General features: G+C 47.9%; 2 protein-coding genes and 1 long non-coding RNA gene across 6 annotated transcripts; 2 read left to right on the top strand and 1 right to left on the bottom strand.

Moving 5' to 3' along the window:
- Nucleotides 1-23,716: 23,716 nt before the first annotated feature.
- KDM8 (lysine demethylase 8) lies at nucleotides 23,717-41,846 on the top strand. 2 transcript variants are annotated; one of them, XM_025370451.1, is made up of 8 exons: nucleotides 23,717-23,867; nucleotides 30,185-30,713; nucleotides 33,689-33,855; nucleotides 34,988-35,120; nucleotides 36,036-36,080; nucleotides 39,015-39,164; nucleotides 40,450-40,542; nucleotides 40,622-41,846. In XM_025370451.1, the coding sequence occupies exons 2-8, from the start codon at nucleotides 30,216-30,218 to the stop codon at nucleotides 40,784-40,786; spliced, it is 1,251 nt and encodes a 416-aa protein (XP_025226236.1). In that variant the 5' UTR covers nucleotides 23,717-23,867; nucleotides 30,185-30,215; the 3' UTR covers nucleotides 40,787-41,846. The 2 variants fall into 2 exon arrangements, with proteins under 2 accessions (XP_025226236.1, XP_025226237.1); XM_025370452.1 differs by lacking the exon at nucleotides 23,717-23,867 and adding an exon at nucleotides 24,184-24,386.
- Nucleotides 41,847-45,843: 3,997 nt separating this feature from the next.
- On the bottom strand, nucleotides 45,844-91,093 carry NSMCE1 (NSE1 homolog, SMC5-SMC6 complex component). 3 transcript variants are annotated; one of them, XM_025371087.1, is made up of 8 exons: nucleotides 91,011-91,093; nucleotides 78,816-78,962; nucleotides 55,571-55,692; nucleotides 54,686-54,763; nucleotides 53,508-53,654; nucleotides 47,574-47,690; nucleotides 46,571-46,691; nucleotides 45,844-46,085 (listed from the first exon to the last, which is right to left on the bottom strand). In XM_025371087.1, the coding sequence occupies exons 2-8, from the start codon at nucleotides 78,949-78,951 to the stop codon at nucleotides 46,006-46,008; spliced, it is 801 nt and encodes a 266-aa protein (XP_025226872.1). In that variant the 5' UTR covers nucleotides 78,952-78,962; nucleotides 91,011-91,093; the 3' UTR covers nucleotides 45,844-46,005. The 3 variants fall into 3 exon arrangements, with proteins under 3 accessions (XP_025226872.1, XP_025226869.1, XP_025226871.1); XM_025371084.1 differs by having other exon boundaries at nucleotides 47,574-47,687; XM_025371086.1 differs by lacking the exon at nucleotides 46,571-46,691 and having other exon boundaries at nucleotides 45,849-46,085.
- Nucleotides 90,474-112,722, top strand: LOC112614498. Its single transcript, XR_003117089.1, has 5 exons — nucleotides 90,474-90,549; nucleotides 103,436-103,535; nucleotides 108,566-108,647; nucleotides 111,029-111,182; nucleotides 112,483-112,722. It is a non-coding gene; the product is annotated as an uncharacterized LOC112614498 (long non-coding RNA).
- Nucleotides 112,723-120,283: the final 7,561 nt, after the last annotated feature.

The following is a 120,283-nucleotide window of genomic DNA, read 5'->3' as shown; positions in this document are numbered from 1 at the left end:
TGGAGACAGCTTGTCTTGAGGGGAGGGGAGGGGAGGGGAGGGGAGGGGAGGGGAGGAGAAGAGAAGAGAAGAGAAGAGAGGAACAAATGTACAACGACCCCCAGCTGTTCCAGCCCCCAGATATTTGAGTCTTCCCAGCCCAGGTGCCAGACATGCATGTGAGGGGGGCCTTTCAGATATCTTCAGCTTCTGGGCTTCTAGCTCCCGTGTTGACACCAAGTGGAACACAGACAAGCTGTCTCCACCAATCCCTGCTCACATTATAGATTTTTGCTCACAATAAATGTTGTTTGAAGCCACAAATGTTGAGGTTGTTACTCAGCATTAGATACATGGGACAACTGGTCTGCAAACCGACTTCAGTGGTTGATGTGGGTTCTGCACTGACTTCTGCTACGTGCTGGGCACTGGCAACGCAAGATTCATAGGATATGGTCCCTGCCCTTGAAGAACTCACATCCAAGTGAAAGAAATCAAGTGCCAAGAGGGTGACAGCAAACAATGACAATACTGGATTACAGGGATCAATACAGTACTTCAGAGACAGAGAACGAGTGGATGGCTCTAGGGGATCCTGAGGATACTGATGCCAGTGGTGCCCTGTTTGGAGCAGCCGCTGTGAAGATACTGGCTGCAGTGGGGGAGAAGCAGCCAGGGCTGTGCACTCCACAGAGCTGGTGGGAGCCAGGAACAGGCAGGGCTCCTGCCTGCCCCATTCTGAGATGGTGGGGTGGGAGCCCCGTGCTCTTCCGGCACCGCTGCAGCCGCCCAGCCACGGCTCCAGACCAGGGCATCCCTAAGCTCTCAGGGGCCAGGGAAGCCCCCACCACGACAGGCTCAGAAGTTCCTGCTCCTACTGTCTGGCCTGTGCCTGCTCCCAGCGCTCACTTCGATTTCAGAGCAAAGTTGTGGCTGAGCCCGGGGACTGTCACAACCCGGCCAGGTGTTGCACACTCGGGGCAGTGCTGACATACCAGCCTCCTGCCATTTCGGCCCCCTCCAGACTTTGGTCACTGACAAACATGGGAGGGAGGACAAGGGGGAGCTGAGGGCAGCTTGGCACGGGCCTGCAGGAGCCCCTTTGCATAAACAGCCTGGGCACCGTGGATGACATGTATTAAACAGATGGCAGCAGGAGGCAGACAGGCTCCTGGGCGGAAAGGGGTGGATCTCCAGTGAAGCTCCACCTTCAAGCCAGGGACAGGCCAGCCTGAAGCCTGGGGGCTGGGCTGTCAGTTCCAGGTGGAGTCTGCAGCCCAGAGTGAGAACTTACGGTGCTTTTCCTGGGCCCATCCATGGGAGGAACACACTTCCTCCCTTCTGAAGCCCATTAAAAATCCTGGACTCAGCCAGATTCGTAGAGCCGTCAGGACAACCTGCCTGCGGATAGGCGCTACCCACTTTGGGTCTCCTGAGAGCTGTAGTGTCGCTCAATAAAGCACCTCTTCGCCTTGCTCACCCTCCAGTTGTCCTCGTACCTCATTCTTCCTGGACGCAGGACAAGAGCTCAGGACCCAGCAAATGGCAGGACTGAAAGAGCTGTAAAACAAACAGAGTTGAAACATACCCCCGTGCTTGCCATATTGCGGGAGACGAGAAGGAGAGAAGAGCTGAAGCCCTTCAGGGAGCCCAGACCTAGGGGCTCCCTGAGACGGAGCTGTGACACCCTCCCTGGGGCTCTACGGCATCTCCAACCTCCCTGGCACCCCTGTGTTCCCCTTGTCTAGATGCGGATGCCCACAGTTGAAGCCACTTGCAGTGCGTCAGACACAGCTGTAGGCTTGCACAGAGCCAAAGCCTGTGCCAGTGCCTGGAGCTGCCCATCCTGCCATAGCAGCTGGTGTGCCCAGCTGTGCACAGTGGCCCGACCCCATGCTCGCTCACTCACGCACCCCTGGCTGCTCCATGCCTGGCTCACCCTTGGCAGGCGTGGCGTCTGGGCTAGTAGCACAAGCCAAGTGCAGCCTGTCAGGCTGAGTCAGTGGAACAAGCCCAGCGGACCGGAGCAAAACTTGGGCAAAGGTGCTACCAGCCACAAAGGCTTCTGGCTAGAAAAGCAACACCTGAAGAATCTTGCAACAGTATGAGGAGAGAGGAGAGACAATGAGCACTTATTGAGCACCTCCTATGTTTACACTGTTCTTCATTTTTTCCAGACAGGATCTCACTTTGTCACTTTGTCACCCAAGCTGGAGTGTGGTGGCACCATCATAGCTCACTGCAGTCTCACACTCCTGGGCTCAAGTGATCACTCCCACCTCAGCCTCCTAAGTGGCTGGAACTACAGGTGCAAACCACTGTGCCTGGCCAATTTCGAAAATTTTTGTAGAGATGGAGTCTCACTGTGTTGTTGAGGCTGGTCTCAAATTCCCGAGCTCAGGCGATCCTCCTGCCTTGGCCTCCCAAAGTGCTGGAGCTATGGGTGTAACCCACTATGCCTGGCCTACCCTGTTCTAAATATGTTACAGCATTTGTGTGAATGAATCCCTCCAATTAACCCTATGATGTCATTATTATAACTGTTTCAGAGATGAGGAAACTGAGGCACAGAGAAGTAAAGAGATTGCTCAGGGCCTCCCAAGTGGCAGAGATGGGATTTGAAAGTTGTGCTCTAAACGAACATGCCTTTCCCATCTATCAAATGAGGGTATCAGACAAGATGAACTCCGTGGCCCTTCCTGCCTTCAAGGCTTGTGTTCAGGACATATGTGGTTTTGCCTGCCTCACATCTGTTCTCCTGCTCCTAGTGACACCACCTCAATTTTTGTGAGTGGTACTGCTCAACTTCCACTCTCAGTTAAGGATGGACACGTACTTGGCCTTGGCCAGTCACAGCATCACAACCATCATGCACAGTGATTGGCTCAGGCATCTGCATGTGACATGCCAAGCAGTGGCAGTCTTCTCAGGGACTTTTGCTAGAACTCTCGGGAAAGAGGCACTCTGTTTCCTCTGGGGTTGCTAAGCAAACATGGGGCTGCCAGGGGCCACCATAAGAAAAGAGTCTAGCTGGGAATAAGGTCGGTTCAGAAGAAAAGAGAGGCCAGGAGATGACGCAAGAGTGGTCAAGATGTGACAACATCCTTAGCACCTAGATTCTGCTGTACTTGAAGCCAGACCAGTCCTGAGATTTTCTGTCATATAAGCCAATAAATGTCTACTTTCTTGCTTAGAATAACTTGAGTTGGATTTCTGTAATTTAAAACCCGGTGATGTCTAACACAATTCAGTAATAATGACATGTACTAAGGTTTATGTTTTTGTATGTGTTTTCCCTAGTAATGCTAATCTCCCGAAAGGCCTTAAGAGCACCTTTTAATCTTTGTACCTTCACTCCACCCCTAGCAGTGTCTAACAGTGCCCAGCACATGGGAGAGCTTGCAAAAATATTTGTGGAATTGCACTGATAGGCATCATTGATCACTTAAACCCCAGCTTCTCTGGTTCCATCGCTAGACATAAGTCCTCTGAAGACCTGAGGACACTTAGCATTGATCTGATTCCTATAGAACATGAGGCTCTAAGTAATCAACAGTCTAAGAAATCTACAGCCAGGACTAGTCATAGGGAATGGACATGACATGATGGCAATGCAATGGTTCTTAAGAGCACAGGTTATGTTTTTTTTGTTTTGTTTTGTTTTGTTTTGTTTTTTTGAGACAGAGTCTCACTCTGCCACCCAGGCTGGAGTGCAGTGGCGCAATCTTGGGTCATTGCAACCTCCGTCTCCCAGGCTCAAGTGATTCTCGTGTCTCAGCCTCCAGAGTAGCTGGGATTGCAGGTGCCTGCCACCACACCCAGCTAATTTTTGTATTTTTAGTAGAGACAGGGTTTCTCCATGTTTGCCAGGCTGGTCTCGAACTCCTGACCTCAGGTGATCGACCCACCTTGGTCTCCCAAAGTGTGAGCACAGGCTTTTAAATCAGACATATTGGCCGGATGTGATGACTCACACCTGTAATCCCAATAGTTCAGGAGGCCAAGGCAGGAGGATCACTTGAGCCCAGGAATTCAAGACAAAACTGGGCAATATAGTGCGACTCCCATCTCTACTAACAGTAAAAAATTAGCCAGGCATGGTGGTATGTGCATGCGGTCCCAGCTACTCTGGAGGCTGTGGCAGGAGGATTACTTGAGCCCGGGAGTTCAAGGCTGCAATGAGCCTTGATCGTGCCACTGCATTCCAGCCCCAAGTGAAAAAGTGAGACCCTGTCTCAAAAAAAAAAAAAAAAAAAAAAAAAAGGGGCCAGGTAAAGTGGTTCATGTCTGTAATTCCAGCATTCTGGGAGGCCAAGGTGGGTGGATCCCTTGAGACCAGGAGTTCGAGACCAGCCTGGCCAACATGGTGAAACCTCATCTCTACTAAAAAATACAAACATTAGCAGGGCATGGCAGCAGGCACCCATAATCCCAGCTACTTGGGAGGCTGAGGCAGGAGAATCGCTTGAACCCACTAGGCGGAGGCTGAAGTGAGCCAAGATCATGCCACTGCACTCCAGCCTGGGCGACAGCGCGAGAGTCCATCTCAAAAAAAAAAAAAGAGAGAGAGAAAAGGAAAGAAATCTGACTCATCTGGGGCCATATCTTTTCCCACATCTTATCAGCTGTGTGACCTCAGGCAGGTTACTTACTTCCTGGGCTTCAGTGTCCTCCTCTTTAAAATGGCGCTGTTACTACCGTCTCCAGTACCCTGAAGAGATCAAATGAGACGTTGCATTAATACATAAAGCACCCAAATCATGGTAAACACTCAAGAAATGGTGACTTTTTCTAGTGTTAAAAACAATCAGAGTCAATCAGAATGATGATGATAATTATCAAGGTCCCTTCAGTCCCCGTGGAAAACCAGCCAAGCTGTTTGTCTCTATGCACCCCTCCCACTATGAGGGCCTCTCCTGGTGGACACGGGATAGGACGGGACATACGCTCCACCCTTACTTCTGCTGCAGCCACCACAGGATGAACACACCAGGTTGGATGCAGCTCCCAGAAACCTCCTGTAGTGGGGTCAGCAGGACAAAGAGGCAGCTGGGTAGCACCCAGTGTCTTTCCAATAGTGTCCAACGTGGAGGGGACTAGAATGCTCTAGAATGCTGAGGACCAGGCACGGTGGCTCATACCTATAATCCCAGCACTTTGGCAGGCTGAGGTGGGAGGATCACTTGAACCCAGGAGTTGGAGGCTGCGGTGAGCTATGATTGCGCCACTGCACTCAGCCTGGGTGACAGAGCAAGACTCTATCTCTAAAATAAATAAATAAATACAATATTGAGGAGCAGAGGCCAGGCTGTTCCCTCTTGCTTTGTGTTGCTATAAAAGAATACTAAGCAACTCCATCTTGGATGCTAATCTGCCATGTTGACTTCTGATTAATTCTAGTTCCAGGAAGGTCTCTGAGATTTCCAGTGTATCCCTCGTTCCTTGTGTAAGAGCAGGTACTTACTGTAAATCCTGCCCTTGTGTCATACAACCTTAACGTTAAGCATACTTCAGTTGTCCTGCATATCCCTTCCAAACCACTCCTCCCCTACGGTAATAAGCCCTGGGTCTAGGGGGTAACCGTGTGGGGATCCACCATCTTGACCTGCTGCTGCCCAAGACACAGACAAGGCTTCTGTTCGTAAGTCCCTATTAAATGTTCCTTTCTAAGAAACTGGATTTGTCAGCCTCTTTCTTTGGCCTCTCAGCTTCCTCAGACTTTGGAGTAGGTTTTCATAGACCTGTCTACCACCAACACTGGGTAATTTATAAGGAAAAGAGGTTTCATTAGCTCATGGTTCTGCAGGCTGGGAAGTTCAAGGGCATGACCCTGGATTCTGGTGGGGGCTTTCAGGCCGCATCACAACACAGAGGAGAAGGTCAAAGGGGAAGGAGATACAATGGGAAGGGGGGAAACATGAAGGGTATCTTGGCTTTAAAACAACCCACTCTTGTGAGAACTAATCCATTCCCAAGAGAACTAATCCAGTCTTGCCAGAGCAAGAACTCACTACCATAAAAACAGTAACAAGCCATTCATGAGGGATCCACCCCCATAACCCAAACACTGCTCACTAGGCCCCTTCCCAACACGGCCACACTGGGCATCAAATTTCAACATGAGCTCTAGGAACAAACCATATCCAAACCATAGCACCCCTCAAGACAGCCCAGAGCTTTAAGCTTCCTCCCTGTATTCATCTGTTCTCATGCTGCTATTAAAAACATACAGAGACTGGATAATTTATAAAAGAAAGAGGTTTAATTGTCTTACAGTTCCACGTGGCTGGGGAGGCCTCACAATCATGGTGGAAGGCAAATGAGGAGCAAAGTCGCGTCTTATATGGCGGCAGGAAAAGAGCTTGTGCAGGGGAACTCCCATTTATAAAACCATCAGATCTCGTGAGACTTATTCACTACCATGAGAACAGTATGAAGGAAACCACTGCCATGACTCAGTTATCTCCACCTGGCCCCATCCTTGACATGTGGCAATTATTACAATTCAAGATGAGATTTGGTGGTGAAGACCCAGCCAAACCATATCACTCCCCCAACCTCACCCTGCCCTGCTCCAGTCCTGTCCAGGTTTTGAAAAGAATCCTGGTGAGCACTGGAGATACAAAAAGCACTGGGAGAGGCCTGGAGGCTGCCAGACCTGCGTCTGGTGCTTACTGCCTATGGGGCAGTTTGCAGGGATGTCGAGCAAGCCTATCTGTGTCCAGTCATCTCCCTGGCCTCCTGCCACGTGCCTGCTCCCAAGCCATCTTCCCCTTTGCAGTACTTGCCATGTTCTGCAAGCCCCTAATATTATTTCTCACTCCTCCTTATCTATTCTCAGAGGCGTTTTTTTCACGTTTTAACATCTGAAATTTGAATGCACCTTGCAGACAATTATGTCATGTCATGGCTATAGACTGGGTGGCCATTGTAACATAGTTGTCATTGCCTGAACATGTGCAAACTTGGTTGAAATTCCTCACGGAATGACGAAAACAGCAACCCATCGATGCCTCCTTGGCATGGGAGAAAATGCTTCCCAGTCACCCCTTGTACCACCAGCAGGAGCATCCAGACTTTGGGGAGTTCTGTTCTCAGTCACTGCCACAGTCTCTGCTGCCTCCACCCCAGCAGACCAACTGTTTTCTCTGCCTGGAACAATCTCCTCTCCATGGCGAGGTATCTGAATTACCCCCTTTCCAGTTATTTGTTGCTGTGCTGTCTTAAAATTTAACAGGATGCAATAACCATTATCCTATGCTTGCAGACTGTAAGGGTTGGAAAATGGCACCGAGGAGACAGCTGGTCTCTGCTCTATGATGTCTAGGGCTCAGCTGGGAAGATGCATATGGCTCGGGGCTAGACCCTTCCAAAGGTTCATTCATGCAAGTGCCCATCTCCTGGGCTGGGAAGACTCCTTACGACGTAGCGCCAGGCTCCTGAGTGCTCCAGCAAACAAATAGAAGCTGCACCGCTGTCTATGACCCAGCCTCAGAATACCCAGAGTGTCACCTCTGCCATACCCCACTCAAGCCTGCCACTCGAAGGGAGGAGCATCAAAGCATTTGTGGTCATTTTTTAAAACTGCCACACCCTTCTTTACCTTTGATCTGAACCTGTGACATGTGCCTATGGTTCTCCACATGTCACCTAACATGATACACTCCTCACAGTTCTTGCTATTTATTATTTCTTTTTTTTAGAGTCAGGGTCTTGCTCTTTTGCCCTGGCTGGAATGCAGTGGCATGATCATAGCCCACTGCTCACTGCAGCCTCCCTTGAAGTTCTGGGCTCGAGCAATCCTCTCACCTCAGCCACTCGAGTAGCTAGAACTACAGGCATGCGCCACCACGCCCAGCTAAGTTTTTGTTGTTGTTGTTGAGACGGAGTTTCACTCTTGTTGCCCCGGCTGGAGTGCAGGGGCGCCATCTCCACTCACTGCAAACTCTGCCTCCCGGGTTCAGCGATTCTCGTGCCTCAGCCTCTCGAGTAGCTGTGATCACAGGCCTGCGCCATCATACCTGGCTAATTTTGTATTTTTCGTAGACATGGGGTTTCTCCATGTTGGTCAGGCTGGTCTCGAACTCCCAACCTCAGGTGATCTGCCCATCTCAGCTTCCCCGAAAGTGCTGGGATTACAGGTGTGAGCCACCATGCCTGGCCGAATTTTTGCTAGAGACAGGGTTTCATCATATTGGCCAGGCTGGTCTCAAATTCCTGACCTCAAGTGATCCACCAGCCTCAGCCTCCCAAAGTGCTTGGATTACAGGCATGTGCTACCATTAGCTGGTCTTTTTAAATTTTTTTATAGAGACAGGGTCTTGCTATGTTGCCCAGGCTGCTCTCGAAATCCCAGCCTCAAGCAATCCGCCTCCCTCAGCCTCCCACAGTACTGAAATAACAGGTGTGAGCTGCTGCGCCCGGTGTATTTATTAATATTACATCTTTAATTGTTTAGGACTGTGAGTTCCTAAAATCTAACTCAGATCATGTCACTCTTCTGTTCAAAACCCTCCAAGGGCTTCCCATTTCACCCATAGCAAAAGCCTAAGTCCTAACGACATCCAGCAAAGCCCTGCAAGAGTTGCCCCCAAGTTATCTCTCTGACATCATCAGCTTCTACTCCCCAACTTTTGCTCCCCACCACCAACCACGACGACCTCTGTGCTCCTTCTTTAGATGCCCAGCACACCTGCTGTTCCCTGTGCCTGGAACTGTCTCACCACACATAGCCCATATGACTTGCTCTCTCACCTCCTTCAGGTGGCAGCTCAGGTGTCACCTTATCAGAGAGGGTCTGAGCATTCCATGCAAACCAGTACCAGCAGCCCTCACCACACACACATATAGCACCATTGTCCCCCCTCCCCTGCTTGAGTCATAATATATATAACAATGCATATAATTTTCTAATTTCCTGTTTCCCACCACCAGAACACGGGCAGGGATTTGTGTGTCTGTCCACTGCAAAAATCACACCAAAACTTTACATCATCCTTCACCCATACCCAAGCCTTCTGAAATGTGACTTAAAGCCTCTCCCATCAAGTAATAGATTCTCTGTCAGCTGCCGTGACTCATTACTGTAATCCCAGGACTTTGGGAGACTGAGGCAGGTGGACCACTTGAAGCCAGGAGTTTGAGACCAGCCTGGGTAACACAGTGAGACCCCTCGACTTCTATAAAAAAAATTAAGTTAAAAACTGGCCAGGCTGGCCGGGCGCGGTGGCTCACACTTGTAAACCCAGCACTTTGGGAGGCCAAGGCAGGCGAATCATGAGGTCAGGAGTTCGAGACCAGCCTGGCCAATACAGTGAAACCCCATCTCTACTAAAAATACAAAAATTAGCTGGGCGTGGTGATGTGCGCCTGTAATCCCAGCTACTGGGGAGGTTGAGGCAGGAGAATCACTTAAACAGGTTCTCAGGTACTGCTTCTGGATATTTCGATTCAGTGGTTCTGGAGTCAGGTCCAGCTACCAGCCAGCAGGTTGGCCAGGGTTTTGCATTTTCACTGGCTTTCCAGAAAACTCAGAGGGAGATGGCACCCACCTTTTTGGAAATGTGGAGGTTGCACAGGAGCCAAGATTGTGCCACTGCACTCCAGCCTGGATGACAGAGCTAGAGTCCATTTCCAAAAAAAAAACTAGCTAGGCATGGTGGTGTACATCTGTTGTCTCTGCTACTCGGAAGACTGGGCTGGGAGGATCACTTGAGCCCAGGAGGTTGAGGCTGCAGTGAGCTATGATCACACCACGGTACTCCAGCCTGGGCGATAGAGTGAGACCCTGACTCTAAAAAAAGAAAAGAAAAAAGATAGTGGATTCTCCTTAACTTTGGAATCTGACTAGTTTTGTGACTTTGGCCAATAGAATGCTACTGGATTTAGCCCACTGAAGTGATTTGTGCCATTTATGGGTTAAGAGGCTTGCAGTTCCTGCTCCCCCTCTTGGAAGCCACTGTCATGTGTACAAGCCCAATAGCTGACTGCTAATCTAGTGGTCTCATTGCCCTAGCCAACAACTAGCTGATGCCAGCCATTGGAATGAGGCCACTCTCACATGAGCAAGCTCCACTAAGGTCAGCAGAGCCTGACCCAGACGAGCAAACTTCCCAGTCAGTCCACAGACTTTTGTTCTAAACTGTTGAGTTTTGGAATGATTTGCTACATAGCATTATTTGTGGTAACAGACTACTGATACAAGCACTTAGCCCAATGCCTGGCATGAAATATATGCTCAATAAATATTTACAGCACAAATGATTTAATAAATGAGAAAAAGAAAAACATGCACTTTATGGGGTTTTTTGTTTTGTTTTGTTTTGTTTTGTTTTGAGACAAGGTTTCACTCTTGCCCAGGCTGGAGTGCAGTGGTGTGATCATGGTTCACTATGGCTGCAACCTCCAAGGCTCAAGCCTCCTAAGTAGCTGGGACTATAGGCGTGCACTGCCACACGTGGCTACCTTCTCTGATTTCTAGTGAGACAAGGTCTCGCTATGTTGCCCAGACTGGTCTAGAACTCCTGAGCTCAAGTGATCCTCCGCCTCAGCCTCCCAAAATGCTGGGATTACAGGTATGAACCACCACTTCCAGCATCTTATTGGTCACTTAATAAATGATCAAGCACATCAAGCACCACGCTTGACAAATATTTGTTGAATTAGTGAGTAAAGAGTGACAGGTTCCTATTTTAGAGGTAGGTGTGGGCAAGCAAGATCTTTTGTCTTTTAAGGGCTTAAAAGAATGTCTCCTGGGGTGCGCTAGGGGAAGGTGGTCGTTTTGTAGTGTTTGGTCTATAAGGAAGCTAATGCTTGAAGCTGTCTTGACTGGGAGCTTTGGGCTGGCTGTGGCCTGGATTGTGGCTCCACGTGAAGACACAAAGAAGGACTGATGGAAAAGGGTCTTACACCAGCAGCCAGAGGACCCAGCCCCAGCCATGAAGCTCTGGGCCTGAAATTTAGGTCAACTTTATGCAGTTTCCAGAACCCTCTTCCATCCTTAGCTCTACTTCTCCAGGCATCAGCTACATTTCCAAAAATGTGGGTGCCATCTCCCTCTGAGTTTTCTGAAAAGTCAGTGAAAATGAGAAATCCTGGCCAGGCTGCTGGCTAGTAGCTGCACCTGACTCCAGAACTACTGAATCAAAATATCCAGGAGCAGTACCCAAGAACCTGTATTTTAAGAATTTCCACACCGCCCACAGGGGTCCTTGGACACAGAACCGGAAGGGCGACCTGTGCCATTACCAGTAGGTGAGCAGAGGGTTGGAATAAACAGATTCTGGGACAGACGGGAGAACAGGGAGTAGCTTGTGACATTTAACTGCCTTATCTAACCATCACTTCCTCCTGGGGAGGTCGGTTATCATACTGTAAAAGGAAAATAAATCTCAGGATCCCAAAATCACTAAGGCAAAGGGAAAAGTCAAGCTGGAAACGGCTTAGGGCAAACCGGCCTCCTGTTCTATTCCTAAAGAAGATGGCTAGTAAGATAAAAAAGCTACATACCTCCTCACAATTTGTCCACAAGGGATTTTCTTATGGACTAAGGACAGACAGAACTCACAGTCATCCCTGTGCTCACGGAGATAAATGCATATCTGATGGATTCTTTTGAAAAGGCTAATCAGAAACTCAAAAGAATGCAACGATGTGTCACTTATCCACCTATGACCTGGAAGACCCCCTTCCTGCTTCGAGTTGTTCCGCCTTTCCAGACCAAACCAATGTACATCTCACACATGCTGATTGATGTCTCATGTTTCCCTAGAATGGATAAAACTAAGCTGTGCCCCAACCACCTTGGGCACATGTCATCAGGACCTCCTGAGGCTGTGTCACAGGCCCGTCCTTAACTTTGGCAAAATAAACTTCCTAAATTGACTGAGGCTTGTCTCAGATATTTAGGGTTCACAATACTTATTTCATGGAGGTGATACAGAAATTAAGAAGAAATCACTTAGGCAGATAGCCTTTTACCCTGTGAAAGACTTTTCTTTTTAATGAAAAGCAGCCCCAAATCATTTTCGAACAAAGAGCAGCCTATAAAGTTGAGCTGCAGATATAGACAAGCAAGCTGGGAGCTTGCATGGGTGAGTGAGGGCAGGAACTAACAACTAGACATTTTCAAGATGGTAGCTCCATCTTCCCTTCTCCGCCAGCCACAGGAGCAGACAAGATGGCGCTGATCAACTGGAAAGCCCATTTGCATAATAAGATAAGGGTGAGGTGACCAGCCTTCTGCATGCACTATGTAAACGTCATACCTGATGGAACCAATCTATGAGCCCTGTGTAAATCAGACACCACCTCCTCAAACTGGACTATAAAATTTGCACATTTGCTGCCAGTCAGTCTTTTCCACTCAGACACCCCTTCCTCAATAGAGGAAGCTGTTTCTCTTTCTCTCCTCTTCTACCTATTAAACCTCCGCTCCCAGCCTCCTCATGTGTGTCCATGTCCTAAATTTTCCTGACTGCAACAACGAACCCCAGGGTATATATCCCAGACAACATAGCCGCTTCAGAGGTGGACACTGAGCCTCAGACAGAAAGTATCCTGGTCTGCCTGACTTTATGTTGGGGGCTTTTTGCTTCTACCCCAGGGGAACCCACTCAACAAAACACCTGGTATTTTGTTCTCAGTCTTCACACAAGGTCATTTTAGGCTTGCTAGCTCCCTGCTGAAGGTCACATGCTGAAATGAAATTGAAAGCACAGAGTAACTAAGTGAGCAGTCCTGCACCTGGAAAATTCAGGTGGCATCAGTGGAAGAGCCAAGACGTGGGAGGTTTTCATGTCTATTTTTAAGCAATTGAAGTAAATTAAATGTCTCTTTCACGGCCAAGATAAAAGTTGTTTGCAAGTTTGGAGCTTTGTTTGTATGTATATATTTTAAATAAATTTGATAATTAAGTCATGAATGTTCCCAGCACACTTGGATGTATTTAAATTACAGGCTTCGGATCAAATGGAGAAAAATCACAAATATGGGCCTAAATGATGCCTTTTTCTGTTCAATGCCTTTTGCAGCATTCAAATGGGTCTGTCAGCTTAATGGCCAATTCTAAGGCTGCTGGGAATGACAGGAGGCGGGGGGACTGGCAAAGAGACTACAGGAAGTGAAACCCTGTGGTGAAAAATTGTGGTTCTTTTAAGAAAACATTTCATCTGCGCCCGTAATTCATTTCAACAAGCCAGTTTTAAAAACACAAACAAGCTGGTAAAAGGGGTGTTTGTCTCTGCCTGACTGGCAGCACTCCGTACTCACCATTAACAGCCAGTTCCTGAACACTGTGGCTTCTGGAATCAGGGGGTCCCAGAGTTGATTCTCCTTTGGCCCTTGCTGTGGTGCCTGTCTGGGCAAGTTGGAGATTCTAGTGCCCACCCTACTGTAGTCTTTGTAGAGTAACTGCCCATCTACTGTCAAAACAAAATCAGACCTAGTAAAGAGTGGCTTTTCCCATCCCTGTGTCCTGAATGGTACTGCCTAGGTTTTCTTCTAGGGTTTTTATGGTTTTAAGTCTTACATTTAAGTCTTTAATCCATCTTGAGTTAATTTCTGTATAAGGTGTAAGGAAGGGGTCCAGTTTCAGTTTTCTGCATATGGCTAGCCAGTTTTCCCAGCACTATTTTTTAAATAGGGAATCCTTTCCCCATTGCTTGTTTCTGTCAGGTTTGTCAAAGATCAGATGGTTGTAGATGTGTGGTGTTATTGCTGAGGACTCTGTTCTGTTCCATTGGTCTATATATCTGTTTTGGTACTAGTACCATGCTGTTTTGGTTACTGTAGCCTTGTAGTATAGTTTGAAGTCAGGTAGCATGATGCCTCCATTTTGTTCTTTTTGCTCAGGATTATCTTGGCTATGCAGGCTCTTTTTTGGTTCCATATGAAGTTTAAAGTAGTTTTTTCCAATTCTGTGAAGAAAGTCAGTGGTAGCTTGATGGGGATAGCATTGAATCTATAAATTACTTTGGGTAGTATGACCATTTTCATGATATTTATTCTTCCTATCCATGAGCATGGAATGTTCTTCCATTTGTTTGTGTTCTCTTTTATTTCCTTGGGCAGTGGTTTGTAGTTCTCCTTGAAGAGGTCCTTCACATCCCTTTTAAGTTGGATTCCTAGGTATTTTATTGAATGGGAGTTCACTCATGATTTGACTCTCTGTCTGTTATTGGTGTATAGGAATGCTTGTGATTTTTGTACATTCTACTGCAAAGACACACACACACATATGTTTTTTGCAGCACTGTTTACAATAGCAAAGTCTTGGAACCAATCCAAATGCCCATCAATGATAGACTAGATAAAGAAAATGTGGCACATATGATGCATCATGGAACACCATGCAGTCATAAAAAAGGATGAGTTCATGTCCTTTACAAGGACATGGATGAAACTGGAAACCATAATTCTCAGCAAAGTAACACAAGAAGATAAAACCAAACACCCATGTTCTCACTCATAAGTGGGAGTTGAACAATGAGAACACATGGACACAGGGAGGGGAACGTCACACACCGTGGCCTGTTGGAAGGTGGCAGGCTGGGGGAGGGATAGCATTAGGAGAAATACCTAATGTAAATGATGAGTTGATGGGTGTAGCAAACCAACATGGCACACCTATACCTATGTAACAAACCTGCATGTTGTGCACATGTAACCCAGAACTTAAAGTCTAATAAAAAAAATTTTTAAAAAGGAAAAGAAAAATCCCATTTGAAGGAAACAAAACAAACAAACAAAAAAAGAGTGACTTTTATTTGAAAGGATTATTGCAAGGGACAGGAAGGAATATTATAACAGGGGGAGAGAGACTATTGCAAAAGAGAGTATGCTGTGGTCACAAGAGTTAGGCCAAAAAGAGCTTTTCTTTTATAGGAAGGAGAAAACAAGGCTAGAAAGAACCTGGAAGTGGCGTGAAAGGGTGACATGATGGGTTAGTAGATCAGAGAATATATCAACCTGAAGCCAGCCTATTCTGAGGCTGGGCTGTCTGCTGGCTCAGGCCCAGGGTGAGCCAAAGTTCAGGGACCCAGAGGAAGGAAGGAATCTTAACCAAAGTGGTTAACAAGCATTTTATAAGGATTGATTAGTGGGACAAGCAGTTCAGGTAATCAATTATAAGACAACGAGAATCAGAGGGTCTGTGTCTTGTTTACCTGCTCTCACAGGTAAACAATGGGGGTGGTGTCCTGCAGTGGAGTCTTATCTAAGTTCTATTGGGGAGGGCCGATTCTTTGCAGTAAACTTTTTTCCAGAACATAAAAGGGTGAGAGCAATTCCCTTTATCTTTACTTTGTCCCAGGGACACAAGACTCAGGGAAAATTCAACGTTGTCACTACTCAAGGGTGGTAACCTAGTGTAGCACATAACCATGAGGATTCTGAACCTGTGGCTGCTGGGTTCAAACACCAGCATCTCAGTGAGCCTCGTGGGTTAGGAGATCTTTCTGTGCTTTACTTCTCCCTCCCTGATATGGTTTGGCTGTGTCCCCACCCAAATCTCATCTTGAATTGTAGCTCCCATAATTCCCACGTGTTGCAGAAGGACCCAGTGGGAGATAACTGAATGATGGAGGAGATTCCCCCCACACTGTTCTCCTGGTAGTGAATAAGACTCACGAGATCTGATAGTTTTATAAGGGGTTTCCTTCGTGCACGTCCGTGTGAAGAGACCACCAAACAGGCTTTGTGTGAGCAACAAGGCTGTTTGTTTCACCTGAGTGCAGGTGGGCTGAGTACAAAAAGAGAGTCAGCGAAGGGAGATGGGGCGGGGCTGTTTTATAGAATTTGGGTAGGTAATGGAAAATTACAGTCAAAGGGGGTAGTTCTCTGACTGGCAGGGGCAGGGGTCACAAGGTGCTCAGATGGGGAGCTTCTGAGCCAGGAGTAGGAATTTCACAAGGTAATGTCATCAGTTAAGACAGGAACAGGCCATTTTCACGTCTTTTGTGATTCTTCAGTTACTTCAGGCCATCTGGATGTATACGTGCAGGCTTGGGCTCAGAGGCCTGACATTCCTGTCTTCTTATGTTAATAAGAAAAATGAAATAGTCTTAAAGTGTTGGGTCAGTGAAAATTTTGGGGGATGGTATGGAGAGATAATGGGCGACATTTCTCAGGGCTGCTTCAAGCGGGATTAGGGGCGGTGTGGGAACATAGAGTGGGAGAGATTAAGCTGAAGGAAGATTTTGTGGTAAGGGGCGACATTGTGGGGTTGTTAAAAGGAGCATTTGTCGTGTAGAATGATTGGTGATGGCCTGGATGCAGTTTTGTATGAATTGAGAAACTAAATGGAAGACACAAGGTCCAAATTAAGAGAAGGAGAAAAATAGGTATTAAAGTACTAAGAATTGGGAGGACCCAGGACATCCAATTAGAGAGTGTTCAAGGGAGTTCAGCATAATTACTTGCTTGCTCGGTCAGTTTTTGGGCTCTATCCTTGACAGAGTCCTTTTTTTATTTTTTAAGTTGGAGGCTGAGCTTGGTGAGGTGTGTTTTTAAAATACCATTAGTTTGTTCTACCTTTCCTGAAGATTAAGGATGGTAAGGGGTATGAAGGTTTCACTGAATACCAAGAGCCTGAGAAACTGCTTGGGTGATTTGACTAGTAAAGGCAGGTTCGTTATCGGACTGTATAGAGGTGGGAAGGCCAAACCAAGGAATTACGTCTGACAGAAGGGAAGAAATGACGGTGGTGGCCTTCTCAGACTCTGTGGGAAAGGCCATCCAGTGAAAGTGAAAGTGTCTACCCAGAGCAAGAGGTTTTTTAGTTTCCTGACTCGGGGCATGTGACTAAAGTCAATTTGCCAGTCCTGAGCAGGGGCAAATCCCCAAGCTTGATGTGTAGGGAAGGGAGGGGGCCTGAACAATCCCTGAGGAGTAGTAGAATAGCAGATGGAACACTGAGAAGTGATTTCCTTGAGGATAGATTTCCACGATGGAAAGGAAAGGAGAGATTCTAAGAGGCGGGCTAGCAGCTTGTAACCTACATGGAAGAGGTTATGAAATAACGACAGAATAGAGTGGGCCTGTGAGGATGGAAGTAGATATTTTCCTTGGTCCAAGAACTATTTGCCTTGTGTGGGAAGAGACTGATAGGTGGAAGTTTCAGTGGGGGAGTAGGTGGGAATGACCTGCTGAGAAGGAGAAAAACTGCTGTGAGGGATAGAAGTTGGAGTGCCAGCTGCTTTTTTAGCTACCTTATCAACATAAGCGCTGCCCTGAGCGCTGGGATCTGATGCCTTTTGATGGCCCTTGCAGTGAATGACTCCAGTTTCCTCTGGAATTAAAGCAACCTTGAGAAGAGTTTTTATTAAAGAGGCATTAATGATGGAGGACCTTTATGTAGTGAGGAAACCCTTTCTGCCCATATAACAGCATGGTGGTGCAGGATATGGAAGGCATATTTAGAGTGAGTATAAATATTGACACATTGTCCTTTTGCAAGAGTGAGGGCTCAAATTAAGACAATGAGTTTGGCTTGCTGAGAGGTAGTGGAAGGGGGCAGAAAGTATATATGTCAGGTGTGAGGAAGAAAATAGATTTTGGCAGTTATGAGAGCTGTAGAGAGTGAGTTGAGCATAGTTTGTGATTTTGAGGGCCTCTAAAAGTATTAAGGCAGCAGCAGCCGCCGCACACAGACATAGGGGCTAGGCTAAAACAGTAAGGTCAAGTTGTTCGGATAAAAAGGCCACAGGGCGCGGTCCCAGACCTTATGTAAGAATTTCAACCACACAGCCCTGCACTTCAGCTGTGTGTAATGAAAAATGGGTTGGGATGAGTCAGGGAGGGCTAGGGTGGGAGCAGTCTCTAAAGCTGTCTTCAAGGAACAGAAAGAGGAGTGGGGAAAGGATTTAGGATCTATGGGGTCAGCTAGGTTTCCTTTGGTGAGTTTACATAATGGTTTTGTTAGGATGGCAAAACCAGGTATCCAAAGGTGGAGTATCTAACCATGCCTAGGAAAGAAAGGAATTGTTGCTTTGTAGAAGGGGTTGGGGTTTGGGAGATTAACCGGACACGATCAGCAGGGAGAGCACGTGTGTTTTCATGAAGAATTATGTCAAGATAGGTAACGGATGAGGAAGAAATTTAGGCTTGACTGAAGTAGTGGTGACTATCCATGAAGCCTTGCAGCAGTACAGCCCAGGTAATTTCCTGAGCCTGACGGGTGTCAGGGTCAGTCCAAGTGAAAGTGAAGAGAGGCTGGAATGAAGGGTGCAGAGGAATAGTAAAGAAAGCATGTTTGAGATCCAGAACAGAATAATGGGTTATAGAGGGGCTGTGGATCTCAAACATGCCTCAGAGAGGTAGTGCAAGGGGGCACAGCAGTAGCCTCAATGATAGCTGTGGAAGATACTATAGCATAGCCTGCCTTTCCTGGTGAGTGGCAATTAGGCCTGGTGAAACTGCCATCAATAAACCAAGTGTGATCAGGGTGAGGAACAGGAAATAAGGAAATATAGGGAAACTGAGTGAATGTCAGGTGGATCAGAGAGAGACAGTCATGGGGGTCAGGTGTGGTATCACGAATAATATGGGGGCCCGCCTAAAACAGTAAGGTCAAGTTGTTTGGACAGAAAGGCTACAGGGCATGGTCCCAGCTCTTGTGTAAGAATTTTGACCACACAGCCTTGTACTTTGGCTGTGTGTAATGAAAAGAGTTGGGATGAGTTAGTGAAAGATAGTGTGTGAGCAGCTTCTAGGGCTGTTTTTAAGGAATGGAAAGAGGAGTGGTGAAAGGATTTAGGATCTATAGGGTCAGCTAGGTTTATCTAGAACAGAATAATGGGTTGTGGAGGGAGGTATTGAGGATAGGAGAGTATATGGGTTTGGCACCATGGGTTGGATAGGCAAGACAATTTGGTTGATAAGGCGCAGATCCTGAACTAAACTGTAAGACTTGTCTGGTTTTTGGACAGGTAAAATGGGGGAATTGTAAGGAGAGTTTATAGGCTTTAAAAGGCCATGCTGTAACAGGCAAGTGATAACAGTCTTTAATCCTTTTAAAGCCTGCTGTGAGATGGGATACTGGCACTGAGCGGGGTAAGGGTGATTAAGTTTTAATGAGATGGTAAGGGGTGCATGATTGGTCACCAAGGAGGGAGTAGAGGTTTCCTATACTTCTGGATTAAGGTTGGGAGATACAAAGGGAGGATGTGAAGGAGGCTTTGAACTGGAGAAAGTGCAGCAATAAGGTGTGGCTGTAGCCTATATTCCTAGTCAGGGAAGCAGATAATTTAGTTAAAATGTCTCAACCTAATAAGGGACCTGGGCAGGTGGGGATAACTAAAAAGGAATGCATAAAAGAATATTGTCCAAGTTGGCACCAGAGTTGGGGAGTTTTAAGAGGTTTAGAAGGTTTAGAAGCCTGGACGTCAATACCCACACAGTCATGGAGGCAAGGGAAACAGGCCCTTGAAAAGAAGGTAATGTGGAGTGGGTAGCCTCCATATTGATTAAGCAGGCGACGGACTTACTCTCCACTGTAAGAGTTACCTAAAGTGTCTGTTGAAGGGGTGGCCTGCCCCTCCTCACCTATGGGCGTTTCTCATTGGGGGAATGAGAGACTTGAGGAAAGAAATGAGACACAGAGACAAAGTATAGAGAAAGAAAAAGTGGGCCCAGGGGACCGGCACTCAGGCACCGGTCTCTGAGTTCCCTCAGTATTTATTGATCATTATCTTTACCATCTTAGAAAAAGGGAAGTGACAGGATAATATGATCATCGTAGGGAGAAGGTCAGCAGTAAGACATATGAATAAAAATCTCTGTGACATAAGTTTAAGGAAAAGTGCTGTGCCTTGATATGCATATGTAAACATCTCCATAAACCTTTTTAGTGCATAAAGAGCAGCATTGCTCTTCAGCCCTAAGGCAGTTTTCTCCTTTCTCAGTAAACAGAACATACAATCGGGTTTTACACCGAGATGTTCCATTGCCCAGGGACGGGCATGAGACAGATGCTTTTCTCTATCTCAACCACCAAGAGGCCTTCTTTCCTCTTATACTAATCCTCCTCAGCACAGACCCTTCACGGGTGTCAGGCTGGGGGATGATCAGGCCTTTCCCTTCCCACGAGGCCATATTTCAGACTATCACATGGGGAGAAACCTTGGACAATACCTAGCATTCCTAGGCAGAGGTCCCTGCGACCTTTGGCAGTGTGTCCCTGGGTACTTGAGATTAAGAGAATGGTGATGACTTTTCACAAGCATACTGCCTTCAGGCACTTGTTTAACAAAGCACACCCTGCACAGCCCAAAATCCTTTAAACCTTGAGTCACCACAGCACATGTCTCTTGCAAGAATAAGGCTGGGGGTAGGGTCACAGATTAACAGCATCTCAAATACAGAACAAAATGGAGTCTCTTATGTCTACTTCTTTCTATATAGACACAGTAACAATCTGATCTTTCTTTTCCCCACATCTGTGATGGTCCAGGAGGCTTCCAAGGCAATTGAGTAGCGTCAGTCTTCAGCTGCTAAACCAAGAAGATCTGGGAAAGAGTCAGTCCGAGAGCCTTGGGCTAGAGTTCCAGGGGCTCTGGGAGTGGCTGCTGGACAAGCTGGACAGTCTGATTTCCAGTGAGGCTTCGCACAGATGGGACACGACTTAGGAGGAATCCCGGGCTGCAGGCATTCCTTGGCCCAGTGGCCAGATTTCTGGCACTTGAAGCAAGATCCTGAGGGAGGCGGTGCTGTAGGAATGCCTGACTGCAGTGGCTTAGGCATTTTGAAGTTCTTGTGTACTGGAGGTGCGGCTGGGTTTTGTCTCACAGCAGAGACAAGTAATTTTAACTCTTCTCTATTATTGTACACCTTGAAGGCAAGGTTAATTAAGTCCTGTTGTGGGGTTTGAGGGCCAGAATCTAATTTTTGGAGCTTTTTCTAATGTCAGGAGTGGGTTGGGTAATAAAATGTCTATTGAGAATATGACGGCCTTCTGGCCCTTCCAGGTCTAGGGCAATAAACCGTCCAAGGGTTGTTGCCAAATGGGCCATGAACTGGGTTGAGTTTTTATATTTGATGAAAAAGAGCCTAAACGCTAGCTGATTTGGGAAAGGTCGGATAAAGAAAAAGGAGTATTAACCTTGGCTATGGCTTCAGCTCCACCTACCTTTTTAAGAGGAAATTGTTGGCAGGTCAGGGAGGGCTAGCTGCAGAATGAAACCGTAAGCCGGACCAGGTGTGAGGAGGGCAGGTGATAAAAGGATTATAGGGTGGGGGAGCGGAGGCTGAGGAAGAATTGGGACCTGACTCGGCCAGGCAAGGAACAGCCTGGGGAGGAGAGATCAGATGGGTCTGTAGAAAAGGAAGATTCAAAAGACTCAGCGCTTGGGGTGGAGACTGAAGGAACATACAGGAGAGAAAGAAGAAAGATTTGGGATGAGTCACATTGGGAGCAGAGACTAGGGAGGGACTAATGTGTAAAAGAATGCCTGGACATCAGGCACCTCAGACCTATTTGCCCATTTTTTTGACAAAAATCAACCAGGTCTTGTAAAATGCAGAAATCAAAAGTGTCATTTTCTGGCTATTTAGAACCATTATAGAGCTTGTATTGGGGCCAAGCAGTGTTGCAGAAGAAAATAAGACGCTTGGTTTTAGGTGAGGTGAGAGTTGAAGAGGTTTTAAGTTTTTTTTTTTTTTTTTTTTTTTGAGACCGAGTCTTGCTCTGTAGCCCAGGCTGGAGTGCAGTGGCCGGATCTCAGCTCACTGCAAGCTCCGCCTCCCAGGTTCACGCCATTCTCCGGCCTCAGCCTCCCGAGTAGCTGGGACTACAGGCGCTGCCACCTCGCCCGGCTATTTTTTGTATTTCTTAGTAGAGATGGGGTTTCACCGTGTTAGCCAGGATGGTCTCAATCTCCTGACCTCGTGATCCGCCCATCTCGGCCTCCCAAAGTGCTGGGATTACAGGCTTGAGCCACCGCGCCCGGCCGAGGTTTTAAGTTTTTAAGAACATAGGCTAAAGGAGAAGATGGAGGAATGGAGGGCAAAAGGTTGCCCATAGTGAAGGAGATAAGTTAAAGAGAAAGGTAGAGACACGGAGAAGGGGGTGGGTGAGCAGCCCTGGGCTGCAATGTGGGTGAGCAGCCAAAGCAGGTGTCCCCGCAATTGACTTGCCACCAAGGGAATGTGGGTGAATGACCAAGGCAGGCGTCCCCACGGTGATCAGACACCAATGGAGTGTGGGTGAATAATCAGGCAGGCGTCCCCGCAGTCATTAAACACCAAGGGAAGACTGTCTCCCGAGTCCGTGATGGGAGCCGGAGTTTTGGGTCCATGGATAGAATGTGTCTCCTTTGCCTCTACTAGAGAGGAAAAAGAACTGGAATCAGAAGGACAGGGAGATTGAAGGGTAGCAAGAGAGGGAGATTGAAGGGTAGCAAGAAAGGCTGGAGAAGAGAGTGAAAAGACCGCTTACCCGATTTGAAATTGGTGAGATGTTCCTTGGACTGGTTGGTCTGAGGACCTGAGGTCGTAGGTGGATCTCCTCACAGAGGAGAGGACAGGGGACCAGTCTCCCGAAGGAGTCCTTCTGACCCGAGTCTTCGGCACCAAATTTCACACATGTCCGTGTGAAGAGACCACCAAACAGGCTTTGTGAGAGCAACAAGGCTGTTTATTTCACCTGGGTGCAGGTGGACTGAGTACAAAAAGAGAGTCAGTGAAAGGAGATGGGGTGGGGCCATTTTATAGGATTTGGGTAGGTAATGGAAAATTACAGTCAAAGGGGGTAGTTCTCTGGCCGGCAGGGGTGGGGGTCACAAGGTGCTCAGTGGGGGAGCTTCTGAGCCAGCAGAAGGAATTTCACGAGGTAATGTCATCAGTTAAGACAGGAACAGGTCATTTTCACTTCTTTTGTGATTCTTTAGTTACTTCAGACCATCTGGATGTATACACGCAGGCTTGGGCTCAGAGGACTGACAGTTTCCCTTTTCACTTGGTTCTCATCTTCTCTTGTGTTCCGCCATGTCAGACGTGCCTTTCACCTTCCACCATGATTGTGAGGCCTCCCTAGCCATGTGGAACTGTGAATCCATTAAACCCCTTTTTCTTTGTAAATTGCCCAGTTTCAGGTATGTCTTTGTATCAGCAGCGTGAAAGTGGATTAACATACTCCCTCAAATAGGGACGATCATAATCATTACAATAGCTACAATCTTAGTATTTTTAAAGCACAGTACCTAGAATCCACTAATCTATGAACTGATCTTGAGCAAGCCTGTTTTCTACTCAGACCCCAAGCTCAGTATGAACATAACTTTCCATGCCTCTGTGCAATGCTGCAAAAGGCCTGCATACTTGGAGTCCATAGGAGTGTGCTCAAAACACAAAGTCCCAGTGACCCTGCACCACTCGACATCAAAGCAAACGTGGCAGGAGTGTGTCCTCTGGCCACTTGCCTTCTCACTGTGGATGTAGCACTTGCTCGTGGGTAATTGTGGATCTGACTTTCCAAAAGTACAAGTATGTGGCCACTTTAATCACTGAGCTTCAGTTTCGCTCTCTGTAAAATAGGGAGAACTAATAATCCTAGCTGCAGGGATTAAATGGTGGATGCAAACAGCTTTGTACGAAGTTGTTATCTGTGCAGAGGAAAAAGCGGGTGTCACTGGCATGGAAGGAAGCAGAGGATACAGCCCAGCCTTTCTCTGTCTTGTCCATCCCCTGGTCTTTTCAACGCGAGTGGGGCGGGGCCACGGCATCGATCACTCGGCACTCCTCTAGGCACTGCGTCGTGATCAGACGAGCGGTGAGCGATCGATACTCCTATGCTAGCCTCTGACTCCTGCGGGGAGACAGCCGCGTCGTCGGACCAAATGCAACGAGTAGTCGCCAGCCCAAAGGCGACTCGACACCGTCCCAACTGAAGAGAGGTTAGTCTGAGCAACTCGAGAGCGGAGTGAGCTCCAGTTCCTCAGAAGTGGAGAGGCCGGGTTCAGAGGCATAGACCGCGCAGGCGTCATGTGAAGCAGCCAAGCCCGGCCCCGCGCGTGCGCCTTGGAAAGCCCGAGGCTTGCTCGAGTCGGCGCATGCGCTCTGAGCCGGCCTGCGCTGCTGGAGCGAGGGAAAGGCTCTGCGCATGCGTAGTGCTCGTCTTCTGGCAGTGGTTTGGCGCATGCGTGAGGGCAGGCCCTTAAGGCAGGCTGCTGTGCGCTTTCGCGGTTCTAGGCGTCTAGTCGGTATAGCCCTAGTGCGCCTGCGCAGATTGTATCCTCTGGTGTATGTGTGTCCGCTGGTTTTGGGCAATCAGCCGCTGCCTCTGGGCTGCAAGGCCGGCTGGGAACGATTCAGCCGTCAGGTCCCAGATAAGAGCCGCGAGAAATGTAGCCCCGGGAAAGGCGCTGAGGAGGAAAGGGGGTCTGAGGCCTCGGGGGGCTCAAGGCTAATGCGGGGTACGTGGGACCCTGTGGGGCCTGGGTGTGTGGCTGCCCTAAGGAAAGGTGCTTGTAGCTCGGTAAGACTTAATGATGGGCATCGGTGCGTTTCCCAGCAACGGTAAGAATCGCCGTGCTCGGGAGGACACGGGAGCAAGCCCGGGGTCAGGAGGTGCGCGGGCGTTGGGGCCACACGGATGACCCAAACACAAGACTGTGTGCCCCTTAGTGAGCCAAAGGGATCCTTGTGCCATTAATAAAGCTCTCTGGAAAATGTTCCAAACTTCTCTGGGAAGTTTTACAAAGCTCTTGTTTTTGCACAAGTTTTGTGGAATACTGCCATAATAACATTGAAGAGATTAGAGAACTGGATTGCCTGTTCCAAGAAAGCCCGATGTAGGCTGACCTGTCCTGGAAGCCCCCTTTGGGAGGCTTTCTCATGACCAGCATGGTGCCCACCCTGAGACCCTCTGCAAATCACAGTGAGGCTCTCGGAGAGGCCGTTCCGCCCAGCCACCTTAAAGAATACTCAGGGAGGTGCTTTAGAGGGGTTGATGTTTAAAAGTAATTTAAGGCTGGGCGCGGTGGCTCATGCCTGTAATCCCAACCCTTTGGGAGGCCGAGACAGGCCGGTCACTTCAGGTCAGGAGTTCACGAGACCAGCCTAGCCAACATGGCGCAACCCCGTCTCCACTAAAAATACAAAAATTAGCTGAGTGTGGTGGTGCACACCTGTAATCCCAGCTACTCGGGCGGCCGAGGCAGGAGAATTGCTTGAACTGCTTGAACCTAGGAAGCAGAGGTTGCAGTGAGCCGAGATTGGGGTTGCATTCCAGCCTGGGTGAGAGGAGACTCTGTCTCAAAAAAAATAAAAATAATTTGAAAGAATCCTGGGATGGCAGGGCAGTGGTTTCCAAGAGGGATATATCCCGTAACCTACCAGGAACCCACTTTGCTAGTGTGCACAGTGAATTCTGTCTGGATGGTGAATTTATAAAGTCCAGGCCCGAGTCTTCAGACTGTTATATACAGGCTATATGTGGCTCCTTTTTGTTTAATACGACCAACAAGAAGCCTTTTATAAGATTCATATTCTGACCTTCTTTGCAAGATCATTTCATACACCAGCAGACAAGACTTTAAGGAGCATTTAGGGGCTGAATCAAGTCCACTCAAAAGCTGTTTTGTGCAACCCACGCTTGATCTTCCCCCTGAAAGCTGTTCCAGGTGATGAGGCCAGTTCACAAAGCCAGGACATAAGACCACTCAAGTTGTTTCTATACCTGATCCCCCAGCCCCCTGCCAAAAAAAAGCCTTCCCTGGGCCAGGCATGCTGGCTCACGCCTGTAATCTGAACTTTGGGAGGCTGAGCCAGGCAGATCACCTGAGGTCAGGAGTTCAAGACCAGCCTGGGCAACATGGTGAAATCCCATCGCTACTAAAAATAGAAAAATTAGCTGGGTGTGGTGGCAGGCGCCTGTAATCCCAGCTACTCAGGAGGCTGAGGCAGGAGAATCACTTGAACTCGGGAGGCAGAGGTTGCAGTGAGCCGGGATGGCACCATTGCACTCCAGCCTAGGTGACAGAGTGAGACTCTGTCTTTTTAAAAAAAAAAAAAAAAAAAAATGCCTTCTCCAATCAACAAGAGGTCTTTGAAGGCCAATACCTGTTGAGTTCTGGGAGACTGACTTGTAAAGTGAAGATATGAGGCCACTCAGGCTTTTTCATATGGCTCACATTTGGGTTACGGTAGGTGTCAGTTTGCCTGGAATAACACCAGTTTTTTACTGATGCAGACATAAATGTTAATAGCATCTTGGTTTGGATGACCCACGTACACCTGGCCACTAGAAGGCTATCTGTACACCTCCCAATAAACCCTTTTACGTGGAGCTCTTGAAGGCCAGTGTGTGGCACCACTCTCAAAGACTGCTTCACACATCTTTTTTCTTCTTGCAGATAACTGGCAAGTCACACATCTTATTCTCGACTCTCCCTTCTTTGGAAGCCTGTTTGTTTAGCCTTTTGTGTGTGTGTTCTTTTTTTTTTTTTTTTTTTTTTTTTGGGAGGGATAGAGTCTTGCTCTGTCACCCAGGCTGGAGTGCAGTGGCTAGATCTCGGCTCACCCCAACCTCTGCCTCCCAGGTTGAAGTAATTCTCCTACCTCAGCCTCCCGAGTAGCTGGGATTACAGGCGTGCACCACCATGCCGGCTAATTTTTGTATTTTTAGTAGAGATGGGGTTTCACCATGTTGGCCAGGCTGGTCTGGAGCTCCTGACCTCAGGTGATCCACCCCCCTCGGCCTCCCAAAGTGCTAGGATGACAGGCGTGAGTCACTGCACCTGGCCTTAATATAAGACTTTGTAAACAGCAATTCAGTAAGGAGTTCTGGGAAGCCAATCAATAAAGGCAGGCCATAAGGCTACTCTGGCTGGTCCTTTCCTCCAGAAAATTGCTTGATACAACAAGAAGCCTTTTTATCAGACCAGTATGTAGGGAATGTCGGAAAACTGATGAGCCTGAACCTGAGGCCATTCAGAAAGGCAGTGACCTGAGGCCTGCACCTGACCTTCCCAGGAGGCCCATCTCAAGTAGTTGGTGGTGTGAGGGCTGCTTCCCACAGCCCATGAGGCCAGCGACCCTGGAAGATTGTTTTACACAGCTAACAAGAGAGTGTTTCCCCAGCCAGACCAAGACTCCTTCTGTAAGGCCTTTTTGCACGGCTAACGGGAGCCAATGTGTCTGCTCCCTGCGGGGGTAGATGGACACAACAAACAACACTTTCCTGTCACTGTGAAGAAACCAGATCGATTTGTAAAACTAAGACAAAATCTGACTTCACTGGGTCCTCAGACAAGCCCCCATCTATAGAAAGGCCAGTTTTTAAAACAAGTTACAAGGGCCGGGCATGGTGGCTCACACCTGTAATCCCAGCACTTTGGGAGGCTGAGGTGGGCGGGTCACTTGTGGTCAGGAGTTCGAGACCAGCCTGGCCAACATGGCAAAACCCCGTCTCTACTAAAAATACAAAAATTAGCCAGGCATGGTGGCAGTCGTGTCTGTGGTCCCAGCTACTCAGAGGCTGAGGCAGGAGAATCACTTGAACCTGGGAGGCAGTGATTGCAGTGAGCTGAGATCGCATCACTGCACTCCAGACTGGGTGACAGAGCAAGACTCCGTCTCAAAAAACCGTTTTGGAAAACTGTTTCCTGTACCAGGAGGTGGCTGTTTGATATGGCAACTACATAAAAGGCCAAATTATGAGAGGTTTGGGGAAGTCTATGCAACCAGGCAGCAGACTCATACAGCCAGAATGTCACTTCACCATGCTGCCAACATAAGGCCTTGTACGAAGCTATAGTTTTGTTTTATTTTTTGAAACAGGGTCTCACTCGGTCGCCCAGACAGGAGTGCAGAGGCACAAACACGGTTCACTTGTAGCCTTACACTCCTGAGCTCAAGCAATCTTCCTGCTTCAGTCTCCGGAGTAGCTGGGGCTACAGGTGTGTGCCACCACAGCCAGCTAACTACTTTTTTAATTTTTTTAGAGACAAGGTCTCGAATTCTTGGGCTCAGGCAGTCCTTCTGTTTCAGATTCCCAAGTAGCTGGGATTATAGGTGCCCCGCTGGAGGGTAGTGTATAATACCAATCTTGAGGCCTTTGGGGAGGCCAGCAATCTGAAAAGTCATTTTGAAAACAAACTCATATAGCCATCCTGAACCTCTGTCTCTGGAAGACCATTATATTTTGTCAACATAAGTATCTCTGAAGGCCTTTTGATAAGGCCATTCATGGAAGAACTCTGCATTAAAGAATAACAATAAGGCTATTTCATGCGGCCAAGAGGAGATTGTTTTGTACAGCCAACTCGCAGTATTAGGAAGCCATCTTTCCCAGGACAAGGCCGGGTCCATTGGCCTTCAACATGAGGTCTCCAAGGCCAAGTTGCAAAGTAGCAGATAGGCTGCCTTAGGAGGCAGTTTATGAAGACCAAATGTGAGGCCACCCTGGGAGGCCAGGTGACAAAGCAGCACACGGGGCCACTGGGCAAACCTGGCTACAAAGCCACACACGTGAGGCCACCTTGAGAAGCTGGCTTTGTAAGGCTGATAGGCGCCCTGTGAGGGGCCATTTTATAAGGTCACTCTGAAACACCAGTTTATAAAGCCCGTAGTCTGCATTGCAGGGAACAGGTTTATAGCCCATTTGAAACCCTCTGGGAGGCCGTTTTCTAAGGTCGTCAAGAGAGAAGTTTACAAAGCTGGTACGTAGAGCCCCAGTGGAAGCCAGTTTTATAGTAAGGCAATAAATGGTCTCCTGGGAGGCCTTTCCACCGGCCTTTATGAGAAGCCAGGATATGAGGCCCCTGAGGTCTTTTGGATGCTCAAGATGAGACTTCTCCATGTTGCTCTATAAGATTCATAGAAGACACACGGGATGAGGCCAGGGATGGGCCCATGTGGTGTCTTGTGCTGGCCTAGTGGATAAGTCCAGGCTGGAAATTGGACTGTGAAACTCTCCAAGAAGGCTGTGAATGAGGCCAGCACAAGCATTTTAGGAGGTTAGAGATAGAACCCACCCTGGCAGGCTGGGGCTCTCTGAGGCCTACCACACCCTGAGCTTGCTAGGAAGAATGTTCATTGTGAACCAAGGACGGAAATGAACTCATTGTGAGCTCAGCCCTGTGGATACAAAGTCCAAAGAGCTCACCCTTGGGGGCGATGAGTGTTCTGGGCAGACACTGCCACTTACTCTGTAGTTTTGGACAAATTGCTAAACCTCTGAAATCTCAGTTTATTCATCTGTAAAACTCCCATCGTAGGACTGCAAGGGACATGTTAATATATGTCAAGCATGCAGCGTTGACATGGCACACAGGAGAGGGTGCTGAGATCCACCGGAATTTAAGCCCTGCTTCTGCACAAATGATTGACCGTCGGCCTCGGGGCAAGTCACTTCATTTTTGTTTTTTAAAATTTGAGACAGGATCTTGCTCAATCACCCAGGCTGGTGTCATGATCTCGGCTTACTGCAACCTTTGCCTCCAGGCTTAAGTGATCCTGCCACCTTCAGCCTCCCGAGTACCTGGGACCACAGGCATATACCGCCATGCCCAGCTAATTTTTGTATTTTTTGTAGAGACGGGGTCTTGTCATGTTGGCCAGGCTGGTCTTGAACTCCTGAGCTCAAGCGATCCAATTGTCTTGGCCTCCCAAAGTGCTGGGATTACAGGCATGAGCCACCATACCAGCGTCCTCGAATACTTTTCAAAGTCTGGCACTCCCGAGTGCCTGCCACTCAGGCTCTGCTTTTAGGCTCTGGGGAAACGTAGAGGAATGAGCTACATTCTTGCCCTGGTGGGGCTGGCAGTGCAGTGTTGGATAGAAACACATGTAAGCCTGTGTTTTCATACATCCTGACAAGTGCTGTAAGAGAAGCTCAAGGGCTGCAGGAACACAGCACACTGCTGGAGAATCTTGGTAGGCCTCACATAGGGGTATTTAAGATGGGCCTTAAAGGTTGAGTAGGAGTTTGCCAGGCAGCAGAGGGGTATGGGAGGCCTTGCAGACAAGGACAATACACGTTCCTTTCTGAACATTTATCCAGTGCTCACTGAGTACCAGGTGTTGCAACAGGCCCTGAAGATACAGCGGTGACCCCAGACAGATGGGGGCCCTCCCCTCCAGAGCTTCTGCCCAGCAGAGAAAACCACTGTTGAAAAATCCTCGCAGATGAGACGCGGGAAACTGCGGGAACCCACAGGGGATCAGGTCTGTCCTGGTGTCTGACTCTTGCTTCTCTCCACCTCCGCAGGCACGTGTCTGACTGAGCCGGCAGTGACCTGATGGCTGGAGACCCCCACTGCCCCGCAGAACCCCTGGCCAGAGAAGGCACTCTTTGGGAGGCCCTCAGGGCACTCCTGCCGCACACTAAAGAAGACCTGAAGTTGGACCTCGGGGAGAAGGTGGAGAGGAGCATGGTGACGTTGTTGCAGCGAGCCACTGAGCTCTTCTACGAGGGCAGGAGGGACGAGTGTCTGCAGACCAGCGAGGTGATCCTGGACTACTCCTGGGAGAAGCTCAACACGGGCACGTGGCGGGACGTAGACAAAGACTGGCGCCGGGTCTACGCCATCGGCTGCCTCCTGAAAGCCCTGTGTCTGTGCCAGGCACCTGCGGATGCCACCACTGTGGCCACAGCCCTGCGGGTCTGTGACATGGGCCTGCTGATGGGGACGGCCATCCTGGGGGACATCCTCCTTAAAGTCGCCGCCATCCTCCAGACACAGCTCCCTGGAAAGAGGCCTGCCCACGGCTCCACCCCGGAGCAGCCCTGCACAAAGGTATGTGGGAGCGATTGCCGCAAGCACACTAGCCATCCAGCAATGCTGTTCTTCTAGAAATTCCGAGTCATCTCTCCCCCGGGGTGAGGACTCGTGGCCTGCAACCCCTCTGATGGAAAATAGCATCTCCACTGATTCTGAAGTTCTGTTTGTTTTTCGAAGTAGGCTCCCGTTCTGTTGCCCAGGCTGGAGTGCAGTAGTGCGATCTCGGCTCACTGCAGCCTCCACTTCTTGGGCTCAAGCAATCCTTCTGCCTCAGCCTTGTTAGTAGCTGGAACTATGGCGGCATGGCAGCACACCCAGCTAATTGTTTTAGTTTTTTATTTATTTTTCATTTTTTGCAGAGATAGGGTCTCATTATGTTTCTCAGGTTAATCTGGAACTCCTGGCCTAAAGCGATCCCCCTGCCGTGGCCCCCCGAAGCACTGAGATTACAGGTGTGAGCCACTGTGCTCAGCCCTCATTGATTTTTGAAATGGAACAGCTCCATTCATTTTCTCAAAAAAAAAAAGAAAGCTTTTTCCTTTTTTTTTTCCTTTTTCTTTTTTTTTTGCAAAGGCAGTGCCCTTTCAGCAGAGAGGCAACAGAGAAGCTTCGTGGCTCCTGAGAATAGCTTACAGTAATTGTCTGGGTGAGAGCTGCAGCCAGCGGCAGCCCGTTTCAGCTTCTTCTTGGTGGGCTTGCTGAAGTCTCACCCAGGCGAGGCGATATCTCCGGCTGCTCCTGTCTCTCTGGTCCTGGATTTGGATGAGATACTACAACTAGCTGATGTCTGTTTTGGGGATCAATCTCTCCCACCTCTTGGGTCTATATGCCTGTTCCAAAGAGCACCCCCAGGAACAGAGCACGGTTTACTCTGAAGGCTTCAGGTCCTGGTGCCCACACACAGGCCTCACTTACAACACCCCCAAGCAAGTCACTTAACCTCCTTTGAGCCTCGGTTTCCTTGTCTGTAGAGTGGCCGATAACTGACCCACAGAAAGAAATGACTAAGACTGTACTAGACACTCAGTAGTGGAATTATGGGATGTTTCTGACATTTTTCTAAATGCTATGTTTTCAGAATTTCCTACAATGCGTATTATTATTATTATTGTTATTATTTTTGAGACAGAGTCTCACTCTGTTGCCCAGGCTCAGCTCACTGCAACCTCCGCCTCCCAGGTTCAAGCGATTCTCCTGTCTCAGTCACCTAAGTAGCTGGGATTATAGGCGCCCACCACCATACCTGACACTTTTTGTATTTTTAATAGAGACAGGGTTTCACCGTGTTGGCTAGGCTTGTCTGGACCTCAGGTGATCCACCCACCTCAGCCTCCTAAAGTGCTGGGATTGCAGGGATGAGCCACAAATTATTTTTATGTAAGAAAAATGGAAGTGATTGACACTAAACACACATGCATGTAACCAAAATAAAAGAAAATCCAATAAAGGGAGAGGAAACATTTTCAACAAATATGTCAGATAATGAATATCTCTATTATGTAAGGAATGGTACAAATCAATAGGGAAAAATTCTTGAGCCCCAGGAGGTAGAAGTCCAGGAACCTGAACAGACTGTTCACAAGAAGGAAATAGATCTGTTAAACAAATGTGCAGGAAAATGTTCAGCCTCACCTCTGGTTAAAAAAATGAGAGAGAGAGATGCAAATAGCAAAACAGCATGTCATCTTTGGCTCTTAAGTTAGCAAACAAGGCTTCATATGATACCCGGTGTTGCCAAGGGCACCATGTGGCCAAGGGCATGGTGTGTGGGTTACTCTTTTATTTTGTTTCTTTTTTTTGTAGACAGGGTCTTGCCCAGTCACCCAAGCTGGAGTGCAGTGGCACAATCATAGCCCTCTGCAGGCCAGGCGTGGTGGCTCACGCCTATAATCTCAGCACTTTGGGAGGCCGAGGCTGGCAGATCACCTGAGGTCAGGAGTTCGAGACCAGCCTGGCCAACATGGTGAAACCTCATCTCTACTAAAAATACAAAAATTTGCCAGGTGTTCTGGCACACGCCTGTAATCCCAGCTACTCTGGAGGCTGAGGCAGGAGAATTGCTTGAACCCCTGAGCGGAGGTCGTAGTGAGCCGAGATCGTGCCACTGCACTCCAGCCTGGGCAACAGAGCAAGACTCGGTCTCAAAAAAAAAAAAAAAAAAAATAGCTCACTGCAGCCTTGACCTCCTAGGCTTAGGTGATTTCTCCCACCTCAGCTTCCTGAATGGCTGGGACTACAGGCGTGCACCACCATGCCCGGCTTTTTAAATTTTTTCTAGAGATAGAGGTTTCTCTGTGTTGCCCAGGCTGGTTTCAAACTCCCGGGCTCAAGCAGTCCTCCCACCTTGGTCTCCCAAAGTGCTGGGATTACAGGTATGAGCCACTGTGGCTGGCCATTTCCAGCAGGTTCACACCTGTGGACACTGAGGCTCTCAAGCAGCAAGTCACTTACTCAGGTCACCCAGTTGGGAGATGGTTAAGTAAATGATAGTGCAGCCACTCCTAAGAAACTGCAAGGACTGGGTGGCCACGTGGAAACTGCCTTTGATAAATGATTGGAGGGGAGAGGCAGGGCTGCTGCTTCATCGTTGCTGTTACCCCCAGTGGGTCAGAGATATTGTGTGTGTGTGTGTGTGTGTGTGTGTGTGTGTGTGTGTGTGTGTTTAAGATGGGAAACGAACATGCAGGAATGAGAAGACCTTAAGATGATGAAGTTGGAGATAGTAAGTTTTCCTTTATTGCAGAATTTCTGTGAAAGTAGTTTATAATGAAACAAACATTTTTAATGAAATGGTTAAGAAGAAAACCACCTTGATCTCATGAGGAGCAAATAGTAATAGTAGCACTAATAATAGCAAATGTTGTCTATTGTTGTCACTGGTACTCTTGACAGCTGAGCTCTCCTACCCCCGACACAGGTTCCTGGTGGAATGCCTCAAATGTCGACTTCCTGAGGTGCTTGCTAATTTGTTCTGTTTTGATTTTAAACAGAAAGCAAAGACGGACTATGGTTCGATTCCAGATGTGAACTTAGAAAGAACAGTCCCCCGGCTGCACCGTCCGTCCCTCCAGCATTTCAGGGAGCAGTTTTTGGTTCCAGGGAGGCCCGTGATCCTGAAAGGCGTGGCTGACCACTGGCCGTGCATGCAGAAGTGGAGGTGGGTGGTCACTGAGGGAGGTCAGGTCCCTCTTCCCATTTTAGCGTTCCCCGGGGCTCCCTGAATTCCTCCCCTGACCATCCCCAGAGGAATGCAGCCTTGTAGATGCTTCACTAGCAGCCCTTGACTGATTGCCAAGGGGTTAAAAAAGAATGAAAAGGAAGGTGCTCTGAATTTATGCCGCAGGTGATGGGATTCTTACCTTCTACCTTCCTCGCCCTAAGCGGTTTTTTAATGAGTCCCTAAGTGGCAGTCCTAGGATGTGTCTGTTAAGCAATTTTTGCAGGATCCCAGCAATTTCAGCCCATCTCAGGGCCCTGAGGCTAAGCACCGAAATAACCCAAGAGACAGCCCCTCTCTCTCTGAGGGATTCTGTGGTCTCTTGTGTTTGTTTCTAGTCCTTTGTCAGATTCATGATGGAGAGATCAGATCAGGCAGCGGGAGCGTGGCTGTCACGCGGAGGCTCTGCCTGAGTTTGGAAATAAGGAGGCATCTCTCCAGGAAGGTAGATGGAGTCGGCCTGTTCTGTGGTTTAGCGGAGCGAATGGTACCCGCTGAGACATGTAGAGGACTTCCCATTGCAGGAGCTCTCCTCACAGCAAGCCTTCAATGAAGCATTTTACTGTGTACCTGGCGCTAGGACAGGTGTTGTCATCACCCCCATTCTGTAAATGGGGATCAAGGACTCAGAGAGGTTCAGTAACCTCCACAGATCCCCTGGCCTGTACCTGATGAGGCCTGGAATCAGTCCCAGGCTAGAGGGCAGAGCCCAGGGGACTTCCCTTCAGCACCCGCCGCGCTGCCCACTATTTGTTCAAAGGCTTCTCAGCTGAGTGACAAAATGAGCAAAGAAAGAAGTGAGGAGGCCGCTGGCAAGCAGGGAACCAGAGCAGCCCAGCCACCCTTACTGGCCCTATCTGCAAAGCTCTGCAGCACTGCGTAGGAGCTGCACAGCCTTGAGCAGGCCCCGCCTCTCCGTGCCTGTTTCCTCATCAGTGAAGCTGGGGATGACAGTCCTCATCTCTGCACATGAGATTTTCCGAGGATGAAAGGGGACCACATGCAAAGCACACTTAGTACTATGCCCAAAAAATATTAGCAGTGATGACGCCAATGTGTGTCTTTCTGCTAGTTTGGAGTATATCCAAGGGATCGCTGGCTGCCGAACCGTCCCGGTGGAAGTTGGTTCGAGGTACACAGACGAGGAATGGTCCCAGACACTCATGACGGTCAACGAGTTCATCAGCAAATACATCGTGAATGAGGTACATCATGGGGACTGCTTTCCCCTAATACTTGGAAGGGAGAGAGCGTAGAACATTTAGGCAAATAACCCTCCGTGTGTTGCCGTGGGAGGTTTTGGAGGAGCCAGTCCCTAAGTCTGTGGTCAGAGGGATGACCACAGCGAGGAAGGCACGCTGCTCGGCCAGCAGACCAGACATGTCAGGTCCTTGTTAATGGGCAGGGGAGTATAATTCAGTGGGTTCCAAAAGTTGGACAGCTAAGTCAAGAGTATGTGTATTTAAAATTATAATAGCGGCCAGGCGTGGTGGCTCACCCCTGTAATCCCAGCACTTTGGGAGGCTGAGGCAGGCGGATCACTTGAGCGCAGGAGTTCAAGACCAGCCTGGGAAACATAGTGAAACCCTGTCTCTGTAAAAAATATAAAAATCAGCTGGGCGTAGTGGTGCGTGCCTGTAATCCCAGCTACTCAAGAGGCTGAGGTGGGGCAAATTGCTTGAGCCTGGGAGGCGGAGGTTACAGTGAGTCAAGATCAGGTCACTGCATTCCAGCTTGGACAACAGAACCAGGCCCTGTCAAAATTAGGACAGGACAGGATAGGACAGCTTATTTTTCCCAAATGTTAATCACTTATACTTTCACCGGCAATTAACACAAGTGTCCGTTTTCTTACATCTTTGCCTGCACTGTTTGTTGCCATTTTATGAAAATGCTTGCCAATCAGATGGGAGATCAGTGCTTCACAAACTGGGTACCCCAGTGCTGGAGAGGTTCTTTGAAGCTGCCCCAGGGCCTCTAAGGGTTGGAGAGGACCACTCAGGATGGAGTGGAAGGGTGGCGGGGCTGGGGCTGGGCCAGCTGGACAGCAGCAGCAGGAGGGCATCTGTCACGACTAACTGGGCTTTCTGTGTCGCCTCTGGTTTTCCCTGGTGGATTAGCCGAGGGACGTCGGCTACCTTGCTCAGCACCAGCTCTTTGACCAGGTAAGTCTGAGGCCACACTCCTCTGTCCCTCACCTTCTCACCTTCCCCTCTCCTCCCCTCCTGGGCTCAGTGCGGCTGGAGTAGTGGGTGTGAGTAGGAGGGAGGCAGCAGGTGAGGCTGGGAAGTCGACAAGACGTGGGTGACAAGGAGCCATTTTCCTAAAGTGACAGGAAACACGGGGGGTCGCCAGTGCTCCGAGGATTGCAGGAGCCGCTGTTCAGAGATGAAGGGAGCAGCTGTCGGACCGGGTGGCTGACTGGGCTGTTGCTGTGGTGCAAGGAGAGGTGATGCTGGCAGGTGGAGCAGTTCAAGATAGGTGTGAACCGCCGGACCCAGGACATGGGTGGATGTGTGGGGGTGGGAGGGAAGATCAGGGAAGACGCCCAGATTCAGGACCCCAAAACACTAAATAGATGGAGCTGGGGTGCCCAGGAGGGACCTGGCTGTGGTGTCTGCCCGGAGTGCCCAGGGAGGCAGCACTTGGCAGGATTCAAGAATAGGGCCAGGCGCATGGGGTCAGGGCCACAGCCAGGGGTGGGCTGGGGTCGCACCTCTGCAGCCTTTGCAGTGGGGCCCTGGGATGCTGCTCAGCTGCTGTATCTACTGCTGAGGCCAGGGCTGCCTGACTCTATCTTGATGGGGCACCCAAGGACAGTAGGTTCTGTGCCAGGAGCCTTCAGGCTGACATTAAAGGAGGCTGGCAGTTTCTCTTCCCCAAGCCTCCCTATTAGGACTTGTGCATGCTGCCTCCTGTCCATGTCACTTGCTCAGTGAGGGAAAGGGGGATTCTAATTGATCGGGTCCCTACTGTGTGATCCCGAGACCCGCCTTTCCCCCGACCCCAGTCATCCTGGGGGCATGGCCTCAGTGTGGGCCGGGGACCCTGGAAGCCACACTTTACCTTGGCTCCCTGTCCTGGAACAGCTGTTTCATACTTTGTAGAACAGGAGGAGGTATATTTAGGAGTAGAAGGTCAAGTTCACAGTGACTTTCAAGATGAACCAGGACTTGAAAGACGTTTCGGGTAACGGAGGGCCGCCTGGGTGTTTACCTTGGTCCCAGAGCTGAGAGTCCACCATGCTGTGAGAGGACCCTGGAGAAGTCCCAGCAGCCCATGCCCAGGTGTTGTCATGCCGTGTGGCAAGGACAGTGTTCTAGAACCTTCTCTACCTAAAGGATGCTCAGGGGCTCCTACCAAATTCTTGTCCCAGAACCTCTTACTGACTTTTCTCCCAGGGACCCCGTGTTCTAGAAGATTTTGGCCATCAGTTTAAGCCTGCCTCAATTATCAGTCCCATCTCAGGAGTGCTGATTCCCTTGGGGTCTGTGCATCCTTGGCCAGTGATTCCGATGACATGATCTGGTCAGCCAATCACCTTTCAGATATCCTGATGATGTCATCAGGGACCAATCATAGTTTCTGCTCGGATTCCACAGGGCCAGTTCTGGTCAGAAGCAGCAGTGTTGGGTGTCACCTTTGGGAGGAACCCCCAGCAGCCCTGGGAGGGACCTCAGCTTGCGAACTTGTACTTCAGTCCTAAGCAGCAGGCGCGGCTGCATTTCTGCACAGCTGATTTGAGACAGGCTCTTAAAGGTCTGAATAGCAGTGTCTGGGACCAAGCTCCCTGCGGGGAGAACATTCCAGCTTTTCCCGGTACACACTGGTTTCTGAGCCAGCAGCCTGAAGTTACCGTCACTGCTCCTGAAGGAATGGTAGTGTCCACCTGCAGGTGCCTTCAGGCTGGGGAGCAGTGACTCTAAAAAGACCTGTGTCCCCTGGTAACCCTGTTTTCATGCCTCTCAAGCTTGAAAAATGTCGCCGGGTCCAACCAGGGTCCTGTGAAGAACCCCTGGGATCTTGGTGGCCTGGGGGGTGTGGGCTGGTGGCCTGCTCTGGTGAGTTCAACCCCAGAGGTAACTGAGGTGCCTGTTAAGGGTCTGGACAGGAAGTGGACTTAAAGTGGTGTGTTTTCACTCTGAGACCCTAGCTTTGTCTAAAGGAGGCCAGGGCCGTGTGCAGTGGCTTACACCTGTAGTCCCAGCACTTTGGGAGGCCAAGCAGGACTAGCCTGGACAACATAGCAAGACCCCATCTCTACAAAAATAAAATTAGCCGGGCACAGTGGCATGCTTCTGTGATCCCAGCAACTCGGGAGGCTGAGGCAGGAGGATCACTTAAACCCTGCAGGTTGAGGCTACAGTGAGCTGTGATGGCACCACTGCACTCCAGACTGGGTGACAGAACAAGACTGTCTTTGAAAAAAAAAAATTACAATAAATAAAGGAGGCCAGGCCACTGCAGCCCTGCCCCACCATGAACATCCGAGATCGCCTGACGTGTGGCATATGACTCTGTCGGAGGCCATGGGGAGCCACCCCACCCTTACTGCATCATATAAAGCTCAGAGCACAGACCCAGGCCCACACCTGTCTTTCTCATCAGGCAGTTTCAATGCCCAGTCTGTTGCTGCCAGGTATGGCAACAGATCCTCTGTGCCCACCCTGGCTTTTAAGACTAGGAAGGCGAGGGCTGGGTGCGGTGGCTTACGCCTGTAATCCCAGCACTTTGGGAGGCCGAGGTGGGTGGATCACTTAAGTCTAGGAGTTTGAGACCAGCCTATGCAACATGGCGAAACCGTCTCTACAAAAGTAAAAATAAAAAAAAAAAAATTAGCCAGGCGTGGTGCATGCTTGTAGTCCCAGCTACTAGGGAGGCTGAGGTGGGAGGATCACTTGAGCCCAGGAGGCAGAGGCTGCAGTGAGCTGAGATCACACCACAGCACTCCAGCCTGAGAAACAGCCACACCCTGTCTCAAACACACACACACACACACACAATGGATATAGGTGTGTGTCTCTGATTCTTCGTTGGCCTCTGGGCTGTGGTGTCCCCGGCCGGATCCCCACCTCTCATGTCTGCTCTGCCACCCACAGATCCCGGAGTTGAAGCAGGACATCAGCATCCCCGACTACTGCAGCCTGGGCGATGGGGAGGAGGAGGAGATCACCATCAATGCCTGGTTTGGTCCCCAGGGAACCATCTCCCCCCTACATCAGGATCCCCAGCAGAACTTCCTAGTCCAGGTTGGAGCTGCTGCTGGAATAGTGGCCTCCTATCTCCTCCTGGCCCAGGCACCTGGCCGGCCACATTCTCTGCCTTTGAACACTGGGCTCTTAAAAAGAAACAAGAAGCACTGAAGGGGATGAGGACAAAAATAGAAAACAAACCCACAAACAGCGCCAGGCCCGGCAAGGCCTCTGCAGTCGGCTTCTGGAAGCCTCTGCAGTCAGCTTCTGGAAGCAGCGGCTGTCCTCCTGCGTGGGCCCCTCCCAAGATCCCTCACAGGGGAGCCCTCGGGAGAGGGAGCGAGTGCTGGCGCAGGTGCCTGGTGCCTCTGCCCCTCCCTCGCCTGCCACTCATCCGATCCAGACCAGCTTCTTCCAAACAGGAGGCAGCAGGTCGGGGGAGGAGTTTTCTCAGTCACTGGGAGGTTTTTTCCTGAGACCCAGGCAGAGGAGCAGATGGGTTTGCTACAAGGGGAGGCACCTCTGTCTACTGCTGTAAGACCACCTTGGTTTTCACAGGCAAAGAGAGGTTAGTAAAGGAGAACATTTTCCTACCCCGGCAGACCAGTCCAGAGAGGCGGCTCAGGAGTGGGCTAAGAGCCGGGCTTCGGGAGCCAGCCTGCCTGGCGCGGACAGCAGCCCTGCCACACCTCAGCTCTGTGAGCTTGGGCAGCTCATTTAATCTCTCTGTGCCTCAGTTTCCTCACCTGGAAAATGGGAGTGAAGATAAACCACCTCAGAGAAGATTAAATCAGTTAACACACGTAAAGCACTTAAGTGGTGCCTGGCACAGACAAGTGCCTAATAATGGTGGGCTCCAAAATGTATTTGGAAGAAAAACATACCTTTAGGCCAAGTTTGGTGGTTCACACCTATAATCCCAGCACTTTGGGAGGCTGAGTCAGGAGGATCACTTGAGGCCAGGAGTTCAAGACCAGCCTGGGTAACGTAGTGAAACCCAATCTCTACCAAAAATAAAAATACAAAAATCAGCTGGGTGTGGTGGGGCACACCTGTAGTCCCAACTACTGGGGAGGCTGGGGCAGGAGGATCTCTGGAGGGAGGAGGTCAAGACTGCAGTGAGCCATGATCACACCATGGCACTCCAGCCTGGATGACTGAGACCCAGTCTCTAAAAATTAAAACAGCAAGAAAAACATACACGTGGAACGGTAAGCATGTGTGGAGGGGAAGGGCAGGCTGGGCCCAGGGAGCAGCATGCAGAAGGGGACAGAGGCCAGGGTGGGCGTGGGGCAGCAGCGGAGTCAGGCCACCAGCTGACGGTCAGGGTCTCTCTTCCCAGGTGATGGGGAGGAAGTACATCCGGCTGTATTCCCCACAGGAGTCGGGGGCTCTGTACCCTCATGACACACACCTTCTCCATAACACGAGCCAGGTGGGCACTGGGGGTCCGGGGTGACGTTGCAGGTTCTCCCCACTGCCCCGGAGATGATGACGTCCTTTGCTTTCTTCAGGTCGACGTGGAGAATCCTGACCTCGAGAAGTTCCCCGAGTTTGCCAAGGCCCCATTCCTGTCCTGCATCCTGTCTCCTGGAGAGATCCTGTTCATACCCGTGAAATACTGGCATTACGTGCGGGCTCTGGATTTGAGCTTCTCGGTCAGCTTCTGGTGGTCGTAGCCAGGCTAGGAGCTGAAAGGGCCGGACATGCAGACAGCACTCATCTGTTCACTGATTTCCTGCTCTGTGCCCCACCTGGTGCTGGGTCCTGGAATCTAGAGAGACAAGCAGGACTGAACCTGTGTCCTGAAGAGCCTTCACTGCCCAGTGGCAGCCCTGGGGGGCTGAGCTTCAGCGCTGGACGGGCACAGAGCGGGGGCTGCCCAGGAAGGAGCACACTCCAGGCCGGGGGTGCATGACAGAGGAAGGTGGGGAGAGCCCAGAAGGACCCTGCGGGCAGACAGCCTGCTTGGGGACTCCGGCATCAGAAAGCCTAACGTGTTTGGGAAATGAGTGGGTCACACGGGCAGGGGTGAAACGTGGGCTCTGAGGTTGGCTACTCGACTCAGACCCGGCCGCGCTGCGTACCTGCTGCGTGACTTGGCCAGGATCCCCTGCTTCGTTGTGCCCACGTGGAAAAGAGGGCAAGGCCAGTCCTCACTGCAGAGGGCCGAGGAGGCAGTGCCGAGCCCCTGCTGCTGCATGAACCTTAGCCGCTGCCACTGATCCCAATTACTCTGATCCTTCTGCCCTTCCTTCCCGTAACTGGGCCTGCTGGACGCCACAGCCTGAATACTGGAGAGAGCTGGGCATTGCCCAGGTCACAGGAGAGAGTCCATAGAGGCCTGCTCAGGAGCCCAGACCCCTGCTGGGCAGTGGGAGCTTTCTGTCATCCTCGTGGCTAAAGGATAACCTACCTGCCTGCAGTGAAGTGCAAAGGTCTTGCTGGATGACTTTGCACCCGCACTCATCCAGGAGCAGGCTCCCAAGTGAAGAAACCACTGAACCATCACCAGCCCCTGGAAGCCTCCCGCTAGCCACCTTCTAGTCACCATCCCCCAGAAGTAATGACTCTCAAACCGGTGGAAGGTTTGAGGCCGGGGGGACACCCAGGCTCCGTGCTTTCTGTAGTTGTGTCTTGTGTGCACGCAGGTTTGTTTTATGTTTTGGCCATTAAGACTTTCCCCAGCCCTCTGTGTTTTGTTTTTTAAACTAAATAGAGATGGGATCTTGCTATGTTGCCCAGGCTGGTATTGAACTCCTGGGCTTAAGCGATCCTCTCACCTTGGCCTACCAAAGTGCCGGGGTTACAGGTATGAGCCACCATGCCAGCCTTGGCTTCTTTCTTCCCCCCTTCCAAGACAGGCCTGGGGAAAAGAGCCCCGGGGGTTCAGCTGCCATCCTGCCAGCACCTTGACCACTGGCTCAGCTGCTTGGCTTCTAGCTAAAAATCAAGCCGCCTCTGGTTGGCCAGGGGGTAGCTACCCTGGGGTAACTAGAAGGGGGATGGGAAGGTGGCCACGGGCAGCTGGGACTCTAGTTCCTGATGCCCTCTGTACCCAGGCCAAGGAATTTGACCTTTATTGGGTAGGTCCTGGGGTTCTCGGCCTTTGAGCAGACACCAGCAGCATCTGCATTCTCAAAAGCTGGCTGTTGGCAGGGAGAGGCCGTGGTACTTACTCATCCTGGGAGTGGGCTGCTGAGGGGCCGTGGGTGTGCCAGGGAGTGAGACACACAGCAGCTATCTGGAAGTGGAGTCCACTTGGCTCCGTGGGCAGCTGCTTGCAAGGACATTGTTTATTCCCTGCCATTGTTAATAGTCAATTACCTAATCTTTCATAGGAAGAATTTACACCAGATGTCAACACCCCTGAAAGTAGGGAGGCATAAAACAGGGACGCCCCATGACTAGGTTCACCATTAGTGAGGAGCGGTGGCTCCCGGCCCGCATGTGTAACTCACAGCGGAAGGACAGGCGGGTTGTGGCCTCAGCTCCCAGTGGCCCAGCCGCTCCATCCGCTCCATCCGCTCCAGCTGGCAGGCCCCATGGCCCATCTGTAGCGTAGTGTGACAGACAGCTGGGCATGGGAGGCCATGTTCATTAACGTATGGTATCCTGGCCAGGAGGCTTCCAGCAAATGTCCCTTGTCAGATGAGGAACGGGAAAAGGGGAAATGGCCCTGCCCTGTGGGTGAGGTTCCAGCGTTCCTAGGAATCCCAGTCTGAGGGTGACTTCAGCCCTCTGAGGAAGGTGGACTCTGAAGCCAGCTTGGAAGCCAAGCGCCGAACAGTTGGTCACAGACCAAGGAGAGGCACGTGCACGAGCCCCTGCCTGAGATGTGGCCACAGCAGTCAGGACACTGATACTGCCATCACAGACACAGGACACAGCTAGCAGGCCTGTCACTGACCAGATGAGGCCCCTGCCCTCATGGTATTTTAACATAATGGCGTCAGGCTGGGGTGCGGGGGGGGTGCAATAAGGACATGGGAATACAAGAAGACAGTGTCACGCCATGATTAGTGCCATGAAAGCAACAGAGCAGGGTGACAGGGTGGAAAATGGCAGCCAGGGATGGACTGGTGGGGCCAGTTTTTTGATAGTTGACATTTGAAGAGCAAGAGTTTGACTAGGAATCCAGAATTGGCCATGAGACTTGAGGCCCAGCTCGTGACAGCAGGTACAGCAGCCCTGAGACAGGAAAGCCCCAGTCTGGGGACAGGGGAGGTAGGAGTCAGGGCGGCTGGGGCAGAGAGGGGGGATGGTAGGAAGGGGGATATCAAGGCCATGGGGCCTGGGGGACCAGCAGGGGAAGGCACTGGGGGGCTCAGCCTGGGAGGGACAGGTCTGCAGCTGCTGTGCAGACAAGGGCCTACAAGGGGACCCTGGGAAGCAGGCCAGTCTGTAATTCCTGAGTGATAAGGTCGGGGCACCGGCGGGGGAGCGTGGCAGTGAAAGAGAAGGCTGGCGGGGTAATAAAGGCTTTGAATGCCAGGCCAGTGTCTGGAACTCCTCACGAGGGTTTTGGGTGAGTGCCAGTGTGTTGTGGGATGTTCACATCAGTGTCATCATGGAGGTGCTGGAGGCAGGAGAGACGAGCACCAGGGGGGCCGGTGTCCCCAGTGGTGAAGTGCCCAGAGGCTTCCGGAGTCCCCAGCCAGGACTGACTCGAGCACAGAGAATGAACGACCAGAACCACGGGACAACTGGGTCAGTCATGAGCTGCCCTGGCCCCTCCTGAAGGTGGTATTTGCTGGTTGGCTTTTTGCCTCCTGGCGTCCATCTTCCCTTCTTCCAGAACGGCACACTGATTGCACTCTGGAGAATGATCTCTGCCCCAGGGACGCGGTCCTGGAAGGTCTGTACAGCTCCTCCCTGGACTGGCATCTTGAGGGCACGTCGGGAGGAGCGTAGACAGGCTGGAGCTGACCCCCTGTGGCAGCAGCACCCACTGTCACAGAATTGTCTTGACATCCATGACCCTTATTCCAAGGTCTGCCATTCTAGACTGGTCTTGCCTTCCTGTCCTTTCTGCAAGCCACCTCATACGTTTCCAAAAAACCCCTGTTCTGGTGAGGCCAGCTGGGGCTGGCACTGGCTGAACACACTGGGCTTACCAATGGGCGTGTCTGTGCCCACTGATGAAGGGCTGGGCTGGGTCCCCGGCTGCCTCACTGATGGGAAGGTGGGCTTGAGGGCTCAGGAGCCCAGACTTGGTTCTGGGAGGGTGAGCCTCCCACCAGCAGGGGTCATTGGTTCACTGAGCCTCGGATACCTGCTCTACCCTGGGTTTATGGAGGTGAACAAAGGGGGATGTTCCTGCCTGCAGCCGGGGAGGCGAGCCACCAATTCAGTGTCCAGGTTCACTCCCTGCTGCCTCTGAGGCTATTGAAGATGCAATCACACCTTCAATTTGCTTAGGGAAAGGTCCCTGCTCCCTCAGCGACGTGGCCTGAGAGGGACGGCCCCACCCCTGTCTTCGGGGTGGGTGTGATTTTCCAATGCCAGTCGGATCATCCTGTCCCCACCTCGCAGGTGTCCACATGGGAGCTATGGGCCATGAGGATGCTTGCAAGGGTGTGGGAGCCACCAAGTGAGAGCCGCCCTCTTCCTCCCGATCCCGGGCATGATGTGTGAGGCCCAGAGCGTGGCAGCTATTTTGCTACCATGAAGAAAGCTGGATTTCTGGGAAACCACCTCGTAGGCCCCAAGCATGCAGCCAGCCCAGTGAACGCGCAGTAGACACAGAAATATGGCTGTGTGGTGACCTCGCTGGAGCCCCTAGACCAGGCCTCTCAAGTCCCCTGTGGCCAAGTCCTTCCTTGTTTCAGCCAGTCTGAGTTGGCTTTTCTGTCATGACTGAAGCATCCTGACTGATGCTGGGGTTCAAGAGACGCATGAAGATGGGGACTTAACAAGTGTGAGGAGGGAGGAAGCGCAGGGAGCGAGGGGCTGACCAGTGCCAAAGGGCGACTGGGTGCTAGCCAGGAAACAAAGCCGGACACCAGAGGGGAGGGTGCGCAGGCCCAGGGCGCTCTGTGCAGAGGCTCCCGAGCTGACGAAGGAAGCACTGCACCCTGAGCAGTGGGTGGGGGAGGCGGTGACGGACGAGCAGGGGCCTCACCACGGGCCACAGCCCTGCTGCAGCAGTGGGGGCGTCCAGGGGTCTTCCACAGGGAGCATGGAGGCAGGGTGTGGGCCGGGGCTGGCGCTCAGCCTGAGGCAGCAGCAGCAGGGCCGGAGGGCTACTGGCAGCTGGGCTGGACAGGATCTGGTGACCGTGGGATGCAGAAGGGTCAGGGAGAGGAAGCATTGAGGCTGACTCCCGGTCCCCGCTGGGGCTGCTGGATGGCAGGGCTGCCGGGCACCCACAGGGAGCAGAGGGTCCAGGGAGGGAGAGCACGTGTCCCGCCCAAATGCCCAGCCTCAGCCCATTCAGGCCAGTGGCACCTTGGGCCAGGGGAGAGTCCAGACTGGGGAGTTGGGGAGGCCAAGGTTCACACATCCAGGTGTGGGCCAGCCCAATCCTGCTGGGACAGCTGGTCACAGCTGGGACTGGAGGCAAGGCTGCCCTGAGCAAGGACAGTGAGCTGTCCTGAGCTGTTGCTGGGGGCTCTGCCGGTTTCACCTGCTGGAGCCCAAACCCAGGGGTTCTGAGTGATGACCGAACTCCAGGAAAGAAGGCAAGGTCACGACACAGAGCCTCACACACAGGCTCGAGAACACAGAGAGGGGCTGCAGCAACTTCCAGGACAGTTTATTCTAAAGCTGTGGACAGTCCACATTAAGAAGAAAGAGGTGACTCGCATGGAACCTGAAACACGGACGCCTCTCTTCCAAGAAGGGCTGCGGCGATCAGGCCACCCAAGGCAGCCAGTCCCTCAGCAGAGCACGACGGCTAATGCTGCCTGGACCGCAGGGACTTTTTGTTCGATTTTGAGATACCAGACTCCCTCTCCTTCTCAGGGTCGAAGACTTCTGTAGACAGAAAAGGCAGGAAAGACAGTGAACGGAGGGGCTGGCAGCACAGGAGCACCAGCTCGAGCCAGCAGCTACGTCTCCTGTGCCAAGGACTCTGTCCTAGGTCTACACCATTCTTCACTGCCAACCCTCCCCAGCCCGTGAGGCAGAGTTAGCCCCAATTCAGAGAGGAACAAACTGAGGGAGCTGTGGACATGGCTGTCACATCCCCCTCCTGAGAGGGCTGCCAGAGGGGGAGCCTTGTCTAGGCAAAATGCTCATAAGTGTTGGAATTTCTGCTGGGTTCTAGAAAGTCCTCTGGAACGGTGCACGCAGCTCAGCCTTTACTTCCTGCGGTGGCTGCTTCTAGGATTCAGGGTGCTAATGCGGACCCCCACACACCCTGGAGCCTTTCAGGGCCCTGCCTCCAAGGGCTTCCCCAGCACCAGGCCCTGCATCCTGCTGGCCCAGCCCTTCCCATGAGCACCTCAGGGCCCACGCACCTGGGATCTCGTGGGGCCAGTAGTCGTTGCAGTGGGGGCAGCGCGGTTCGGCGTTTGACTGGAAGTACTTGGCCACGCAGGGTAAGTGCATCCTGATCCCACAGGTTTCGCAGCTTTGACCCTGAAACAAGAAAGGCCAATGATGGCAGAGCTGGTGCACACCTCTGTGTTCTGCAAACCTCCGGGGAAGCCACAAGGAAAATGGGCAGCTGGTGGCATCGGGTTATCTTCCAGTCCCCAGATTAATACTGAAAATCCCAAACGCCTTAGTGCAGGGGAGTCTTTTGTTTGTTTGCTTGTTTGTTGCAGTGGGTTTTACTAAACAATTCTGAACACATGAACGCAGTGACAGAAGCCGAGGGCTGGCAAGCTCCCGCACTCAGATCCTGCAGGTGGCGTGTGGACAGCCACAGCTTTTCAGAAGCTTATTTGCTGATGTGGATCAAAAGCTTTCAAAAAAAAATTGCACTTTGTCCCAGAAACCCCGCCCAAGGAAATAATCACCATGTGCCCAAGGATACAGGTGTACGAGGCCCATGAGAGCAATTGCAATTACAAACAGCTACAGCTGCAAAACGACAGAAACTGAAAGACACATCAGTGTCCACGCTGGTTCAGTGGCTGCAAAGCCCTGCAAACTGGAGGAGACCACTCCGGAAAGCAGCAAGTGATAGAGACACTCTGCCAAATACTCTGCCACAAAACTGCCAAGATAATGCAGGTTGCACAGAACACTCAACCTTCCTGAGAAAAATAAAGTAAGCGAGAGCCCTTGGACCCCAGCAGCAGAACCAGGGAGGAGAGAGGCAGTGGGTCCCTGCAGGCCACCATGGGGAGGCGTCCTCTGACACGTCCTGGGAGATGGCCTCCAGGAGCTCTTGTGGGAGGAGGCGCCGGCAGTGCAGGAGGGCTGGGTCCAGAGCCAGGATTCGGGAAGTACCTGTGCAGAGCCCCAGGAGCTGAGGGCCCAGCAATGAGCTCCCACGCCCTGCCCGGCGGGTACCTGGATGAGGAGGCTGTGACAGATATTACAGATCTTCACTGCGTCGGGGTACGTCTCCCGGATGTATTGCTCCATTTCCAGGATGGCCCGGCCATGCAGGGTGAACTCCCCTTCCTTCTGCAGGGACACACAGGAGGTGGCCACCCTCAGCCAGGCCCTCTCCCCATTCACTACCTCTGTTCCCTCTGTGATCCCACAGCCCAGTGCTCAGGAAGACACAAGGGTCTAGGCACCTTTGCACCAACCCTAGACAACGGGCATCAGCCACGTCCCCCTAGCAGAGCCTCAGCAAGGGAAACTGAGGCAAAGGCCCAAAAGGCATGGAGGCACAGCTCCCCGACACCCCCCCTTTCTCAGCACCTGTTGTGCCTTCAGACGTGACTGCTCTGTCTGCACAGCAGCCCCGAGCAAGGCAGTCACAGCCCTCCTGCAGATGAGGACGCTGAGGCCCACAAGGGGTCAGTCTCCCCAGGGCACAAACCCGAGCACCCACTGCTTCCATCCGCCACCCATCCCACTCCCAAAAAGCAGCATCCCCGGTGCCTCCCAGCACTTCTGCCTCCAACTGCAGTAGGGACCCTCAGAGATCATTTCCGGCCACATCACTTTACAGACGGAGCTGGAAGGAGTCTGGAGAGGGCAGACGGGCCCCATCACACCATGGGCAGTGGAGCCTCCAACGGAAGTCAGGCCTCCTGGTTCCCATGCCAGGGTGCGGTCACCCATCATGCATCCTGAACACCCTGGGAGAACCAGGAAGCACATGAATAACACAGCTCCCCACGCTGACCCTCCTGCCAGGTCACAGGAGAGAGGCAGCACTGAGGGAGACCCAAGGGAGGCAAATGACACGGACCCAGGACACGGACCCATGCAGGCTGATTCCAGTTTCTCCACAGTCAGCTCATGCATCGGACGTGAACAGCGCCAGGAGATGGCGTCACTGAAGCCTGCGAGTCACTCGAGTGCTCAGCTGCCTTTCCTGTTATTTTCTAATTTTTACAAGCAAGAGCTGTCACTCCCATTTTTGTTTTTTGGTTTTTGGGTTTTTTTTTTTAGATGGAGTTTTGCTCTTGTTGCCCAGGGTGGAGTGCAATGGCATGATCTTGGCTCAGTGCAACTTCCGTGTTCTGGGTTCAAGCAATTCTTCTGCCTCAGCCTCCAGAGTAGCTGGGATTACAGGTGTGTGCCACCACCAGCTAATTTTGTATTTTTAGTAGAGATGGGGTTTTGCCATGTTGGCCAGGCTGGTCTTGAACTCCCGACCTCAGGTGATCCACCCACGTTGGTCTTTCAAAGTGCTGGGATTGCAGGCATGAGCCACCGTACCCGGCCCACTCCTGTTTCTGACAGGTAGAGCCCCCCCACCCCATTCCTGCCTCCATCCCCAGAGTGCAGTGTGGAGGGGGTGTGCTTGCATAACCTGCGCTTGCAGTGCATTCACTCTGGAACACCAGTAGAGGGGCTGGGTGAGCACAGGAAGGGAGGCAGGGTAGAGGCATGGGGTTGGGGCAGGGACAGCCGCTGCGGGAGCAGTGGAGGGAGGCCAGGGTACCAGGTGCTTATGCCCTGCACCGCGGCTGTTGGTGCACAGGGGCTTTGTGTTCTCCAAGTGCTGTGGGCAATGGGAGGATGTGACCAGCCCTCAGGCCGTCCTCAGTCCTCGGTCCCATGGCTGTTACCTTCCCCAAAACTCCCAAATCCATCACGGCACCCCACCTCCCTGGCTACCACCCACTTCCACCCTCCCCTCCAGATCCATCACGGCACCTCACATCCCCGGTCACTGCTGCCTTCGACCCTCCTCCAGATCCATCACAGCACCCCACCTCCCCAGCCTCCACCCTCTTCCACCCTCCCCTGTTCCTGCAGCTCTCTGAGCCCACTCTCCTCCAGCAATGCGCTTGCTACAAAACAAGCCTGGCCCTGTCACTCCCACCTCACCCCCGCCCGAGGGCTTCCCACCACCCTTAGGTCCAAGAGCCAAGCCCCTAATGCATGTATCTCCCGGGTTGCCCTCATCTGCTCTCCCCAGCAATCTTTGTGCTCAGATGGCCCTGGCCTTAGCTTCTTGAGCACACTCACTGGCCACAGGGCCATTGCTGGGCTGATGATCCTCCCACCCCAGGCTCCAGGCAACTCCCACACAGCCTTCAGCTTGAGTGTCACTTACTCAGCAGCTGAGGGCCAGTTCCTCTGGGACAGCTGTCATAAAGCCATGTTTCCTTTCCATCTGTACCTGGACTGCAGTGAGATGACCGTCTCACTGCTCTTGGGCTCTCCCTCTAGACCATGGCCCCGTAGGAGTGGCCACCAGCTCTGGTTTCGCTCACTCCAGTGTCTGCAGCACCTGCTGTGGGGCCCAGCACTTGGCAGGCCCACAGGAGATGAAGTAGACCTTGCACTGATCCCAGAGGAGTGCCTCACACTGTGAGCAAGTCCAAGCTCAGACTGAGGCAGGAGGTGCATTTATTTATTTATTTATTTATTTTTTAACTTGCTTATTTTTGAGACAGTTTCACTCTTGTTGCCCAGGCTGGAGTGTAATGGCACAATCTCAGCTCACCGCAACCTTTGCCTCCAGGGTTCAAGTGATTCTACTGCCTCAGCCTCCCGAGTAGCTGGGATTACAGGTGCCCGCCACCACACCCAGCTAATTTTTTATATTTTAAGTAGAGACAGGGTTTCACCATGTCGGCCAGGCTGGTCTCAAACTCCTGACTTCAAGTGATCTACCTGCCTCAGCCTCCCAAAGTGCTACAATTACAGGTGTGAGCCACTGTGCCCAGCCAAGCTGCATTTACTGAACACCTACTATGCACCTGAAACTGCACCCAAGGCTCACCATTCATGACCCACTCAGTCCTCTGCGGGCCCATCAGGGGAGGGGTAGGAGGGGTGCCCTAGCCCTCAGAGAAGACGAGAGCCCAGGCAATCTCCCAGGCACCTCGCCACGACACTTGGAAGTCAGGACCTCTTGTAGGGAGCAGTCCTGGAGTGTATGGAGGTGCATCCATCAGCAGATGTCCAGCTCCCATGAGCCGCGCTTGCTCTCAGAGGCCTCTCTGCTGACCCCAACCACCCACCACCCCTGGGCCTTCTCCTGGACCGGCAGCTGCCTCAGCACCTCCATGCTGAGCCAGTCTCGCACAGGACTGGCTGTCTAGGAGTGACATGTCCTTGGGGTGATATGCCCACCTGGAAGGGCCTTGGCAGTGGACCCCTGGCTGTTTCTGTGGGAAGCCCTGTGTCTGAGAAGCCAAGGATCAGACGCTGACGTGTGGTCTCTCTGATCGAGGTGCTGCCCTAGGAAGACCTGTCCTGGGTACATGAGCACCCCACCCCTGTTCTCAGCGGTTCCTCCAGAGTGCCGCAGACCTCAGGGCAACCCTTACCAGGCCATGTAGGTCAGAGAGCACTGGACCCTCACAGACACCTGGAGCTGGCAGTGTCTCCATCCTGCAGATGAGGAAACAGTCTCTGCAACAAGAAGCTGCTTGCCACAGGCGGCAGAGGAACCTGGAGGAGTCTCACTACGCAGCCCTGGCCACATGAGCTTTGTTCCTTCGTCCTCCTCAGGGCTCCAGCAGGCCAGGCAGTCAATAAGAAGCCTCTCCAGGGCGACTGCCCAGCACCAGTGCGAAGGGCCCCCTACTACTTCTGCAGCGCTCCTGCAGGTGGCAGCTCCCGGATCCTCTGTCCACCCTCCCTCGAGCTCAGAGGCGCCCTGCAGAAGGCGGTGCCAGCACTGCCACCGAACTGAGAAAGGCACAGAGTACAAGCGCCTACAGCCACAGCTCACCCCCACAGACTCCAGGGCGGTGCCTCTCCTATCCACCACAGCCCTCTCCAGACACCAAGGGCAGACAAAGGGCAAGTCAAATCATAAAGCTGGGGGCACGCCCTGCAAGCCATGCACAATGGTGGTGGCGTGTGCTAGGCACGCATGCTCTTGGGTGCAAAGCAGGCTGCAAAGTGTTGTGAAATGGAATGTTGGGGCACTTGGCTCTAGGGGCTGGGATAACAGGTGACTTCAGTGGGTTTCTTTATGCATCTTGACATGTTCTAATTCTCCTATAATGAACAGGTATTTCCTGTAACATTTTTTGTAAGTTTTAAACTCTGTTCCTCTGTAACCTCATCTACCCGTTCAGTCATCCAATCAGCAAGCATTTATTGAGCGCCTGAGGTGCCAGGCACTAGATTCTGCAATGGGAATCAGCCATGAAGAGGTCATAACCCCTGCCCTTAAGAAACTTGGCCCATGGCTGGGCACAGTGGCTCACACCTGTAATCCCAGCACTTTGGGAGGCCGAGATAGGCAGATCACCTGAGGTCAGGAGTTCGAGACTAGCCTTGTCAATATGGAGAAACCCCGTCTCTATTAAAAATACAAAAATTAGCCAGGCATGGTGGCACATGCTTGTAATCCCAGCTATTTGGGAGGCTGAGGCAGGAAAATCACTTGAAGCAGGAGGTGGAGGCTGCAGTGAGCCGAGATTGTACCACTGCACTCCAGCCTGGGCAACAAGAGCGAAACTCCATCTCAAAAAAAAAAAAAAAAAACTTGGCCCTACGAGGGGCTGCAGCACAAGCGAGAATGGTCAGTTATAACCTCAGCAGACCTTAGAACATTCTCTAGTACCAAATACAGCCCGGAGGGCAAGAAAAACTGTGACAAAGCCATTGATGGGAGCTGCAGTCCCCAAACTGGGGCCTGAACTCGGCCCTGCCACTCTCAGGGTGTCCGATGTCATCCAGACCCCTGAGCTGTCAGCTAAAAACTAAGCTATGGAGCCACTGCAGGACAGCAGGCAGCCTCCGAGACAGGACATACGGGAATGTGCCCAGCAGATCCTGCACTCACCAGGAGCTCCCAGCCCTGACCTCACCCCTGTGACCTCTGCCCTCACCCCGTGACCTCTCCACCCTTTCTTCCCATCAGGTACCCCAGGAACTGAATTTGGGTCAGGTTCCTGGTACAGGCCCACCCTACACAGAAATTAGTAACTCAGAACACAGACTTCCCCAATCCGGAGGCAAGCCTTCCTGAAAAGGAAGTGGAGAATCGCTGCAGCCACAAGCAGCAGCCTCTGGCCACAAGTCCGACCACCAAGTGAGGAAGCAGGAACCCGACGTGAGCGCGTCCTCAACACACACGGGCACGAGCACCTGGGAGGGCACAGCTATGGTCAACTCAGCAAACACTACGCTGTTGAAAACAGGGGTGCCTTTTGTGGAAAAAGAACTGAAACATTTGTTCTGCTCCATTCAGCAGGACTAGACGTGGGGGCGGGGCAGCAGCTAGAAACTGGAGCTGCAGTGTGGCCTGTCCCAGACGTCACAGCTCCTTTCCTAAAGCTTGTCTGTGCCTCTTCTAAGCACTGACCCTGAGGAACTCACTGCTGACAAAAACAACAGTGGTAACGTCGCCAATTCCTCTGCTGCCTCCCCCATGAGCCAGCCATCGCAGCACGGAGCACGTTACTGTGAGGTCCCATTCCTGCTCCTGACATACCCAGCCCCAAAGGGGAAATGACAACTTCCCTTTTACAGGGAACCTGAGGTCACCTGGCTCAGGGTTCAGACCCGGGTTAGACATCACAGCTACACTCTCAGCCACGGAACTGCCCTGCCTTGCAGTCTGTGGGCTAGAGGCTTGGTCCCGGGGCCCAAATCCCGGGTGCAGCTCCTGGCTCTGCCATTCTGGCTGTGGCATCCTCAACACATCATGTGGGTGAACAGGGAGTGGGAGGCAGGAGAGGTGAGGCCCAGATCCTCCCCACGGGGTCACTGCTGGAATGCGTGAAAGCAGATAAGGGATCTGAGAAGGCTGGGCTCCACAGACATCAGTTGGCTAGAAATACGATTTTGGAGACAAAACTGCTATTCACTCGAAAGAGTGAGCCGGACTGGAAAACCATGAGACAGTACCTCAATTAGCCACTTGTTTTGGACAAACTTCTGCAGCACCTGCTCCGCTTCCTTCTTCCTCATCTTCTTGCCTTTAAGTTGATCAACCAGGTTCAAAATGTTTGTGGAAGACGCAAAGCCAGTTTCTGAGTCAATAATTAGTTCCAGCTGGAAGAAAGAGCAGGTACCATGCTTCTCTATTAAAATGGCAAAAATAACTTTTAAATGGTAATACTAAGTCTGGCAGGGGTGCAGTAAGACCACTCAGATCACAGGCAGAACTGCACACTGGCATGGTATTCGGGGAAAACAATGTAATATGCATCAAGAGTCAGGACTGTGCTCAGTTCTTTTGACTCAGAGGTCACTTCGATAACATCCTCCCAAATCAATCATCTTAATGTCCCCAAATCAATAAGGGTCACCTTGCCTCACGGCTGGCCTCAGAGGCAGCGAGAGACAGACATGGCAAGCAGGAACCTCTGGAGAAGACAGGTTCCTGCACACGCAGATGTGTGCTCAGCTCAGCACCTGCTCCTCAACCCTGGCAGCTAATAAACCCCAGGAGAAGACCTCAAAGGAATGATTCCAACACCTGGTTCTCAGAGATTCGGATTCGACAGATCGCAAGTGGGGCTGAAATGTCTGAATTCTTTCTCACCTCTGCAGGTATGTAGGCCTGAGAACCACTCTTAGCCATATGTTTGACCAGAGGGCCGAGCAAGTAGCTCTGAAGCCTGGTAGAGCAATGCCGCTCAAATGTGCACATGCAAATGATTCAGTGGGCACCTGGCAAAAATGCAGATTCGGACTCAGCAGTCTAGGGTAGGGACTGGGACTGGGCCTTTCTAACAAGCTCCCAGGTGATGCTGCTGCTGCTGCTGCCTTTCCCAGATGGCACTTACAGCAGCCAGGTAGGAACGCCTGTTACTCCCAGGGAGGCCCTGCTCTTGCCCATCCAGCTGGGGCTCACACCTGGCCCAGCACTTCCTTCCCAGGCAGCCATGGGGGCCCCTGACAGCTGTGAATTCCAGATGGGTAGACAGTGATATCTCCCTGCAAAGCCTTTTCTCAGACAGCAGTGGGGGCCCACGGCCCCCCAGTGATCCTTGAAGACTGCCGTTGCCACTTCTAACGACTGAGACAGAACTTTCCCATAAGAAGCCCAGCCAATGGGCGACGGGGATTACTCTACTTACAGCCTTTCTAAACAGATCCAGTTCATTCTCTGCAAAATCCGTAGCCATTTTGGAAATTGAAGTTGTAGCAAGATTCACCTAAGAAATAAGTCAGCGCAACAGTCAGGCTGTGCCCTTCGCATGTTGGTTAACGTGTCGCTGGCTCTCCCTCCCTCCCCTCCTCCGTCTCTGGCCAGTCACTGAGCTCCTGTATCCAGGCACTGCGAGCCGCAGGATGGATCTGTAACCAGGCATATACTACAGACTTTATTCTTTAGCTCAGTCAACATGCTGGACCCTCAGAAGTTTCAGAACTCCAGAGGGTGTGCAGTATTTTCCAAACTCAGATAAATTTGGGAGATTTGTCTACATGTTAATGGAGCTTCAAATGCAAAAGGCACTGAGAAGTCCGATAGCAAGGAAATCTGCTTTGCGGTGTCTGACCAGCATTTCCATAGTTCTTTGCCTGTGTAATGTTTTTTCCAGGGAACTGAGTTTGGGAAACCCTGGACTAGAGTGCTCCTTTCTGAGTGTGAGCCTGGCTGGGAGCAGCCAAATGTCCTCTGACCAGCCCGAGGTGTCTCCTAGCCAGGGATGGGGCATGTCAGCTTCCCACTCCTGTGTTTCACCCTGATCCCTACCTGTGAGAGTAAATCTGAAAACCACGGAAGACCCCACGTGGGTCGCAATCCTTGACACTCCTACACACTGTTTCTTTTCATCGCTTCTATGTCTTATTCTAAGTAAAAAACCATTTCTCCCTTTATTCCTAATATTCCATACAAAGGAGTGACTTCTTTACAAAGAACTGTCCAAAAGAGAAATCAAACCAAAGCAAACACGGGCTGCCTGGGCCCTGTTCCAGCTCCTCAAAAACGCCACTAGAGGGCTCTGCCGGGCACTCACCAACGCATAAATGGGTCTCCCGTCATCTTCCGTGACTCCTCTCTTTATCTCAATATACAAGGACTCCAAGACACTGTTAATGTTGTTGATGAAGTCCTCCAACTTATCTACAGTGGCATTGCCTGGAAATAAACAGACCAAAAAAGGGGTGTGACGGGGGGCCTCATCAAAAAAACGTAGCTTGCTTCAATCATTCCATCCCATCTCAACACAGGGGACAGCAACCCCAGACACGGGCGGAGGCTGCAGCCTCTTGGGTGAATGCCAGTGCCGCGTGGCTTCTTTCTTCCTGGAGTACTTGGAAGACAAACAGACAACAGATGGAGGGCGTTGTGAGGCAGGAGGGCCGGGGAGATGCTATCTGCAACCACGGAGGCTGCCGCGGGCTTCCTGTCTTTGCTCGCTGCCTCCCGATAAGAGTCTGGATCAGCACCTTCAGCGTATCACTCAATGACGTGCTCAGAGCGTGCACTAAGCTCCCGCTGCATGCACATCCCATCTCAGCCGTTCTACCTCGTCCCCAGTGCCCCGCGAGAGGCCTCTGTCCCTTTGCGTCCCCACACGTCTTAGGTGGAGCTTTATTCCTTTCTTTTTTTATTCAGTGTCCACTTATCCTCACTTACATGCCAGGCTTGTGCTAGGTCCTGGGCTGGAACAGTAAGAATAACAACAACCGGGGTGAGAAGGGCAGCTTGCAGCAAGCCCTCAGCATGGAGAGGCCCTGTCCCGGGCACCCTTTGTCATCATGAATCCACCCTCCAGCAGCTCTCTGGGCACAGGGAAAGAGGCTGAGACGCAGAGAGGTGAACTGACTCACCCAGAGTTGTACCACAAGGCCGGGGCTTTGACCTCTCTGTCACCCACCTCCCCTGGCCCTGCCAGCAGGACGTTCACAGCCCAGGGGCCACCATCCAGGTCCATTAGTCTGAGGAGGGGGCACCCACAGTATGGCCGGGGACTCAGCTGAATGGACATTGATCAGCCAGGGAAGGAAGGAGGGCAGAAAGGCTGCGGTGGGGAAGGGAGCCAGATCACACAGGGCCTGTGGCCGGGGACAGCAGGGCCTTTCTCCTGCGGCACCAGGAAGCCTCTGAGCACTGGAAGCAGTGGAAGGACATGTCCAGCGCTGTGTACCTTTCATGCTGTGAGACAGTCATGTCTTTTGAGACAGTCTCACTCTCGCCCAGGCCGGAGTGCAGTAGTGCAATCTTGGCTCACTGCAACCTCCACCTCCGGGTTCAAGCAATTCACCTGCCTTAGCCTCCCGAGTAGCTGGGATTACAGGCGCCCACCACCACGCTCAGCTAGTTTTTGTATTTTCAGTAGAGATAGGGTTTTACCATGTTGGCCAGGCTGGTCTTGAGCTCCTGACCTCAGGTGATCCGCCCACCTCGGCCTCCCAAAATGCTGGGATTACAGGAATGAGCTTGTGCTGCGAAACTTTTTAAAGCAAGAGTATGTAGTACTGTTTTCACTGTTTTTATGTATTAAAATAAATAATTTCAAAAGATTCATGCCTTAGAAAATCATTTTGGAAAAAAAAACTGCAAGAAAAAACAGACAATCTGATACATTTCGTGTGAAACAAAAACAGAACCAATGAAACGGTCCCACAGGAAAAGGCCCAGCAGGTTGCCCACTGGACTGACGACCAAGGCCATCGCCAGGAAGGGACTAAACGGGGGTCATCACAGCGCACTCACGCTGTGTGTCTATGTTTGATTTCTTATAGACAGAGGCATTTCTAAGCTACCCATACAACTCAAGATCCATAAAGTTAAAAAAAAAAAAAAAAAAAAAAAAAACAGAAGATCACGCTGGTGAAAATGGAGGACATGGCCGTGTGAAAGAGTCAAGGACAACCCAGGCCAGTGAGCTCTAGCAGAGGATCAGACTGTGGGCGCCCAGAAAAGCCGAGAACAAAGCCCAGGGCAGTGACACTAACGCGCCATGCTCAGCGAGGAGCTAACCTTCCATTTAAGTAAAGTTTTTAAAAGGCAGTTTAAATTAAAAAGTAGTCATAATAAGTGGGTGGAACATGGACATGGTGCAATCGTAACATGAGACAATGGCATCTGGCCTCGGTGGCTGGAGAGCAGGCATCAGGACTGAGAGGCATGGCCTGACTTCCTGCCTCCACGCCTCTGCTCACGGGTCCCTCCTTTCTGAAAAGCTCTCCCTCCACTGCTGCAGCCACCTCGGATGGCCTGTTTTTCCAGGAAATGTTCTCTTCTGCCCCCGGTGCTGTCTTCCTCTTCCACACCACGCAAGGCAGCTCTTCGCTGGCGTGGGAGCCAAGCTGTTCCGTACCTGCCTGTGCTGGTGACTTGGGCAGACACGCTTTTCCACCCCCAAGGGCAGCCAGTGCTGGGTAGCTCAGACACAAGGGGCCCAGACACCAAAAAGCCTTGCTCAGTGCAGAGTGAGTGACAGGAGCACTGTCCACCCAGTGTGACACCGGGGCAAGTCCCACCTCCCTCTGAAAGTGACAACTCACATTTTCCACTAACGAGGCCCTCCTGGGTGTCACTGAGAACAATGTGCCCTGTGGGCAGATGAGAGGCATTCTGATCTACTGGACTTTCCAGACACCCCACTGGGGGGAGGCAGCCAGCAGCCCTCTCTGCCCTTCCCCTCTCCCCACTGCCTCTGGTTTGGCGTCCGGCCTCATTTTTCAGAAACCATGAATGTTTTGCTGTATTTTTATCTGACCAACCACTTCCTCCTACTGTACTCGCTCACTGCAGACACCAGCCACCGCCTGGGCGCTCCCATTCTCTCCGCTATCGCCCTCTCCTTCCTGCCACACGCTTCCTGCATCAGGGTCGTGTCCACGATCTCCATCGCTGACCCTGTAACTGTTTCTCATGGAGGCCCCACGCCCTTGCAGCGCCTCTTAATTGTGACCTGAGAAGAAACTTCTCTTACGCTCAGCAAACCCCTCAACTGACTCCTTTTGGCAGCAACAGAGGCGGTGTGGTGCCATGGGACTGGCAGCAGAGGTGTGGGCTCCAGCCCGTCCTGCCCTCTCGCTCTGTGGGGCCCTGTGTGAGCCTCTCCCCGACTTCTCATCTCTAACAGCCACACACGGTCTCACCTCCAGCCTCACACATGTCCAGAACCCTCTTCCCTCCCGCCTCTCCACCACCACCCCTGGCTGGACCCCAGCCTCCTGGTCCTCTGGCAGCCTCCTGTACAGGCCTTCCCCAACCAGATGAGCTGCACTTCCCAGCTCTGTCCTCCCACGGCTCCAGCACTTCCTTCCTCATCACACGGTGCTCCAGCTGCTGTGTCCGGCCACCCTGAAACAGGAGTCAGCTAGTGACGCCTGCCAGCCCAGCAGCCATGTCCCTCCCTAATGAGACCTTCGCCTTTTTTCTTTCTTTTTTTTTTTAGAATTGTCTTTCTCTTACATTTGCGGTTTTGGTGAGAGAATAATTCCAGGTACAATATTCAGGGAACCAGAAAGCAGAAAGCTGAAGGGACCAGAGATTAGGGCAGCCAGGAGTAGACAGAGAACCCACACCAGCCAGACACTCTCGCAATCTGAGCAAGGGACAAAAGGAAGCTTGGAGGTGGCTCCAGCCTAGACACTATAGAGGGCCAGCTGCTCTGGCCATGCAGTGGTGCCATGCTTCCTGCCCGTCCCCGACTGCGCACCTGGCCACCAATGAATCCTACGTGTCCCTCCCCCAATAACATCTTGACACATTCCTTTTTTTTTTTTTTTTTTGAGATGGAGTGTCACTCCGTCGCCCAGGCTGGAGTGCAATGGCGCAATCTCAGCTCACTGCAACCTCCACCTCCCAGGTTCAAGTGATCCTCCTGCCTCAGCCTCCCCAGGCACTAGGACTACAGGTGTTTCACCACCACAGCTGGCTAATTTTTTGTATTTTCAGTAGAGATGGGATTTCACTGTGTTGGTCGGGCTGGTCTCAAACTCCTGACCTCAAGTGATCTGCCCACCTCAGCCTCCCAAAGTGCTGGGATTACAGGCGTGAGCCACCACGCCCAGCCCCGACATATTCCTTTCTCAGAACTGGGGTCTCTTGCTTGCTCCCAAGACCCTTACGATGCCCACTAAGTGCTAAGGTGGCACCAGATCGCTGCTTCCCAGCCTCAGGTCTTCAGGACAGCTAATGTCCACAGCTCTGCCCCTGCTCTCTCCTCTGATCCTGGAGCCCTGGTGGAGAAGCTACAGTTTGCTAATCTGTAGGGATACACTGGGCTAAAGGCATGTCTGAGGATCCTTTTGACCTCAATATTCTACAAGCCCACGGTCATGATAAAGAGTGTGGGATAAAGTCCATATCATGGGATTCTGAGACAGCTACTTTCAGTCTTAGAAATACCACTTTGAGGACTTAGGAGTTAATAATACACTACTTTATTGCAGCACTATTCACAATAGCACAGACTTGGAATCAACCCAAATGTCCATCAGTGGCAGACTGGATTAAGAAAATGTGGCACATATACACCATGGAATACTATGCAGCCATAAAAAAGGATGAGTTTGTGTCCTTTGTAGGGACATGGATGCAGCTGGAAACCATCATTCTTAGCAAACTATCACAAGAACAGAAAACCAAACACCGCATGTTCTCACTCATAGGTGGGAACTGAACAATGAGATCACTTGGACTCGGGAAGGGGAACATCACACACCGGGGCCTATCACGGGGAGGGGGGAGGGGGGAGGGGGGAGGGATTGCATTGGGAGTTATACCTGATGTAAATGACGAGTTGATGGGTGCTGACGAGTTGATGGGTGCAGCACACCAACGTGGCACAAGTATACATATGTAATAAACCTGCACGTTATGCACATGTACCCTAGAACTTAAAGTATAATAATAAAAAAATAAATAAATAAATTAAAAAAAAAAAAAAAAAATACCACTCCTTTTCAGAATCCGGAACCAACTGAAGAAAAAGGCACACCCTTCAGTAAATATCGAAACATCAGGTTTTCTGTAGGTAGGGCTGGATCAGAGGCTGGTTCTCTGCACACCACCAACCTCCAGTCAGTGATATGGGAGGCCCAGCTACGAGGACAGAGGAACGAGGCCCTGGTCCTACCACAGATGTCTCCTCTACAGGGAAAGAGATACCGAAGCCAGGACAACCAGCACCATGGTTGAATCAAGCAAGTTGAGCCTCTAAACCTCTAAACACAGTGCCACCTGTGTTTTCTCTACTCGGAAGAGGCAGGGTGTGTCTGGATTTCTTAAGGGCTGTAGTAAAGTAGTTCGTGTTAGGCTAAAATCAAGGGGCCTGCAAATGTGTGACTGTAATTCACCTTATTATGTGCCAGCACTATGCATTCACATGGTTCATTTCATCATGACAATAACAGTAACTCCATAAGGTGCATCACTAATATCATCTGTATATATAAGAGGCTTGGAGAGGTTAGCAACTTGCTCATAGTTTCTGTAACTTGGAAGGAAATGGAGCCCAGGCTTGCCCGACCCCAGATCCTAAGCTGCCAGGCACTAAGCCACATGGGCTCCGCAGAGCAAGCCTGAGGACATCCTCTATATCAGACCCCACCGTCATCTCGTCTACACCCTCCTGCACCTGCCCTGTGCTTCAGAGTCACCGAGAGAGACTGGGCCAACAGGCAAGGATGGAAGGCATCTGGGCACCTGATTAAGACCCCAGAGGTGGTACCCAAAGAGGAGCTGCTCACAGAGGAGAGGCATCGGATCGGCCCGGCCTGGCCCAGCCCAGCATCCATCATCCCCTCAGCCCAGCCCAGGCCAGCCCAGCATCCATCATCCCCTCGACCCAGCCCAACACATCATCCATCATACCCCCAGCCCAGCCCTGAGCACTGGGCCAGGTCCGGGGTTCGGAGACAGCATGCAAGGCAGCAGGAGCAGCTAAGGAAAGGCAAAGACCCTGGAGCGGACAGAGCCACTCTTCCTTTAGCAGGAAATGCCTGTCAGTGGTGGCAGTTGAAAATGGGCCTCCAGGCAAGTGACAAGCACTGAACAAAACAGGACACTTCTCCCCTAAGAAGGAGGGTTGGCTCAAGTCATCTTGAGAGATTACTTTTTGAACTAATTCTGTACACATTTTCTCCTTTTCTTTTAAAATTAAATTTTAAGGCCAGGTGTGGTGGCTTACACCTGTAATCCCAGTACTTTGGAAGGCCAAGGCAGGAGGATCACTTGAGGCCAGGAGTTCAAGACAAGCCTGAGCAATGGATCAAGAGCAATGGATCAAGAACTCATCTCTACAAAAAAAAATGTAAAACTCAGCCAGGCATGGTGGCATGTGGCTGTAGTCCCAGCTACTTGGGAGGCTGAAGTAGGAGGACAGCTTGAGCCCAGGAGTTGGAGACTGAAATGAGCTGTCATCGCATCACTGCATTCTAGCCTGGGTGACAGAGCCAGGCCATCTCTCAAAAAACAAAAGAAATGATGTAAGTTAAATTGGAATGAACGTTACCAATGAGCCTCTTCTTGCTATATCAGGGTCCCTGCTTCCCAGAGGCTACTAGAACCTAGGATTCACTGTGCGCTTGGGCAGCAGGAAATTGGGAAGTCTACTGCCCTGACCTCTGACCAACAAATAGTTTTGTTCTAAACTAGGCACTAAAAATACAAAATGTTATTTTTAGGCAGAGGAAATAACAGCAAAAAATAAGACTCCAAGGGCCCAAGGCACTGTGAGTCAACTTGCCCTGCGACAGCCCTCCGGACAGAGAGGGCGGACAGGTGGTCCTGCTAGCACGGCACTGAGGACAGGGCAGGGCAGGGCAGGCCCTGGATGAGACGGGAGTGCTGGAGTGGAGCTGACCCAAGAGAGCAGACCCTGGGCTGGGAGGAAGGAAGGGCTGACCGGCAGGACACGGGGCTGGGGAGGTTTGGGAGGGGCCACGGGATTTCACCTCTCAGCCTGTAGCTCTCATCTTTCCCCCAACAGCCTGGGGGAAAAGATTCTCTAGACCTTCAGGCATGCAGATGCAAAGATGAGAACTGCCACGGGCACTTCTGAGCACAGCCACTGAACAATGCTGGGAAGAGCAGGGTGGAAGGAGAGTGGCTGGTCTGTGGTAGATCACTTAGAGACAAAGTATCCTCTCCATGGGTGCACCAGCGCATTCACTACACGCTGCAGCGCGGCTCCCCACCTCTCAGCAGACCCTCCATGACCGCCGCAGAGGCGAGCCAGAAAGGATCGCTGCTTCTCTTTCTCAGAGATCAGAGAGATGCAGGACATACTTAAGACGGGACAGGAAGTGACAAAGTCCAGACCAGAAACCCGATGTCTGGCCATTAGCTGGATGCAATCACGGAAGGATGTGGGCATTCATCAGAAAAAAATTCTTACATATGTATGCAATGATGTTGAGAATACTTCAAAATAACGTGGGTAAGCAGGTACAAACATAAATAAAACAAGATCGGTCCTGCGTTCATCATCTGAACTAGGTGACGGCACACAGGACTTCACTGCGTCAGTCTCTCCACTTTTCTGTTTGACTTTTTCCATAATAAAATGTTTAAAAAATACTTCAGTGCTCAACAATCATATAACTTGACTCCTTGACCCTCAGGAATCTCAATTTAAAGAGAAAAATGAGTGTCCTGTGACAAAGTAGATTAGCTCAGGGCTCCGACAGTAGAGAAGGAATAGGATTTTAATAACATGTGGTTTTAAAACCTATTGTTCTGAGATCTGTACACAGAGTTCTTTTCTTCTTAAACTCAAGAAGTTTATTACAATCAGAGAGTCTGCTCTTTAGCCTCACTCAAATGACAGAGCATAAAACTTATTTTATGTTACTGGGCACAGTACTTGCATCCCAGCTGCACGCATTTATGGTCCTAAAACCTATGCTACCACGTGATGGGGACATCCACTTGCTGTCCCTATCTATGCAGCATCTATGGGACATTCCCCTGGCTGGAGGTCTATCGGTCAGGACTCCCACTGGCAATAAAGCAGTGTCCACTGGTTTATCATGGTAAAGTTCTGGATCATAATGGGAATTGTCATGAGAAACACAAACTACTATATATTTTGCTACTGATACTGTTCATACACATTTCATCTTAATCACACCCATTGAAAACAGGTGGTTCATCTATCCTTGAGATGAGTGGCGGCTCTGACACCTTCTGTGGCGCTCTGGTCCCCACCCCTACCCATGCAGGAGCCCTCGCAGAGTTGATACAGGGGCTCTGCAGGGGACAGGAGAGGAGGCTTCCTGGTCACCCCAGCCCCTGAAACCAGAGCAGCTCTTCCTGATCCCTGCTGGGTAAGCTTCCTCCTGCTCAGATTGCACCGAGCAAAGTGAAAATGGACAAATCCAATGCCTACAGAGGCAGGCAGGAAGCACAGCTGCAGACAGCTCTGGGCACAGCAGGGAGCTGGCGGCACACATTCTGCCAAAGAAGGCAGCACTGCTCTGCTTCAGCCGAGTGCCCGAGCTTTGGGTGTTTACACAGAATCTCCTGGCAGTTGTTTTCTGTTTAATTCTGGTAATTCTTAAAAAGTACAAACACTCGGGGCCTATCATGGGGAGGGGGGCGGGGGGAGGGATTGCATTGGGAGTTATACCTGATGTAAATGACGAGTTGATGGGTGCAGCACACCAACAAGGCACAAGTATACATATGTAACAAACCTGCACGTTATGCACATGTACCCTACAACTTACAGTATAATAATAATAAATAAATTTAAAAAAAAAAAAAAAAAAAAAAAAAAAAGTACAAACACTGTAGTGCAAACAAACAATGCCGATAAGTTATATGCCACTGACAGTTCACCATCTCCCAATTCCGATGTGGGCGGGAAACCCGCTGCCATGAGACACAGTGACTAATGAGGCCACTCTGTTCCCTGACCCGCCAGGTAAGCAGTTACTATTTCTCACACAGGCTGGACTGTAAGCAGCTCAAAGGAATGGACCGTGTTACTCCCATTCTTCTGAGAGACTGAACATACAGACGGCCAATGGGCTGCAGCCAATGGCCAGACCACGTATAAAAGCAGAACTCCAACCCAAAATCTACAGCAACCTGCCCAGAAAGCCAGCCCACCACCTCCAAGTGAGAACTGTAGGAAGCCAGGCCAGTCCCCCAGCAACCAGTCCAGAAGCCAAAACTAACCCACAATCATGGCCCAAAAGGACCAGCGCAGGATCAGTAACTGATACTACCCTAATTGATTTTATTATGTATTTTAGAGATGGAGTCTTGCTCTGTCATCTAGGCTGGAGAGCAGTGGTGCAATCACACAGCTCACTACAGCCTCGAACTCCTGGGTTCAAGTGATCCCCCCACCTCAGTCTCCCCAGTATCTGGGACTATAAGCACAAGCCGCTATGCTCAGCTAACTTTGTTTTTTCTGGAGACCCTGAAGTCTCGCAATGTTGCCCAGGCTGGTCTCAAACTCCTAGCCTCAAGTGATCCTCCTGCCTCAGCCTCCCAAATAGCTAGGACTACAGGCATGTATCACCACACTCAGCAACTTCCCTAATTTTTATTCCTGTTTCTAAGAGACAACAAACCAGAGAAAGCAACACACACTTCTAACCAATCACATAGGACGCCCCGCTTCTGGTTAGCTGTCTCCACCTTGCCCTGGCCAGCAGCCTCCACTCGGGACACCTGAAGCCTCCCCACTCCTCTGCCTACCTGGAGTCTCTGCCAAACCCAAGTGGAGGCTGCCTCCCTTGCTGGAGCAAGCTCTAAATAAGTAGCCGCTGCCTGTTCTGCTGCCTGGTCTCCGCTTATGTTCACACTTTATCTGTGGAGGACTCAATTTGGTGCCCATTCTGGGCTAAGCGGGACTAAGAAGTGGCCAGTATGAAGGCGGCCAACCGGAGTCACTCTGACAGGCACACGCCCTTCCCTTTCCCCACTCACTACAGCCCAAAGCAGACAACAGCCTCCAGCATTCTCCCGGTGTCCCCTCTAGCCTAGATGGATCTGTCTGTCCTCCACATGCAGCTGAGTGGAGCCAGATCCCGGCACTCAGCCTGGAAGCTGCCTGGGGCTCCATCCCTTGACCTATGTTCCCACCTGCTTTTCTGTCCCCCGCTCCCCCACACCAAGCTCCTCCCCATCTCAGCCCCTTCACTCATGCTGCCTTCCCCTTGGAAAGCGTCTCCCGCAGATCTCTGCAGAGCTGCCCCTCATCACCCGAGCATGGCCACACATGGCAGCTCCAGAGAAAGGTCTGAGCAGACGCCCTAGCCAAAGCCACACCCCAGGCCCACTATCCCGAGGGACTCAATGCTTCCTTCCAGCAGTTAGCACCCCAAACTACCGCACCGTCTGCCTCCGAGTTGCTGTCTTTCTCTTTCTAAGCAGAATGCCAGCCCACTAAAGGCTGGGATCTGCTCATCCTACTCACCGTAGCACCCCAACATGCAGCTGATACTCAAGACGTATCCGTCAACGAACCAAGGAAGATGTGTGGTACCAGTGGTGAGCATGCTTTCTGAATTTTCTAGGAAAACCCCAACAATAGAATTCAGCCCTGTGGTCTATATGGTAATTCCTCTCACACTATCCTACCAGCACCACGGGTCTTCTGATAGTCACCCCCACCACCCACCCACTCCCAGCAACTGGGATTAGATGGCAAGTCAAGGGGCAGAAAAGGAAGGAAGAGGCAGTGGCAAGCATGAAGTGAACGTGTGCCCGCAAGTACTCTGTGCCAGGCACTGAACATACATTCCCTTGCTGAATCCTCACAACTCTTCCGTGAGATGAATGTGATGTCCCTTATAACACAGAAAGCTGAGACTCAGCAAAGTAAAAGAACTTTCCCCGGGTCCTGGAAGAAACAGGACTTGAATTCATGCCTTTGAAAAGTGGCTTCCCTGTTCCAGCCAGCGGGGTCTGTGGTAACCCCACTGAATCCATTCCCAGTACTGCCACGCGTCAGCACATAACCTCTCTCGTGTCCGGGATCCAGTTCAAAATGCATTCCCAAACACATGACGTGTGCGCTTAAGGGAGCGTGGAGCACACAGAACTCCTGGCTCAGCGCCTCCATGCCGGCCTGAAAGGGCTGCGGTGGAGCCGTCCAGCCTGGACTCCCATGCTGCAGACATGAGGAACGGGCAGGACTTGGACACATCTAGGCCAGTAAGAGCCAGGGACACAAAAGCAACATCAATTTTCTTGTGGTTACAGAGCTTCTTGAACCCAAAGATTCCTGCCTAACCACTTAATAACTGCCGGCTGTCAATTCTGTATGCTGAGAAATTCATCGAGGCACACATTCGATGTTACTTTTCACACTCATTTTTTGCCACGTTGCAGTTATGATCCCAGACTTTATCTCCCTTGATTAACCAAAAGGCAGACCGGCTCTGACAGCGGTAAGCTGATTAACTGTTCATCATGGCCAAAGGGGAGAACTAGAAATGAAATCACTAAAAATAGAAGGAAAATGTACTTGGAGCCAGCTTCTAATTATGACCGAGTCTTTCTTGGAAAGAGAAGGTGCTTACAAATAGGACTACAAATGGATGGAATACTGAACCAAAATGTCAACATCGCTGATTCGCCATCAACGCACGCAGCCTGATGATGTACAGGAGGCCAGCATTAGACAACAAAGCAGGCACAGGCATGTAAATCAGCGCACTGGGAACAAACCCGGGAGGAAGGCAGATAAGAGGGTTGACAAAAACAGAAAATCTTTATCAAACCCCAGCGTGACTATGATACTTGATTCACTCATCTAGTTTTGACACATGTATTTCAGCTACCTGGTTTTTGCCCAAACATCAAATGATTTACTATGCTCACTGAAGTATTTCTAAATTTAAATTTTTAAATCTAAAACTTTAGACATTTTTACCTAACTTGTCCTTAAAACAATAGATAATTTAAACCCTCATAAAAATTAACATATAATAACAGAGCATAATTAGTTCTAAAATGTTAGTGCTGGAGAGTATAGAACTGTACCTCATAGCAATCTGGCTACCATAAAACAAGAATGAATTTGGGAAGTATTTAAAAACTAATAGTAAAAATGGGATGAAGAATGGGATTATTTTTTGAAACAGGGTCTTGCTCTGTCACCCAGCTGGACAGCACTGGCACGATCTTGGCTCACTGCCACCTCTGCCTCCCGGACTCAAGCAATCCTCCCACCTCAGCCTCTGAGTAGCTGTCATTACAGGCTCATGCCACCAGACCCAACTAATTTTTTTTATTTTATGTAGATACAGTGTTTCGCCATGTTGCCCAGGTTTGTCTCAAACTCCTTGAGCTTGAGTGATCTGCCTTCTGTGGCCTCCCAAACTGCTGGAATTACAGGCATGAGCTACTGCACGGGGCCAAGAATGAGATATTTACCTTGTCTCCAAGTACCTCCCTGCAATATACTTATTAATCACACAGAAAAAGAGTAATTGGCCAGGCGCGGTGGCTCACGCCTGTAATCCCAGCACTTTGGGAGGCCAAGACGGGCGGATCACGAGGTCAGGAGATCGAGACCATCCTGGCTAACACGGTGAAACCCCGTCTCTACTAAACAAATACAAAAATTAGCCGGGCGCGGTGGCGGGCGCCTGTAGTCCCAGCTATACGGGAGGCTGAGGCAGGAGAATGGCTTGAACCTGGGAGGCGGAGCTTGCAGTGAGTGGAGATGGCACCACTGCACTCCAGCCTGGGTGACAGAGCGAGACTCTGTCTCAACAAAAAAAAAAAAAAAAGAAAAAGAGTAATTGTACACTGGAGAAACTGGCTGACCCCATCAGCACCGTAGCCAACCTGGTAGGATGCAGAGAGAACACAACACCACTTCCATACTATATCTGCAAAATTAAAAGGCATAACTTAGATCTAATTAGGAGGAAGCTCCAGACAAACCTAAGCTGAGGAACATTCTACAAATAGCACATGTGACTACTGAGCACTTAAAATCGGGCCAGTCTAAACTAAGTGTAAAATACATATTGGATTGCAAATACATATTTCCGTCACCCCCAATATGGTTTGGCTGTGTCTCCACCCAAATCTCATCTTGAATTGTAGTTCCCATAATCCAAACATGTCGTGGGAGGGGCCTGGTGGGAGGAAATTGAATCATGGGGGCAGTTATCCTCATGCTGTTCTTGTGACAGTAAGTGAGTGCTCAAGAGATCTGACAGTTTTATAAGGGGCTTTTCCCCTTTTGCTCGGCACTTCTCCTTCCTGCCTGCCACCATGTGAAGAAAGATGTGTTTGCTTCCCCTTCCACCATGATTGTAACTTTCCTGAGGCCTCCCCGCCATGCTGAACTGTGAGTCAATTACACTTATTTCCTTTATAAATTACCCAGCCTCCCGTATGTCTTTATTAGCAGCACGAGAATGGACTAATACACTCACCAAGGTTCCTTGTGCCGCTTTGTAATCCCTCTCACCTACCCATCCTATCCCTCCTCTATGCCATCCCATGCAACCACTAAACCATCCTGTCATTACAGTCAGGTACGCATTGTCTAGAATTTCACATAAATGACTTCATATGGCCGGGCACGGTGACTCACGCCTGTAATCCTAGCACTTTGGGAGGCCGAGGCGGGCAGATCATGAGGTGAAGGGATCAAGACCATCCTGGCTAACACGCTGAAACCCCGTCTCTACTAGAAATACAAAAAAATTAGCCAGACGTGGTGGCACGCACCTGTAGTCCCAGCTACTCGGGAGGCTGAGGCAGGAGAATTGCTTGAACCCAGGAGGCGGAGGTTGCAGTGAGTGGAGATTGCACCACTGCACTCCAGCCTGGGTGACAGAGCGAGACTCTGTCTCAAAAAAAAAAAAAGAATTGCTTCATTCGCCTAGCTTCTTCCACTGAGCAAAATCATTCTGAGATTCATCCATATTCTAGCATGTAGCAATAGCTCACTTACTTTTATTGCTAAGTAGTCTGGATTTATCACAGTCTGTTCACCTGTTCACCTGGACAATTAGGTGTTCACATCTGGGGCCATTACAAATAAAGATACTGTATCTCTGCACAAGCATTTGTGCAGGCAAATAGCCTCATATCTCTTGAGTAAATGCCTAAGAGAGGAATGGCTGAATCATAGGAAATTGCCACACTGTTTTCCTAAATGGCTGTCCCATTTTACATTCCCAACAGTAGTATATGAGAGTTCCAGTTCCTCCACATTCTCACCAATACTTGCCTTGCAGAGTCTTTTTCATTTTAGCCATTTGAATACACATGCAGTGGTAGCTCACTGCGGTTTTAGTTTGCTTTTTTTAATTTTTTTTTGAGACGGAGTCTCGCTCTGTCCCCAGGCTGGAGTGCAATGGCGTGATCTCAGCTCACTGCAAGCTCCGCGTCCCGGGTTCAAACGATTCTCCTGCCTCAGCCTCCCAAGTAGCTGAGACTACAGGCACCCGCCACCACATCTGGCTAAATGTTGTATTTTTAGTAGAGATGGGGTTTTCACCCTGTTGGCCAGGATGGTCTCAATCTTCTGACCTCATGATCTACCCGCCTCGGCCTCCCAAACTGCTGGGATTACAGGTGTGAGCCACCACGCCCGGCCTGCATTTTTTAAATGTCTAATGATGCTGAGCATCTGTTCATGTGCTCATTTGCCATCTGTACAACTGATCTGCAGTGTTCAAATCTTTTGCACATTTCTTATTGGGTTGTATGTTTTTTCTTTTCTTTTTCTTTTTTTGAGACAGGATCTCCCTCTGTCACCCAAGCTGAAGTGCAGTGGCACAATCTCAGGTCACTCCAACCAATGCCTCCCAGGCTCAAGCCACCCTCCCACATCAGCCTCCCAAGTAGCTGAAACTACAGGAGCACGCCACCACGCCTGGCTAATTTTGGTATTTTTTTGTAGAGACGGAGTTTTGCCATGTTGCCCAGGCTGGTCTCAAACTCCTGAGCTCAAGCAATCCACCCGCTTCAGCCTCCCAGAGTGCTGGGATTACAGGTGTGAGCCACCATGCCCAGCCGGGTTGAATGTTTTCTTATTGTTGAGCTCTGAGAATTCTCTATATATTCTGAATTCAAGTCACTCATTAAATATATTATTTGCAAATATTTTCTCTTAGTATTTTGCTTGTCTTTTCAGTCTCTAAAGAGTATTTTTTAATGTAAATTTTTAATTGTGAAGTCCAATGTATCGATTCATTCTCTTATGGAGGACGCTTTTGGTGTTGGAACCAAGAAATCTTGAACTAGTCACGGTCACAGAGGTTTTCTCTTATGTTTTCTTCTGGAAGTTTTAGAGTTTCAGGTTTTACATGTAGGTCTATGACTCATTTTGAGATAATTTTTGTACTTGGTGCAAAGTATGGCCTGCAGTTCATTTTCTGATTATGGATATCCAATTATTTCAGTACTCATTTTGGCAAAGACTATTTCCACTAAATTACCTTTGCATTTCTGTCAAAAATCAGCTGTCCACCTATGTATGGGTCTGTATCTAGCTCTCTATTTTTTCCCTTCATCTGTTTGTCCATCATTACGTTACTACCACACTGTCTTGATACGACAGTCATACAGTAAGTTTTGATCTCAGGCAGGGTTCCTCTCCAAGTTTGATTGTCTTTTTCAAAGTAGTTTTGGCTCTTCTAGGTCCTTTATATTTCCACGTGACTTTCAGAATCAGCTTGTTAATTTTTATAAAAAGCCTTGCTGGGATCTAACTGGGATTTATTTGAATCTATAGATCAATTTGGGGGAGAATTGATACCTTAACAGTACTGAATTTCCCAGCCCATGAACATGCTAAGTCTTTCCATTTATTTAAATCTCCTTTGAATTCTCTCAACAATGTTTTGTAGTTTTCAGTGTACGGGTCTAACACGTTTTTGCCAGATCTATTCCTAAGCATTTCTTATTTTTAATGTTATTATAAATGATGCTATTTTTACATTTCAATTTCTGATTATCCATTGCCAGCATATGGAAAAACAATTGGTATTTGGATATTGATCTTGTATCCTACAACTTTACTAAACTCACTTAGTAGTTCTAGAAGACTTTTTTGTAGATTCCATCAGATTTTCTACGCAGATAATCACGTTGTCTGTGAACTGACAGCTTTACTGTATCGTCCTTTCCAATCCAGCTACCTTTTGTTTCTTTTTCTTGCCTGAGTATAGTAGCTAGAACGAAAGTGGTGGGAAGAGACGTTCTTGTGTTGCTCCTGAGATTAGGGGAAAAGTATTCAGTCTTTCGCCACTAAGAGTGATGTTAGCTGTAGGTTTTACAGAGATCCCCCTTATCAGGTTAAGGAAGTTCCCTTCTTTTCTCACTTTGCTGAGGGTATTATTTTTATTTTTTTTATTATTATTTTTTAAACTCTGTGTAGAGGGCCGGGCGTGGTGGCTCATGCCTGTAATCCCAGCACTTTGAGAAGCCAAGCCAGAGAGATCACTTGAGGCCAGGAGTTCAAGACTAGCCTGGCCAACATAGTGAAACCCCACCTCTACTAAAAACACAAAAATACGTCAGGCGTGGTGGCACATGCCTGTAATCTCAGCTACTTGGGAGGCAGAGGCGGGAGAACTGCTTAAACTTGCCAGGAGGCAGAGGTTGTAGCGAGCTGAGATCGCACCACTGCACTCCAGCCTGGGACGTTTCTTTGAGACTCTGTCTCAAAAGTAAAACAAAATAATAAAATAAATAAAATTTATTTTATTTTATTTTATTTTATTTTATTTTTTTGAGACGGAGTTTCGCTCTTGTTGCCCAGGCTGGAGTGCAATGGCGCGATCTCGGCTCACTGCAATCTGTGCCTCCCAGGTTCAAGCGATTCTCCTGCCTCAGCCTCCCGAGCAGCTGGGATTACAGGCATACACCATCACACCTGGCTAATTTTATATTTTTATTAGAGACGTGGTTCCTCCATGTTGGTCAGGCTGGTCTCGAACTCCTGACCTCAGCTGATCCGCCTGCCTCAGGCTCCTAAAGTGCTGGGATTACAGGCGTGAGCCACCGTGCCCCACCTTAATTTTAATTTTTTTAAAAAATAAATATAAATAAAACTCTGTAGAATTCAGACTCCTCACTTGTGCTCTAAGCCTATTTACCCTGTTTATCCCCTGCTACTTAGGATCCCTTAGCTTCCTATAAAAAACTTTCTGCTACATCACACCAGGGCAGACATGAGATTTTGTCAAATGCTTCTTCTGTACCCACTGAGATAAGCACAAGATTTTTCTTTTTTGGCTTAATATGGTGAATTACACTGAGTTTCAAATATTAATACTAAATCAACCCTGCAAAATCAGGATAAACCCTACTTGGTTATGTTGTACTATCCTTTGTAAACACTGTTAGATTAGATTTGCCACAATTGGGTTTAGCATGTTAACATCTATGCTCATGAGGAGTCTTGACTGGGGTTTTCCTTCCTCACAATGTCTTTGGTTTTGGTATCAGAATCATGCAGGTCTCATAGAATTAGTTGTAACATATTCTCTTCAATTTTACAGAAAAGTTTGAGTTTTGGTGTGAGTTCTTCCTTAAATGTTTGGGCCGGGCACTATTCCCAGCTCTGTGAATAGCTGGCATTGTTTTCTCTAATCCTTCAACTAGTTCTCTCCCTGGCCTTAAGAAGTTTTCTTGCTCATCAGTTCTCAGCGGGATCCTTGAGTGGAGGGGCACTTTGGACATCTCAAGTTTTCTCTCTGTGCACCTCTAATCTACCTTCTACTCCCTTGTAAGTACTCTGTCCTGCAACCTCTACCTGCCTCAGTCTCCCTGAACTCTCATCTCCATCTCCTCAACGCAGGGAGGCTGCCTAGCTCTGCCTGGGTTTCCCCTGTGCCATGGCCTAGAAACTTTCTAAAGGCACTGAGCTGGGGCAGCTGTACTGCTCACTCCCACTATCGCTTGTGGCAGAAGAAAGTGAGTTGGTCTTTCCCCCCGGTTCCTGGTACAGAACTTCTAAAACCCTTAGAATTCCCTGAGTCATATGGGTGATAGAAGCATCTTTTGTTCTAATGAGGCAACTCTTGGCAGGCCCCTAGGATGGGGGCTGGTCACCAGAATGACCAAGCCTCAATCAAAAACATGGAACTTTCGGCCCCATTCCCCAATATCTGGGGAGAAGAGAGGGACTAGAGATGGAAGCACTCGTCAACAGCCAGTGACTGATCAATCATGCCTGTGTAAAGAAACCTCCATAGAAACCCCAGAATGGCCAGGCACGGTGGCTAAATATCTCAAATCATTTCTAATGGTGTACACACAATTTTGTGGGATGATTTTTCTTAGAGTGTGCCAAATTCAATAATCAACAGGCCCCATTCAACCTGAAACTGGGCTGGGTGCGGTGGCTCACCCCTGTAATCCCAACATTTTGGGAAGCTGAACTGTAATCCCAACATTTTGGGAGGCTGAAGCAGGATGATCACTTGAGCCTAGGTGTTCGAGACCAGCCTAGGCAACAGAAGAAGATCCCTGTCTCTACAAATAATTAAAAAATTAGCTCGGTGCGGTGGCTCATGCCTGTAATCCCAGCACTTTGGGAGGTGGCGGCGGGCATATCGCCTGAGGTCAGGAGTTCGAGACCAGCCTGGCCAACATGGTAAAACCTCGTCTCTATTAAAAATACAAAAATTAGCTGGGTGTGGTGGCGGGCACCTGTAGTCCCAGCTACTCGGGAGGCTGAGGCAGGAGAACCGCTTGAACCCGGGAGGCAGAGATTGCAGTGAGCCGAAACCGTGCCATTGCACTCCAGCCTGGACGACAAGAGTGAAACTCCGTCTCAAAAAAAGAAAAGAAAAGAAAAAAGAAACCCCGGAACAACAGGATTTGGAGAGTTTCAGGTTATTAAACACACGGAGGCGCTGAGACGGTGGTGCACCTAGAGAGGGCACGGAAACTCCATGCCACCCCCACCTCCCACAGCTAGCCCTATGATCTCTCCTGTGTGGCTGTTCCTGAGTTGCAGCCTTTATAAAAAAACCACGTAAGTAAAAATGTAAGTACAGTGTTTTCCTGAGTTCTATGAATCATTCTAGAAAATTATCAAACCCAAAGAGGGAGTTATGGGAACCCCTGATGTATAGCCATTGGTCAGAAGTACAGGTAGCCCGGGACTTAAAACTAGCGTCTTAAATTGGGTCAGTCTTGTGACACCGAGCCCTTTAACTTGTGGGATCTGATGCTAACTCCAGGCAGATAGTGTCAGAATTCAACTGAATCGTTGAATGCCCAGTTGTTATCTAGAGAACTGGAGAAGTAGTGTTAGAAAAGATACCACATCAAGTGTCAAGAGAAGAAGAAACCATCATTGCCCATCTCTCAAAAGATCACTGTCCTTCACTGACCAATGTCTGGTGTTTTACATTTTGTCCATTTTTGAATTGTTTCAGGCAAGAAGGTGTATTGAGCCCTATTGCTCCATACTGGCCATAGTGGAAAACCTCAAACCCAAGCCTTCTCCACCACCCACAAGGCCTCCTGTGCCTACTTCTATCAAGGAGGCCTACATTGGAATCATCTGACCCCTTGTCTGTATGACTCATGAGAGCCACGGTAAAATACAAATTTAATCTCTGAGTCACCAGTCCCTAGCACAGAGGCCTGGCTCACTTGAGATTCTAGGGAAGTTTTGCTGGTTGAATGAACATATGTGTGGATGCAAGCCCTGGCTCAAAAAATCTAAGGTCCTCTATGAACACAGGTTCCCCAGCACCATTCTGAAAGGCTCGACCCAAGGTCTGCACTGAACTTGAGAACAAAATCTAAACTCTTCACTAGCCAAGAGAATTGAGGACTTTGTTTCCCCTTAATGACAGTAAGAAGAGAACCCAAACCAAAGCCCAGAATAAGAAGTGCTTTGATAAACTGGACAAACACCCTGGGAAACGGCAATTAGAATAACTTGCAATTTCAATCACTCCTTTGTTTCATAATTTTCCTAGAAGCTAAACATTTTTCTAGTTGGTACAAGGGGACTTTCCTGGCCATCTCTTCAAAAGATAGGAAATTAATAATATTGGGTCTTACGAGTATTCACTTAAGTTTAGATAATTTCTGTCATTTCTTGTTTAAAATCTCCCTAATAACAAGAACATGCAGTAACAAGTTTTTTGGCATTTTTCTTAAATGAGGATAAGAGAAAACAGATTGTTCTACCCTGTTCACCCTGGCCATGACCATATCTAGGTGCAAAGAAATGGTATACAGTGTGAAGAATAAATCAATTCCTAGACACATTCTACAGGACTTTCCTAAATTAGATCATAACAATTTTAAAGGTCAAATAAAGGCAAAAACACTTTCAGTCTGAGTACCAAGGCATCATGTGGCTCCTCGCAGTGAGCTGTGAAACTTCCCCACCAACATTAAAGTTTACAGCCAAGACTCACGGGAGAAAAAAAGAGAAAAAGACTAAATTGTCATGTAAATAAGAGATTCAGGATTAACACAAGCATTCTTTTGTTTTTTTTTTTTTTTTTTTTTGAGATAAGGGCTCACTGTGTTGCCCAGGCTGAAGTGCAGTGGTACAATCTCAGCTCACTGCAACCCCCACCTCCCCTGCTCAAGCGATCCTCCTGCCTCAGCTTCCTGGGTAGCTAGGACCAGAGGTGTGTCCCAGCACACCTGGCTAACTTTTTGTATTTTTGGTAGAGACTGGGTTTCACCATGTTGCTCAGGCTGAAGACAAGTGTTCTTATGGCCATCTCTGGAGGATATTGAGGGGCAGGTTTAAAGTCCGACCATGCTTTTTTTTTTTTTTGATACACGGTTTCGCTGTGTTGCCCAGGCTAGAGTGCAGTGGCACGATCTCAGCTCACTGCAGCATCTGCCTCCTGGATTCAAGTGATTCTCCTGCCTCAGCCTCCCAAGTAGCTGGGACTACAGGCACGCACCACCACACCCGGCTACTTTTTGTATTTTTAGTAGAGATGGGGTGTCACCATGTTGACCAGGCTGGTCTTGAACTCCTGACCTCAGGTGACCCATCCCCCTCAGCCTCCCAAAGTGCTAGGATTTCAGGTGTGAGCCACCACACCCGGCCGCTACCATGCTTTTTAAAGAGCAAGAGAAACTAGCTTAACAGGTATAACATCCCCTTTCAATAGAAAAGTCTCTCACCAAAGATCCTTCTCTGCCGGTGCAACTGGGGCACATCTACTTTCACCACGGGGATGGTTCTCAAACTTAGCACTGTCTATCTCACTCTCTGCTTTGAATACTTCAAGAGGTCCACACTGTCCGCAGAAGTAAAAAACCATTACTATGGTGCACAGGGTTCTTCACGATCTGCAAACCTACACACGAAAAGAATGTATTCTCTTCCCACACATCATATATTCTTGTCTAGGGATTCCCAGGATAAGTTATCAGTAGGTCAATTAGGTTTGGATACACAGAATTAAACACAGTTCAACAGGCTAACCTGTTCCTGGCATTACTGAGCTCCCAGAATTCCCCATGGAACACCTCCATGGACCAGTGCTCCGGAGAACGTAGATGCTACTCTCCAGGCACTTCAAACTGCTTCTTCTCTGTCTAATACACCACCTTTTTTCTCCTTCCTTTGCACACCTTGAAAGAATATTTGTTTCTGTTCTGTCTCCCCCTTCTTACTCCCACTCACCACTCACCTCTCTGGGATCAGGCTTTGAACTCTAACAGGCTGCAGAAACTGCAGTGCTCCGAATGTGGCACCTACCTTTTCTCGTGTCTCTTCACATTCTGAAAAGTACAAAATGATGTTCATCACTTATGAAAGCATTTGCACGCAAAGGCAAAAAAGTGGCCGGGAAGAAGATGTAATACGCTCATGAGGTGCTTGCCTTTGGAGACAGGAGGGACACCTTTTCTGGTGTCCCTTCGCCCTGTCACATCTCACTGCAAGGAGCTACAGGATGCCTGAGGACTAAGAATGAAAGCATCTTTTTGCCTTTTTTGTGTATCCCTTTGCCTGTGTACTTGGTCCCTGTCTTTCTCACACCTCTTGGCTTGGCTCACTTCTATGTCATTTTTTCTATTTTTCTTTTGAAAATTAAAAATACAGAGAGAAAGGCAGAATAAAAACCAAAGGCCTGCATTCCCATTCATCAGAGGTGACAACCATGAGACCACACTAATTAATGTCATGTTGTTAGGCTAATAATGTCATGTTGGCTTCAAGACTTTTCTTTTTAATAAAAGAACATAACAGGATAAAAGTGAAGGTCCTGTGATCTCTGCTGACAGCCCACTCCCACTCTGCTTCTCCTCAAAAGCACCTCACAAGTGTCCTGGCGTCTTCTTCCGGTCCACTTTTATGCCTTTACATGCAAATGCATTCATAACCAATGAAAAATCATTTTGTACTTCACAAAAAACAACATAATCACATCATACAATAAGCATAACTCACCACCTTTGTCACTGCATAAAATCTAATCAGTAAGATCTACCCATACTGGCAGGCAACTCAACAGTATCTGCCAATACTAATTCAACTGATCTATCAACACTGATTCTACTGCTTCTTCCGCCATCTCCAGTTACTAAGAACTTAGCACCAGGCCCTGTCTCCAACGGCTTCTTATTTGCCCCTCCCAGTGGCCCCCTAAGATGCCCCAAATGCCTTCAGCTGACACAGGGCAGGGACACACTCTCCAGGTCTGGCCCAGTCTAAGGCTGTGCCCTTAAGTGTTATGCTAAGCTGCCCCATTTTTTTGTTTTATAATTTGTTTTCTTTTTTTAAATAAAAAAATAGAGAGAAAATAAATTTTTTTATTTAAATAAAAAAATATTTTTTAAACAAAAAAAAAAATCTCGCTACATTGCCCAGGCTGGTCCCAAACTCCTGGCCTCAAGCGATCCTCCCACCTTGATTCCCAGAGTGCGGGGATAACGATGTGAGCCACTGCACTCGGCCAAGCTGCCCTGTGTCCATCAATAGCCCACCAGGCACTGTCTCTGTGCCAGGTGTCTTGTACATATCATGTCTCTCAATTCCCTGAACCACGCACTTACTTACGTGTTAAGTACAATTACTATCCCCACTTCAGAGACACAGAAACTGAGACTGGGGCAGGTCCTGGAGGCTTGGTGTGAACCACAACTATACAGCTTTAGACTCCAAGTTTTTATCCACAGAGCTAAATGTCAGGTTTACTTCGAAAAAAAAAAAAATGGAAGATGGGCCTGTGTAAGACTGTGAAGAGGCTTGAATGCTCAGCTCAGGAGTACCGGTTAACCAGTTACATGGTATTGTACCTATGTCACTGGTCCCTGATCAACACAGCACCAGAGCGCCCTGGGAACAGGGAAACGGTACTCACGGTCATGGACCTTGTAGCAGTGTCTCTGCAAGCGCTTCACGTCCCATTCCTCTAGCACGCCATGGGTCATCAGCAACTGGAGGAAGCGCCGGTGGACATCTGTCATGACGCCCATTCTCCTTGTGCTACCCTGCATGTGGGAACGAACTGAAAAGGAAGTAAATGACACTAGTCATCCCCAAGCACATCAGAAGCAATGTCCTGGGTCTTGTACTAATTTACATTAACACATATAAATTTGCTATCATTTTAAAGTCATTCTTCATGCTGATTACTACGAAGGTGAGAAGAAGAACACGAGTCACAGCAAATCAGGACTGGGCAGTGATAAGAGGTGTGGATTCTGGAGCTAGAATGCCGGGATTCAGGGCCTGGCTCTCCCACTTACTAGGCATGTGAAATTGAGCAAATTAGTCCCCACAGTGCTTCGGTTTCTGATCTGTAAAGTGGGAATAATGATAGAAACATCCTCTGCAGAATTGCTATGAAGATTAGATGGGTTAATAAATGTAATAGCCTGGTAAAATAGTAAGCACTAAATAAGTGTGAGCTATTTTTACTATTAGGCAATTCTGGGTCTAACCCTTGGCTGAGCCTTTTACCAGATCTATGGCCTTGGAGAAATTTAGCAGAGGACCCGTTTTTTCACCATAAAATTATAATCAAGTTCATTACTGAGAGAACTGCTAATAAACACTTAATAAATGTTAGTTTCCTCAAATCGCTAATAAAACAACTATCATGGTAGGACTTCAGGCTATTTTTTAAAACTCCTGCTTGCTAATAAAATGGGATCTTTCGGCAAACCACAAAGATCACAGCTAATAAAAGTTTTCCACAAGCCCTGATCAAAACGCTGGCTACCGCCATGGAGCACGCACTGCAGGGGCTAAGAATGTGGATTTGGAACTAAACAGGAAGCACTGAGACCAGAAAGTCCCAGACCTGCCCGATCCTAAGAATTTCCTAATGTGTATTTTTTTTTTTTTTTTGAGACGGAGTCTTGCTCTGTCACCCAGGCTGGAGTGCAGTGGCCGGATCTCAGCTCACTGCAAGCTCCGCCTCCCGGGTTCATGCCATTCTCCTGCCTCAGCCTCCCGAGTAGCTGGGACTACAGGCACCCGCCACCTCGCCCGGCTAGTTTTTTGTAATTTTTAGTAGAGATGGGGTTTCACCGTGTTAGCCAGGATGGTCTCGATCTCCTGACCTCGTGATCCGCCCGTCTCGGCCTCCCAAAGTGCTGGGATTACAGGCTTGAGCCACCGCGCCCGGCCTAATGTGTATATTAACAATACAGATTCCCAAACCCTTTCCTGGATGTTCTGACTGCAGTGGGTCCTGGAATCCTGAGGTGTTTACATTCATTTTAGGTGATACCATGATCTGACAAGAAGTTCACTGGTGCCTTGGGCAAATACAGCACGCAAACATTTTTAGCTAACAATGCTCAGCCTCCCTAAGGCCCAGTCTTTTCATCTCCAAAACAGGGAAACTAGTAGCTATCTTAAAGGCAGAGGAAGCCTAAATGAATCACAACTACCAAAGGCTTGCCAAGCACCTGGCACATAAGAGATACACAAAACTGCTAATTACTGTTCTTTTGTTCTTTTGTTCTTTTTTTAAATCTGAGATGAAGTCTCGCTCTGTTGCCCAGGCTGGAGTGCAGTGGCATGATCTCGGCTCACTACAACCTCTGCCTCCCGGGTTCCAGTGATTCTCCTGCCTCAGCCTCCCAAGTAGCTGGGACTACAGGCGCCCACCACCGTGCCTGGCTAATTTTCGTATTTTTAGTAGAGACAAGTTTCACCATGTTGGCCAGGCTGGTCTCGAACTCCTGACCTCAGGCGATCCACCTGCCTCAGCCTCTCAAAGGGCTGGGATGACAGGTATGAGCCACAGGGCCTGGCCAGTGCTGTTCTTTAACAGCATCCTCAACTGGACCTCAGGGCTGGGAAAATGCACCATCTCATAACCAGTTCCTTCAACTGCCTGCTACAAAAACATCCTCCATCTCACCAAATCTGCACCTCAACAAAGCCTACATTAGACTCATCCTCTCCTTCCACCTCCTTAGCCCCTCTCCTCTCCTAAGTCCTTTTCTTTGCAAATCATCTGGTGTGGACGGTGCAGTCCACACAATCATACCACACACCTGCGCATCAAACTCTGGTCCTCCTCTCCCTAAACCTCAACTCCAGCCAGTCATCAACTTTATTTCCTATCACTAGGGCCATTCCATGTCAATGTACTTGGCACCCCTGTATTTGCCAGTGGTTGCTCTGGGCACAGGGATAGAATGTGCCAGGCTAAAAAAATGGACTTGTATCCTGCAAACAAAGGATCTCTACAAACTAAGGGTCTCAAAGCAGGAAAACAGCATTGCCTAGCTGTGTTTTAGGAAGATTATCCCCTTTGGCATCATGGATGTGTAGAGGAAAGAAATGGGAGGCAAAGGCCGGGCGCGGTGGCTCAAGCCTGTAATCCCAGCACTTTGGGAGGCCGAGACGGGCGGATCACAAGGTCAGGAGATCGAGACCATCCTGGCTAACCCCGTGAAACCCCGTCTCTACTAAAAAATACAAAAAAAAACTAGCCGGGTGAGGTGGCGGGCGCCTGCAGTCCCAGCTACTCGGGAGGCTGAGGCAGGAGAATGGTGTAAACCTGGGAGGCGGAGCTTGCAGTGAGCTGAGATCCGGCCACTGCACTCCAGCCTGGGTGACAGAGTGAGACTCCGTCTCAAAAAAAAAAAAAAAAGAAATGGGAGGCAAAGAGTCCAGAAAGCAGTCTCCTGAAGGGATCCTATGAAAGGGGATGAGGTATCACTGAGGCTTGGTAGTGGGGACAAATGATTTGAATCACGGCCATCGTGATCCCATCAAATCTCAAGCAGAATAAACTCTAAAATATCCACCTAGGTACATCCTAGTAAAAGAACATAATACCAGAGATTAAACGCAATCAAGGAAAAAGATGACTTCTAAAGAGCAACAAGCAGACGGCCGGCTGCTATCACAATGGCAACAATGGAAGCCGGTCACAGTGGAAACACATCTTCTATGCCGGGAGGGGTGTCTCAACAGAGAATTCTACAACCAGCTAAAGACTGAGGGTAAGACAAAAGCATTTCCAAACAACGAAAAACTGAAAGAGCAAGTCACCAGCAGATGCTCCCTAAGGAAATTCCAAAGCATATAGTTCAGGAAGAAAGAAAGGGATACCTGCTGGAAGGTCTAAAATGCAGGGTAGAATCAAGAGCAAAAAAAGTTGGTAAATATGTGGTTAAATCCAAGTGAACTGTATAAAACAGTAAAAATCAGAAGAAATGCTTCTATCTTTTAAAAAAGTTTTTAATACCACAGTAAAAAGAATGGGGTTTTTAAAAAACTAAATACACAAAAATAATAACATAAATGGGAGGTGAGCTATCACTGGGATTAGTGTCCTAATAGCCTTGTGATGGTCAGGAGTAGAATCTGGACATTAATAAATTTTACACTTGCATTTTACAATTTCTAGAGTAACAACTTTTAAAAAAACAAATAATGTATATAATTTCCAAATGGTAAAGAGGAATAATGTAATGAGAAAAAATGATCACTTAACTCTAAAGGTGGCAACAAAGGAAAGGAAAAACCAGGATAGGAAAAACAAACACACACAAAAAAAGTAAGTCAGGAGAAATAATCCCACTAGATTAGTAATAACAATGAATAAAAATAGACTAAATGTTCCAGCTTACACCAGATTTAAAACCTTATCAAATTAATAATGAATAAAATCTACCTCTATAAGAGTTCCTTATAGGCTGGGCACAGTGAGCCGAGGAGTTCAAAACCAGCTTGAGCAACATGGCAAAACCCCATCTCTACAAAAAATACAAAAATCAGCCGGGCATGGTGGCACACCTCCATATTCCCAGCTATTTAGGAGGCTGAGGTGGGAAGATTGCTTGAGCCAGGGAGGTCAAGGCTGCAGTGAACCGTGATCACACCACTGCACTCCAGGCTGGGCAACAGCGTGAGACCTTGTCTCAAAAAAAAAAGGTTGAGGGCGCTGGTCATGGTGGCTCACACCTATAATCCTAGCACTCTGAGAGGCCAAGGCAGGTGAATCACTTGAGGTCAGGAGGTGGAGACCAGCCTGGCCAACATGGTGAAACCCCGTCTCTACTAAAAATACAAAAATTAGCCAGGTGTGGTGGCACGTGCCGATAGTCCCGGCTACTCAGGAGGCCCAGGCTTGAGAATCGCTGGAACGCCGGCAGGCAGAGGTTGCAGGGAGCTGAGATGGTGCCACTGCACTCCAGCCTGGGCGACAAAGCAAGACTCAGTCTCAAAAAACAAAACAAAACAAAAACAACAACAACAACAACAACAAAAAGAAGCTATAAAAAGAACTGCAAATTAAATCCAAAGAAAGGTAAAATAAGAAAATAATAAGGCCGGGCGCGGTGGCTCACGCCTGTAATCCCAGCACTTTGGAAGGCAGAGGCGGGTGGATCACGAGGTCAGGAGATCAAGACCATCCCGGCTAACCCGTCTCTACTAAAAATACAAAAAACTAGCCGGGCGAGGTGGCAGGCGCCTGTAGTCCCAGCTACTCCGGAGGCTGAGGCGTGAGAACGGCGTCAACCCGGGAGGCGGAGCTTGCAGTGAGCTGAGATCGCGCCACTGCACTCCAGCCTGGGCAACAGTCTCAAAAAAAAAAAAAAAAAAAAAAGAAAAGAAAAAAAGAAAATAATAAAGGGAAGAAATTAATAAAGACTGAAAATAAGCATATATCTAAGGTCAACAAAACCAAAATTATTCTTTGAAAAAACATTAAAAAAGTGAAAAACTACCAACAAGATTTTGCAAGAGCTAAAACTTATAAACAATATTTGAAAAAAAAGGGAAATTAACTGCAGATGAGACAAATATCTGCAATTAAGATACTTAAAAATATCATTAATAATTTATAATAATTAACCTGAAATTTAACTATGTAAAAAGTCATAGGAAATTTATTCAAAACTAATGAATGAATTATCTGAAAACCTAAACACTCCTATAACCATTAACGACATTTTATAGAAAATCCATCTTCTCACAAAGAAAACTTCAGGTCCCAATGACTTTATCAAGAAGTTCTACCAAACATTCTAAAAACAAATCATTTCAAATGTTACACAATCTCAGAGCCAGAAAAAAAGCAAACCCTCCCCAGCCCATCTGATAAGGCTAACCTAATTTGGCCCTGAAACTTAACAAGGATTTCAAAAGAAAGGAAAATTACAAGCCAGTATCTTTTATGAACACAGCTGCAGTATGTCCTAAGCAAAATGCTAACAAACTTAATCCAGATATGTAAAAGGCACGACATATCATCACTTAGGTTTATTCCAGTAATGGTTTAACATCTAAAACTCAATCAATGTGAGTCACCATATTAATAAAGAAAAAAGCATTTTAAAATTCACACAGGGCGGAGCGCGGTGGCTCACGCCTGTAATCGCAGCACTTTGGGAGGCCGTGGCGGGCAGATCACCTGAGGTTAGCAGCTAAGAGGCTAGCCTGGCCAACATGGTGAAACCCCGTCACTACCAAAAATATAAAAATGAGTTGGGCATGGTGGTGCGCGCCTGTAATCCCAGTTACTCAGGAAGCTGAGGCAGGAGAATCACTGGAACCTGGAAGGCAGAGGTTGCAGTGAGCCAAGATCATGCCATTGGACTCCAGCCTGAGCAACAGAGTGAGACTCCATCTCAAAAATAAATAAATAAATAAATAATTACAATGGAACCAAAACAGAGCCTGAACAGCCGAAGCAATCCTAAGCAAAAAGAACAAAGCTGGAGGCATCACGTTACCTAACTTCAAACTATACTACAGGGCTAAACAGCATGGTGCTGGTAGAAAAACAGGCACATACACCAACAGAACAGAATAGAGAGCCCAAAAATAAGGCCACACACCTACGACCACCTGATCCTTGACAAAGATGACAAAAACAAGCAATGGGGAAAAGTCTCCCTATTCAATAAATGGTGCTGGGATAAGTGGCTAGCCATATGTGAAGACTGAGGCTGGACCCCATCCTTACAGCACATACAGGAATCAACTCAAGATGGATTAAAGACTTAAATGTAAGACCTAAAACTATAAAATGCCTGGAAGACAACCTAGGCAATACCATCCTGGACATAGAACCGGCAAAGATCTCAGGACAAAGACACCAAAAGCAATCACAACAAAAGCAGAAATTGACAAGTGGGATCTCATTACACATACGAACTTCTGCACAGCAAAAGAAGCTATCAACCGAGTAAACAGACAACCTACAAAATGGGAGAAAATATTTGCAAACTATTTACAAGAGAAAATCAACCCCATTAAAAACTGGGCAAAGGACATGAACGGACACTTTTCAAAAGAAGACATACATGCAGCCAACAAGCATATGAAAAAAAAGCTCAGTATCACTGATCGTTAGAGAAATGCAAATCAAAACCACACTGAGATCTCACATCAATCAAAATGGCTATTATCAAAATGTCAAAAAATAACAGATGCTGGCAAGGTTGCAGAGAAAAGGGAAACTTATACACTGTTGGTGGGAGTGTAAATTGTTAAACCACTATAGAAAGCAGTGTGGCGATTCCTCAATGAGCTAAAAGGAGAACTACCATTTGACCCAACAACCCCATTACTGGGTATATAGCAGAGGAATAGAAATATTCTACCATAAAGACACATGCACGGGAATGTTCACTGCAGCCCTATTCACAGAAGCAAAGACACGGAATCAACCTAAATGCCCATCAATGACAGACTGGATAAAGAAAATGTGGTCCATATACACCATGGAACATGACATAGCCATAAGGAAGAATGAGATGATGTCTTTTGCGGGAACATGGATGAAACTGGAGACTATTATCCTCTGCAAGCTAACACAGGAAGAGAAAACCAAATACCACATGTTCTCATTTATAAGTGGGAGTTAAATGATGAAAACTTATGAACACAAAGAAGGAAACAACAGACACTGGGGTCTATTTGAGGGTGGAGGGTGAGAGGAGGAGGAAGGGCAGAAAATATAACTATTGGGTATCGAGCTTAATTCCTGGGTGATTAAAAAAGCTGTACAACAAACTCCTATGATGTGAGTTTACCTGTCTAATAAGCCTTCATATGTACTGCCAAATCTAAGTTTTTTTTAAAAAGCATATGATCATCTTAATGATGCAGAATATACAATTGATAAAATTCAACATGTATCTACACCAAAAACAAATTTGGAATCGAAGACAACATTTTATCTACTAAGTGACATCTACAAAAAAACCTGCAGCAAACATCATAGGGAAAAATGAAATGTTGACAGCAATCACTTTAAAAACTAAATTGACCCAATGCAATTGAATCAATGCAATTGCAATCAAAATCCCAACAGGCTTTGTGTACGTGTGTGTGTGATTTGACAAGATGATTCTAAAAATTTACATAGAAAACACAAAGGCAAAACAGCAAAGATATTCCTGGGAGAAGATAAAGGCAGGAGGACTTGTCCTACCAGCTATAAAGACTTCTCATATTGGCTGGGCGCGGTGGCTCATGCCTGTAATCCCAACACATTGGGAGGCTGACGTGGGCAGACTGCATGAGCCCAGAGTTCAACACCAGTCTGGGCAATATGGTGAAACCCGTCTCTACTAAAAATAAAAATTAAAAAAACATTTGCTGGGCATGATGGTACATGCCTGTAGTCCCAGGTACCTGTGATATTGAGGTGGGAGGACTGCTTCAGCTCGAGATGTCGAGGCTACAGTGAGTCATGATTGTACCACTGCACTCCAGCCAGGGTGACAGAGTGAGACCCTGTCTAAAAACACACCAAAACAAAAAAAAGCACTTCTTATAAAGCTAGAGTAACGAGTCAAGTGTGGTAATAGTACAGAGACAGACAAATAAGACCAATCAATGGAACAGAACAGAGAACTCAGAAACGGAAAGGTACATGTACATGGATACTTGATGGTGGAGGGAAGCAAACTTTCCAATAAAAGGTGCCAGGAAAACTTGTTATCCATATGTGAAAAAAATGAATAAAATTTGATTCTTACCTCACACTATACACAAACATCAATTCTGAAGGGATAAGGTCATAATAAGGAAAAATACTATAAGACTTTTAGACAATATACAGAATATATTTATCACCTGAGGGTAGGGAAAGATTTCTTTAAGAGATACAAAAATTACAGGTGATACAGGAATATACTGATAAATTTGACTTTTGTTAAAGTTAAGGGCCTGTATTCACCAAAAATACCAGAAAGGTGGGGGTTAGGGGATACAACTGGAGGGTATTTAAAACAAACATAAGCTACATAATACAAAAGATTCATATTCAGACTATATAAGGAATTCCTACAAATCAGCATGGGAAAGACAACTGTGAAAGAGGAATGGGCAACAGAAATTTTACAAAAAGAGGATGCACAAATGATGAATAAATACAGAAAAAAGATGCTCAATCTCAATGTTATCAGATAAATGATTATTAAAACCACAGTGAAGGAATGTCTTAGCCAACACCAGATAGGCAAAAATTTTAAAAGAATGTCTGAGGCTGAGGCTGAAACTTTCATCTGTTTTTCATCTGTTGCAGGAAGAGTATAAATTCTTTTTTTTTTTCTTTGAGACAGGGTCTCATTCTGTTGCCCAGACTGGAATGAAATGACACAGTCATAGCTCACCGCAGCCTTGACCTTGTGGGCTCAATCGATCCTCTGATCTCAGACCCCCCTAGAAGCTGTGACTACAGGCACACACCACCATGCCCAGCTAATTTTTGTATTTTTTGTAGAGATGGGGTCTCACCTGTTGCCCCAGCTGCTCTCATACTACTGGACTCAAGTGATCCACCCAACTTGGCCTACCAAAGTGCTGGGATTACAGGTGTGAGCCACCACACCAGGCTGAGTATAAATTACTGTAACCATTTCAGATAACAGTTGATATTACTAGCAAATTTGCATATCCCCAGAAATCTATTAGGTATATACCTTACAGAAACTTCCACTTTTGCGCTAGGAAATATGTTTTTACAGAAGCACTGTGTAATAACAAAAGTCTGGCAACAGTATAAATGCCTACCAACTGAAGAACTACATTAAAACAATATAATTATCTCATAGAATTCAAATCAGCAATGAAGATAAAGTAGAGCTCCTCACATCAACACACATGCTTCTCAAAAAGATAACGTTAAGTGCAAGAAGCAAGTCACACAAAATATATTTTAGGATCCTATCATATAAAATCGAACTCAGCAAAAGCATACATTATATTCATTAGAGATACGAACATACATCGCAAAAACTACAAAGCAAAACAAAGGAACAAGTAACACAATATTCAGAGTGGTAGTTATCTTTGAGGAGGGAAGAAAGGATTCAGTGGGGGGTTTGGGGATCTGAAAATGTCTATTTCTTAACTTGGTGGCAGGTACATGAGCGTTCATTTCATTTTTGTCCTTCAAACTTATACTTCCACACAATTGTATAGGTATGTTACATACGATGTTTTTAAATGTGATGGGCCGGGCATGGTGATTCACACCTGTAATCTCAATACTATGGGAGGTCAAGGCGGGGGGACTGCTTGAGACCAGGACTTTAGGACCAGCCTAGGCAACATAGCAAGATCCACTCTCCACAAAAAAAAAAAAAAGTAACGTGAATATGTTAAATAACAGCCAAAATAAACGTAAATGAGAATGAGAACAAGATACAATTGAATGCTATGATTTGGTGGAAAAGGGGCGGGAAAGTAGGAGTGGAAGAAAGACAACCATAAGTTTGTTTATGCATATTGTATCCCTTGTCTCTATGAGAAGAGACTGTGGAGAGAATGGTGGGATTAGCCATAGACATACATGTATCACCTACTTAAATAATTCTATTTTATACAAAAATTAGCCAGGCATGGTGGTGCACGCCTGTAATCCCAGCTGCTCAGGAGGTTGAGGCAGGAGAATCACTTGAACCCAGGAGCTGGAGGTTGCAGTGAGCCAAGATCGCGCCACTGCACTCCAGCCTGGGTGACAGAGTGAGACTCCATCACAAAAATATATATATATATATATATTTTTAATATATATATACATTTGTATTAATTAAAACAGTTTATTGGCTTTAAATGTACATCAGTAAATTTTTAAATGCTAAGAATTTATGATAAAAGAATACCAAACCAAAACATCAAAGAAAATAGAGGCTCAGCAGCATGATTTCAATATATTTTCCCGGATAAACATTTATTTTTTTAAGTCTATGCCTTTTTATTTAGGAACAAAAACTCCCTAAATTCAACGTTTAGAATTGAATTTTTTTTTTTAACTAAGCCCAGAAAACTGGGGCTCATAAAATAAAGGCACAATGTGGGCAGCAAAAGAAAAAAGGAGAAAAAATGGGAGAAAAATTGGTTTTAATCCCATGTATAACATATTGTCTTGTTTTGTTTTTGTTTTAGACAATTTAAGGCAGAATTATCTCTCTGCAACCCTGCAGATAAATCCTAGTATTTTAGCTTTAAGTTTCAAGAGTTCAGATATACAGATAAACCAACTAAAGAAAACCTTTTCTAAGGCTTTGAAGCATTATATAAATCTTTAAAATTCCTATCACCCACATTTTAAGAAATACATCTATACTTTTAATTAATTAATGCATTTAATTCATTTAATAATAAATTTATTTAAATTTAATAATTTTGAAATATAAATGTTTGTGGAATAAGTAAATCTCAGTCATACCATTCGTGCAGGTGCTAACACAATTCTTGTGCTTCACATGCACGACCTCATTTAACCCTAACCAGGACCTTATGAGCAAAGGATCACTGACCCCATCTTACAGATGAGGAAACTGAGACTAAAAGGGCACAAGGTGACACACAAGAGTTGGTGGCAGAGAGAGACGTGACCATACAACAGCACGGTTCCTGTTCTCAAAGACACTCTCTTATCCAGCGAGAGTGAGAAAAGTGAGTGAACAGAACAGCTACAATCCAGGTCCCTCATCTGCAACCCTCAAATCTAAAAAGGTATGAATACTAGTGGATGATCGGATGCAGGGGAGAAAAAAAGTCTGAATACCAAAACTTGTTTCTTACGTTGGAGAACTTGACCTGACTTAAGGTGAGGCTATCTATGGTTATTTATCCCAACAGTGTAAATATATGCATATCTTTTTTTTTTTTTTCAGACGGAGTTTCGCTCTTGTTGCCCCAACGGGAGTGAAGTGGCGCGATCCTGACTCACTACAACCTTCGCCTCCCTCGTTCAAGTGATTCTCCTGCCTCAGCCTCCCGAGTAGCTGGTAGTACAGGCACGCGCAACCACGCCCGGCTAATTTTTTGTATTTTTAGTACAGGCGGGGTTTCACCATGTTAGCCAGGCTGGTCTGGAACTCCGGACCTCAGGTGATTCGCCCGCCTCAGCCTCCCAAAGTGCTGGGATTACAGGCGTGAGCCACCGCGACCCGGTCAATATAATATATGCATATCTTCATATCTTTAGCTGTGGAAAGGGTCGTGTATTTGATTGCAAGCCGCTGCTCCAGCCCCCACTGAGGGTGAAACCTAACATAGAACATACGCACTTTACCTTTCCAAAGTCCGAGAAATCCTCGATTTTAAACGCATCTGGCCTCGGGGCTGTAACACAAGCGGCTGCGGACTTGTACAAAGTGAGAAACTCCGTACACAAAAACAGAGGGGAGCACGGAGGGCGGCAGGACAGACACGGTGGTCGGCGAAGGCTGTGTTTTCCATAGATGTAATCACAGTTTGAATCGAATTTTATATTTTGCTTTTTCACCTATTACGATGAAAAGTATCCTTACCTGTTAAATCGTAATTACGATTAAAAACATTTTTCACTAAATAGTACGATTTTTAGATGTCTTTGTGTGTGTTGTGGGAGGAGATCCCAGTCCGCTGCCTTCTGCGGCCCCTCTCTGGGCCTCAGTTTCCCCATCAAGAAGGGGGAGCCCCAAGACCCCCGTCCCCGAGTTCCACAGCCCACGGGGACCGACCATGGGGCCAGACCCCACTGCCTGTCTCGCCCACCCCACCTTCCGTCCTCCCCTTGCCTTCCTGGAAGTCCCTCTTCTTTCCCCTCTACCCCCTAGCGCGCCGCGTTACCCACCAGGGTGACCAACCGCAACCCGCGCTGCGCTAGCGGATACGGTCGCAAGGCGGACTCTTCTTCCTTTGGGGCGGGGCGAACGCGAACGCGGCGTTCCCGTTGGTGGCCTGCAGCCGATTCGCCCGTCCGTTGGGTGACGCACTTCCGGTTTTCCTTTTGCGCCGTTTCCCTAGTGTTTCCGCCTCGTGGGTTAGATCCCAATTACCGCGCCGCTCTCCGTCCTTAATAATGGGAAGGGGCTTCCACTTGTCGCCCTTCGCCTCCTGCACCTCAGTGACTTCCCTGACCAAGGAGGAAGAATCGGCGTGCAGCCCGTGCTTCCCTCACTGGCCACGATTCCGCCGGCACAATGTAGTGCCCTGCCCCGAGCCTCAGTTTCCCCATCTGTGGAACTGACAGTGTGGCCTCGTCGTCAAAAATGTGGACTCTGGCCAGGCGCGGTGGCTCACGCCTGTAGGCCCAGCACTTTGGGAGACCAAGGCGGGCCGATCACTTGAGGTCAGGAGTTCGAGACCAACTTTGCCAACATGGTGAAACCCCCGTCACTACTAAAAGTACAAAAATTAGCTGGGCGTGGTGGTGTGTGCCTGTAATCCCAGCTACTCGGGAGGCTGAGGCAGGAGAATTGCTTGAACCCGAGAGGCAGAGGTTGCAGTAAGCCAGCTCGCATCACAGCACTCGAGCCTGGGTGACAGAGCAAGACTTAGTCTCATAAAAAAACAAAAGAAAAATGTGGACTCTGTGGTCATACAGCCTGAGCTAGAATCCTGGCTCTGCCACTTACTAGTTGGCAGAAGCTTGGGCAAGTCATTGAGCCTCAGTTTCCTCTTCCATTAAATGGGGATATTAGTCCTTGCAAAATAGTGTTGGTGAGATTTATAAGAGATAATAACACCTATATCAGGTGCTTAGCATAGCCACTGAAAAGTGTCACATGGGAGTGCTGATTAAATGTTAACTATTATCTTACCTAGGGATTGTGAGAAAGCAAGTGAAATTACTCTTGGAAGTGAATAGACTGTTTTGAATCTTCAAGGCATTAATTTTCCAAACGTTTGTATACTATCCCTAGTCTGAGAGCTAGGGATGCAGCCTAGCAAGGGAAACAGGTAACTAATATAGAACAGCGTACCTGCAAATGTCTGTCTCTGTGAGGATAACTCAAATACAGGCTTGGTCACTCACCACCCCTGTGATCTTGGACAACCTTTTTTTTTTTTTTTTTTTTTTGAGACGGAGTCTCGCTCTGACTCCCAGGCTGGAATGCAGTGGCGCCATCTCGGCTCACTGCAAGCTCCGCCTCCCGGGCACACGCCATTCTCCTGCCTCAGCCTCCCAAGTAGCTGGGACTACGGGCGCCCACCACCACGCCCGGCTAATTTTTGTATTTTTAGTAGAGATGGGGTTTCACCGTGTTAGCCAGAATGGTCTCCATCTCCTGACCTCGTGATCCGCCCGCCTCGGCTTCCCAAAGTGCTGGGATTACAGGCGTGAGCCACCGCGCCCGGCCTGATGTTGGACAACTTCTTAACCTCTCTGGGCTTCAGTTTCATCTGCGAAGTGGGAAAGCAGTAGTGTGTGGTGATTAAAACCTTGAGCTTTGGAGCTGGATGGTCAACATAGAATCCTGGGCCTTAAACTCAGTATCTCCGAGACATAGGACAAAGTATAGTAAGCCGTCCCTGTTTATAGGTTCCCCATCTACGGATGGATAATATTTGTGGAGGAAAAACAATAAAAATAACAATACAAAAATAAAAATAATACAAATTCTGAAAGCAATACAGCATAGCAACTACTTATATAGCATTTACATTGTATTAAGTAGTATAAGTAATTTAAAGATGACTTTCAATATACTGGAGGATTTGCGTAGGTTATATGCAAATATTCTGCCATTTTGTATGCGCCCAGTGGGTTCTCCTTGCCTGCTGCCTAGACAGAAGCAATTTATCAAGACAGGAGAATTGCAATAGAGAAAGTTTAATTCACACAGAGCTGGCTGAACAGAAGATCACAGTTTTATTATTACTCAAATCAGTCTCCCCAGAAATTCAGGGTTTTCGAGGATAATTTGGTGGGTAGGGGACTGGGGATTAGGGAGTGTTGATTGGTCGGATTAGAGAGGAAAGGAGTCAAAGCTGTCCTCTTGCACTGAGTCAGTTCCTGGGTTAGGGCCAAAGTACCAGGTGAGCCAGATTACAGGGCTGTGTGGTGTCAGCTGATGCGTTAGAACACAGGTTCTGCAAAATATCTCAAGCACTGATTTTAGGTTTTAGAACAGTGATGTTACTCCCAGAAGGGATTTGGGGTGGGTCAGAATCTTGCAGCCTCCAGCTTGCGTGACCTCCTAAACCATAATTTCTAATCTTTTAGCTAATTTGTTAGTCTACAAAGGCAGACCCGTCCCTAGGCAAGAAGGGGATTTGTTTTGGGAAAGGACTATTATTGCCTTTGTTTCAAAGTTAAACTATGAACTAAGTTCTTTCCAACATTAATTCAACCTATGCCCAGGAATGATCAAGGACAGCTTGGAAGTTAGAAGCAAGATGGAGTCAGGCCAGATCTCTTTCACTATCAGAATTTTCTCAGTTATGCTTTTTACCAAGGTAGTTTTGATTTTATATAAGGGACTTGAGCATCGAGAATTCTGGTATCCATGGGGACTGAGGTACCAATCCCTCACAGATACTAAGGGATGACTGAACTCAAGTTCTCAGCCTCAGTTTGCTCATCTATAAAGCAGGTTTAATAATAGCACTTTGTTGATAGTGTTATTCTGAAGATTAAAGGAAGAGAAGATGTAAACTACTTAGAAGAGTGTCTGTGGCACATTGTAAGCCCTCAATAAGTGTGAACTAACACCACTAATAAGTACTTTATAAACTGCCCAACAGGTAGTCAAATAAGTGGGGAAATAAAGCCCTAAGGAGTAACATTTGTGTTTTGTTTGCCCTACACGGTTTTGTGAAATTTTCTATTGATTATCAATATTTAAACTTGGGGTTTTTGATCTTTGACTGGGCACGGTGGCTCATTCCTGTAATCCCAACACTTTGGGAGGCCAAGCTGGGAGGATGGCTTGAGCTCAGGAGTTTGAGATCAGCCATGGCCAACATGGTGAGGCTCCATCTCTCCAAAAAAAAAAAAAATATATATATATATATATATATGTGTGTGTGTGTGTGTGTGTATAGGTATGTATATTTGTGTATATGTGTATATATATACATGTGTATATTTGTGTGTATATATATACACACACAAAAAAAAAATTAGCCAGGCATGGTGGCGATCACCTGTAGTCCCAGCTACTCAGGAGGCTGAGGTGGGAGGACAGCTTGAGCCAAGGAGGAAGAGGTTGCAGTGAGCTGAGATTGCATCACTGTACTCCAGCCTGTGTGACAGAGCCAGACTCTGTCTCAAAAATAAATAAACTTGGGATATTTCACATAAAACCCTACTGTAGCTGACTACTCTGGAAAAGTGGGGCTGACGACAATGGGCCAGCCTTCCCCCTTGGCAACACTCATTCAGAGCTTGAGAGAGACCGTCCCCTTTTGTGAAGCATGTGCTTCCCTGGTGTGTGGAGAGATAAAAGAATAGAAGACTCTGGGAACACGGGCATTTCAAGATCAAAGGATCAAGAATAAAAGGTAGAAAGAAAAGAAAGATTCAAGACTGAGGGGGTTGGTCTTTCACTTGAAGACCACAGAAGTGATGGAAGGCCAGGAAGAAATAGGAAGAAATGAGAGGTTTGTGTTTTAGAAAAAGAACTTGGGTGTATCTATTCTTTTCAAACATTATTGGAACATTTACAAAAATTGATTACTGGCCACAAAGGAAGCTTCAAGAAATTCTCAAGAATCTATAGGCGACATTCATGAACCACATGCTGTGAAAGTGGCATCAGAGGCACATAGGAAGAGAGACTTGTGAAGGAGGGTGTGGTCAGAATCGTCAATGCTCTGGAGAGGTCAAGAAAGATGCGCCACTAATTTAGAATTTGATGGCCAACAAAGGCCGTCTTACTACAGAGGGGAGGAAGCCAGATCCAACTCCAAGAGCGAAGAGCGGAAGTTGCGGAAGTGGAGAGGGAATGCTGACTGCTCTTTTGGGAAGTATGGCTTCAGAAGGGAAGACTTGAAGACTCAGGAGCAGAGATAATACATAAAATAGAAACAGGCAGCCGGGTGCGGTGGCGCACGTCTATAATCCCAGAACTTTGGGAGTCCGAGGCAGGTGGATCATGAGTTCCAGACCAGGAGTTCGAGACCAGCCTGGACAATATAGTGACACCCTGTCTCTACTAAAAATACAAAACTTAGCTGGGCATGGTGGCACATGCCTGTAGTCCCAGCTACTTGGGAGGCTGAGGCAGAAGAATCGCTTGAACCCAGGAGGCAAAGGTTGCTGTGAGCCGAGATAGAGCCACTGCACTCCAGACTGGGTGACGAAGCGAGACTCCATCTCAAAAAAAAAAAATAAAGGAGTTTGAGACTAGCCTGGCCATCATAGTGAGACCCCATCTCTACTAAAAATACAAAAAATTAGCCGTGTGTGGTGGCACACACCGGTAGTCCCAGCTATTCCGGACGCTGAGGCAGGAGAATTCCTTGAACCAGGGAGGCGGAGATTGCAGTGAGCTGAGACTGTGCCACTGCACTCCAGCCTGGGCGACAGAGCAAGACTCTGTCTTAAGAAAAAAACAAAAACAGAGAGACAGAAAGGGATGGAGTCAAAGGTATATGGAGACAGGATTACTGTTAACCTAGAGAGGAAAAGAAACACCTCTGAAACAGCAGGAAAAGAGGTGAAAGTGGCTAAATAAAAGCTCACTCCTGATGTTTTCCGTTTTCTCCATAAAGTAGCAAACAGTATCATTCTGTGGCTGAAGAGGGCCTGGCGTGGTGGCTCACACCTATAATCCCAGCACTTTGGGAGGCTGAGGTGGGAGGATTGCTTGAAGTCAGGAGTTCGAGACCAGCCTGGGCAACACAGCAAGACCTCATCTCTACAAAAAAAATTAAAAATTAGCTGAGTGTGGTGGCATGTGTCTGCAGTCCCAGCTACTTGGGAGGCTGAGGTGGGAGGATGGCTTGAGCGTGGGAGGTGGAGCCCAGGAAGTTGAGGCTGCAGTCGAGGTCAAGGTTGAGGGTTGGTGCCGCTGCACACCAGCCTATCCCAAAAAAGGTCAGGAGGTGCTGAGAAGATGCTAAGGGATTTAAAGGGAATGGGTCAAAAGGTTTGGAAGAGATGCTGACGACAATGCAGAGATGAGCTCCTAGCTGAGGTTGAAACCAGAAATGTGTAGAGATGACAGTCGGTTATCTGATTCCTCCCTCAACGCTCCCATCCATATCCTGGGGGCTTCAGAGCAGAAGCTCAGCTTAGATTCATACTGAAGTCGGCCTTAGCTGGGCGTCTGCAACTGATTCATAGAAGTGGGCGTTAGCTGGGGATAAGCGACTGATTCATAGAAGGCCAAATGATGGGAGAATGCTACTGTCAAGTGATCCACTATGGATCTGGCAAAAATAAAAAGAAGGGAAAATGCTGACCAATTAAAATGGAAGCAGTACAGCAAGCAGAGGCCTCTGTGAGATGAATCTTGTTCAGCAGGAACAAGTAGTGAATAAGAATTGAAGTTCACCATGCAGAGTGGTCCCCCACGGGGTGACAGTCCTGCCTCAGTATGACTCAGAGGACGGCCCATTCCCTAGTGGGCTCTGTGTGTATTTATTAGGGCCTTTGAAGCCAGACTTTGGACTCTCTGTTCCTGGACAGCTGTGATAGTTCAAACTTCTCAAAACTGACCCTAAAATGCATGACAGCTATGAGTCCGTAAATTTGTTGGACAGAAGGCGGGGTGGCCAAGGCCTTGGCTAGAGAGGAAGCTTCGGGAAATAATATGCTGAGGGCGTTGGTCTTTCACTCGAAGACCACAGAAGCTTATGAAAAGTAAGTGATGAGATCAGGCTTGTATTTTAGAAAAAAAAAAACTTTGGTATATCTATTCTTTACAGACATTGACGATGTACTGGGCCACAAAGGAAGCTTCAATGAATTCCAAAGAATCTATAGACCACATTCACGAACCGCAATGCGGTAAAATTAAACATCAACAACAAAAAGAGAGCCAAAAAGGTGTAGATACAATACACCTTAAATTAGTAACTGCAGTTGCTTCTGAGGAAGGGGCCAGGAAGTCAGAATGAACTTTTTTTTTTTTTTTAACCAGGTACATCTATTACTTATGAATTTTTAAAAATTAAAAACTGGTTAGACACAGTGGCTCACGCCTGTAACCCCTGCACTTTGGGAGGCCGAGGAAGGCGGATCACCTGAGGTCAGGAGTTTGAGACCAGCCTGGACAACATGATGAAACCCCATCTCTACTAAAAACATTGTTAAAAATCAGCCAGGCGTGGTGGTGGGCGCCTGTAATCCCAGCTACTCAGGAGGCTGAGGCAGGAGAATTCCTTGAACCCGGGAGGTGGAGGTTGCAGTGAGCCAAGATCGCGCTACTGCACTCCAACCTGGGCAACAAGAGCGAAGCTCTGTCTCAAAAAAATAAAAATTAAAAAAAATTAAAAATTATAAGCATACATTTGAGTTTTATTTCTTAAGTGAGGGGTTGAGTACAGGACCACGTACACAGGTATTATATTTTTTATACCTTTTTATATGTTGAAAGATTTTATCATACATTTTTAGGAGAAAAAGAACACATGTTTAGAAACGGAAAACATTCAGATTAAAAAGAAAACCAACATGGAAATTATAAAATATTTGGAAATAAATGACAATGAAAACCTGACATAACAAAACATGTGGGATCCAACTCAATCATTAGCTGGGCACAGGGCTCACGCTTGTAATCCCAGCACTTTGGGAGCCTGAGGTGGGCGGATCACCTGAGGTCAGGAGTTCGAAACCAGCCTCGCTAACATGGCGAAACCCCGTCTCTACTAAAAATACAAAACTTAGCCAGGCATGGTGGTGGACGCCTGCAGTCCCAGGTACTCGGGAGGGTGAAGCAGGAGAGCGGAGGCTGCAGTGAGCTGAGATCACGCCACTGCACTCCAGCCTGGGTGACAGAGCAAGACTCCATCTCAAAACAATAATAATGATAATTAGAGGAGGACTTATAGCTTTAAGTATACTTCTTACAAAATAAAAAACATAAAGGAGCCAATTGTTAAAAGGTAGAAAAATAACAACTACAGAAGCTCAGAGAAAGCAGAAGGAAGGAAATAAGAATGAAAAAGCAGAAATGAGTAAAACAAAGAACAAAAGAAAATGAAGTTGATTATAGAAGCCAAAAGCTGGTGTTCTCTTAATGACTAATAAAATAGAAAAACTTCATGTAAGATTGATCAAGAAAATGGTACAAACAATATGATAAATGGCAAACTGAAGTTACCAGCTAGAGTAAAAATTTTAGAAAGCACAAAAGTATACCACAAACTTTATGCCAATACATTTGAAAAATTACAAAAAAGGTAATTTTTAACAAAAATAACAATTACAAAATTTGACCCAAGAAGGAAAGTATTAAGTTGGTGCAAAAGCAATTGAGGTTTTTGTCATTAAAAGTAATAATCACTAATGAAATTGAACTAGAAGTATAGGATATGCTTCACCTTCTAAGATGTCTGGAACAAGAAAGTTTTACTGGAGTGATCAGCACACACAAAAAGACTATATTATGCAAAATTCACTGGAATACAAACAAGATAGAGAAAGCTATTCAACACATTCTATGAGACTAGTTTAATTTTGACACCAAAAAGAGAACAGCAAAATTAAAGAAAATGTCAGGCTCATCTTTATCACAAATATGTATTGAAAAAAATTCAGTCTACCAGTGTATCAAAAGAATATCTCTTCCAAAAGAGAAAATTCACATGGCTAAAAAATATGTGGGGACCAGCTGCAATAGCTCACGCCTGTAATCCCAGGACTTTGGGAGGCCAAGGCGGGAGGATCACTGGAGGTCAGGAGTTTGAGACAAGCCTGGCCAACATGGGGAAACCTCATCTCCACTAAAAATACAAAAATTAGGTGGGTGTGGTGGCATCCACTTGTAGTCCCAACTACTTGGGAGGCTGAGGCAGGAGAATCGCTTGAACCCAGGAGGCAGAGCTTGCAGTGAGCTGAGATTCAGTCACTGCACTCCAGCATGGACGACAGAGCAAGACTCCAGCTCAAAATAGATGAATAAATAGAAATAAAATTAAAATATTCCAGATAAACCACAAGATCTTTATTCTCTTCTCCCATCCCAATCTTCCTTTCCCCTTCCTAGAGGCCCTCTAGTTTGAGTTTTATAATAACCTTTTCAATCCTTAAATAGAAAATAGTTTTATATGCATCTGCTTATCTATTGGCAAATTATAATATTGCCATTTTGCATTGCTCCAAATTTGCATAAATGGTAATCTTGCTGTATCATCTTTATATCTTGCTTTTCCCCCACTCTGTCTATGCTTTCAGGATTCATTCATGTAGACACTTGTGAGTTAATTCATTCCTTTTCATGTTATATGACTGTCCATGGTACATGACTCTTTTGCTTTTTGATTTCCTTATTAATGGCTCTTTAGGACGTTTCATTTTCTCCTACCACATTGTTGCGGCAAATCTCAAGCACACAAGGGAGATTTTCTTCAGTTAAATTCCTAGAAGTGGAATTGCTAGATAAGCTTTTTCAACTTCAATAACACCAAATAGCTCTCCAGAGGGGCTATATGCAACATTTATAACCCCACCATATACGTACAAGAGTACCGGTCTCTCTTTACCCTTGACCACATTCTGTCATTCCTTATAGGGGAAAAGATGGTTTTGGGGCAGCTCCCACCTCAGCCTCCAAAAGTGGTGGGATTATAGGCGTGAGCCACCACTACCAGCCTGGAGTATTCTAATTTTAAACTAAAATAATAAAACTATGTATTCATATAGCAATGAATTTAAGGATTGAAAAGATTTGAAAATTGAATTTTTCAAATATTGGCTTTTAAAAGGGGATAAAGTCAAACATGCCAAAATGTTAGCAGAGGTTAATGCTGGACGGTAGAAAAATGGACAACTGTCATTTTTTTCACTTTTACTTTTCTGTATTTAGAAACAAATTTCTGATAGGAAGAGTGAAAATATGAAAAAAGAATTAAAAGCGTATTTTTGGGCCGGGCGCGGTGGCTCAAGCCTGTAATCCCAGCACTTTGGGAGGCCGAGACGGGCGGATCACGAGGTCAGGAGATCGAGACCATCCTGGCTAACACGGTGAAACCCCGTCTCTACTAAAAAAATACAAAAAAATAGCCGGGCGCGGTGGCGGGCGCCTGTAGTCCCAACTACTCGGGAGGCTGAGGCAGGAGAATGGCGTGAACCCGGGAGGCGGAGCTTGCAGTGAGCTGAGATCCGGCCATTGCACTCCAGCCTGGGCGATAGAGCCAGACTCCGTCTCAAAAAAAAAAAAAAAAAAAAAAAAGCGTATTTTTGAAAAGTACATGGCAATGAATGGAGACGAGGATGGGGACTAGAGACCAGGTTTTCCACAGCCCAAGTCAAGCCCTTTTCAAAGTCGTTTTCATCAGCATCTGTATACTACATCATTTTTGTTTCTTTTTTTCTAAAGCTCAGCGGTGTGATAAATACATAATTTTTGAATTCATGAAATTTTAAGTTCAAGCCAGGTGCAGTGGCTCATGCCTGTAATCCCAGCACTCTGGGAGGCCAAGGCAGTTGGATCACATGAGGCCAGGAGTTTGAGAACAGCCTGGGTGAAACCCCATTTCTACTAAAAATACAAAAATACAAAAAAGAAAAAAAATTAGCCAGTCATGGTGGCACATGCCTATAATCCCAGCTACTCAGGAAGCTGAGGCGGGATAATTGCTTGAACCCAGGAGGCAGAGGTTGCAGTGAGCTGAGATGGTGCCACTGCACTCCAGCCTGGGCGACAGAGTGAGACTCTGCCTCAAAAGAAAAAGAGAAAAGAAAAGAAAGGAAATTTTAAGTTCGATCTAGTAGAGGCGATGCGCACAGGTTGGTTGGGAAAAAAAGGAAAATGATCACCCTCTACCCATGACTCTTCTTAAAAGGAATGGTGACAGCTCCCAAAGGTCAACTTTAAAAATGATCAATAGGCCAGGCACGGTGGCTCACGCCTGTAATCCCAGCACTTTGGGAGTCCGAGGTGGGCAGATGATGAGGTCAGGAGATTGAGACCATCCTGGCTAACACTGTGAAACCCCATCTCTACTAAAAATACAAAATATTAGCCAGGCGTGGTGGCGGGCGCCTGTAGTCCTAGCTATTCAGGAGGCTGAGGCAGGAGAATCACTTGAACCCAGGAGGCGGAGGTTGCAGTGAGCTGAGATCGCACCACTGCACTCCAGCCTGGGAGACAGAGCGAGACTCCGTCTCAAAAAAACAAAAATGAAAAATAAAAATAAAACCGATTACTAAACTTAAAGGCAGCAGAAAGCTCAGAGGCTAAATTGAGAAATATGCACATTGCCAGAGGCATTGTAGACGGTTCAGTCTCTCCACAGGGCAATTTTGCTGTTCTCATTAAGAACCCAGACATGTCTATGTTCTTTGACCCAGCAATTCCACTTCTGGGAATCTATCTGGGGAAATAATCAGAGATGCTCACAAAAGGTAATGTACAAGAAGTGCATGAGAGACTTAATTATCTTAGGGGAAGAAAGAAACAACTTAAATGTCTCCCAATGTTATAAAAGAGAATGGTTGGCGTGAGTAACAATTCTGTGGAATCCTATGTACCCTAAAAATCATGTTTTCAAAGAATACTTAATGTCAGAAAAAAATAATTCAGGATATTTTAAGAGAGAAAACCAAAAGAACACACACCAGAATATTAACAGTGCATATAAACTGTTTTTATTATTTTCTTATATTTTCCAACTTTTCTCCAAGAGTATGTCTTATTTTATAATCATAAGAGACACTATTTTTCAGAATAACTCAGTATGTGTAATCATTAAGATTTTAGATATAAGGAAATAGAGAATACATATAATAGTCTACATAGATATGATTGGGATATAGTTATAGCCATAATTACCCAGCATCATCCCAGAATTGTTATATGTAAGATTTTTAAATTTTTATTATTATTTTTGATACAGGGTCTTGCTCTGTCACCCAGGCTGGAGCACAGTGGCATGATCAAGGCTCACTGCAGCCTCAACCTCGCAGACTCAAACAAACTTCCTGCCTCATCCTTCTGAGTAGCTGGGACCACAGGCATAAGCCACCATGTCAGGCTTTTTTTTTTTTTTTTTTAAATTTTTAGTACAGGTGGGATTTTGCTATGTTACCCAGGCTGGTCTCAAACTCCTGGGCTAAAGTGATCCTCCTGCCTTGGCCTCCCAAAGTGCTGGGATTACAGGTGTGAGCCACCACATCTGGCCCAGAATTGTTTCACATAACTAGAATATTCCTTCAATCACCAACATTTTTAAAAGATCTTTTTCTATTTTTCTATATTAATTATTCAAAATTATATCTCTCTGCCATCTGAAGCACATGATGACCTTTCTTGATGAGTACAACGTATCTTTGATGGCTGGGCATGGTGGCTCACACCTGTAATCCCAGCACTTTGGGAGGCCTAGGTGAGCGGATCATTTGCTGTCAGGAGTTTGAGACCAGCCTGGCCAACACGGGGAAACCTCATCTCTACTAAAAATACAAAAATTGGCTGGACGTGGTGGCGCATGCTTGTAGTACCAGCTATTGGGGAGGCTGAGGCAGGAGAATTACTTGGACCCAGGAGGCAGAGGTTGCAGTGAGCTGAGATTGCACCACTGCACTCCAGCCTGGGCAACAGAGTGAGACTCCATGTCAAATATATCTTGAGGACAGTGACTACTCTAGGGCTTTTTGCCTTTGCAAGACATACCCCAAGACAGTGGTGAATTTTTCATTCTAGGGTCAGCTTTTCATGTTATTTCCATCTCTTCCCCTCCGTCGGGCTACCAGAAGTCCTCAGCACTTGTAATTCCCTTCTTCTAATGTCCTCTAACCTGAGCAAACACATAGCCAGTCTCGTTAGAAAAAGTGGCCAAAAATTAAAACTAAATCTCAGTAAAGCACAGAAGTTTTAGTGTGTAGAACTTGTTATGCTTGTTCTTGCTTTACAGACTTCTGTTTCCCCTGTGTCTGTGTTCTTGACTCTTTTTCTAAATAGATAGTGAAGCTACCAGAGAAGTGATTTCCAGATAAGATACAAGGTAACAGTGATTTCCTAATCGACTTTTAAAGAGAACTGATCAAAGGCTGAACTCAGGGCAAGCTCATCAAAACCCCCAACCCAAGCTTTTGGAGAGTTCTTGAATTGTGTTGGCTGTTCTGATCCCACGGGAAGTTTTCTGCCCTTGTTCTTTCAGCAGCCTCAGTATCCCCTGGGAACCTGAGACATCTAAGGAGTTGACTGAGGCCCCTCCCTGACATACTGAAGCGGAATGTGCATTTTAGCAAGATCTGCACGTGAATTTTGAGCATGTGAATGTTTGAGAAGCCCTGATCTGTAACACATTTAGATTTTTTCGTATACCCCACACCACGTGCTCTTAAAGATTTATTCCAACAGTAACATTTCTCTTTCCCTCTCTGCCTCTCTCTTTCTCTCACTGGGAGCAGGTTGTAAGTCGTTTCCACTTTGCATGTGTTTCATTTTCTCTTTTTGTTTTGAGACAGGGTCTCGCTGTGCCGTCCAAGCTGGTATACACTACTGAATACTTATAAGGCCCTTGATACTATTTGATGGGATGAATGCAAAAATTTAATTTAAAAAATGAATTTTTTTGGCCAGGCATGGTGGCTCACGACTGTAATCCCAGCACTTTGGGAGGCCGAGGCGAGTGGATCACCTGAGGTCAGGAGTTCGAGACCAGCCTGACCAACAAGGTGAAACCCCATCTCTACTAAAAATACAAAAATTAGCTGGGCATGGTGGCAGGCGCCTGTAATCCCAGCTACTCGGGAGGCTGAGACAGAAGAATTGCTTGAACCCAGGAGGTGGAGCGTGCAGTGAGCCGAGATCACACCACTGCACTCCAGCCTGGGCAATAGGGTGAGACCCCATCTCAAAAAAAAAAAAAAAAAGAAAGAATTTTTTGAAGAGATAGGGTCTCACTCTGTCATCCATGCTGGAGTACAGTGGTGTGATCTTAGATTACTGCAACCTGAAATTCCCAGGCACAAGTGATCCTCCTGCCTCAGCCTTCCAAGTATCTGGGAGTACAGGTGCACACCACCACACCCAGCTAATTTTGCATTTCTTGTAGAGATTGGATCTCACTTTGCTACCTAGGCAGGTCTCAAACTCCTGGCCTCAAGTGATCCTCCCTCCTCAGCCTCCCAAAGTGCTGGGATTACAGGTGTGAGCACTCAACCATTGTGTTTCTTTTTAAATGGACAAAAGTGGAGAATTTCCTCCTCTCTATGATTCTTCTTTATTAGTCTACCAGCTCCTTTGAGTCCCCCTTTTTATGATTTGGAAATTATTTATTCCTTTGGGAGCAATAAACAAATAGTTCCAAATTGCTGCTGCTGCTTTTGTCTTCAATAAGAGGTAGACACTAGGATTAGGGATGGTGGTTGGAGGATGAAAAAGTAAAAACCCTGCATAGAGTGTCTGTTGCAAATAAAGAGCTTGGTGAATATGGTTGCTGTTCTGATGTTTCCAAAGTGTTTTACTCTTTGTCATTTAATAAGGTTTTTTGAAGTTATGACTATAATTTGATTGAAACATATAGATACTATATATATGCCACCATCATCATAAAAATAGAGATGCAATCACATTTTTAAATCTCTTTTAATTAAAACTCACTTGAGGCCAGGCATGGTGGCTCATGCCTGTAATCCCAGCACTTTGGGAGGCCGAGGTAGGCAGATAACCTGAGGTCAGGAGTTAGAGACCAGCCTGGCCAACACAGAGAAACTCCATCTCTGCTAAAAATACAAAAATTAGCCGGTCATGGTGGCACATGCCTGTAATCCCAGCTACTCGGGAGGCTGAGGCAAGAGAAACACTTGAACCTGGGAGGCAGTAGTTGCAGTGAACCAAGATTGCGCCACTGCACTCCAGCCTGGGCTACAGAGCAAGACTCTGTCTCAACAAAAAAAAAAAAAAAGGAAAAAGAAAAAAAGAAGCCTCACTTGAAAATGGATTAGAAAACCACAGTTGAAAAGGGAGTAACTAGTTGACTCACCACATTTTTCATTTTCAGTCAGGCATAGTGGCTCACGTCTATAATCCCAGCACTTTGGGAGACTGGAGTTTGAGGCCAGGAGTTTGAGACCAGCCTGGGCAACACAGAAAGACCCCATCTCTACAGAAAACTTAAAAATTAGCTAGGTATGGTGGTGGTACACACTGATGAAGACCTACAAAGCCCTTGATACTATTTGATAGGATGAATGCAAACATTTAATTTAAAAAATGGATTCAATTCCTGTAGTCCCAGCTACTGGGAGGCTAAGGTGGGAGGATCGCTTGAGTCTAGAAGTTCAAGGTTGAAGTGAGCTATGATCACACCACTGCACCCCAGCCTGGATGACAAAGAGAGACCCTGTCTCTAAAAACAAAACAAAAATTTCATATTTATTCAGTTTTTACATTCATCCTAACAAATCTTATCAAGAAAGTGTTCAGCAGTGTGGTGAGATTCAAAGATGAATCTCCATAGTCCTTAGGTCAGGTTGCTCTCAGCTGGTAAGAAAAAATAAGATGAATGCACATTAGTAAGTGTAATCAACAAAGGAATTGCTGGCCGGTTGGAATGACTCATGCGTGTAATCCCAGCACTTTGAGAGACTGAGGCAGGAGGATCGCTTGAGCCTAGGAGTTTGAGATCAGCCTGGGCAACATGGTGAAACCCTGTGTCTACTAAAAATACCAAAATTAGCCATGTGTGGTGGCACACGCCTGTGGTTCCAGCTACTGGGGAGGCTGAGGTGGGAGTATTGCTTGAGCCACTGTAGAGTTCAAGGCTGCAGTGAGCCACAGATTGTGCCACTACACTCAGCCTGGGTGACAGAGTGAGACCCTGTCTCAAAAAAATAAAAAAAAGAAAAAGAAAAAGAAAGAACGAATGAAAGAGAGAAAAAGAAAGAAAAGAAAGAGAGAAAAGAAAAGAGAGAAAGAAGGAAAGAAAAGAAAGAAAGAAAAGAAAGAAAAAGAAGGAAAGAAAGAAAGAAAGAAAAAGAAAGAAAGAAAGAAAGAAAGAAAGAAAGAAAGAAAGAAAGAAAGAAAGAAAGAAAGAAAGAAAGAAAGAAAGAAAGAAAGAAAGAGAGAAGGAAGGAAGGAAGGAAGGAAGGAAGGAAGGAGGGAAGGAAGGAAAGAAATTGCTAAGTGCTGTTAGTTTATCAATTAAGCTGGTTTAGGTACAAGAAACTGATGTGATAATTTAAGCAAAAAAGTTTATTGGAAGGGTAGGAGGGTATTGGAGTATATTATTCAGGACAGGCTAGGTCATGCTGCTATAACACACATTCCCAAAATTATTATTTCTAGGTCATGCAATCTACCACATTTGGATCAGCAGGAGGCTCTGCCCTCCTCTCACTCAGACTAACGGAGGTTCCACTGTCTATCTGGTGGCTGCAGCCCTGAAACATGGAGCCTCATTGGTGTGACCATGGCAGGGGAAGAAAGAGGCTGGGGGTTTGCACAGGGGGTTTTTACTGCCTCAGCCTGAAAGTGACATGTGTCCTTTCTACTCTAGGATCACTGGTCAGAACTAGTCACGAGATCTTCCCTAACTGCTAGAACGCTGGGAAATGAAAGGGAACAATGGAATCCTTGGCGAGCATTACTGTCTGTGCTCCAGGGTGGCTCGTAGACTCAAATGAAAATGTTGGAGCCTCAAATCTGGGACTGAATGTGGACCAGAGAACTTGGGAGACCTTGCCAGCAGCAGCGGATGGAGGTCTGGTCAGGCTGTCATCCATTTTCAGCTATCTGTCACCCTCTCAGGATTTGCACTGGAGAAAGAGTGAGAGGAGAGAGAGAGAGAGAGAGAGAGAGAGAACAACTGATTGGCCCAGGCAGGTTCTATGTCCCGCTCGAAACACAAGTTAGTGGACAACTTGATTGACATTCGAGTTGCACCAAAAGGTGGTGGGGGGAGTTCATCCAAACAAAATTGGGGGGCTGTTACAACAAGAGAGGGAGGGTGGGTGCGTTGTAAGCAAAAGCACACACTTGCTGCAGAGCTGGTCCAAATACCCACTCTTCAGAGTTGACATCATCTGGAAGGTTTGTAGAAGTGGGGGCTTTCCAGATTAGCTTTGAAGGATGGGATAACTGATGCAGAGGAAAGGTAATGCAGGCTGAGAGGCCCGTGTAAGCAAAGTAAAGCTGCAGAAGACTGCAATAATTTGCAAGAAAGAGAAGGCTGGCTGGGTGCAGCGGCTCACACCTGTAGTCCCAGCACTGTGGGAGGCCAAGGTGGGAGGATCCCTTGAGCCCAGGAGTTTGAGACCAGCCTGAGCAACGCAAGGAGATCCCACATCTACAAAAAATTTAAAAATTAGCCAGGCATGATGGTGCATGCCTATAGTCCTAGCTACTCGGGAGGCTGACGTGGAAGGATTACCTAAGCCTTGGGAGGCTGAGGCTGCAGTGAGCCATGATTTTGCCACCACACTCCAACCTGGGCAACAGAGTGAGACCCTGTCTCAAAAAAAAAAAAAAAAAAAAAATGGGAAGGCTATTGAGATTGAACAGAGGATATGATTTGCAGTTACATTTTCCCAGCTTATCTTTGCTTCCCATGGTGTCAACTCAGGGGACGCAAATGGTTGAAATGGCTCAAACTACATCATGAGATTGGAGCCTGGTCCTCCATGTTGACTGAGAGTCTCAGTTCTCCTCCACGTGGCCTCTCCTTGTGGTCAGCTTACATTTCCTCAAAACGTGGTGGCCTCAGGGCAGTTGGGTTTCTTGTGCGCTGGCTCAGGGCTCCTGAGAGGATAAAATCAGAATATCTTGTTCTTCGTCAGGCTTGGGCCCAGACTAGCATAGCATCATTATCTTTTTATTCTGTGAGTTAACGTATTTCAGAGGACCAGTGCCAATTCAGAGTGGAGACGGCTGCATAAGAACACGAATACTGGGAGGTGGCTTCATTTGGGGCCATCTTTGGAGACCAGCTATGGTGCATAATGTAACTGCCCTGAATTCCCAAGCTCCTGTCCCCAGCTCCAGCATAAGGTAGGTAAGAAGTGACTGGCAGCATAAGAGGGTCATGTTGGAGGAAAGATAAGTCTGGAGCTGAGCTTTCCAGGTGTTCGGTGCCACAGATGAAAATGATGGTGCTAGGGAAGAGGTAGGGCAGGAGGTCTTTCTCTTCATGGGCCTCTTCCCAGATTTCCCCTGTGTATCTTGTTGACTGAAACTGAATCACATCAGCACCTCTTACTGCAAGGAAGCCTGGGCAAGTCAGAATTTGTGAAAGGGAAGTGGGTTTGTTATTTCTGGCCTAAGTCAACCCTGATTCATTCTCCAGGCATGTGTGGGCCATCACAGCTTGAATTAATCAGGACGGAAGAAGAGATGCGATGATACCGGCCAGTGATCCGTGGTGGGAGGTCAGTACAAACCTACCCCAAAGGCTCGAGAAGCTGAGAGGCTGAAGAAAGAGGCTGATAAACCCAGTTTCTCCAAGGAAAAATTTTGTTGTTGTCGTTGGTGTTGTTTTTAGAGGGAGGGGCTTACTCCATCACCCAGGCTAGAGTGAAGTGACGTGATCATAACTCACTACAGCTTTAACCTCCTGGGCTCAGGCAATCCTCCCACTTCAGCCTCCCGAGTAGCTGGGACTACAAGTCACACACCACCACACCTGGCTAATGATTTTTAATATTTTGTAGAAACAGTCTCACTATGTTGTCCATGTTGGCCTCAAAGCCCTGGGTTCAAGTGATCCTCCTACCATGGTCCCCCAAAGTGTTGGGATTATAGGCTTGAGCCATGGTTCCTAGAAAGAAGCATTTAAGTGGGACTTGCGAATGAGAAGTCTCGTATCCAGTGGCTTAGAAATAGTGGACCCCATGCGCTGTTACCTCCCAGACCCGAAGACCAGGGCTTATATACCATAGGGAAGTTGCCTAAGGGCAGGATTTATGATTAGCATGTGTTCATGATAACATCAAGGTTGTTTTGACCTAAGGGCTGGCTTTCCAGTAAGTAGAAATCTTAGAGGCATTCCGGGAACTGGGGTGAATCTTAAGTCAACATGGTGAATCAGCATCCAAAATGGAGTTGCTTTCACCTCACGGTAGGCGACATACAGAGGATGCCATGAGCAACGAAAAACAGGGAAAGCAGCTGGGAGGATGTAGCTTTACTTCAGGTGAGAGGAGGGTGGGGGCTGGACCAGGGCAGAAGCAGCAAGGAGTGGGAAATAAGCCAGATGTGAAAATGAACACAGAAGTGGAGGGTACAGCATGGAATACTATGCAGCCATAAAAAAGAATGAAATCGCCAGGTGTGGTGACTCACACCTGTAATCCCAGCACTTTGGGAGGCTGAGGCGGGCAGATCACGAGGTCAAGAGATCGAGACCATCCCGGCTATCACGGTGAAACCCCATCACTATTAAAAATACAAAAAAAGAATTAGCCAGGCGTGGTGGCAGGTGCCTGTAGTCCCAGCTACTCGGGAGGCTGAGGCAGGAGAATGGCGCGAACCCGGGAGGCAGAGCTTGCAGGGAGCGGAGATCGTACCACTGCACTCCAGCCTGGGGGACAGAGCAAGACTTTGTCTCAAAAAAAAAAAAAAGAATGAAATCATGTCCTTTGAAGCAACGTAGATGCAGCTGGAGACTATTATCCTCAGTGAATTAACACAGGGACAGAAAACCAAATACTACATGTCCTTGCTTATAAGTGGGAGGTAAACACTGAACACACATGGTCATAAACATGGGAACAATAGACACGAGGGACTACTAGAGGAAGGAGAATGGGAGGGGGCGAAGGTTGATACACTTCCTATTGGGTACTGTGCTCAGTACCTGGATAATAGGGTCATTTGTACCCCAAACCTCAGTGACACACAATTTACCCATGTGACAAGCCTGAACAGCTACCCTTGAAACCTAAAAGCTGGGAAATAAAAAAAGAGGCAGGGTGCATAGCCCATGGCTGCTTGTGACTGTCTTTCACAAGCAAGAATGGGAAAGAGAGACAGACAGACAGAGAGGGAAGTCAACAATGACAGCATCATTTGCAGCTTGCTTAATTGGATGGTGACACCATCCAAGCACAGAAGGAGAAGTTAGCTCGGCGAGAGACAATGACTTTGTCCTAGGCATTCTGAGGGCAAGGGGTGTGAGAGAACATGCTCAAGGTGTGGGTCATGAAACACGAGGGCGTGGGGCCAGGTGGGGGGGCTCACGTCTGGAATCCCAGCACTTTGGGAGGCTGAGGCAGACGGATCACATGAGGTCAGGAGTTCAAGACTAGCCTGGCCAACATGGCGAAACCCCGTCTCTACTAAAAATACAAAGATTAGCTGGATGTTGTGGCACACGCCTGTAATCCCGGCTACTTGGGAGGCTGAGGCAGAAGAATCGCTTGAACCCAGGAGGTGGAGGTTGCAGTGAGCCAAGTTCGCACCACTGCACTTCAACCTGGGTGACACAGTGAGACCACCTTGTCTCCTAAGTAAATAAATAAATAAGTGAATAAATAAATAAATAAAATGCTAGGGAATGGGAGAAAGGACAGGACTAGATGTGGAGACTTTAAACAACCAATGCAGAGCTATAGTCAACGCCATGCTATGGGCTGGGTGCAGTGGCTCATGCCTGTAACTGCAGCACATTGGGAGGCCAAGGTGGGAGGATTGCTTGAACCCAGGAGTTCAAGAATAACCTGGGCAACATAGGGAGACCACGTCTCTAAAAACAAAATAAAACCAAAACAAAATCACCATGCTATGGAATGATGTGTCTGCTTGTGCCCAGGTGTGGGAGAATGCACACCCAATGCTCATAGAGGTTCCATCTGGGAAATCAGATTGGACAGGGCCAGAATAGATCCAGGGGAAACATTCACTGAATATATATACTTATGTATTGTGGAAGCTTTGATGGTGGTCATGTACCAAGAAGGGAAAAAGTAAGTTTATAAATGAGCAGAATCAGAAGGAGAACGCTAGAGGAAAAAGGAGAGGACGTGAATGATTATATTTAGAGGGTAGGATGAGAAGTGAGAGGAGGTGATTAGAGAGGTGAGGAGGAACCAGGCGGGTGGGTATGGAATCTTAGAAATCAACAGAAGAGGGCATTTCATGAAGAATGAACAGCTGCAGAGAGAAAAAGATTGCATGAGAACTGGGAAAAGAAACGCTTTGTGTTTGGTGACATTGTCATAGTTGACCCTAGAAAGCGTGGTTTGAGTAGAGTGGTCCAAAAGAGAAGGATACTGGAAGGGGCGGATCAGTACCAGAGATGAACTATGGTCATATATAAAGAAATGTGATGACATAAGGAAAGAGAGCACTCACTGGGGTCGAGAAATGATATTTCTTGGCTCTGGGAGAGTGATCATATCCTCAAATTTTTTTTTTTTTTTTTTTTTTTTTTTTTTTTTTGAGACAGAGTCTCACTCTGGCACCCAGGCTGGAGTGCAATGGTGCCATCTCGGCTCGCTGCAACCTCTGCCTCCTGGGTTCAAGCGATTTTCGTGCTCAGCCTCCTGAGTAGTTGAGACTAGGCACCTGCCACCATGCCTGGATAATTTTTGTACTTTTAGTGGAGACAGGGTTTCACCATGTTGGCCAGGCTGGTCTTGAACTCCTGACCTCAAATGATCTGCCCACCTCAGCCTCCCAAAGTGTTGGGATTACAGGCGTGAGTCGTTGCACTTGGCCTTAAAATGTATATTGACACCACTCCTCACTTCTAGCTTGTTTTTGACCTGCAAACCAAGAAGTAAGCATTACATCAACCTGTACAAGGTGCACATCAGTGATTCCTGCAACATCCTGCATCATGATGGGACCGGTAGTTGATGTGGTAAAAATATGTTGTGCATTTGTCTTTCCCACGAAATTTTTTCTAGCCACAAAATTAACCAGAAATAAGAGAAGCATAGCCCCATCCCCCCTTTTCTCAGCAACACAGAGAAGCAATGTCTCCAACACAAGAGAATGAATAACCTGCCAAAAACTAAGTTAGAAATACTGATGAAACCAGGTTAGATGATATGCCGTGGTTTCTCTGCTATCCCACAGCAGATTGAAATCATGTTACAATTTGATGACGGGGTGTCCTAGAGCAAATGAACAAGGCTGTGCCAGCAGAAGTGAAGCCTGAGGATTTGGGGTCATTCACTTGTGAATGATTTCTCTCTCCCTGTCTTCTTTCTCTTCCTTTTGTGCTGTATTTTTTTCATGTACTCACTCTCTTTTCCACAGATAGACTGCGGAACTGCCCATGAGGCCAAGCACCTATTAGTAGACCAAGAAGCATCATCCGTCCGTGACCTAAGCTGGCAGCCAGCTATTGTTCTCATCTGAGTCCGGGAGTTCAGGATTTCCATCCGGACCCGGCTACTTTCTTTCGACAGTTACCCACTGTAAATTTCCGAATACTTTCAGCTGCTAATCCTGGTGTACCCAATTAAAAATGCCTTTCCTAATAAAGGCATTTCAGATAGAATTTAGCAAAGTGTTCCAAGGTAGGAGTTTCCAGGGCTGGGGCAGAAACTCAATGATCTTATAAAGGCCCCTGCTCTGACATCTTCAGCATGTTGGCTTTTACCCTTGGCTCTGTCCTCATGGTTGCAAGATGGCTGTCAGAACTCCAAGTATTTCCTCCCTCCAAGACAATGTCCAAAAAGCTCTATCTCTCTCTTTTTATCAGAGAGGAAAATCTTTCCCAGAAGCCTCCTGCGTACTTTTATTCAAGCTCCACTGCCCAAGATTGGGTCACCGACCAGTGCCCAGCTGTAAGGAGACTGGGGAGGTGAGTACCTAGGATTTTCGGTCTCTACAGTGGAAAAAAGGAGCTGGAATGACTACCTGGTAGGCAACCAAACATCCACTACAAGTAACAGTGATGGAACTAAAAAGCGATAATGACAGCTAACATGAATTATACTATTAATACATGTTAGACATTGTTCTAAAGGGTTAACATGAATTGGCTTAGTTCATCTAAAAAAATACTACTAACGAGATCCGTATTATTGCAGTCCTCATTTTATAGGCAAGAAAACAGGCTCAGAGAGGCTTTAAAAACTTGCCTCCACCCCTGCCTCACCCCCCGCCAAAAAAAGAAAAAACTTGCCCCCGGCCCCCAGACCCCCGGTTAGAAAGCCCGCACTTGGCCTTTTGGAGACCAAGGTTGGTGAGACATTCCTTGGCATCAAAAGACTCACAGCTCAGAGGAAGGCCCAGGCGGGGAAATAAATGACTGAAATATCATGAGTGAGGTAAGTGGTGATCTAGGAGAAATAGAGTGTTAGCAAGAAAGTGTCAGGCGGCAGCATCCCTGGGCCCCTCTCCTGGGACAGCCGCGTCGATCTTGTGTTTCCAGTGAAACCTCCCAGGGAGGAAGCGAACAGAAGAAGGTGCTTGAGGGGCATGAGCAAAAGCTGTGGCCTCAGCTGGGGAAGCCTCCCACAAACTGGGAAGATGGGAGTGTGCGACATTTTGGAATGTGCGATAATACTGTGTTGCCTCCAAGTGTCCAGATAGATGCCGGGACTCTAGCAGGAGTAACTGCATGACGCTATAAGGGAGGTTGCATCCCCCAGCCACTGCCAGGTGCCTGTGCCCAGGCTGGGAAGGAGTAGCGAGGACACCCACCTTCCAGGACCAAATGGAACTGGAAAATACTGCACTGTGGTATAGGAGACAGAGGGCCCTCTCTGAGGGTCTGTGCTGCGTAGGACACCCCCATGCCCCTACCCTCTGTTTCCCCCTCTGTTTCTCTGTAGGCACAGAGAGAATCCAGACAACCACTGAGAGCAATTGATTGTACTCTGGGGCTTGAGGGCCTTGCACCAGACTTAATTGTATTTGAAACAACAAATTCCTATGTGGCGTCATACATCCAGAGAGAAAGACAGTCTGAATTTGGGGCTGCATGTGCAGAAAAAGATAACACTCTGTCTGTCTTAGGAGAAGGAATCTAAGAAGACTCCTGCACACTTTCATGCCCAGATGAGGGGCAGTGTCAGCAGGGTACTGAGGGATGAATAGGAGTTCACCGGGTGGACAAAAAAGGCAAAAGGTCTACACAAGGCAAGGAAGTATGAAAGACATTCTAGAGCTGTGAACGTTCCGATATGGAGCACACAGGCCCGTAGATAAGGCAGGTAGCGAAGACCCGGAGGTTTTATCTTGTACTCCAACACTTTGGGTAGGGAAGACTAGCTCTTAAAAAGGCTGAAATCGGTCTGAATGAGAGTTGTCCAAACTCACACTTTTATTTATTTATTTATTTATTTTTTAGATGGAGTCTCTATCACCCAGGTTGGAGTACAGTGGCATGATCCCTGCTCACTGAAACCTCTGCCTCCCAGGCTCAAGCGATTCTCCTGCCTCAGCCTCCCCAGTAGCTCGGACTACAGGCGTGCGTCACCATGCCTGGCTAATTTTGTATTTTTAGTAGAGATGGGGTTTACCATGTTGGCCAGGCTGGTCTCGAACTCCTGACCTCAAGTGATCCTCCCGCCTTGGCCTCCCAAAATGCTGGGATTATAGTTGTGAACCACCGTGCAGGGCCAAACTTGAACTTTTAAGTACCAGGACATTTTTCTATTCATGAACCCCTTTATAAGTTGAAACTCCAACTGCTCTGACATCTTCCGCATGTTGGCTTTTACCCTTGGCTCTGTTCTCATGGTTGCAAGATGGCTGTCACAGCTCCAAGTATGTCCTCCCTCCAAGACAATGTCCAAAAAGCTCTATCTCTCCCTTTTTATCTAGAGAGGAAAATCTTTCCCAGAAGCCTCCTGCGCACTTTTATTCAAGCTCCACTGCCCAAGATTGGGTCATCGACCAGTGCCCAGCTGTAAGGAGACTGGGGAGGTGAGTACCTAGGATTTTCGGTCTCTACAGTGGAAAAAAGGAGCTGGAATGACTACTTGGTAGACAACCAAACATCCACTACAAGTAACAGTGATGGAAATAAAAAGCGATAATGACAGCTAACATGAATTATGCTATTAATACATGTTAGACATTGTTCTAAAGGGTTAACATGAATTGGCTTAGTTCATCTCAAAAATACTACTAACGAGATCCATATTATTGCAGTCCTCATTTTACAGGCAAGGAAACAGGCTCAGAGAGGCTTTAAAAACTTGCCTCCACCCCTGCCCCGCCCCCCGCCAAAAAAAGAAAAAACTTGCCCCCGGCCCCCAGACCTCCGGTTAGAAAGCCCGCACTTGGCCTTTTGGAGACCGAGGGCCAATATATACCTGTAACTCCAATATATAAATCAGATGTAATAGGGATCCCTTTTTCCCTGACAGCAATTGTCTTGGATGCAGGAAACGCCTCCCGATTTTACTAATACATGAAGTTGAGCCTAGCGCTGTGTCTCCAGAGACAAGGCTGGTGAGAAAGTTAATCTCTGTCATTACGGGGAACCCTCCCTACCCAGAGAGTGGAGTGGAAATCCAGGGTCTGGTCTAGTCCTAACTGTTGAGGGGGGCCCTGAGACTTTCATCCATCCTGGTGACTTCCAGAAGGTTGACTGTCCTCTGCTCTCTCCCCAAGCTGACTTCCTGTTGCAGAACATGGGATTCTTTTGTGTGTGTGTGTGTGTGTGTGTGTGTGTGTGTGTGTGATGGAATCTTGCTCTGTTGCCCAGGCTGGAAGGCAGTAGTGTGATCATATTAAATAGCTTCAATGACATCTCCAACTCCTAGACTCAAGGGATCCTCCGGCCTCTGCCTCCCGAGTAGCTGGCCTACGGGCATGGGCCACCACACCCAGTGACTTGTTTGTTTTCTTATTATTGAGTTTTGAAAGTTGTTTATAAATTCTGGATACAAGGCTTGTTTTCGATAGGTAATTCGCAAATATTTTCTCGGTCCGCAGTTTCTCTTTTTTATTTTCTTAATAGTGTGATTTGATGATCAGAAGTGTTACATTTTGATGAAGAGCAACTTGTCAATTTTATTCTTTTATGAGTCATGCTTTTGGTAGCATATCTACATAAACGTCTTTATTCGTCTGTTTATTGTCTGTATTTATTTTGAGACAGGGGCTCACTCTGTCACTCAGGCTGGAGTGCAGCAGTGCTACCACAATTCCCTGCAGCCTCAACTTCCCAGGTTCAATCAATCCTCCTACCTCAGGCTCCCAAGTAGCTGGGACCACAGGCACGTGCCACCACGCCCAGCTAATTTTTTGTATTTTTTGAAGAGACAGAATTTCACTATGTTGTCCCCAGGCTGGTCTCAAGCTCCTGGGCTCAAGCGATCCACCAGCCTCGGCCTCCCAAACTGTTAGGCTTACAGGCATGAGCCACCTCGCCCGGCCTATATTAACACTGTTAAACACCTTTATTAAGATATAATTCATAAACCATACGATTCACCCATGTAAAGTTACAATTCAATGGCTTTCATGTTCAAATGCCTGTGCTGGGATGAACACTTCAGCATGCACGTCACCAACTACAAGAGCTCGCCTTTTGTCCATAACTTTTTAAATATAAAATTTACATGTAATGAAATTCACAGATCTTAAGTATATCATTTGATGAGTTTTGACAAAATTCATTCACCTGTGCAATGCAACTCTCTATCAAAATATAGAATCATCAAAATATAGAATAATCCAGCCCGGCGTGGTGGCTCACGCCTGTAATCCCAGCACTTTGGGAGGCCGACGCAGGCGGATCACGAGGTCAGGAGATCAAGACCATCCTGGCTAACACGGGGAAACCCTGTCTCTACTAAAAATACAAAAAATTAGCCGGGCGTGGTGGCAGACACCTGCAGTCCCAGCTACTCGGGAGGCTGAGGCAGGAGAATGGTGTGAACCCGGGAGTCAGAGCTTACAGTGAACTGAGATCGCGCCACTGCACTCCAGCCTAGGTGATAGAGCAAGACTCCATCTCAAAAAAAAAAAGGATATATATATATATATATACACATACACACACACTTATATATAAAACAATCCCTGTGCTGGGATTACAGGAGTGAGACACTACACCCAGCAAATTTATTCCTTTGCATTTGATTCTGTGTATTCACAGATTTGTACAATATCACCACCAGCAGTTTTCAAACATTTTCATGCTCCCAAGGAGAAACCTCAGATGCCTTAACTGTCAGTGTCTCATCCTCCCATTCCCACCCTCCAAATCCTGACAAACAACCCCATCTACTTTCTGTCTGTATAGATTTGCCTATTGCGAACATTTCATATGAATAGAATCGTACCATTTGCGACCCTTCGTGTCTTCACTTAGCATTATGTTTCCAAGGTTCATCCACATCCCAGCATGCATCAGTATTTCATTTCTCTTTATTGCCAAATAATATCCCTTGTGTAGACACACCACATTTTATGTACCCATTATTAGTTGATGAACATTTGGGTCATACGAGTGGTTGATGAACATTTGGGTCATACGAGCCGTTGCGTGGATATATGTTTTCACTTCCCTCAGTTATACACCTGGGAATGAAATTGCTGGGTCATATGGTGACTGTATGTTCAAGCATTTGGGAACTCCTAGGCTGTTTTCCAAAGGGGCGGCACCACTTTGCATTTTCACCATCAGTGTGTGAGGTTTCTAATTTCTCAACATCCCCACCCACACTTGTTATTATCTGATGATAGCCATTTTAGTGGGTGTAAAGTAGCACCTCACTGTGGTTTTGATTTGCTTTTCCTCATGATGTTGAGCTCCTTTTTAAATTTGAGACAGGGTCACTCTCTTACCTAGGCTAAAGTATAATGGCACGATCACAGCTCACTGCAGCCTTGATCTCCTGGCTCAAGCAATTCTCCCGCATCAGCCCTCCAAGTAGCTGGGACTATAAGTGCACACCACCACACTCAGTTAATTGTTTTTATTTTTTGTAGAAATGGGGGTCTTCCTATGTTGCCCAGGCTGCTCTCAAACTCCTGGGCTCAAGCGATCCTCCTACCTTGGCCTGCTAAAGTGCTGGAACTACAGGCATGAGTCACTGCACCCAGTCTGATAATTTTTTAATTGCTTTTGGTTACTTGTATTTCTTCTTCGGAGAACTGTCTATCCAAGTCCTTTGCTCATTTAAAAATTGAATAGTTGTATTGTTATTATTAAGTCATAATTGTTGTATATTCTAGATATACTTCTCTTACCAGATATATGACTTGCAAAAATTTTCTTTCATTCTGTTGATTTTCTTTTCACTTTCTTGATGGTGTCCTTTAAAGCATGAAAGTTTTTAAATTTGATGATGTCTAGTATATCTGTTTTTGGTTTCATCGCATCTACTTTTGTGACATAGCTAAGAAACTACCACCTAAATCAATGTCAAGGAGATTTACATCTGTGGTTTCTATTTTTTATTTTATTTGTTTATTTTGGAGAAGGAGTCTCGCACTGTCGCCTGGGCTGGAGTGCAGTAACTTGATCTTGGCTCACTGCAACCTCTGCCTCCCAAGTAGCTGGGATTACAGGTGCCCACTACCATGCCCAGCTAATTTTTTGTATTTTTAGTAGAGATGGGATTTCGCCATGTTGGCCATGCTGGTCTCGAACTCCTGACCTTGTGATTCCCCCGCCTTGGCCTCCCAAAGTGCTGGGATTACAGGCGTGAGTCACCATGCCTGGCCTACATCTGTGGTTTCTTAGAGTTTTATAGATTAGCTCTCACATACAGGTTTTTGATTCATTTTGAGTTATTACTTTTTTTTTTTTTTTGAGACGGAGTTTCACTCTTGTTGCCTAGGCTGGGGTGCATTGGCGCAATTTTGGCTCACTGTAACCCCCGCTTCCTGGGTTCAAGCAATTCTCCTGCCTCAGCCTCCTGAGTAGCTGGGATCACAGGTGCCTGCCACCACACCAGGCTAATTTTTATATTTTTAGTAGAGATGGGGTTTCACCATGTTGGCCAGGTTCATCTTGAACTCCTGACCTCAGGTGATCCACCCGCCTGGACCTCCCAAAGTGCTGGGATTATAGGCATGAGCCAATGCGCCCAACCAAGTTAATTTTTATATATTGTGTGGTGTGAGGCAAGGATACAACTTTATTTATTTATTTATTTAGAGACAGGGTATCTCACTCTGTTGTCCAGGCTGAAGTGCACTGGTAGGGTCACAGCTCACTGCAGCCTTGACTTCCCCAGGCTCAGGTGATCCTCCCACCTCAGCCTCCCAAGTAGCTGGGACTACAGGCAAACACCACGATGCCAGGCTAATTTTTGTATTTTCTGTAGAGATGAGGTTTTGCCATGTTGCCCAGGCTGGTCTCAAACTCCTGGGCTCAAGTGGTCCACCCACCTCTGCCTCCCCAAGTGCTGGGATTACAGGAAGGAGCCACTGCACCCAGAAACTTCAGTCTTTTATGTGTGAATATCAGGCTGCCCCTTAATCATTTAATGAAAAGACTAGTTTTTGTTTTGTTTTGGTTTTGTTTGTTTGTTTAAGACAGAGTTTTGCTCTTATTGCCCAGGCCGGAGTGCAGTGGCGCAATCTCAGCTCACTGCAACCTCCGTCTCCCGGGTTCAAGCGATTCTCCTGCCTCAGCCTCCCGAGTAGCTGGGATTACAGGCATGCACCACCACGCCCAGTTCATTTTGTATTTTTAGTAGAGACAGGGTTTCTCCGTGTTGGTCAGGCTGGTCTCGAACTCCCAACCTCAGGTGATCCGCCTGCCTCGGCCTCCCAAAGTGCTGGGATTACAGCTGTGAGCCACCGCGCCCGGCCAAACACACTAGTTTTTCTCATTGGATTGTCTTGACATAGATTAACATTTTCTTATATCTACTGTACCACATATCTGTCAATCTTTCAATTCCTCTATTCATCCAATAATCAACTTTTTTTTTTTTTTTTTTGAGACGGAGTCTCGCGCTGTCGCCCAGGCTGGAGTGCAGTGGCCGGATCTCAGCTCACTGCAAGCTCCGCCTCCCGGGTTCACGCCATTCTCCGGCCTCAGCCTCCCGAGTAGCTGGGACTACAGGCGCTGCCACCTCGCCGGGCTATTTTTTGTATTTCTTAGTAGAGACGGGGTTTCACCGTGTTAGCCAGG

This window comes from Theropithecus gelada, chromosome 20 (assembly GCF_003255815.1).
Source record: "Theropithecus gelada isolate Dixy chromosome 20, Tgel_1.0, whole genome shotgun sequence".
In the NCBI taxonomy this organism is placed as follows: domain Eukaryota; kingdom Metazoa; phylum Chordata; class Mammalia; order Primates; family Cercopithecidae; genus Theropithecus; species Theropithecus gelada.
The sequence above is the reverse complement of the archived record's forward strand: the minus strand, read 5'-3'. Positions and strand labels throughout refer to the sequence as shown.

Excerpts from the sequence above, each read along its gene's own strand:
- NSMCE1 (XM_025371087.1), bottom strand. The coding sequence starts at position 78,951 with ATGCAGGGTAGCACAAGGAGAATGGGCGTCATGACAGATGTCCACCGG. Across the intron at positions 55,693-78,815 it reads CTGCTACAAGGTCCATGACC|GCAATGCCACTGTAGATAAG; the intron begins GTGAGTACCGTT and ends GTTTATTTCCAG. Across the intron at positions 53,655-54,685 it reads TGGATCTGTTTAGAAAGGCT|CTGGAACTAATTATTGACTC; the intron begins GTAAGTAGAGTA and ends TCTTTCTTCCAG.
- KDM8 (XM_025370451.1), top strand. The coding sequence starts at position 30,216 with ATGGCTGGAGACCCCCACTGCCCCGCAGAACCCCTGGCCAGAGAAGGC. Across the intron at positions 33,856-34,987 it reads CCGTGCATGCAGAAGTGGAG|TTTGGAGTATATCCAAGGGA; the intron begins GTGGGTGGTCAC and ends TCTTTCTGCTAG. Across the intron at positions 39,165-40,449 it reads AGCAGAACTTCCTAGTCCAG|GTGATGGGGAGGAAGTACAT; the intron begins GTTGGAGCTGCT and ends CTCTCTTCCCAG.